The sequence below is a fragment of the Martes martes genome (assembly GCF_963455335.1).
Source record: "Martes martes genome assembly, chromosome: 3".
Classification (NCBI taxonomy): Eukaryota; Metazoa; Chordata; class Mammalia; order Carnivora; family Mustelidae; genus Martes; species Martes martes.
This window is the reverse complement of record NC_137890.1, coordinates 62,644,553-62,788,731: the sequence shown is the minus strand read 5'-3', so window position 1 is coordinate 62,788,731 and position 144,179 is coordinate 62,644,553. Positions and strand designations below refer to the sequence as shown.

At 43.6% G+C, this 144,179-nt stretch overlaps 1 protein-coding gene across 7 annotated transcripts; it reads left to right on the top strand.

Moving 5' to 3' along the window:
- Window positions 1-23,882: 23,882 nt before the first annotated feature.
- Window positions 23,883-139,268, top strand: LOC308339389 (uncharacterized protein). 7 transcript variants are annotated; one of them, XR_013966505.1, is made up of 5 exons: window positions 91,549-91,729; window positions 94,541-94,665; window positions 110,853-110,977; window positions 127,611-127,735; window positions 139,161-139,268. XR_013966505.1 is itself a non-coding variant. In XM_080797992.1 (2 exons), exons 1-2 carry the CDS (start codon window positions 24,329-24,331, stop codon window positions 77,782-77,784), a joined length of 609 nt encoding a protein of 202 aa, XP_080654118.1. In that variant the 5' UTR covers window positions 24,196-24,328; the 3' UTR covers window positions 77,785-77,882. The 7 variants fall into 7 exon arrangements, 1 of the variants encoding a protein (XP_080654118.1); XR_013966506.1 differs by lacking the exons at window positions 91,549-91,729; window positions 94,541-94,665 and adding an exon at window positions 107,868-108,037; XR_013966507.1 differs by lacking the exons at window positions 91,549-91,729; window positions 94,541-94,665 and adding an exon at window positions 107,985-108,137.
- Window positions 139,269-144,179: the final 4,911 nt, after the last annotated feature.

Below are 144,179 nucleotides of genomic sequence, written 5' to 3'. Positions count from 1 at the left end.
TTGGAAAATACTAGATTGTAATAGCCTTCAGATAGATGACAGCTTAGGCTTGGAACATTTAGCTGTCCACTTGATGTGTGGCAAGAGTCCATGGTGTAGAATGGCCAGATGGCCTTCTTGGGTGGGGTGTCATATTCACCTGGGAAGGCTGGGCTGCTGGGGGCCTTGACTACTGGCTCAGACAACCAACAGTGGGAGGTAAATGAACATTAGATCTCTAAACGGTGAGTGAAACACTCAGCTTCTTGGAGTGTTTATTTCCATGAGAACAGAGGGAAAAGTAAGCCCATGCACTTCCCTTTGGCTGTGCCACACAGCTAGAGAATGTGCACGGCATTTAGCCCAGCCTGTGGCATTTTTGCCCTTTGTTTTGCAAATTTTTGTAGTATAGAAAGAAGCCAAGGGCACAGGAAAAAAAAATCCGATGGCTCTGAATATGTCAAGATTTATCTTCAATAGGGGCCCCAGCCCAGCTAGTCTCTTGTGGGGTAAGCTTGATGCTCTGTCCCTGCCAAGATGTACAGAGCTTTCTCCGCAAGGTTAATTAGCTGTTCTGCACATGGGATGAGCTGGGTTTGGATCCTGACATGGGAGCAGCAGCAGGAATGGAGCTGAGGGGAATGCAAGCTTCCCTGGGGAGTGTCGATTTCAAAAGCCGGTTCTTGAAAGAGTCTTTCTCTTCCCATCCTGAGGCTTGTGCTAAGATCAAGAGTAGGCAGGGAATTAATTAAATGTTGTCATTTAATTAATTATTGCACCCCAACAGGTGCATGGCAAGGCATGGACAATGCTGCCGAGGCTGTGTCAGAGATGGGGGTGACTGACAACTTACAAAGTGTGATTCCAGAAGGCCCAAGCTGTGGGGGGCCCTGGGAGGAAGCGACAGGCGTTAACCTGGAGGGCCAGGGTTTACAATTGGGGTGGACCGGGTCTAACACGGACATCTGAGGCCTGTCCCAGGGAAGACTGGTGGCCTTCCCATGCCTCACAGCCACAGGGACCATAGCGGGCAATGAGTGTGAAGGCACTGTGGGCGGCTGGCGGTGGGAGGGAGGAGCTTCGGGTAGGTTTCCCACGTGCCTGCAGGGGGCTGTGGTCAGAGCTGGTCTTGTGTTTGCCTTATTCAATAGGCTGGCTTTCCCTTTCTTTCTTTTTTATTTTTTAAAGAATTTATTTGTTTTTAAAATTTTATTTATTTATTTTTTAGAGAATGAAAGAGAGAGAGAACACAAGCAAGGGGATCAGCGGGTAGGGGGAGAGGGAGAAGCAGATTCCCTGCTGAGCAGGGAGATCAACCCTGGGCTCGATCCCAGGGTCCCAGGATCACGACCTGAGCCAAAGGCAGACGCTCAACTGACTGAGTCACCCGGGCACCCCAATATTTTATTTTTAAATAAATTCTACACCCAATGTGGGGCCCGAGCTCACAACCCCGAGGTCAAGAGTCCTGTGCTCTACTGACTGAGCCAGCCAAGGGCCCAGGCTTCCCTTTCTTTCAGAGCCCCGCTCACATATGTTTTTCATCTAAAGACTCTGCTTGTCCTAAACACGGTGTTTCTAAGGGCTCTGGGAAGACTCAGGGAAGGCAGGAGAGAAGGCTCCAGAGGCTAGGGGAAGTGAGTGGGGATCTCTCTTTCCTCCCATGCTTTCTTGTCCACAGAATGGTTTACAGAAGGCAGGGTTGGAGCTGTGTGGATGGCATTGATTGAGTCCTCACGGACTGTAGATACAAGACCCACTGGGGGCACCTGGCTGGCCCAGTTGGAGGAGCATGTGACTCTTGATCTTGGGGTCCTGAGTTAGAGCCCACGTTGGTTATAGAGATTACTAAAACATAAATAAACTTAAAAAAAAAAAAAAAGGACCAACCAGTAGGGGATATAAGGCCCTGATGGAACTAAGGCCATGGTAGATTCCCACTCTTCTGAGAACCCCTCTAAATATTTCCAGAAGGGGGGTGGCTCAGGGGGTTAAGCCTCTGCCTTTGGCTCAGGTCACGGTCTCAGGGTCCTGGGATCGAGCCCTACATCGGGCTCCCTGCTCAGCGGGAAGGCTGCTTCCTCCTCTCTCTCTGCCTGTCTCTCTGCCTACTTGTGATCTCTCTCTGTGTATCAAATAAACAAATAAAATCCTTTAAAAAAAAAGGACTATAAAAAAAATTTCCAATTTTAAAATTTTAATTTTAAAATGTCTACAATGCCTGGGACTAATTTTGTCTGCAAAGCACCTTTATATGATCATCTCAGTTGGCCCCCACAGTGGATAGGCATTATCAGCCCCATAAGGGGTACCATTATCATTCAGATAAGGAAGCTACCTAGAGGGCTAAGGGGTAGAGTGTGAATTTGAATTCAGGTCTTTTTTTTTTTTTAAGATTTTAAAAAATTTATTTATTTGACAAAAAGAGAGATCACAAGTAGGCAGAGTGGCAGGCAAAGGGAGAGGGAGAAGCGGGCAGCTCTCCCAGGATCCTGGGATCAGGACCCGAACTGAAGGCAGATGCTTAATCAACTGAGCCACCCAGGCGCCCCGTGAATTCAGGTCTTTTAACTTCCCCTCTAGAGTTGAGTTGGTGAGGAAGGGTAATAAATAGTAGATTTACTTTTTTTTTTTTAATATATTTTTTTAATTAAATTTTTTATTTATTTTCAGCGTAACAGTATTCATTGTTTTTTCACCACACCCAGTGCTCCATGCAATCTGTGCCCTCCCTAATACCCACCACCTGGTTCCCCCACCCTCCCACCCCGCCCCTTCAAAACCCTCAGGTTGTTTTTCAGAGTCCATAGTCTCTCATGGTTCACCTCCCCTTCCAATTTCCCTCAACTCCCTTCTCCTCTCCATCTACCCTTGTCCTCTATATTATTTGTTATGCTCCACCAATAAGTGAAACCATATGATACTTGACTTTCTCTGTTTGACTTATTTCACTCAGCATAATCTCCTCCAGTCCTGTCCATGTTGCTACAAAAGTTGGGTATTCGTCCTTTCTGATGGAGGCATAATACTCCATAGTGTATATGGACCACATCTTCCTTATCCATTCATCCGTTGAAGGGCATCTTGGTTCTTTCCACAGTTTGGCGACCGTGGCCATTGCTGCTATAAACATTGGGGTACAGATGGCCCTTCTTTTCCCTACATCTGTATCTTTGGGGTAAATACCCAGCAGTGCAATTGCAGGGTCATAGGGAAGATCTATTTTTAATTTCCTGAGGAATCTCCACACTGTTCTCCAAAGTGGCTGCACCAGTTTGCATTCCCACCAACAGTGTAAGAGGGTTCCCCTTTCTCCACATCCTCTCCAACACACGTTGTTTCCTGTCTTGCTAATTTTGGCCATTCTAACTGGTATAAGGTGGTATCTCAATGTGGTTTTGATTTGAATCTCCCTGATGGCTAGTGATGATGAACATTTTTTCATGTGTCTGGTAGCCATTTGTTTTTTTAATATTTTATATATTTGTCAGAGAGAGAGAGAGAGAGCACATGTGAGCACAAGCAGGAGGAGTGGCAAAGGGAGAGGGAGAAAGCAGGTTCCCTGCTGATCAGGGAGCCCCGTGTGGGACCTAATCCCAGGACCCTAGGATCATGACCTGAGCCAAAGGCAGACACCCAACCGACTGAGCCACCCAGGCGTCCCAAGTAGTAGACTTACTAATTAAGGATGCCGCATGGCTTGATGGTCAAGGGCAAAGACTCTGGACTCCCTCATTTAGTATCCCAGCTCTCACACTTGCTAGCAGGTGGCCTTGTGCAAGTGACTCTACCTTCTGGACTCACCTGTAAGACAGTCAGACCTCCCTGCAAGGCGGTGAAGGTGAAATGAGTTTGTATGGTCCAGTGCTTAGAACAACTCCTGGGGCTTGGTTTCCCTCTAATGCGGACTGTGCCACTTGGTAATGACCCCAGCATTAGCAGATGGGTTCGGATGAGACTCTGGCTCTCAAATTAGTGTTTTATTTGCTTAACTGCCTTTCTGGGTTAGGGCCTTTAGTTCCTCAATGGAATATTAAAAATCTAACTTATGCTTTGCATAAACATAGCTGATCATTTAGTCAGTGTATTAGTTTGCTTGGGCTTCCATAACAAAATACCATAGACGGCAGTGGGGGCGTGAGGGGTGTGGGGGTGAATAGGTCCTGGGGAGAGGGCGGGGGGAGGGCTTAAACAGCATTAATTTTCTCATAGATCTGGAGGCTGGAAAGTCCAAGATGATCAAGGTGTCAGCAGGATTGTTTGCATGTTTGTTTGTGTTTGTGTTTTTGTTTTAAGTCCTCTTTCCTTTGCTGGCAGAAGGCCTGCTTCTCTCAGTGTCCTCATATCATATGTCTTTGGGGTCTCTCCTGTGTCCAAATTTCCAATTCTTAGAAGAAAACTAATCAGATTGGATCTGGGCCCACCCTAATGACTGGATTTAACTTAATTGCCTCTTTAAAGACACTATCTCCAAATGCAGTCACATTCTGAGGTTCTGGGGGTTTCAATACATGGGAGAGGGGGGCTCAATTCAGTCCATAATAGATTCCTCAAGCAAAAAAAAAAAAAAAAGAAAGAAATCCAGATGTGTTAACATCAATCAAAGAATGCAACAGGTGTCATTTAAAGAGAGAAGTTGAGAGCTTGGGAGCTGATGGTTGGTGAATGCTAGCAGGAGTACTGTCCCATGACCAGGAGAATGTTCAGGCATCAAAGTAGACTCCAGATTGTAGACTAAGTAGGATATCATGATTTAGAATTTTTCCCTAGCTTCTCTCTCCTCTCTCTCTCAGCTGGCTACCAGAAGCAAAGTGGTCAGGGATAGCAGAGGGAAATTAGTGATGACTGAGGAGAGACTTCAGGAAAACTGATGTCCTGTCCTTGTCACCACCCGCCCCCCAACGCACACACATCTGTCCTACTCAAGAAAGGCCTGGGACTTACTGAGAGATAAGGGAGAGTGCTTTACCCATTATTACTATTTTTTAAAAGATTTTATTTTTAAGCAATCTCTATACCTATCATGGGGCTCAAACTCACAACCCCGAGGTTAAGAATTGCACACTTAAACCATTGAGCCAGCCAGGCACCCCTACCTGGGGTATTAAAATTACTATTTTAATAATTCCTCCATCATGACCCATTTAAAAATAATTTTTCCATTATGACCATAAGAATTTATTAGCAAAGGCCCTTGCTAATAAAAAACGTCCACATCTTTAAATGTTTTGGGGTAACATTCTTACCTTGACTGCTTAATTTTCTCAAAAAAAAATTTTTTTTTGTCTTTCAGGTCCACCTGATTTCTAAGTTAAGAGGTTTCCATGGTTCTCATCAACTTTTATTAGTGACTACATTTGCTGTAAGTTTTCATTGGACTGTAAAAATAAGGTGGCGATTTGTGATCTTTTAATAGAATCCTGGTGTGTACACATAGGAACGTGCGTGCGCACACACACTAGTACACACACACACACATTGACACGTGATTTTACAGCACAGCTGCCAAGAATAACTTATCTAGGAATAACTGCAAAATCTCATAATACAGGTGGTGTTTCTTGTTAGAAATAATTTGTCTACATGAACAGACATGAGTCCTTTTTAATTTTAAAAGTGAATATTAGAGTTAAGCTACTGACTCCTTCCTCAATAAACTATGTAAATAGTCTTAAAAAAAAAATCATACCTTACAAAAAAAAAAAAATCCAGGACTTAGAAGCCGCTATATTCTATTTCCATTTAAGTAGAATTAAGTAGATACTTAAGTATTCCATTAAGTAGAATACTTAAATGTCACTCTTGTTCTGTAGGATTCCTTTTCTTTTTTTGAGAGAGGTAATTTTGTAGGATTTTTTTGTTTGTTTGTTTTCTCTTCATGAGAAAGTCACTTGTCTTCAGTTTCTATGTTTCTTAGAAGCACATCTACCTGTTATAAAATATGTTGGAATGTCTGAGTGGGTTTCATTTTTAAGAATTTTACCCTAGGGTGCCTGGGTGGCTCAATGGGTTAAGCCTCTGCCTTCGGCTCAGGTCATGATCTCAGGGTCCTGGGATCTAGCCCCTCATCCATCAGGCTCTCTGCTCCACAGGGAGCCTGCTTCCCCCTCTCTCTCTGCCTGCCTCTCTGCCTACTTGTGATCTCTGTCTGTCAAATAAATAAATAAAATCCTAAAAAAAAAAAAAGAATTTTACCCTAAAGAACCACAGAAAACCAAAGAATACATTGTATCAGTTCTCTGTTGAAATTATTTTAGAGAAATTTTCTCTATTGTTAAGTTGGACTGCCTTCTGTGATAACATTATCTGTTGAAGTTGAAGCTGCCAGTAACATCATCAACTAAACTCCGCGAATGAGTCAGCTAACTTTATTTTTAACTGCTTTTTAATAGTCTATTGAGACTGTCAAGAATAATAGGATTTTTAAGGTCTTTATAGCAAAGTTTTGATATTATCAGACCATATGAAAAGGTGGATCAAAGGTTTAGAATTCTCAAGTCCTTTTTATGTACTGCCATAGGCCATTGATAGGTAGTAAAGATCCCTAATTTGAGACTTCTCCTAAATGCTTGCTATGATATTCCATGGATATTACACACATTACTTCTGAATTCACAAAGAATCAGCTGGAATTGGCAAGCGATGTTCATAACGCTTGAATACGAAGGAGCCATGGTAGGATTTAGTGATTTAGAAATCATATGTTTACCTTCCTTAAAGTAATTCATAGCGTAACAAAAACCTACCCACGAGGTTGTACCAATGTCAAAGAACAAACATTTCATCCCTGCTTCAAAGCGTTTTAAGACATTATTTTAATCCTTATAATACCTTATTGAGGTATGTAGGTGGCAAGTCATACCAAGATAAAAATTCATAATGCAGAATAAATTGAACATTGCATAGGGAAGAAAAGAGCTCCTAGTTGATCGTGCCTTGTTGATTTTCAGCTTTTCTTGGAAGATCCATTGGTGATTTCCCTTTATCATATTTTGCATGTAGGGCCAACAAACATCAGGGCGGCATTCTTGATAAAAAGGCTGTCAAATCCATGTCTCTGCGGTTTCCTACTCCCTCAAGCCCTGGCTGGAAACAACCCCAGGGACACAGTGGGGTCGGCTTTCCGATTCAAGAGGAGGCATTCTGCTCCTTGCTCCCCCTGAAATGTTTCCCCAGGCCCTGTCAGCCTTCTCATACGGCCCTGTCTATAATGAAAAGTGAAAACTCAGACCAAAACTCAGATATATGGCTATTAAAGAAAAGAGATGATATATTTGGATGATTGACTGACCTAACTTGATTATCACACAAAGGCTGGCCTTCTTCAAACTTGCAGACTCCTACAGCGACTGGATGGATTGGGACAGTTCAGTGGGTGACTAAAATGCGGCCATCTCCTGGAGATTAGAAAGCACTGAGGAGTGATTTTCCCTTTTGTGATTCATTGGCAATTGAAATGGTTCCTGGCTGAAAGGAAGGTAGCCACAGATAAGTTCTTTTAACTAATACTGACCGGTAGTCTGTGGTTTGTAGAGGTTGCCTATACTTCCTTGGGTTGTGAGTCAAGGGTGTGCAAGAGAACACACCCTAAACCCTTAGCTGAAGAGAACTGGGGGGATGAAGATATGCCCCTGTACATTTCCACAGTCATTTTCTTTTTTTTAAGATTTTATTTATTTGACAGACAGAAATCACAAATAGGCAGAGAAGCAGGCAGAGGGAGAGAGGGACGCAGGCTCCCTGCTGAGCAGAGAGCCCGATGCAGGACTCGATCCCAAGACCCCGGGATCATGACCTGAGCCGAAGGCAGAGGCTTAACCCTCTGAGCCACCCAGGTGCTCCTCCACAGTCGTTTTCTAAAGGTGCTTTAAAAATGTGTCTGATAGCAGAGGTAGCACCTTCCGATTCCTTTTGAGGTTGACTTTAAAATAGAAGGGAACCCAAGGATTTTATTTGTTTGACTTGTAATTTTGTTTATTGTCTCCAGAAAGGAGACCTGAAGGCTCTCACCAGCCCCCAGCAGGTTCAGCAATAGAGCTGGGTTTTAAATACTATAGGAGTAAGGCCTCCTTGAACTGTAAATGTGTTCTTATCTAACCCCAAGCTTCTGAAACTCATATGAAGGAAGGCTTTTAGGTAAAAATCCAATGCCAATAAACTTTGGTGGGGAGAGAGCTCAAGCTAGCCGTTCAATTTGTCTTCGTGTGCTTTTCTTCAGCATACAACGAGCTGTGGAAAGAGTTCAGATAAGCCAACCATTCCAGAAGGGCAGGTTGCTCTTATTGTATATGGTTGGTTCAAATAAGCAAGTGTTAATGGCTTGACATCCCCCACATCATTTGCGTTATACAAATGCAAATATCAGCATTATTATTGTTATTTATGGTCTATCTCTAGGCTTCTTCTTTAACATAAACTAAACTGGTTTCAGGCAGAGCCGGCTGCAGGTAACCCCCCCCACCACCACCAGAAAAAGTCCAAAAGTCAATTTTCTGGGGGAAAAAAAAACCGGAATCATCGAATTAATCGCTGGTTAATTTCTATTTCTCTTTTTAAAAACTCCAACATTTTATGGAGGCAGAAAGTTAGTGTTGAACAGGAGACAAACTCTGGATTTTGATAATGGTAGGCTCAAGTCTGCCCATAAGTGGATAAACTTGTAAGGTAAGCCCTTGGGTCAATTGCTTAGGTCTTTGTACCTCAGTTTCAATTTCTGTAAAATGCGAATCATACTATCTCCTACCTTATTTGGGTGGTTTGAGGGCTAATTCAGATGATAGCCATAAAATGCTTAGTCCATAATAGTTGAAAAAATAGTTGTTTTTATTAATCCTGGGGCACAAAGAAAATAACTTTCACGTATATGTTTGATTCTGGGTAAATAGTGATCTATGGTTTATAACTAAAAACATTTTGAAATAAGAAGTATATACTTACATTTGTCAATTTATGTAACATCTTGTTTCAGATCATATATAAATCTGAAAAACAGGAGGAAGGGAATTCACCAAGCCTAGTCTTGGACTGTGAAAAGAGTTTTTCCAGGTTGGGTTCTTCCAGAGTGCAGGCATGCAATATAGCTGTCAAATGTTCTGTTTTTAGTTTGTTGTTCAAACACAAAATTATTTAAAGCACACATGGCATCCTATGAGACAAATCAATTTTTCCTCCAGCATGACATCAGCGATCAGCTAATTAGAAATTCCATTTTTAAATGTTAAACCTTAGAATATAGGATATTTCAGTGTGTTTTAAAAGGCTGTATTTACCACCAAATAGAAACCTGATTTCCTGCAGAAATATTCACTATCCATCTATGTTTACTCTTTGGCACAGCCTACTTTGCATATGGGTGGGCCCTGTGAGTCAGCCAAATCTGAAATTTGATAAAACTCTTACCTCCTGTTTTCACACCGTAACTGACACAGTCGGTGACTATACGTATCATTAAAAGCACATGTACTCTACACAGTCATTATGATGAGGGAGCAGGAGGCTGGCTGAGGACAAAGCAAAAGCTGGCACCTTGCACCCCCTCTCCACCCACTCCCCTGGGAAATGTGTGTGACATTCCTCAGGCACCCCTGACTGCCATAAATGAGAAACAAATCGTTAACTTGCAGAGATCACAATCCTGCAAGGCAGGAGTCTCCCTTGGTTTACAAATGTCCTTGAGATTTACAATAAAGAAGTTACCTTATCAATAGCACAACTTCCAGAGGCAGATAACTCAGTTCCTCAGGCCCTAAATAAAGTTAAATTTCTTCTAAATCCAAATCTCACTAACAAGGACACTTGATAGGAGAAATGTGAAACCTTATCTCTAGGTCTCAAGACAGTGTCGAGTCATTTCCAAGCATATGGCCCACTGATATACATCTAAAGGGTCTCACAAGACTAGTAATAGATAACCTTTCTCCCAACAATAGCTAGCCCCTCAAGGTCCTGGAGACCTTGCTTCCAAAATTCCTTAGAGACTAACATCATCCCCTTTGTCCTCACCTACCTAACTCCTGTGTATATAACCAACCACTCCTCACATCCCCGGGGCAGCAGCAGTTCTTCCTGCCCACGGGTCCTGTCCCCGTGCTTTAATAAACCACCATTTTGCACCAAAGATGTCTCAAGAATTCTTTCTTGGTCATCGGCTCCGGACCGCAGCCCACCGAACCTCACCCAGGTTCTAGAACTTCATCATATGGCGCCCAACGTGGGGCTGTGAGTCTTTACATTTGGACTCTGATCTGAGCTTCGGTGCAAAATTGGTGAGTACTTTCTCTTTTCTTCCTTTACTCTCATTTCAGGGGCTTTTCAAGGAGTATGGTCGTATTGGAACACTTGCATGTCAGTTGCTCAGGCTGTAATCCTCTAGCCCGTGGCTGCTCTACGGGGAGGAGAGCGTCTGCCTTTTGGCTGCAAGTTAGTACCCCGGCCAGAATGGCAATAAGACCCAGAAACTTGATGCCCTCTCTTTATTCCTGTTCTTATATAAAGTTGTCTCTCTTGGGCACGGGACAGCCACCTAAGTCACAGGACGGCTGCCAATCTTAAGACTCCCGTGTGAGGTTTCCTCCTGATTGATCTAATGTGATCCCCTCCACATCCCTGGTTTAGCCACTTCTGGCCGAGAGACCTCCACTGGGAGCCGGCCGAAACCAGTACCCGATTGAATTAAAATGCAACCGGGGACCGTTTCCTGGGGAAGTTGGCTGCAAGGACCACATGTGTTGGAATGTCGCATAGACCATGATGGATTTCAGTCTTTACTATTTCTTGTCAGTGTCTTCTACAGACTACTTAAAGCTACAGAATTGGGTAATTTCCCCTTGCCAAACTTTTCTAGTATTTCCATGGGTTAAAATGGCAAAACAGTATGCAGTTTTCAGTACAGACAATGGCATGGCATGGCACAGTATTTTGGTTCATTCACCAGGCACCCATCAGCAGCCTAGGATGCGATGGGGAAGAGGAGGGACGCCGGCAACCCTCCAGGGCCTTTAACGGCAGGAATGCCTTCCCGGGGAAGGCAGGATGGTGATCAATAGCGATATCTTGAGGGACGCCTCTGGTCGCTTTTGACACACGAGAACCTCTGACATACCCTGTGTGGGACGCCACCCAGGAGTCAGGGGGGATTTGGTAATGGACCTTCTTTACTTTTCTGGGAGCATGGCCTCAGTAGTCTTCTTCAGTTCCCAAGGACTCTACCTTGGGGTGCCTTTTAACCCACTGGAAATAATTTGGATTGCAAAACTTGGAAAAGGACTGAGCTCCTGTAACACTGCATGGCCTCAATGGGAACAGGGCAAATGGACCTAGGATACTTCATTGCTCATACCTAGGCCTTTATTGCTCTGCACCAGGACCCCTAACTAAGGGGCTTTTGCTGAATGTGTTTGCCCGAATGAGTCAGCTAGTAAACTTCCTCCTGACATACTGGATGATAATTCTGTTAATAAGCCTCCTTCTAGTAAACCCAGGTTGCTGGGTCATCCCTAGCAAAGGGGACTCTGACTTCCTCTCTCTCTGTTTCTCCTAATAGATGTGGGGGCTTCTCCCTCACTCATTTCCCGTGTTAATGGCTATAACTGGAGCCAACTGGGGTTAGTCTTAACTCGAGACAGAGACCTTAAGGAATATTCCCAAGCAGCTGCCGAAACTCCCTTTGTTTCGGGGAAATTCCCTGTTTTCTCTGGCCTGACTTGGACTGCTTAACCCCTCCCCCCTGCTGGTGGGAAAACATGGCGTCTGCTCCTCTGTTGGGGCTGATGAGCTCTAAAACCGGGAATCCTTTCTCTGCCTCTTGGCAGCACTTTGTTTCTTCTGTACCCCCTTCTCGTGTTTCTGCACCAGTGTGCGTGCAGCCTGCATGACTAGCCTCTAGATCATGCACCACGGCTCCTCCTCTCCTCACTGTCTAGGAGCAAGAAGAGCACCCCCTGGACCTAACACTCCCCACTCCAGATCTCCCCACTCGTGTCCCAGGTAAACATTCAAAGTGGAGTGGGCCCAGGTGGAATGTAAATCAGTATTGGAACTAAGTTAAGTTTGTTGGTTTAATTAAGATAGACATGTCTTTTAAGTTATCAGCAGTAAATGGGAAACTTCCCGAAGTTTACTGAAGATCAAATGAGCTTGTGTTATTTGTTTAAATTTGTTAGCAAAGAAATGACTAAACTGATGGTTAATCGTCTGTCTCAAAGTTTTAATGGGTAATTGCTGATGTAGCTTTCAAAGTCTTTGGTAACCTGAAACTTTAAAGTTTTGGTTGAATGACAAATGGAATTAAATTATGGACATCTAGGTCTTAACCAAACAGGATAAAATGCTAAGTCATTAATTACTGGATGTAGGTTTGTGCTTTTGACTTCTTACTGCAAAGAAACTAAGAGTACTTAAATCTGTTGGTAACTGATTAAGGTGTTTTGAAGAGTACAAAATGCTAAGTGTAACTAAGACTGATGGAAAATAAGGGAAACAACTCTGTGGAAAAGTAGATGATATGTAAGAAAGATTTAAGGAATGGAAATGCATTTTATTAAAGGTAAAAGGTAAACTTGTCCTAAATAAGATGGTTGTTTGGAAGGAAATGAGTTGGGACAAAACCTGAATGTAAAGGAAAGTTGTAGAAGGTTTGTGAAGGGAAATCGTGAGAAAAGGAATTTTAGCTATGGTCAGGACAGACTAAGATTGAAATGAATGTGTTTTATTAAAGGTACATTGGTATAAGACTGAAATTCTCTCTGTTCAAAAGGATAAAGATTAATTGATCTGCTGTTAAGAAAATGTAAATGGTTTTCTCTTTGCCTGCCCAGAAAACCCAGTTTCTATGTTTTGTCTTATCAGGTGTTTAACATCCCTAATTATATTTAGGCATGTGCTTTAAAACTTTATAAGATTTTAGCAAATGTTGACAAGATTTAAGTTGTAAATCTCTTTAACTCAGGCTTTTCCTTGGTATGCTAAGTTACTCATGAAGTACTGCTAAACCAATGATAAACCTTGGGTCACATTTGGGAAAATGCTATAACTATTCTAGAGATTCTATGCGTTTCCTAAAGTTTTAATGTTTTGAGAGATCATCACTTGATATTGTAATTATGGAAATGTTATGTGTCACAGAAATAACCTGATTTCCTTGCCAGCTAAAGTGTAAACTCTCGTCTCATCAGGTCTAACCATATCCATTCTGAGTTTTTGTCATTTATAATTGTTTTATTTCTCTTGTAAAATGAGTTTTATCTTAAAGGAGTTTCATATAAAGGACTTTCAGGACAAATACAGATATTTGATATATTTGAAAATCCTAAAACTGAAATGGGTAAGGTTTTCCAAAACTAACTAAAGCTGCATTCACCAGATTTAGTAACATGGGACTAAATGAACTAAAAGATTATAGTGTTGTGTCTCTTAATGTTTTGTCTTGTTTTAGACATTGCTGGTTCTCTAATGTTTGCTCTTCCAGACTAAGGAAACTTTTTCTTAAGTTATCTGTAACTTACAGAGCTGTAAAAGTACTCATTTGTAAAGGAATCAAAGCTTTCAACTTTTTCTCTCTATCTGAACCCTCTGAAACCAAAAGGTCTCAATAAGTATTCTTTCTTCCATGGCAATCAGTCATTTGCATAAGTTCAATAAGAATCTGTTCTCCTTGTAACAGGACAGCATTGGAAACTGGTTATTTTACCAAGGCTTTGACTGGAATGTCATATTTGAAAAGACTCAGATATGACCAGAGAGCTTAAAGGAACTAAGGTTGACTTTGTGAAACCTGGAGCCATAAAGCCCCTTGGAACTGTTGGCCTGATACCTTGCTTACAGAGTTCCTAGCAGCCTCACCAGGTGAGTAAAGAATGTCACTCCTTGGTAGGATACTTTGGGGAGCTCAGAAGAGGCATTTGCCCAAATCAACAGGTATTGCAGGCGTGTCTGATGGCAAGTACGTGGCTTGGCTTCTGGCCCAGAGAAGCTACTCAAAAGTTCAACCTAGAGATTCCTTATAAGAAGTTCCAGCAAAGCAGATTCTAAAAGATCTATATGATCACACTCACTGTTCTTGCTGAGCTTATGTAAATAATAGGTCAAGTTTGTTAAAACTGGACTTGTTTTTCAAATGACTGTCCTGATTTGGCTATCCCTGGAGATGAGGGTTATTTTAGAGAGAAAAATTATGTTTTAATGACCCACCTTTATGGATGTTAAATTCTAGATCTAATTGTCCTTAAGTGTTTGTTTACCTAAGTTGGACAATTTGAGGTAAACTTCAGAGAATTTGCATAATATCTTTAGTCAATCTTATTATTTTTTGGAGATATTAGCAGAACCCCATGGCACATGATTAAACAACTAGAAAATGGGATTGATTCCCTGACAATTGTATAACTTAACTATCACCTTGTGTGTGGCTGGGATAATGAAATTGCCTAAAAGCCATCATACCGCACTCCATAGGATTAACTATGGACTTGTGGAGATAATGGATGAACTCACTTTCTTTATGATTGGATTGGATGATGCATGGGGAACTCCCCTTATCTCTTGACAAGTTTTCTCCCACTTGCCAGTGATCCTTTGTAATTAGGATATTGTTAAGGCTGGACCACTCAAAGGGCTTCTTAATGGTTTCATCCCTTAGTCATATTTATTCTAGAAGCCACTTCTGTTGAGGTACAATTGCAAACAGTTATTTTAGCCAAGCATAGAACAACCCTCCTCATAAAAAGAGCCTCAAAGCTCACTATGGGACAGTCCCTGACTGTAATGACTTCACATCAGGTCCACATTTGTCTTAGAAACCAAAGGCCACCAATGGATGATGGAGGCCGACTTATTAAATACTGGGCTATACTTACAGATATGCCAAAAATAATACTTAAAAGTTGTCAAATTTTAAACCTAGTTACCTGTATGCCTGAACCTGACCATTGTACTTCTCTATAGAGCAAAACTGTTCAGAGGTTATTGATCTTGCTTACTCTATTTGCCCAGATTTAAGATGCTCCTGTTAAAAATACAAATGACAGTTGGTTTACTGATGACAATACTTTTCATAGAAAGAATAAGAAAAGCTAGGTATGTCATAGTGCTCACTAGCACTTTGCAATTGCCAAAGCCTAAAAATCAACAACACTGACTCCAAATATGCCTTCCTGGTACTACATGCCCATGGAGCTATTTGGAAGGAAAGGGGATTGCTGTCAAGCCATAACTCCCCAATCAAATATGGGCCCAAGTTACAAAACCCTCCTTTTTGCTATACTAAGGATGGTACATATCAAATCTGGGATACGTATTTGTGGCTCACACCCACGATTGGACGGCTCAGTCAAAAGGCAGCTTTATGCTGGGAACAAAGAAATTATACATATGACACTTGGGCAAATAACACACGATATCTAGGATGGCTATCATTAGAAATGTGTTCCCAAATAATAGGACTCCAGGCTACTGACTGGTTTGCTACTGATTGGGCAAGGCGACCTGGCATTAGATGGCCAGCTCCAAACGGAACCCACTGGACATGTGGAACTAACCTGTGGCCCTGGCTTCCTCCAGGGTGGATAGGTCGCTGTACTTTAGGATTTGCCTGGATTCATGGGTGCATTACTAAAACCATCACCACTCTAGCTAATCTCCTCAATTTAAAGCAAAGATCCACACGATCTGTTTTTAAATGGTATGATCACTTAGCATCCATTTTTGTTCCGTCTGTGGAACTAGAGGATGTCATGTGCCATATAGATGCCCTTAATAAATACACTACAAAGGCACTCAACGATTCACTAAATAGCATCTCCCTACTTAATACTGAAGTCTCACAGATATGCAAGGCAGTCCTACAAAATAGGATGGCCTTAGATGTCCTGACAGCAGCACAGAGTGGCACATGCGCAATTACCAAAACAGAATGTTGCGTATACATCCCAGACTACCACAAAAATGTCTCAGGACTAATAAAAGATATGAATGCCCAGATTAAGGCTCTACAAGATCCCTCTCTCTCTCTCTTGGTGATTGGTTAGCTTCCTGGTTTGAGGGACGGCTATGGCCAACATTTAAAAATCTCCTTTTTGGACTTCTCATTCTTACCACCTTATTAATCTTAATGTGTTGCTTTGTTCAATGTTTCTCTACTTGGTGCCGAGACTCCATTACTGCAATAACCTCACGACGACAGATGATCCTTACCACACGCAAAGACACTTCTTCACTGTCAGCGCTGGATTCAGCTGCCTCCGCCTTTCGTGACTCCCTTCTACGTTCCTCCACCGATCAATATTGACCCGAGTAGGTAGGGACAGCTCTACGCCCCTATTCAGCAGGAAGAAGTTACAGAAGATGAGACCTTCCACCTTCAACTACCTTAAAGATTTAAGGGTCAAGATTGTTCAGGGGGGAATGATGAGGGAGCAGGAGGCTGGCTGAGGACAAAGCAAAAGCTGGCACCTTGCACCCCCTCTCCACCCACTCCCCTGGGAAATGTGTGTGACATTCCTCAGGCACCCCTGACTGCCATAAATGAGAAACAAATCGTTAACTTGCAGAGATCACAATCCTGCAAGGCAGGAGTCTCCCTTGGTTTACAAATGTCCTTGAGATTTACAATAAAGAAGTTACCTTATCAATAGCACAACTTCCAGAGGCAGATAACTCAGTTCCTCAGGCCCTAAATAAAGTTAAATTTCTTCTAAATCCAAATCTCACTAACAAGGACACTTGATAGGAGAAATGTGAAACCTTATCTCTAGGTCTCAAGACAGTGTCGAGTCATTTCCAAGCATATGGCCCACTGATATACATCTAAAGGGTCTCACAAGACTAGTAATAGATAACCTTTCTCCCAACAATAGCTAGCCCCTCAAGGTCCTGGAGACCTTGCTTCCAAAATTCCTTAGAGACTAACATCATCCCCTTTGTCCTCACCTACCTAACTCCTGTGTATATAACCAACCACTCCTCACATCCCCGGGGCAGCAGCAGTTCTTCCTGCCCACGGGTCCTGTCCCCGTGCTTTAATAAACCACCATTTTGCACCAAAGATGTCTCAAGAATTCTTTCTTGGTCATCGGCTCCGGACCGCAGCCCACCGAACCTCACCCAGGTTCTAGAACTTCATCAATTACCTCTTGTTATTGATTTTTATCAACCAATGACAAGCAACATGGTTATTTACCATAAAATGCAAACAGTTTCTTCTTCATTCTTTTATTGCTGTCGCAACTCTCTTGGGGGTTGCTTTCCAATCACATTTGACTCCCTTTCCTTACTAATGGTATGGAAATAGGGATTTGGGAAAAAAAATTGTTGTAAAACAGCAATTAATTCTTACTGCTTAACTTGAACATTCATACATATTAGTTTTCCAAGTAAATAAGTAAAATGCCTCGTTAAACTTCCTTTCTGCCAAAAATGTACTACCATCTGTGCTCTACATGGCAGCATTTTCTTATTTAATACATATGTCCCCCCTTTTTTGGAAGCATGTTCAGAGTTTTAATATGACATGAAACAGAAATAAAATAGTGAAAACACATAGTGTTTAAGCAGGGATGCAAAATTGAGATTTGTGACATTCAAAGAATTTGGGATTTCATGTGCCATCCATGAATTTTATGGCAATTCCATGAGTTCTTCATGTCAGAAAAAATTTTAATGGTAACATTCGTACAGTTTGGAGTTTGGGAGAGTTATTTTATAGTCTCAAAGATAAAGACCTAGTGTTTAAAACAGGTTGAATTTGAGGGGCAGTTGGCTCAGTTGGTAAAGCATGCAACTCTTGATCTCTGGGTGGTCAGTTCAAGCCCCACATTGGGCATAGAGCTTACTTAAAAAAAAAAAAAAAGTTGATTCGAAATAAGTAAATAAATAAAATAAAGTAGGTTGAATGTCATCAAGTAGTCTGAAAGTCCCAGTTAGGAAAGGTACTGTCATGAGAAGCAATGCGATAGACCTCAGTTATGGCCCGAATGTTAATACGTCCGCATTCTGCTCCCAGTGCTTCATTAACTGTACAGCCTTGGGCCAGTTATTTAAGTTCTTAGTGTCTCTGTTTTCTGACCTGTAAAAGGAAGAGTTTGTGTTAGACCAGTAATGATCACCTATAAATCCATCACCCAGATACAACTGCTAACATTTTTAGCTGACAGGAGTACCTTCTAATCTTTTAAATATTGTTATCATCAGCATCGTTGCAATGTCGTTACAAATGCTTTGTCCACTTTATTTGAAATGATCCCCTAAGTTTCTACCTTACAGATAAGTCATTATTTATTTAACCATTCTCTATTGTTGGTCATTTGAATTACCTACAAATATATTTCACTATTCCTGTAGAGACCCACAAGCAGTCTCTTACTAACACTTCAAGTGAGGGAACAGAATTTGTGGAAGGAGACAAACGTTGGCTCTTTGCTGGGGTGCCTTGGTGGCTCAATGGGTTAAGCCTCTGCCTTCGGCTCAGGTCATGATCTCAGGGTCCTGGGATCAAGCCCCACATCAGGCTCTCTGCTTAGTGGGGAGCCTGCCTCCCCCACCCCCACCTGCCTCCCCCACCCCCGCCTGCCTCTCTGCCTTCGTGTGATCTCTGTCTGTCAAATAAATCAATAAAATCTTAAAAAAAAATTGGCTCTTTGTAACTGAAAATATTGATCATCTGGTTCATGACTGGCCCAATGCCTCTCTCTCCAGTTACAGATTAGTAAGCATTGGCTTTCTTTGCGATAGGCAAATAAACTAATGTAGTTTGTGTCTTTTGTCCATCTGAAGCAAGATCATCTAAACTCCAAGGGCTGGTAGCCAGAGCTCATACTCCCAATGCCTGTGAATTGCACATTTATTTAGCTTTTCTACTTCACCTTATCATTTTTCTTCAAAATTGGTAATATTCCAGTTTTTTCCTGACTTAGCATTTTTTGTACCAAATGCTCTGTGTGTGTGTGTGTGTGTGATTCCTCCAAATAAATATTGTTAATATGCATTGGTTATTTAAGAGTATCACTGGCCCCGGGGCGCCAGGGTGGTTCAGTCCTTGGGTCTCTGCCCTCAGCTCATGTCATGATCCCCGAGTCCTGGGATCGAGTCCTACATTTGGCTCTCTGCTCAGTGGGAAGCCTGCTTCTCCCTCTCCCACTCTCCCTGCTTGTGTTTCCTCTCTCCCTGCCTCTTTCTGTCAAATAAATAAATAAATGAATAAAAAATAAGAGTATCATCATCCTAACTCTGACATCAAAATCATATACAGGAAAGTAAAAAAAAAAAAAAGTCATTTGTGAACTCAAGCAATTTGCCATCAAAACTAAGTACCCTGAGAAGCACAATACCTGGCATATGTATAACAGGTGCTCTATACATTTTTGTTGAAAGGATAACCAAACCAAAAGGAACTTATCCCTCAAGAAAAATGAGTGACTCCTTCTACTATTGCTAGAGCTACCACTTAATATGTCAGGTTTCCAGATATTGGCTTAAGAACCTGAAGCTGTGGTTTTTCAGATTATTTTCTAGGGGCAAAGTAAAGAAAGGCCAATTTAGGCTGATAGCAGTACCTCATAATAATTCAGACAGAATATCAGAAATGGGCAGTTGTTAGGGAAAGGGAAGGCAAAGTATGAAGCGAAGTGTCATAACTGAAAAATATACGTCCAGACTTTTCACTTACTCATTAAATTGGAGTTAAGGGGGAGCCTGGGTGGCTCAGTGGGTTAAAGCCTCTGCCTTTGGCTCAGATCATGATCCCAGGATCCTGGGATTAAGCCCCGTGTGGGGCTCTCTGCTCAGCAGGGAGCCTGCTTCCTCCTCTCTGCCTACTTGTGATCTCTGTCAAATAAGTGGGTAAAATCTTTTTTTTTTTTTAAGATTTTATTTATTTATTTGACAGACAGAGATCACAAGCAGGCAGAGAGGCAGGCAGAGAGAGAGAGAGAGAGAGAAGGAAGCAGGCTCCCCGCTGAGCAGAGAGCCCGATGCGGGGCTTGATACTAGGACCCTGGGATCATGACCTGAGCCGAAGGCAGAGGCTTTAACCCACTGAGCCACCCAGGCGCCCCATAAATGGGTAAAACCTTAAAAAAATTAATAAATTAAACAAGTTGGACTTAAGTTACCTATTTTGACAAGTAAGAACTTAAACCAGAGATCGGTATACTGGTAGTGAGGGGCAAATGCAGAAGTTTCTGCCAAGGAACTGATGGAAAGGAATCATCCCTCAGTCTTCCTGTCAAGGGTGGTGTGATAACCACTCCAAAAACCAGGCAGAGGAAAGAACACCATATAGGTTTGTGAGATGGACTCTGTGAAGATAAATTTCCTCTTTCAGTTTAATTGTTCTTACCTGACATGAAACATTTTTCTTCCCATTTGGGATATATGCACCAGCTAGTAAGCGATAATCATTAGAATCAGCCTTCCAAGCAAACAGCTACCACAAAAAATACTAAAGAAATGAACTTTTTTCTCTTAAGCAGAGCAAGTGCCAATCTAAATACTTTGGCATCCTTTAAAGAGAGAAAACGTTTGTATTCTTGACTAAAAAAACCCAAATCACTTCTTTTGTAATCTTTTTTCTTTCATTTTCTTACTGTCGCTTTCATCTTTTTTGTGTCTGCTTTTTCAGTCTCCCAAATCCAAACTTCGATTAGTTCAGTGGAGTTCATCCAACTAAAATTACTAAAATCTGTGTGGTGGCCTGGAAGGAAATATACTATATAATATTAGAGTGGTTATCACTATATAGGAATAGCAGATATTTCTTATTTTCTGTTTGTGTTTTGAAGCGATTATTGATGGGAAAGCAGAAAATTCCAGCCACGGCAGCTGCACTCGCTTCTGTGTGACGTTGGGCAAATCAGCTTCTCTGTGCTTCGATTTCCTTATGGAGAAATTAAAGGAGGCCACCAAGGTGATCTCTGTCTACTTTCGATTTTAACATTCTGTGGATCTAGCCGAAAAGAATCTTTAGCGTTTAGCTTGATACAACTCTTATGGAATGCAATATGACAGTGTGTCTCAAAATTGCAAATGCATTTAACTGCTGACCCAGTGATCTCTTTTCTGGAAATTCCTCCTGTGTATAGACTTACACAGATGCGAAATGAGTTATGTATGGTTATTCATTACAGAATAGCTTGTGCAAGCTGAAGATTGGAAACAGGCCAAATGCTCACCAGCATCCTAAGGTTCAGTAAGTAGAGTAGGCAGCTGGAAGCTAGAAACACCTTAAACATACGTTCAGCGTTTTTGGAACTGTTGTGTCAGGGACGTTGGCCTTCTAGGTACTCTGTGCCTACTTCAAGTCAAATTTCATAACAAGGCCAAAGAAAAGCAAACTACAACACTTAAAACAATTAGGCAGGACAGCTCAGATTTCAAGGACCTGAGGAAATTCTGTAAGAAAACTCCCTTAACCAAGTACTGTCCTTTCATTGAAGCCATGAAAAACCGGAATTGAAAGGAAGGCAAAACCAAATTTGCAGCTGGTTTCCTTTGCCAAGAATGATCCACTAGGGCACCGCCTATTTGCAGGGTGCGGCCATCTGAATGGGGGCTGCCTCTGCCGAGCTTGATTGGCGAGGTTGAGGGTATCAACAGTTCCACATTAACCTCCTTCCTCTGAGCTCATCATCTGGGTTACTGAGGTCCCCTAGCGGCTGGCAGAGGAGGCCCAAACTGTCCAAGTTTGATAGTAGATACAGAGACCACAAGTGGAGGAGGGTGGGAACTAACCCTATCCTTCATCCATCAGGCTCACGACCTTCTCCCCCAAGCCCCCATTATCCGTGGGAAGCTCTTGCGATAAGTGGATTATGAAGAAATGGGGGTCTGAACTAGGGAGATGATAGTGAGAATGTAAAGGAAGAAATAAATCTCTAAGTCCTTTCAAACTTTTGTAAAGGAGGCCCAAGTTTCTTTAGACACCACTTTTTTTTTTTTTAGATTTATTTATTTATTTATTCAACAGAGAGAGAGATCACAAGTAGGCAGAGAATCAGGCAGAGAGAGGGGGAAGCAGGCAGGGGAGGGGGGGGGGAAGCAGGCTCCCTGCTGAGCAGAGAGCCAGATGCGGGGCTCGATCCCAGGACCCTGAGATCATGACCGGAGCTGAAGGCAGAGGCTTAAACCACTGAGCCACCCAGGTGCCCCTAGACACCACTTTTTTTAATTGACGAATTAAACCTGTAAGGAAAAGGGGATTTTTAAAGTAATCGGGAGCTGTCATTTTGCTTTTCTTTCTTTCTTTCTTTCTTTCTTTTTTTTTAAGACTTTATTTATTTATTTGACAGAGAGAGAGATCACAAGTAGGCAAAGAGGCAGGCAGAGGGAGAGCGGGAAGCAGGCTCCCTGTCTAGCAGAAAGCCCAAAATCAGACTCCATCCCATGACCCTAAGACCATGACCCCAGCGGAAGGCAGAGGCTTAATCCACTGAGCCGTCATTTTGGACAAGATATTTAAGACTCTGTCAATCTTCCAACCTGAGTGATCCCATCCCTATGAAAGGAAATGCCTTCCATATTCCTCCTAAAAAATCAAACCAAAACAAACAAACAAAAAAACCCTGTTTCTTGAGAACTGCTTCTTTTGCTTCCTAACACACAAGGACCATTGTCTTCCTACCTTTGGCCCCACTGATCTCGACAGGACCTGGAGCCCAGATGGAAAAACGTGGGGTGGGGTGGGTGAGGGGTTTACTGACACTCGAGGCAAACAGTTTATTGGAACCTGGGTTTGGGGAAGGGCTGAGCCCCAAGGCTTTCGTCTTACCCTTCGGGCGCTTTTACTTCTCGACACCTTGCCACTTCCATCCTCGACAGCAAGGAAATAACAAGCAAATAGTGCAAGTGTATTAGGGGTAAGTAATAAAGTGACAAGGTTCTGTCTACATGCTCTTCTCTGATCCCTTCCCCGCCGCCCCTGGATTATTAGAGTCTGAGGTTCCCGCCGAGGGGAAGATGTTCCCACAGAGGGCATGAGGTCTAGGATGCTTTTGAGTCTGGGTGTGCGTGTGAAATAGGATTGTCTTCGGCCCGCGCTGAGTCCTCTTTTCCTCATTTCTAGCCTTTTAGGTCAAGAATGGAGTGAACCCAGCTGGTGGGCTGGACGCCTGGCCCCCGGCGAGAGGGAACCGCAGAGGCTCAGCTTAGGGGTGCGGATAGGTGGGTTCCGGGCTCGGGGGCTTAGGGAGGGCGGCCACCGCGCGGACTCCACCGCCGGGACCCAGGTGCGGGGGGGGGGGCGGTTTGCTGTGCAGCCCGCGTGGGGGGCTGTAGAACTTGACAGATCGCAGAGAAAGAGAACAAAAAACAAATACAAAACCCACCGACTTCCCCACGTTTCTCCGCAAAAAAATCGTGGGTGGAGCTGAGAAGGGGGGGCGATTGAGTAGAATTCCGCGAGGCCGCCTCCGCCGCCCACCTAGCGCCTGCGGAGCGAGGAGCGGTTCCCCGGCCCCCGCCCCTCCCCACTCTGGGCCCCGAGCGGAGGTCGAGGGGAAGCAAGAGACTCGTTCCACTCGAGCTTCCCGAGTACTCGGCTTTGCTCCTCAGTAGTAAACAAAGTGTCGCCGCCGCCTCCACGCTTGGTTTGCCTCCTAGCAATCAAAACACTGAGAGGGCGAGAGACTCACAGAAACACTTGAGAATTACCAGACAATAATAACAAAGATCCAAAAAAAAAAAAAGAGAGAGAGAGAGGAGAGAGAGAGAGAGAGAGAGAGAGAGAGAGAGAGAGAGAGAGAGTGTGAAAGAGAAAAACACCCCACTACCCCCCACCAAACCACTGCCGCCTCCCGGTGGAAAACCGGCCCCCGCCCAGGCGGGCGACCACTGGCTGCCTGGGCGGCGGCGCCGCGCGCTCATTGGTCGCGCGCGCTGTCCGTCAGGGGCGGGCCGGCGCACGCGCCGCCGCGGGCGGGGGGGCGGCGGCAGATCCCGTAAGTCGGGCGGCAGCGTAGTCGCTGCAGCCGCCGCCGCCGCCGCCCCCGCCACATTCAACAGGCAGCAGCGCCGCGGTCGCGCCGCGGGGAGAGCGAGCGGCCCGCTGCGTCCGTCCGTCCTTCTGTCTGCGGGCCCTGTCAGCAGGAGTACGACGCCGACCGCTGTCCGGCCCGGTGACTCTGGCCTGCAGTCTTGCCCGTGCAGCGGACCTGGAAGAGCCTAGATGTTGATGGACCCGCGAAGTTAAGTTCTGGGCTCGCGCTTCCACTCCGCCGCGCCTTCCTCCCGGTTTTCGTCGGCTCGAGGCACGGACCTCGCCCCCCCAAATCTCGGACCGGCTCTTCGCACCCCCCCCCTCGGCCCCGTGTGGTGCGCTAGACCCCTTGGCTCTCCCGCGGCTGGGGGAGGGGTGGGGGACACCATGGCCGAAGCGCCCCAGGTGGTGGAGATCGACCCGGACTTCGCGCCGCTGCCGCGGCCGCGCTCGTGCACCTGGCCGCTGCCCAGGCCGGAGTTTAGCCAGTCCAACTCGGCCACCTCCAGCCCGGCGCCGTCGGGCGGCGCGGCCGCGAACCCCGACGCCGCCGCGGGCCTGCCCTCGGCCTCTGCGGCCGCTGTCAACGCCGACTTCATGAGCAACCTGACCTGCTGGAGGAGCCCGGGGACTTCCCGCAGGCGCCCGGCTCCGGGGGTCTGTGCGGGGACTTCCAGAGCCCGGAGGCGGGCTGCCTGCACCCGGCGCCGCCGCAGCCTCCGCCGCCCGGGCCGCTGTCTCAGCACCCGCCGGTGCCCCCAGCCGCCGCCGGGCCGCTCGCCGGACAGCCGCGAAAGAGCAGCTGGTCCCCCCGCAACGCGTGGGGCAACCTGTCCTACGCCGACCTCATCACCAAGGCCATCGAGAGCTCAGGGGAGAAGCGGCTCACGCTGTCGCAGATCTACGAGTGGATGGTCAAGAGCGTGCCCTACTTCAAGGATAAGGGTGACAGCAACAGCTCGGCGGGCTGGAAGGTGAGTGGCCTCGGGGCGCAAGGCTGGACAGGGAGGGGGGGCGCGGGGACCCCTGCCTCCACCCGAGGTCGTGGTGGGGCACATGAGGGGGCGACTGTGGAAGTTTGCTTGCCCTGAAAGTGCAGGGCATGCGGGCGGCGCGTGCAGAGAGAGCGCGAGAAGTGGCAGACGTGAGTGGTGGGCTTGCCCGGGACCTGTCGGGGGACAGGAATAAGTGTGTGTGAGCGCGCTCAAGTGAGAGTTCGAGCGGGACGGGGAAGGGGGCTCACTTGGGAATTGGTGAAAAAAGTACGGCAAGAAGTGGACATCAGAGAAGGCAGAAAAGTTCGCCAGTGAGGGGAGGAAGGGGTTTACTGGGGTCTGCTCCCCCACGACTGGAGGGGACTCGTGCCACTGCTCCTTTTCCTCCAGGACCTTGGGGGTGAGGGCGGCTCCTCTCGGTCTCCTGCGGTGCGCGCGTCCCACCAGCTTTGGACTGCGCAGCAGAGCAGTTTCCGCCGCGCTGGGCGGAGGAGGGCGCGGCGGGGCTCTTCTGGGCCCCGCCGACCGAGCACCGAGCTGTAGGTGGAGGGGACAGACAGGTCGCCAGCCGGACCCTGAGGGCAGGCAGCGCAGTTTTTGGAGGCCGGTGTGCATTTTGCTTTGTTTTGATTTTATCCGAAGTGGCCTCGAGTGCAGGGGGCCGGGCGACCCTAGCCGGAGGTAGTGCGACCGACACGTGCGAAGAGGCGGCCACCGCTTGCGGAGCGCGGGTGCTGGGCCGCGCGGGGCGAGCTAAAGTTCAAGTGTGACCCTCGGCGGAGGCGGGGGCGGGAGCAGGAGCTGCGACGGCGAGGGAGGGGCCGCAGGCGTAGGAAGAGAGCGCCTTTAAAGGGCCAGCGCGCCGGGGCGGTGCGCAGCTCCCGGCCCCGCCGCGGGGCTGCGAGGCCAGCGCTTCTCTGCGCAGGGAAATGCCCCCAAACTTGGCCTCGCCCATGGTCCGAGGCCTTTAATTAGGCATGGAGAAGCTGCTCTGGGTGACGAGAGTTGGAGATGTGTGTTCCTTCTTTCTCGCTTTGCCACCTCATTGTTACCGAGCGTGGAAGTACAGACGAGGCAGGGGTCTTTGTGACAAGTGTTTCGGGGGAGTGGGAGTGGAGGTGCGCATGAAAGGAACGTGTGGGGACGTCCTGCTTCAATAGAGGACTGTAGATGAGGCGCCTCTGGTCCTTTTTTGGTTTTCAGAGAGAGGAGACTCAGAGGGACTCAGGGCCGGGACAGGTACTTCCCTACTTGGCCGGTCGAAAAGACCCGGGGGCTCTCAGGACAGGCTGTGGGCAGGCTTACCGGGGGTCCGTTCGCCGTGTGGCCTTCTGAAGCTGACGGTTTCTCACTGTCACAGGTGGAGGGATCCATACGAAAGTTAAGTTGAGAACTTCTTCCTCATCCCTTATCCTGACTGTATAGCATAATAAAGATTGATCTTTGCTGCGCCGTTGGTTACACCACGGTGGTTTTACATACGCTGTCATGTTTGTGGTTAATGTGTGTCAAAAAAGGTTAAGTTACTCATATCTTATTGAAGTTCCTGGAGAAGGAGCCAGGATTTTATTTTTTCCAACGCGTGTTTTAGAGTAAAAATACCATTTACAATCTCATTCCTAGGCATTACGTGCAGTTTTACTGTTTCAAAAAGCTTGGTATGTATTCTTTTAAGTCACAAAATCCAGATCCAGTTTTCTTAACATTTGAGTTTAAGTGCTTGACTTGCTCATCTGTCAACCCTGCTTGAGCTATTTATTATAAAGTATTTGCCATTAAAATTTTTTTTTCTTTTTTTTGGACATTGAAAGTACCGTGTGTACTTACACCATCTTTTATGTCCTTGGAAATGGATACAATCTACTTCAGTTTGCTGGAGTGCTTTTCTTCAAAGATGGAGAAGGGCAGTGTTTGGGGATTATATTTAGTTTTGCCTCTCATAAGGCCTTAAATCAGAGTATTCTTCTTAAACTAGGAGTATAACCTAGACTTTTAAGATTAAGTGCTTTAAAAAAAAAAAGATATTAATGGCAAATTAAACCCCCAAACTTTTTTTATTAGGTTCTTTCTTGTTATAATTTTTTTTTACCTAAATGGAATTAAAATTTTTTCTTTAAAAATATACTTATTGTAGCTAGAAGATCCATTAAGTGATGGTAAGAATTGTTACTATCTGTTCAGAATTGGAGGCCCAGTGACAGCTCCCAGTGGAAACCAAGTGGGGCTTTGGGAGGGAGCAGACTGCTGTTCTCAAGTGAGTAAATGTTTCAGGTGTAATGAGAGTCCGTTGGTGCAAGTCAGATTACAGCAAGTGCATTTTCACTTTGAGTAAAAGGATATTTTAAGAAGAAAAGAAACAACCTTAAGTGTTCTAACTCATAACTAGTCTTCTGGTTAGAGTTTTCATAAAAATGAGTTACTTGTTAAAACCTAGTTTCTCAGATTTGAGAGACTCATCTGTTTTTAAAGATTCATAAAAGGGACACATTTTACTATGATTTTTAGCTTAAAAAAGAAATCGAATTCTAAAATGCAAATCAACCCAAACCTAACTTTTAGAACTGAGGAGAGGCTGGTTTGGAACTAAATATTTCCTGTGATTTACTACTGGGAATTAGACTGAATCTTTAATTAAATACAGTTTCTTGTGCTTTAACTTCCTGGGGCCTGCCAGAGATTTTGAAAGTCATTTGCATAGGACAATAGTTGAAAAGCTGATAAAGAGTTCATCAACTGCTAGTTCCTTAGACACTAGTTTTATTTGTGGGATGTGCATTTTGTGTTTGTAGGGATGGTATGTTACATCTGTTTTACACTTGCTTTGTTATTGGCCATAACTGTCATAAGGTTACACTCAAAGTGGAAGCTAAGACTTTTGGAAAACCCGGGATCTTTTAAACCATGTACAGTATTTATAAATAGTGAAACTTCATTTCCATGACCTGTCCCCCTCCCCCGCCCTCCCACCCATAGAAAGCTTTCTAGAGCTTGGGAAGTAGTATTGTGAGCTCTGGTTCCACTTCCCCTCCCCCCTTTTAATGGCAGTTTTAGGTTGACTCTTGTTTTTTGTTTTGACATTATTTGGAACACCTGGGTTAAAAGAATGCTTCAACAATAAGACTTGATACTTAAAGAAAATTTTAAATTGTTTTATATATCTCAGATATTTGGTTTGGAATGACTTTTTTTAATTTGGCCTATGAACTGACAGTACTTTAAAAAATTTTTTTATTTTAAAATTCACATTTTGGAGGTGAGTGATTTAAATCCTACAGAGTCCTTGGCACAGGGATGACAGATGTTTTCTTGCCGCATACTCACATTTGACTTAAAGAATGGCCTCTTGGTGAGGCTAATTCCAGTTTGTTACTGAAATTACCTTTAAGAAAACCTTGTTTTACAAAATTTCCATGTATGTATTTGGGGAAGGGAGCATGAGGTAAGAGAATTAAAAATGAGTAGGGGAATTAATGCCGCAAAATTGATAAGCATATTTGCTGAAGACTGAAAAAGGTGTGTGGGACTAATGGGACAGTTCTTATGGCTGGTACTTTTTCTTCAGAAATTCCAAAATCTATGTCGGTGTCAAGTATGAATCCCTTCATTGGTGATGAGGGAGCAGGAGGCTGGCTGAGGACAAAGCAAAAGCTGGCACCTTGCACCCCCTCTCCACCCACTCCCCTGGGAAATGTGTGTGACATTCCTCAGGCACCCCTGACTGCCATAAATGAGAAACAAATCGTTAACTTGCAGAGATCACAATCCTGCAAGGCAGGAGTCTCCCTTGGTTTACAAATGTCCTTGAGATTTACAACAAAGAAGTTACCTTATCAATAGCACAATTTCCAGAGGCAAATAACTCAGTTCCTCAAGCCCTAAATAAAGTTAAATTTCTTCTAAACCCAAATCTCACTAACAAGGACACTTGATAGGAGAAATGTGAAACCTTATCTCTAGATCTCAAGATAGTGTCGAATCATTCCCAAGCATATGGCCCACTGATACACATCTAAAGGGTCTCACAAGAAGATTTTTACTACTAGTAATAAATAACCTTTCTCCCAACAATAGCTAGCCCCTCAAGGTCCTGGAGACCTTGCTTCCAAAATTCCTTAGAGACTAACATCATCCCCTTTGTCCTCACCTACCTAACTCCTGTGTATATAACCAACCGCTCCTCACATCCCCGGGGCAGCTGCATCTCTGCCTGCCCACGGGTCCTGTCCCCGTGCTTTAATAAACCACCATTTTGCACCAAAGATGTCTCAAGAATTCTTTCTTGGTCATCGGCTCCGGACCTCAGCCCACCGAACCTCACCCAGGTTCTAGAACTTCATCATATGGCGCCCAACGTGGGGCTGTGAGTCTTTACATTTGGACTCTGAGCTTCGGTGCAAAATTGGTGAGTACTTTCTCTCTCCTTTTCCTTTAGTCTCATTTCAGGGGCTTTTCAAGGAGTATGGTCTTATTGGAACACTTGCATGTCAGTTGCTCAGGCTGTAATCCTCTAGCCCGTGGCTGCTCTACGGGGAGGAGAGCGTCTGCCTTTTGGCTGCAAGTTAGTACCCCGGCCGGAATGGCAATAAGACCCAGAAACTTGATGCCCTCTCTTTATTCCTGTTCTTATATAAAGTTGTCTCTTTTGGGCACGGGACAGCCACCTAAGTCACCAGGACGGCTGCCAATCTTAAGACTCCCGTGTGAGGTTTCCTCCTGATTGATCTAATGTGATCCCCTCCACATCCCTGGTCTAGCCACTTCTGGCCGAGAGACCTCCACTGGGAGCCGGCCGAAACCAGTACCTGATTGAATTAAAATGCAACCGGGGACCGTTTCCTTGGGAAGTTGGCTGTAAGGACCACATGTGTTGGAATGTCGCATAGACCATGATGGATTTCAGTCTTTACTGTTTCTTGTCAGTATCTTCTACAGACTACTTAAAGCTATGAAATTGGCTAATTTCCCCTTGCCAAACTTTTCTAGTATTTCCATGGGTTAAAATGGCAAAACAGTATGCAGTTTTCAGTACAGACAATGGCATGGCATGGCACAGTATTTTGGTTCATTCACCAGGCACCCATCAGCAGCCTAGGATGCGCTGGGGAAGAGGAGGGACGCCGGCAACCCTCCAGGGCCTTTAACGGCAGGAATGCCTTCCCGGGGAAGGCAGGATGGTGATCAATAGCGATATCTTGAGGGACGCCTCTGGTCGCTTTTGACACACGAGAACCTCTGACATATTCTGCGTGGGACGCCACCCAGGAGTCAGGGGGGATTTGGTAATGGACCTTCTTTACGTTTCTGGGAGCATGGCCTCAGTAGGCTTCTTCAGTTCCCAAGGACTCTACCTTGGGGTGCCTTTTAACCCACTGGAAATAATTTGGATTGCAAAACTTAGAAAAGGACTGAGCTCCTGTAACACTGCATGGCCTCAGTGGAAACTATCAGATCTCCTCTGCAGGAGGAGATGGACCTAGGATACCTTCATTGCTCATACCTAGGCCTTCATTGCTCTGCACCAGGACCCCAAACTAAGGGGCTTTTGCGGAATGTGTTTGCCCGAATGAGTCAGCTAGTAAACTTCCTCCTGACATATTGGATGATAATTACGTTAATAAGCCTCCTTCTAGTAAACCCAGGTTGCTGGGTCATCCCTAGCAAAGGGGACTCTGTTTTTCTCTATGTTTCTCCTAATAGATGTGGGGGCTTCTCCCTCACTCATTTCCCGTGTTAATGGCTATAACTGGAGCCAACTGGGGTTAGTCTTAACTCGAGACAGAGACCTTAAGGAATATTCCCAAGCAGCTGCCGAAACTCTCTTTGTTTCGGGGAAATTCCCTGTTTTCTCTGGCCTGACTTGGACTGCTTAACCCCTTCCCCCCGCTGGTGGGAAAACATGGTGTCTGCTCCGCTGTTGGGGCTGATGAGCTCTAAAACCGGGAATCCTTTCTCTGCCTCCTGGCAGCACTTTATTTCCTCTGTTTCCCCCTTCTCGTGTTTCTGCACCAATGTGCGTGCAGACTGCATGACTAGCCTCTAGATCATGCACCACGGCTCCTTCTCTCCTCACTGTCAAGGAGCAAGAAGATCATCCCCTGGACCTAACACTCCCCACTCCAGATCTCCCCACTCGTGTCTCAGGTAAACATTCAAAGTGGAGTGGGCCCAGGTGGAATGTAAATCAGTATTGGAACTAAGTTAAGTTTATTGGTTTAATTAAGATAGACATGTCTTTTAAGTTATCAGCAGTAAATGGGAAACTTCCGAAGTTTACTGAAGATCAAATGAGCTTGTGTTATTTGTTTAAATTTGTTAGCAAAAAATGACTAAACTGATGGTTAATCGTCTGTCTCAAAGTTTTAATGGGTAATTGCTGAAGTAGCTTTCAAAGTCTTTGGTAACCTGAAACTTTAAAGTTTTGGTTGGATGACAAATGGAATTAAATTATGGACATCTAGGTCTTAACCAAACAGGATAAAATGCTAAGTCATTAATTACTGGATGTAGGTTTGTGCTTTTGACTTCTTACTGCAAAGAAACTAAGAGTACTTAAATCTGTTGGTAACTGATTAAGGTGTTTTGAAGAGTACAAAATGCTAAGTGTAACTAAGACTGATGGAAAATAAGGGAAACAACTCTGTGGAAAAGTAGATGATATGTAAGAAAGATTTAAGGAATGGAAATGCATTTTATTAAAGGTAAAAGGTAAACTTGTCCTAAATAAGATGGTTGTTTGGAAGGAAATGACTTGGGACAAAACCTGAATGCAAAGGAAAGTTGTAGAAGGTTTGTGAAGGGAAATCTTCAGAAAAGGAATTTTAGCTATGGTCAGGACAGACTAAGATTGAAATGAATGTGTTTTATTAAAGGTACACATTGGTGTAAGACTGAAATTCTCTCTGTTCAAAAAGGATTAAGTTTTCTTAGATTAATTGATCTGCTGTTAAGAAAATGTAAATGGTTTTCTCTTTGCCTGCCCAGAAAACCCAGTTTCTATGTTTTGTCTATGTTTTGTCTTATCAGGTGTTTAACATCCCTAATTATATTTAGGCATGTGCTTTAAAACTTTGTAAGATTTTAGCAAATGTTGACAAGATTTAAGTTGTAAATCTCTTTAACTCAGGCTTTTCCTTAGTATGCTAAGTTACTCATGAAGTACTGCTAAACCAATGATAAACCTTGGGTCACCTTTGGGAAAATGCTATAACTATTCTGGAGATTCTATGCATTTCCTAAAGTTTTTAATGTTTTGAGAGATCATCACTTGATATTGTAATTATAGAAAGGTTATGTGTCACAGAAATAACCTGATTTCCTTGCCAGCTAAAGTGTAAACTCTCGTCTCATCAGCTCTAACCATATCCATTCTGAGTTTTTGTCATTTATAATTGTTTTAATTCTCTTGTAAAATGAGTTTTATCTTAAAGGAGATTCATATAAAGGACTTTCAGGACAAATATAGATACTTGATATACTTGAAAATCCTAAAACTGAAATGGGTAAGATTTTCTATAACTAAAGCTGCATTCACCAGATTTAGTAACATGGGACTAAATGAACTAAAAGATTATAGTGTTGTGTCTCTTAATGTTTTGTCTTGTTTTAGACATTGCTGGTTTTTTAATGTTTGCTCTTCCAGACTAAGGAAACTTTTTTCTTAAGTTATCTGTAACTTACAGAGCTGTGAAAGTACTCATTTGTAAAGGAATCAAAGCATTCAACTTTTCTCTCTATCTGAACCCTCTGAAACCAAAAGGTCTCAATAAGTAGTCATTTGCATAAGTTCAATAAGAATCTGTTCTCCTTGTAACAGGACAGCATTGGAAACTGGTTATTTTACCAAGGCTTTGACTGGAATGTCATATTTGAAAAGACTCAGATATGACCAGACAGCTTAAAGGAACTAAGGTTGACTTTGTGAAACCTGGAGCCGTAAAGCCCCTTGGAACTGTTGGCCTGATACCTTGCTTACAGAGTTCCCAGCAGCCTCACCAGGTGAGTAAAGAATGTCACTCCCTGGTAGGATACTTTGGGAAGCTCAGAAGAGGCATTTGCCCAAATCAACAGGTATTGCAGGCATGTGTGATGGTGCAGGCGTGTCGGATGGCAAGTACGTGGCTTGGCTTCTGGCCCGGAGAGGCTACTAAAAGTTCAACCTAGAGATTCCTTATAAGAAGTTCCAGCAAAGCAGATTCTAAAAGATCTATATGATCACACTCACTGTTCTTGCTGAGCTTATGTAAATAATAGGTCAAGTTTGTTAAAACTGGACTTGTTTTTCAAGTAAGTCAGTCCTGATTTGGCTATCCCTGGAGATGAGGGTTATTTTAGAGAGAAAAATTATGTTTTAATAACCCACCTTTATGGATGTTAAATTCTAGATCTAATTGTCCTTAAATGTTTGTTTACCTAAGCTAGACAATTTGAGGTAAACTTCAGAGAAGTTGCACATAGCTCATTTAGACTATCTTCTTGTTTTTTTATTCTGTGGAGATATTAGCAGAACCCCATGGCACATGATTAAACAACTAGAAAATGGGATTGATTCCCTAACAGTTGTATAACTTAACTATCACCTTGTGTGTGGCTGGAATAATGAAATTGCCTAAAAGCCATCATACCGCACTCCATAGGATTAACTATGGACTTGTGGAGATAATGGATGAACTCACTTTCTTTATGATTGGATTGGATGATGCATGGGGAACTCCCCTTATCTCTTGACAAGTTTTCTCCCACTTGCCAGTGATCCTTTGTAATTAGGATATTGTTAAGGCTGGACCACTCAAAGGGCTTCTTAATGGTTTCATCCCTTAGTCATATTTATTCTAGAAGCCACTTCTGTTGAGGTACAATTGCAAACAGTTATTTTAGCCAAGCATAGAACAACCCTCCTCATAAAAAGAGCCTCAAAGCTCACTATGGGACAGTCCCTGACTGTAATGACTTCACATCAGGTCCAGATTTGTCTTAGAAACCAAAGGCCACCAATGGATGATGGAGGCCGACTTATTAAATACTGGGCTATACTTACAGATATGCCAAAAATAATACTTAAAAGTTGTCAAATTTTAAACCTAGTTACCTGTATGCCTGAACCTGACCATTGTACTTCTCTATAGAGCCCAGATTTAAGATGCTCCTGTTAAAAATACAAATGACAGTTGGTTTACTGATGACAATACTTTTCATAGAAAGAATAAGAAAAGCTAGGTATGTCATAGTGCTCACTAGCACTTTGCAATTGCCAAAGCCTAAAAATCAACAACACTGACTCCAAATATGCCTTCCTGGTACTACATGCCCATGGAGCTATTTGGAAGGAAAGGGGATTGCTGTCAAGCCATAACTCCCCAATCAAATATGGGCCTAAGTTACAAAACCCTCCTTTTTGCTATACTAAGGATGGTATATATCAAATCTGGGATACGTATTTGTGGCTCACACCCACGATTGGACGGCTCAGTCAAAAGGCAGCTTTATGCTGGGAACAAAGAAATTATACATATGACACTTGGGCAAATAACACACGATATCTAGGATGGATATCATTAGAAATGTGTTCCCAAGTGATAGTACTCCAGGAGACTGACTGGTTTGCTACTGATTGGGCGAGGCGACCTGGCATTAGATGGTTAGCTCCAAACGGAACCCACTGGATATGTGGAACTAACCTGTGGCCCTGGCTTCCTCCAGGATGGATAGGTCGCTGTACTTTAGGATTTGCCTGGATTCATGGGCGCATTACTAAAACCATCACCACTCCCCAATTTAAAATCTCCCCAATTTAAAACAAAGATGGACGCGTTCTGTTTTTAAATGGTATGATCACTTGGCATCCATTTTTGTTCCATCTGTGGGACTAGAGGATGTCATGTACCATGTAGACGCCCTTAATAAATATACTACAAAGGCACTCAACGATTCACTACATAGCATCTCCCTACTTAATACTGAAGTCTCACAGATACGCAAGGCAGTCCTACAAAATAGGATGGCCTTAGATGTCCTGACAGCAGCACAGGGTGGCACTTGTGCAATTATCAAAACAGAATGTTGCGTATACATCCCAGACTACCACAAAAATGTCTCAGGACTAATAAAAGATATGAATGCCCAGATTAAGGCTCTACAAGATCCCTCTCTCTCTCTTGGTGATTGGTTAGCTTCCTGGTTTGAGGGAGGGCTATGGCCAACATTTAAAAATCTCCTTTTTGGGCTTCTCATTCTTATCGCCTTATTAATCTTAATGTGTTGCTTTGTTCAATGTTTCTCTACTTGGTGCCGAGACTCCATTACTGCAATAACTTCACGACGACAGATGATCCTTACCACACGCAAAGACACTTCTTCACTGTCAGCGCTGGATTCAGCTGCCTCCGCCTTTCGTAACTCCCTTCTACGTTCCTCCACCGATCAATATTGACCCGAGTAGGTAGGGACAGCTCTACGCCCCTATTCAGCAGGAAGAAGTTACAGAAGATGAGACCTTCCACCTTCAACTACCTTAAAGATTTAAGGGTCAAGATTGTTCAGGGGGGAATGATGAGGGAGCAGGAGGCTGGCTGAGGACAAAGCAAAAGCTGGCACCTTGCACCCCCTCTCCACCCACTCCCCTGGGAAATGTGTGTGACATTCCTCAGGCACCCCTGACTGCCATAAATGAGAAACAAATCGTTAACTTGCAGAGATCACAATCCTGCAAGGCAGGAGTCTCCCTTGGTTTACAAATGTCCTTGAGATTTACAACAAAGAAGTTACCTTATCAATAGCACAATTTCCAGAGGCAAATAACTCAGTTCCTCAAGCCCTAAATAAAGTTAAATTTCTTCTAAACCCAAATCTCACTAACAAGGACACTTGATAGGAGAAATGTGAAACCTTATCTCTAGATCTCAAGATAGTGTCGAATCATTCCCAAGCATATGGCCCACTGATATACATCTAAAGGGTCTCACAAGAAGATTTTTACTACTAGTAATAAATAACCTTTCTCCCAACAATAGCTAGCCCCTCAAGGTCCTGGAGACCTTGCTTCCAAAATTCCTTAGAGACTAACATCATCCCCTTTGTCCTCACCTACCTAACTCCTGTGTATATAACCAACCGCTCCTCACATCCCCGGGGCAGCTGCATCTCTGCCTGCCCACGGGTCCTGTCCCCGTGCTTTAATAAACCACCATTTTGCACCAAAGATGTCTCAAGAATTCTTTCTTGGTTGGGACGCCTGGGTGGCTCAGTTGGTTAAGCGGCTGCCTTCGGCTCAGGTCATGATCCCAGCGTCCTGGGATCGAGTCCCACATCGGGCTCCTTGCTCAGCAGGGAGCCTGCTTCTCCCTCTGCCTCTGCCTGCCTCTCTGTCTGCCTGTGCTCACTCTCTCTGACAAATAAATAAATAAAATCTTTAAAAAAAAAAAAAAAAAAAAAAAGATTTCCTTTCAAAAAAAAAAAAAAAAAAAGAATTCTTTCTTGGTCATCGGCTCCGGACCTCAGCCCACCGAACCTCACCCAGGTTCTAGAACTTCATCATTGGTGATTATCAGAATTTTATTTTTATTTTTATTTTACCTATGTTTTTGTGGCTGGTCCTTGGGAGAGATGTGGCCAGAGTGGCAACTTCTATTTTTGTTTGTTGGTTTTTTTTCCCCCCAGGTTTTATTTTCTCAGAGTGGCAAATATTTGGATACTGGAAAGAAGACATTTTAAATTCTCATGTAAATTTTAAAAAAAGGTTAAAGTCCTTTGAGACCCTCTCCCCCCTGCCCCACAATTATTTAGAAGCTATTACATTGGCAATGGGCACAAATATGGCTAGATATCATATACTGCACGGAGAATCTTTTAAGGAGACATATAAAACGGGAGGTGGGAATAGAATACTCAGTGGTGAGTTAGAATCCCTGATAGGTTCAAAGTGTTTTGCCTGTTTTTGTGCATTTCCATCCGAGCTCCCTAAACTACTGTTCTGTATGATTTTCTAAGCAGCAGCTGTCTGTATTTGCCTGGAATTTCTTTGGAGAGCCTGAATTATTTGCATTTTTCTAGAACACTCTGCCCTTGGAAACTACCCAGTACCCTGGCATCATGGGAATTTAATCGGCTGTTTTTTTTTCCTCCCCCCTGCATGTGCCATAACTTTGGGGCTTCCTGGAATCCTTTTGGAGAAGCACTATAAACCCAGTGGTGATTGGAGAGAGCAAAGGAGTGTTTAGTTGTACAGAGCATTGGAACATTGAGTAGAGTGGATCTAGCCTTGCTCCTTCAACATTTGCCTTGGCCTTCATAATAACAACTTGTAGAGACTTGCCCTTGGCCCAGCCTCCAGGACCTCCTTTGGGTCAGATAACTACCTTTTCTTGGTGTGTACAAGATTCTGAAGTTAGTATGGGTTCCTTCTCAGTTGTCAAACAGAGGATTGGATGAACTTCAGAGTTTATATTTTGATGTCTAAGGGGTGAGGGCTTGTGTTCCAATGAATATGCTGTATATAAATGCACTAAAGTTTGGAAGAATTCACCCTTTTGGCTAAATTCCTGGTAAGGGCTAACAGAACTCATGTCAGTGGTGCAGAAATTCTTTGCAGAGAATTACTGCTTGTTATCTGTGGTCTTCTAAGGAACATATGAAATGTGAAAATGGATTTTTATATATTAGTGATTTCACATGGTTCAGGTTTTTAAAAAACCACCCTCCTCATGGCATCCCACTTTATTCCACTCAGTCTATGTATGGTTTATAAATTTGTGGGGTAAGCACTGCAGTTACTGAGACTTGGTTTGAATTATTCTTGCCACTTGGGAGGCTTTTTTGGGGGATGCTTTCCCTCCCCCCCTCTTTTTCTTTTTTATTCATCCTCGTATAGCTTTGACATAAGCTATTAAAAAGAGCCAACTAGTTTTGATATTATGCCAAATAAGATTAGAAAGCTAAATTTGCAGTCCCTTTCCAGTTTATTATGTAGTGAATTTTCACCTTAATGCATTACTTTAAATAAAGACAGAAATTCAACAAGTGTCCTCTATTTCAGGCTGTATTTATTACATAAAAAAAGTGAGGTGGAGCTGTGTGATGAGCTTCTGTAGCCCCCAGTTTTTGGTTTCTGATGATTGCTCAAGCTTGCCATCTTTATGGTCAGATGTCACTAAGGCTGACGGGCGCGTCCAAGTCTTCCCCTTTTGCAGTTTTCCGTTGACCACCCAGTCCATTCTGACTGGGCACTCAGCTGTATGGACAGTCTGGCTTCTCTTTCAGTTGGTTCACTTATTTATCATTTTTTTCTTCTATGCTCAAACCTAAAGATGCCTCAGGACAAGTTGCGGACTTTTTCTCTCTCTCTCTTTTTTTTCCCTAGATGATTTAACCCCTCTATTGTCCTGGTCTCCAGTTACTTAAAGGCCATAAGTGTCCCACTTTCACCTCAAATTGAACACATTTAAACCCAAGCATGCTGTATTTCCTCTTACTCTGAGATGAGGTTCCCATCTTGAGTTTCCTGATTTGGTTAGTGGTCTATCTAGTTAAGTTAACCATTTACCTAGTTTTCAGACTTGGATGTCCTCTTCAGCACACTCTTTTTCTTTCTGTTCAGTGCCTGGAGTTTCTCAGCTCTTCTTTCTCAGTCTGCTGAGACATTGACTTCCTGACCCCTACCTGTTCTAGGTTAGGTCTCTTCTTTAAGTTCCAAACCATCCTGTCCCCAGGACTTGGATCATCTTGTGCCTTTACTGGAGGTTTTGAAAATTTTGCTTAGTATGCAAAGCTCACACATCTGTTTGCCAACTTCCAGTCTTGGTTCCTGCCTGAAGGCATTTTTGCCTTCTCTTAGTGAATGCCTGATGATCTCTTAATTTCATGCTGCTTTGTATTATAACTTAACTTTAATGCCTGCAGTTATATTGTAAATATATGGTTGGGAAGAGTTTTTCTTGAATTATGGATCTTTTATATTTTAGCTTTCTGTGTGTTCACAATATGATAATGTTTATATTAGTATAACAATAAAGATCTGTGATGGTTTTATTTTCTGGAGATGGTTACAGTATCTTATTTTTTCTCCATTTGTTGAATGATTATTGGATTATTGGTGTAACGAAAGTTTACAGGATGTTGTATTAGATGTATCTGAATGATGGAAAAATGATTCAAACATGGATCCTGTAGGGAGATGAGGTATGACAAGTAAAAAACTGTATAATACACTGTAGAAAGGGTTATGTGCCTGCAAGAAAAATTGAGTTCTGTGTTAGCTATTGAGATGGACCTTGAAAATGGGATGTTAGTCTCCCAAGATTTCATTATAAAATTTTCAGATGTTAAGCAAAGTTGAAAGAATTCTACATTGAACACCTGTATACCTGCCATCTAGTTTCTACTACTAACATTTTATTGTACTTGCTTCACTGTGTATCTGTTTTTGGCACATCCATTTTTCTATCCATCATATTATTATGCTTTTAAAGATTCTATTTATTTATTAGAGCACAAGAAGAGGGAGAAGCAGGCTTGCCAGTGAGTGGGGAGCCCTATGTGGGGCTTAGTCCCAGGTCTCTGGGACCATGACCTGAGCTGAAGGCAGATACTTAGCTGACGGAGCCACCTGGGTGCCTCCCATCAGATTATTTTTTAAATTGATTTTCTAAATGATGGTTTGGCATTCATAAAAGCATGCAAATAGGAGCATCAGTTTTTCTGAGTGATACGTAAAACCTAGGAAGTTTGAAAAAGTATAGGTAGACTATTGTCAGATTGAAATTGGACTTGGTATATAGTATGAAAGTAATGTTACAGGGGTGCCTGGATGGCTCAGTCATTAAGTGTCTGCCTTTGCCTCAGGTTGTGATCCCAGGGTCCTGGGATCGAGCCCCACATCGGAGCCCTGCATTGGGCTCCCTGCTGAGCAGGAAGCCTGCTTCTCCCTCTCCTACTCTCCCTGCTTGTGTTCCCTCTCTCACCATGTCTTCTATCAAATAAATAAAATCTTAAAAAAAAATCCTCTTAAAAAAAGTTATAGATTAAATTTTTCTATGAAATTATATTTTTTAATAAAATAAGAAATTATGAAAATGTGGTCACAGTTTTAGTTCTTAAAATTCAATTTCTTTGGGGGCACCTGGGCGGCTCAGTCGTTAAGTGTCTGCTTCAGCTCGGGTCATGATTCCAGAGTCCTGGGATCAAGCCCTGCATCTGGCTCCCTACTTAGAAGGAAGCGTGCTTCTCCCTCTCCCGCTCCCCCCGTTTTGTGTTCCTTCTCTTGTTGTGTCTATTTCTGTCAAATAAATAAATAAAAACTTTTAAAAAATCAAATTTCTTAGAGATGCTCATATAAATATAGAAACCCATGGATTGCAAATAAAGCCAAGGTACTACATTTGGTTTAAAAGTCATACATAGAATTTGGTAATGGAACACATTATATAATTAATTTAATATGAATAGGAGGCATGGGGCTCCTGGGTGGTACAGTTAGTTAAGTGTCTGACTCTTGTTTTTGTTTTTTGTTTTTTTTTTAAAAGATTTTATTTCTTTATTTCACAGAGAGAGACTGCGAGAGAGGGAACACAAGCAGGGGGTGAGGGCAAGGGAGAAGCAGATTGGTGGTGGAGCAGGGAGCTCAGCGCCAGGCTCGATCCCAGGATCCTGGATCACGACCTGAGACAAAGACAGATGCTTAACAACTGAGCCACCCAGGTGCCCCAAGTGTCTGACTCTTGAAACGGACTCTTGGTTTCAGCTGGGTTCATAATCTGAGGAGAGATCTTAGGCTCTCAGGATCGTGTCTGGCTCTGTGCTTAGGGCAGAGTCTGTTTGGGATTCTCTTCTTCTGTACCCCTTCCCTGTGCCCCCCCTAAAAAATTAAGAAAAGTATATGAATATAGACATTTACATAATATTTAGCTTTTTGTTTGGTCTGCTCTTTAAAACTAATATTTAGGGGCTGCCTGGCTGGCTCAGTATGGTTGGAGCATGTAATTCTTGATCTCATGGTGGTGAATTTGAGCAGTTTATTTAAAACAAAAACAAAAACTTAACCTTCATACTTTTGTGTCCTGGGAGAGTGATTTAAACAAGGAAAGCTCATTGTTGTTGGTTTTATCTTTTTAAAAATATTTTATTTACTTATTAGAGAGAGTGAGAGAGAGAGAACGCGAGCAGTGGCAAAGGCAGAGGGAGAAGCAGATTCCCAGGTCCTGGGATCATGACCGGAGCCAAAGGCAGATGCCCAGCTGATTGAGCCACTTAGGCACACCGCACCCCCCCACACACCCCTTTTTTAAAGATTTTACTCATCCATTTCAGAGAGAGCAAGAACGAGGAGGGGGGAAGGGGTAGAGAGAGAGAGAAGCATACACCCCCCCACCCCCCACCTTGTGCTGAGCAGGAAGCCCAACACAGGCCTCAGGCCTCACCCCACCCTGATCCCAGGACCCAGAGATAATCATCTGAGCTGAAGGCAGATGCCCAACAGACTGAGCCACCCAGGTGCCCCAGAATGCTCATTGTTAATACTTTTTTTTTTTTTTTTTTAAATGAGAAATCCTAAAGCTGGAGTTAGCAATCTCAAAATATACTTAGGGCAATTGTGAGGCAAAGTTATATTGGCTTAAAAAGATGCTTTAAAATTTACATCAGTTCTAGTATTGCATTAGTGAAATATTAGAAATTCTTGATAGCTTTCTCATTTTAATATGTTTTTACCCGGGGCGCCTGGGTGGCTCAGTGGATTAAAGCTTTGCTTTTGGCTCAGGTAGTGATCCCAGGGTCCTGGGATCGAGCCCCGCATCTGGCTCTCTGCTCGGCAGGGAGTCTGCTTCCTCCTCTCTCTCTGCCTGCCTCTCTGCCTACTTGTGATCTCTGTCTGTCAAATAAATAAATAAAATCTTTAAAAAAAAAAAAATATGTCCTTACCCACTGACCTTAGAGTAGGAATGAAGGTTATAATGAGATACTTCAGTGGATCCAAAGGGAGTTAAATTTTGATGTGCTAAACCTAAAAGTGATATCAGGCAGACAGACATGGAACTGAGTGCATCCCGAATCCTTGTGTGAGTGAGCTTGGCTAGCTCATGGAGAACTTAAAGATCTATGCAATATAAAATGTATTTGGGTATAGCAAAAGGCACAAATTCTCACCTATTAGAACTTATTAGCCATGTTAGAAATAACAAGTGTTGGGGAAATGTAGAAAGCTATTTTAGTATTATATACATACCTATAGTAGCAGACAGCATATCATTTAAAAGGTACCTTGCTTTGGGGAGAGAGGGACAGGGAATCAAAAACAAATAAGGAGCTCACTACTATGAGGTTTTATTAAATGTGTAAGTTACATTCCATGTGGACAAAATAGCTTTCATAGTACACCGGGATACACTTGTGAGATCAAGTGAGGTTCAGAATTGTTGCTCATCTTTGTTCTTTTCATTCTGTAAGTAGAGAGAGATGTAAAACATCTTCATCCTTTAACTTGTGTCTTGTCTTAGTTGTGATCTTGAAGGACAGCGGTGTGGGGTCTTAGCTCCTAGGAGGAGAGGCAGAGTCAATTTGTAGATCTGTGGGAGGGCAGGTCATTTTTTTCCAAGGTAGCTTGTCCCTACTGACACTAAGTCACAGGAGTTCTTGAATTCTTAGGGATGGTGGATGGCACATCTCTCCAGAAGAGAATTCCAGCCACTTCTAAAGCCTGTGGTTCATTGGTGTGCACTGTAGTGCCTGTGACCTGGGATGTGTGCTCTTATCTCCTACAACCCATGCTCCTTGTACACTCTCCTGTTGGCTGCATATGTGGGAGTCCCCAGGCTGCCACCTTTGTGAGTGTGGCTGGTTCCCACATCTCTGTGTGGATTTTTGAGACCTGAAAACAGAATCTTTTCCAGCCTTGACTACCTTCTCCCCCTAGATGATACTGGTTTTAATTACAGTGTGTCACTTTGTGTGGCTTAAGTTAGGAACTGATCCTGATGCTAAATCCTGTGACCTTAGTGGCTGTGGAGATGCTGCTCATCTCCTCTGATTAAAGGAGAGCTGTTACTCGAAAGAGGGTGGGAAGAAGGGGTGGCCTGTTTTCTTTTGTTGGATTAAACACATTTCTTGGATAAACAGATTTTTCTCAATTGCCATTCCTCATGAATCTGGAAAATGGGTCATGGTTTCCTGAATCTCTTCTTTTATTGTACCAGGGATCTGATAAACATCAGAGTTGAGAAAAAATGTTTTTCTCCTGATAATGGGGATCCTGAAGTTGTTACAGAACTGTGTGTGCACTGCTGGTGAGAGGCCTCCAATTACTGGTATGCTGAGTTAACAGTCTGAAAGTAGCTAAAGGAACCTGACTTCAGGAAGGGGAGGGGACCTCAGTGGTTGCATTTTATAACTGCAGGAGAAAAGTCTCATAGAGCAAAGAGCAGGATTAACCCTCTCAGTCTTACTTGGACTCTAGCTAAGAGAGAGGCCTAATGAAGGAAGGAGGAAGAGGAGAACCAGCTTGGATTCTGTGGGCAGATAAAGATCTTTTCATTTCAGTATCTCCCAAATGGTTATCTGAGGCCGGGAGGCACTTAACCTTTTAGCTTTGCTTCCTCTGTTCCTCCCTGTGCACCACCCTCCTCCCCACAACAGTTTTGCTTTTTTTTTTTTTTTTTTTTTTTTTTTTTTGTGGTCTCTGTGCCCACCATGGATGGGGTTTGGGCTCACAAACCCTAGTTCAAGAGTCGCATCCTCTACTGACTGAGCCACCCAGGCACCTCCAGTTTTCCTTTTTTAATCTAAAAAATTAGTGCTTTTCTCTACCATTTTCATGCTGCAGAAAGCCTGCCATGAAGGTGTCGTGAGAAAGGACACATCATGTTGTCTAGGTGAGAAATCCCTGCATACAGAATGGGAGGGTCTTTATCTTTTCATTGGCTGGGAGGGTGAATGAAGAGGGCTCACCCGATTTCAAATCCAGTTTGGATAGAGAAATTATAATGAATTGCATAATTCCTAGGGTTGTAAATATTGTGTCCTTCAAAGCTTGAAAACAAAATAACCACATATGTATTTGGGAATGGTCTATACAAGTAAATATCAAATACCTTAGACAGTTTGGTTGCTTGGAAGCAAGGTCAAAGCATGTGGTTTAGCTAGAGGCTCTTATTTTGGCAGATTCTTGAGGTAGTGATAAGTCAAAATGTGGATTTTATTGTACTATTTTGACATGAAAGGAATTTTTTTTCCTGTTGTTCTCATATAACCTTAAATGTAGGGTTGTATCAGGATAAATCAGTCACTCTAATTTTGTTTCAGAGATGATGTAGTTTCTGGAATTTGTGACTTGTAATTTGCAGAATCATCAATTTGTCACACCAGTGAAGTTTCAATGTCAGGTTCAGCCCACCATACTGTGATTTGAATGTAGGAGAAACCCACCTACCTTAAGGCAAGTGTTACATCACCTGTCTGCATCTGGGACCTCTCTGTCTCTCAGTCTGAGGGGCCAGCTCTGAAGTGGGGGGAGGGGAACTTGCCAAACTTGTAAATATCACCTAAGGTTGTTGTGTACTGGGTACCAAGCTGGTTGCATCTCTCTAAATTTGAATGTAAACCTTTTCTCTCTGGATGGGTAGATATGCATGCCATCTTGAAATTTACATGCAGTGAATGTGAAGGCTTCCTGTGGACCATCCTGCTGACTTTTATGTAATCTGTGGGGCTGAATTGGTTTCTCCTTTCTTTTTAGTGTCCCATTATAACATTTGCATATACTGAATGTGAAAGATTCCTACACCTCTGTTACTGGTATGTCTTAAATGGTTTCTTAAACCTCTTAGAATTCATAAAATAGAATTGATTATATAGCGCCTAGATTTATGTCTATTATATATATTTGTATTAACAGGCAAATTTGTATATTTGGCGGGGAGGGGGGGATGGTATGTATATAACACTGATTTCAAACACAGTATTTGATGGCTCTACATTTTAGAAGAGATCACCAAATGGTTTTTATTGCTATTTTCTCTTCTGAAGTATTGGGGAAAGTTAAAAAATAAATACTAAGGAAAGGTGTTAGGGTCAAAAATTCCTGTAATTAGGTGTGTTTAGATGTGATTTACATCATCTTTTTTGGTTCTGTAATTGGTACTTCCCCAACTGTGATCACAGTGCTTTGTAGTAGCACTGTAATACTATATCCTAGTATTCCTGGATATTTCTTTAAGGTGCTTTGTATTTCTTGAAATGCCATTTGATATCTTTGAATAGTTATATAGAGGACGTTCTAAAAACAAACAAACAAACCCCCCACAAAACCCCCAGAACACAAGAAAGCAGATTTAGAATTACCAAAATAGAAATTTAGAATCATGGTTGCCACAGCTTTCTTAATTTCCCTGCTTACACTTTGGTGCTTAGATGGGTCCTGTGTATTTGGGGGCTAGTCCCCACACTGTCTGTTTCCACTTTTTCAGAGACAGACCTTCTGTATGATCCTTTTAGCCTGTGGTGTCTAACTCAGAAGTAAATATTCTGGAGTTATCTTTCCAGGTTAGTTGGGTTTCGAGCCATTTAATAAGTAGTTTGAATATTGAAGTTTGTGTCATTGCATTCCTTAGTGTGATTGCTTTATTTTTGCTTTATTTTGAGCTAAAGGTAGAGGATGTGGGAGAGAGATACAGGATAAAATGGAGAGAATATTATATCGATACATATGTAGCTCACATTTACTTGTTCATTCTGCTCAGCAAACTAAGGGAGGGTGCATGTTTGCAAGTCAGTTTCAGAATTCATTACCATTGGATTGCATGGCTTATAAATTATATTTCTAGGAAATATAAAATTATATTAAAAAAACTAAAATAATGGCTGTTGTGCCTTGTGATTCTGTTGAACAATGTAAATGATCTTGGGTTATATCATTTGCTGAATGCATTCGTAGAAAGACCCTACTTAATTTTTTTTGCGATGAAATTATGGAGACATTTTAATCAAAGACAAGCTGTTGATGGCTATGATTCTTAGACTAACCATGACTTCCGCCTGTGTTTGTATAAAAGGAAAGAAGAGAAAAAAGGAAAACACATGCAGTCACGGAAGTCAAGAGCTGAGGTCATTCTCCTTCGATTGACAGCTCAGGGCCTCCAGTTAAGCTCTTTCACACTTCCCACCCCCATTTGTGTTTCAAATAACTTTTAAAGAAGACTGGGAGAAAGAAGTAAAGATGTCAGAGGCATAAAGTGAGAACTTTAAACATCTCAGATTCTAAGGTACTGCATCAGAGGGGTTTCTTTCCTGATAAAATTCTTTTTGTGATCCTTAACTGTGAATATTACATCTGGGATTTGAAATGGAGAGCCCTCCTTTAGTTACATGCCCTATTAAGCTGAGACTGTTTCAGGGACTCACCTAAATAAAAAAAGACATTGAATTTTATTAAGCAAACTTTGGAGTCTTGTACTTGCCTTTTTTTTTTTTTTAAGATTTTATTTATTTATTTGACAGACAGATCACAAGTAGGCAGAGAGGCAGGCAGAGAGAGAGAGAGAGGGAAGCAGGCTCCCTGCTGAGCAGAGAGCGCACTGCGGGGCTCGATCCCGGTACCCTGGGATCATGACCTGAGCCGAAGGCAGCGGTTTAACCCACTGAGCCACCCAGGCGTCCCCTTGTCCTTGCCTTTTGCACAAAGCGCATCTCTCCTGGTGAGGTCGGCCTGCTCCCTCAGGCTACTTTGTTACTCTGGCTTGAAACAAGTGAGCAGTGGCTTTCCTGCAGACCTTCGCAGGGCTCGTCCGTCAGGGGTGCACTGATAAGAGCTTAATGACTAGTTAGACTGTATTTATTTTGCAGATGAACTTGGATGTCACCAGGACAGCACACGCGTGTAGGCTTAAAAACTTCTGAATTTAATGCCTCTTCCATCTTTCATCAGGTTATAGCTTTTGAATTTATAGTTATTCGTTCTAGCTATAAATACATTAATAGTATTTTTCTTTGGCCACATATGGGGTATGACCTTTGACATCCTGCTTGGCTGTGCCTGGGAATTTAACATCCTTCAGTTTAGATGGAATTCCCTTGCTTTGTTTCCTGTGATAGTGTGGGGAATACACATTTTGGCTCTTTCAACCAGTGGTGGAGGAAGACAGGAAAAAAATAAAAATTGAACCACACAGAGAGGGTCTTAATTATTTCTGCTGGGTGTGGTTCAAAAACAAACGTGCTCTTTATAGGAGTCTGAGCCTACAAAATTATTTAGTGCAGAATATTAGGAAAATATTATAATGATATTTAGTTGTTTTTTTTTTTTTTAATCTGGGTTTAATTTTTTGACTAGTTAGATATTTTAGGGTCTTTGAACTCTTGTATTTATAGTAGATAGAAAGTGTCTTGGGGCACCTGGGTGGCTCAGTGGGTTAAAGCCTCTGCCTTGGGCTCAGGTCATGATCCCAGGGTCCTGGGATGGAGCCCCCGCATAGGGCTCTCTGCTCAGCAGGGAGCCTGCTTCCTTTCCTCTCTCTCTGCCTGCCTCTCTGCCTACTTGTGATCTCTATCAAATAAATAAATAAAATCTTAAAAGAAAGAAAGAAAGAAAGAAAATGTCTTTTTGTGATGCTTTTATGTCTCAAGTATGCTATCAATAGCAGAGAAAGCTGCAAAAGGGTACATATCACTTCTCTCCCCTGAGCAGGAGAGTGTTTTGCTGTTACTAAGTTTACAAGTGTGATTGTTTTCCTGAACCACTGTTAGAACCTCCATCAAAAATTATCCCTTCCGAATTGTCATAAAATTCAGTTCCTAAAATTTGATGAGGTAGAGAGAAATGCTGAAGCCAGACTTTCGCAGTATTCCCTTTTTAGAAGTCACAAAATTCCACTTTTGCCTTAAGTACTTTAAACAGAAAATCATGACACCCTGTTTATGACACCCTCCCTGACTACTCCCCCCTCCCCCGCATTAAAAGGCTTACCTTTTGTTCATTAATTTTCTCATTGCCCATCTAAAGCTGATACCTGGGGTAGATTAGCTAAAAATGTGGGATGTAGGGCATCTATCTGATCTGGTCCCAGTTATTCACTAAATGAAGAATGCCACATAGTCTTCTGAGCTTCTGAGGGTACAGATCTAAATGGTTTATATTAAAAGGGTCTTTTTGATCATCTCCTACTTCTCCCCTCCTTACGTTTTCATTTCCTCTTTGCGTTCTTTCTTATTTTCAGCCCCCTAATTTATTTAATTTGAATAAATTTCTCCAACCTATTAATGTAAATCAGGTGAAACGTTTCTTCCAGGGTTATTGCTGGTTACTGGTACGTTTTTACTTCATTAAAACAACCCTACTGCCATGGGAAATGGTCACTAAATTACTAATAGATCTAATCCCATTCAAAAGTATTTATAAGTAGAATATTTAATGTCTGCCAAATTGTTCCAATTTTAGTATATGTGCTGCCGAAGCGAGCACAATGTCTGCCAAATTGTATAGGAGTTAGGTTAAAGTGTTTGGATTCTCATTTATTTCCTAGTTCTTGAATTTTGGCTTGGGCTTTCAAGTTCCTTAAACTTTGTGTAATGAAGGTATGAAGAATCATGGAGATTATTTTTAATTTTTTTATTTTGAAGTAATCTCTATACCTAACGTGGGGTTCAGAGTCCCAACCCTGAGATTAAGAGTTGCATGCTCTGCTGATGGAGCCAGCCAGGTGCCCCTGAAGTTTCATTTCGAACAAATTTTAGAACTACCCATCTGAAACAGAAGCCTCTCTTCGGCCTTTTGCGGATTTTGAGAATCTGTTACTTCCCACACTGCTATAAGCCTAGGTTTTTGCCTATAATTCCCCACTCCCCTGCCCCTGGCTTGCTTCTGGTTCTGGATTTGGGAGCCACCTTGAATTAGCTTAATTTATTTTCCCTTCTGGAACAGGAAGCCAGTTCCTATAATTACTGTTTTCCCAGCTAACCAGTCCTAACTCTTTAATAAGCCTTTCAGAAGACTTAGATTTCTATGCGTTGACAAAACACAGAATCCCAAACCTAGTCTTCTGTTGTGGGTGGGGAATGACCAGTGAAGTACACAGAGGGGTTGCTGGTGCCCTTGTCTGGGGACACCATGCTTCTGGGAGGGTGGCTTGAGCCTGTGCTAGTTTTTGGATGCTGTCACCATTTGACATAGAAGAACTGTAGTAGACTGTAGGGGCGTAGGGGCCTGTGCTTCTAACCTGTGTTCAGAGGATGGTAGTACTGTGCCTCATCAGAGCAAGTTCCACATTAAGCAAGGCCCATAAAGAGGAGAGTAACTGAGAGGGGTAAGCTAAATGGAAACAACTCAATGTATTGTAGTCTTTAAGCTAAAAAATCTGTAAGTATGTGTTTACCTGTTTTGAAAGATACATATATTTTTTAAAGAGGTTTTTTTTTTTTTTAAGATTTTAATTTATTTATTTGACAGAGACACAGTGAGGCAGGGAACACAAGCAGGGGGACTGGGAGAGGGAGAAGCGGGCTTCCTGTGGAGTAGGGAGCCTGATGTGGGGCTCTATCCCAGGACCCCAGGATCATGACCTGAGCCAAAGGCAGACACTTAATGACTGAGCCGCCCAGGTGCCTCCCCTTTTAAATATTTTTATTTTATGTATTTGATAGAGAAGAAGTACAAGCAGGGAGAAGGGAGTAGCAGGGAGAGGGAGAAGCAGGCTCTTGCTGAGCAGAGAGCCTGATGAGCAGAGAGCCCGACGTGCGGCTCTATCCCAGGAGTGACCGGAGCTAAAGGCAGATGCTTAACCAACTGAGCCACCCAGGTGCCCTAAAAGATAGTTTTACTAAAATTCAGTTTGTACTGGTAAATAGTCAGGGAAGGGAAGGAAACAGCTTTTCCGGCATCAGATAGTCTGGTTGTATACATGCCAATTTCCACTGAATCTGCACTATCAAATCCATCCCATTATGTGATGTGTAGTTAACCTATATTTGACTTTTGGGAAGAGAGAACCAACCAAGGTGCAAGATAAGTAAATACAGCCGTATCAGTGTTAATTCTGGGTACATTTTTTTTTTTTTTAAAGATCCTAAAGTAACCTCTGTCCCCATTGTAGGGCTTGAACTCACAACCCCAAAAGAGTCACATGCTCTTCTGATGGAGCCAGCCAGGTGCCCCTTTAGGTGCATACTGTTACTACGTGTCCTCATAGAGTTAAAAGTGTATCTTCATTTCGTTCAGTGGTGACTCCTAAACTCTGGAGCCATAACCTGGTTTAGCAGACTTTGCACCTTCCTGTCCCATCTGTGTTTAACCCAGAAATTATTAATTTGGAGATGGGTGGTGTTGGCTGACTTCACATTCTGATATGTCTCTGTGTTAGCATAGTCTATACATTAGTAAAAGGAGTTAAAAATCGCAGGGTTGTATGGTTTTTGTGCTTTAATGAGTATGAGCGAGAATGCTGTCCCTGTTTTGCTTTAATACTTGGCATGGACATTTTTGTCTGTTGATGACAGAGATTTGACCCGTGTCAGACCAGGCAGGCTTTATGGAGTTGGCATCTCCAGTGCTAAGGGCTCCAAGCTCCTGTAAACTGCTTGGGAAGTGCCTGAGCCAGCGCTGCATGTGTGACCTCTTACATGCCTTGGGATGACCCATGTACAGATACTGTGCCATGAATATTTCTTCAGCTGCATTGGATTGGGTGTTCATTTTGTCTCTGTCTTCATCATCATCTCCCTACCCCTCCTAATATTTCCCTTTCTGTTAGAAGCGGTGAAGTTCCCACGTTCCTCTGTTAGTTGATGTGGAAATTTTGCCTACTTGGCTTCATTTGAGGTGAGCTGAGGTAGGAGAGGAATACTAGTCTTAATCAGAGATTGTTGGGGATGTGTGTTTTAATTTCCTTCTGTCTCCATTTTGCCACCTGTGATTTTAGAGAGTCTAATTGGCTGCCAGTGCCAGCTCCTGCAAAACATGCTTGGAGGTCTTTAGTCAGATCAGTTTTCTTACACCTCTGGAAGGATGTCCTTAGATTACCAAGGTGTTCCCGAACTGATGTTGGGACCATTGCAGAGCCATCAGAATTCCTAACATTTGCGTTTTATCAAATGACCTCAAGAGCCTCACCCAGATCTATAATATTGTGGTAAATATTAGGAGTCCTGGATTCTGTTTTCAGATTGGTAACCAGATAATTTATATTTAGATAAATCACATCACTGCTGTACTAGTTTCTTGATCTGTAAAATGGGGTTAATGATACCATGGGGAAGAACTTGATAGGGCAAATGGAAGTGTTTAGAGCAGGAGCTGTATAATTACGCTATACTATACACTTCAGCATTAGTCAAAACAGTTGGACTTAAAATTCAGAGTAGCTGGGAGTTTGGGGCTTTCATTTTTCTGTTTATGGGTTTCTGGATTATACGGAATATTCTTGTTTATTTATTAAATAGATTTTATTATTTATTCATGAGAGACAGAGATAGGCAGAGGCAGAGGGAGAAGCAGTCTCCCTGCAGAGCAGGGAGCCCAATGTGGGACTTGATCCCAGGACCCTTGGATCGAGATGTGAGCCCTAAGGCAGATGCCCAACCAACTGAGCCACCCAGGTGCCCTGGGATATTTATATTCATTTATTTATATTTATTTATATTTATTTATTTATATATATATTTTAAAAAATTTGTTTATTTGACAGAGAGAGCATGTATAAGCAGGGGGAATTGCAGGGCAGAGGGAGAAGCAGGCTCTCCCCCTGACCTCCACTGACTGAGCCATCTGGGTCCCTTGTATGGAATATTTTCAGGTAAAAAGCACAGATCAGAACCAAAGAAAGCCAAAATACTTAGTTATCTTTCCTAATAATACAGCACTGAGTATGATAGGGACATTCTGGAAGACTTGTTTTGTATTTTGGAAGAGCTTCTGATGGCATGGGAAAATACCTAGCAACATGAAAAAGCAGAATATAAAATTGTATATGAATTGATCTGACTGTATGAAATATCTTTCAATGTCCAGTTGTGTCAAAAATCTGAAGGAAGTAATACTCAGATGTTAATGGTGGGAAGTATTTGGATTGTATAAATATGGGTAATTTATTTTTCCTTTATATTTTGACTGCCTTTTCACATTTTAAGCACCAAACACATTAGAAGCGTGTAAGGTTTTTGGAATGAAAATTAAGTTTATGGTTTTCCATTCCTCTTTGAGAGAGAATATTGGATTCAGGCAAGTGTTGATTAGTTTTACTGTTAAAGGAAGGAGAAGAGGATGGGGATTAGACTGCATATTTATTATTCAATTGCATAAGCATACCAGGTAGATATTGTTACTATCCCTATTTTTAATTATTTTTCCTTTTGTTTTTACTATTTTTTTAAGTTTTTATTTATTCGTTTAAGCAATTTCTGCACCCAACATGGGGCTTGTACTCATGATCCCAAGATCAAGAGTCTCATGCTTCTCTGACTGAGCCAGCCAGGTGCCCTCTATCCCCATTTTTTAGATGAGGAAACTGAGGCACAAAATTAATTGCCCAATGTTACATAGTAAGTAATGGAACCAAGCAAGATGTCAGTGGTTTTTTATTATAAAACTCAGGCTCTTAACCACTTCACTGTGCTACATCAGAGAGAATGATTATTTTTGGACTCTTGGAGAACAAGAGTTCTCTCTGCCTGCCTCTCTGCCTACTTGTGATCTCTCTATCAAATAAATAAATTAAAATCTTTAAAAAAAACACAAAAAACAGAACTAGAACTTAAATTTAAAATTGGAAATATGAGGGTAAAATAATATTAATGGATAATAATAAGTTAATTAACAGAATCTAAACTGTTAATGCAGAAACTGACAATCCCAAGACAAATTTTTGTTGACTCATCTAGCTGGTTAACTTTTTAATTTAATTTTTAATTTTTTATTTTTTTAATTTAATTTATTTTATTGGCAGAGAGAGACACAGTGAGAGGGGGAGAAGCAGGCTCCCTGCAGAGCAGGGATCCTGATGCTGGGCTTGATCCCAGGACCCTGGGATCATGACCTGAGCTGAAGGTAGCCGCTTAAAGACTGAGCCACCCAGATGCCCCAAGCTGGTTAACTCTTGAGGATGACAAAGTACTTTGATGTAAAGAACCTTTGGGTTAGTGGATTTTTTCCTCTTCTGAGCAGAGGAAAGAGTTTGTGGTGATGATTAATGAATGGTTGGGAAGAGATGACCAAGTGACCCAACATGGCTTACAGCGTGGCCAGAAGGAGTTGCCCGGTGTTTTCCTTTGTAGGTGAATGGGTGGACTTTACTCCTTTGTGCTGTGGACTCTGTCACTCCCTCCACATTCTGCTTAAAAGAAGGAAAGTAGTTCCTTTCACAGATGGACTTGGCTTGTTGATGCTCTGTGGTTGACAAAAAGAACAAGTACTGACCCATTTGGACAGAAAAGACTTTGTTCTTAGGGTGAGCTTAAGCTTCAGAATGGTTACTGAGTCCTCATTTGAGGGGCAAGGATGAGGTAAAATTCTCCCATTAAGCTGTTATCCAAACTTCGCTAAGTGCTAGTCAGTCTTCCTTAACATTTGGCAGTGTCTCCAATGCATGGATAGGAAACTGAGGCCAAGGGAGGCCTTGGGGCTTGCTCCAGACCACCCTCCTGGCATTGTAGGAGTTGTGGATTGCCAAGCTTTCTTACTAGATCATCAGTTGGCCTGTATAACTACTGGGATTTCCCTTGTTAGAGAAAGTCTTTCGGTTTTGCTTTGCAATATGCATGAAGAGAGTTGTGTGGTTCAGAGGCAGTGATAGCCTGGGCTTCCCAGGTAGGTACTGCTTGCCTTTGGATCTTGCTTCCAAATAATATTCATTCCCATATAACTTTAAGAAATCATGTCAGCTTAACAGTGGTTCTTCTTTTCACTGCTTCTGTATGTTGTTTGTGTGAAGTGGTGGTATTTTAGATGTTCCTAAACAAGTAGTTCATAATAGATGGACAGGATTTGTGCTAATGTAGCATGAGATTATGTAGGTTATTAATATTTGTTTTTTTTAAGATTTTATTTATTTATTTGACAGAGAGATCACAAGTAGGCAGAGTGGCAGGCAGAGGGAGTGGGGGGAAGCAGGCTCCCCACTGAGCAGAGAGCCAGATGCAGGGCTCGATCCCAGGACCCTGAGATCATGACCTGATCCAAAGGCAGAGGCTTAATCCACTGAGCCACCCAGGTGCTCCGTAATAATTGTTTTATTAAAAAAATTTCTTCTTTTTTTTAAAAGATTTTATTTATTTATTTGACACAGAGCGAGATAACAGGTAGGCAGAGAGACAAGCAGAGAGAGAGAGGGAAGCAGGCTCCCCACTGAGCAGACCCTCTGAGCCACCCAGGCGCCCCAAAGTGATAGAATTTCTGTTTACCTATGTGAAAGGTCTCCTTGGGGCAGTAAGTAGTGTTTAGAACCTTGAGTATTGTCACCAAATTTATTCAAGGTTGTTAAACTTAGGAGAACTTATTCAAGTTAACATTAAGTATGGGTTTCTTCATCTCTGAAATGAGAATAATACTTCCTGGGATTGTTGTGAGGGCTGAGATTGGGGTTGCCACATAAGAAGGCAGAGGTTGCTGTCTCCCCTGTCCTCTATCCATTTTATCCACAGAGATTTTTTCAGATAGAAGGGAGAAAGGAAAAAATTCTAAGTATTTCTACATTCTTGTTGTATAAAAGACTAGGCTGGTAGTTCTCAACTGGGAAGGATTTTGCCCCCCAGGGCACATTTGGCAATTGGGGAAAGACTTTTGGTTGTGGAAATGGAGCAGGAGGGGGTCACTACTGGCTTATCTAGAGGCAAAAGGCCAGAGTTGTTGCTAAACATCAAAACATCCCTCAGTGCTCTGGACAGCCCCTCAACAAAGAATGATCTGGTCTCAAATGGCTAATACTGCTGAGATTGAGAAACCTTGCTCTGTGCAAAATTACCCTGTATATTTTCCCTACACTGAAATCCCTTTACTTGTTGATGATTAAGTGTCTGCAAAACTCAGAATGGCATGAATATAGAGTTTGCTTCAGTTCTTCTCCTCACCGTCCTAAGAGGTCAATAGATCATTCAGGACCCTTGCTGCCTTCTGAGACCTTGGGTCCCCCAGGTGTGTGTTAGCAGAATGCTCATCCCAGGCCTGGTCCTCATGCTTCACAGAATGGGCATTGCTCCCACTGTGCTTCCTTCCTCCTCCCACACAACCTTTTTTACCACCTCCTTTATGAAGCTTTTTTTGATTTCCTCAGTGGAATTTCTTCCCTTGGATTCCTCATAACAGGTGTGCTTTCTCATGGAGATTCTCCTGGATTTGTGTCTTGCTTCCTGTGTCTCATTAGGCTCTGAGCTCTGTAGGGCAATACTCTTCCTTCTCTTTCCTGGTTCTGGAAACACCTGAGTTTAGTTCCTCACACATAATGGGCATGAAACAGACATTTAAAAAATAACAGTTTATGTTTTTCTTGATGAGGATGTGAAACTGTTTTATTCTTTCAAGTTCTGTCTTCCTTCTATTACTTTACTGTTCCTCTGTAAGTTACATGATGATGATAATGATGATAATGATGAGAGTGATGATGTCATCAAAGGTTCTCATCTGGTTTCACATGTTTTTCTAGAGTAACCATTTAAAGTATCAGGTCCACTGTTGCTCTTGGACTAACCTAACCTAACCCAATCCATATGATTCTTATATGTAGAAAGGAAGAGAGTGTTTCAGTCTTTTCTGCCACTGAACTGTGCTGGTAGAAAAAGAAATTTCAAGAATTAAAAAAAAAAAAGTACAGTTAAAGTAGGCAGACATATTGTTAAGGAAGTAGGTGGACTCTCGATAAATATGTGTATTGTAGCTTGGAAATAACTCTAAAGTGCTTTAAAATTTTAGTTTTACCTGTAATTGATTTATAGAGAAACAAAATGTTCTGAAATTCTGTATTATTGGTTATCTAAACCATAGATTTAAGTTATTCTCATAAAGTTACTAGTTGCTGAGAAGTTGGACTAGAGTGGCCAAGATCTTGGTTTCTGCTGGTCACACTGCTTGGCTCAACTTCTGCCTTTAGGACTTTGTTACTTGGGCAAGCCACCTCACTGTGCTGTAGCTTTCTCATCTGAAAAATGTGAATAGTAATTCTCCTCTAAGTTGTGAGAATTCAGTGAAATGTAGAATGTTCTAGTGAGGTGTTTGGTATGTAGGAAATGTTTTATAAATGGTAGCTATTATCATTACTTGAGCATAGAACAGTTTATAGAAGACAGAAAATAGGAAGGACATTGACATATTTTGAGTTGGGAAGACTCAGGTCAAGGGTGAGCTCGGCATGTGGAACTGCTGTGAGGATTTATACTAATGTTATTAGCCATTCCATACCTCCATTGCTGCAGGGCGAGCCATGTAAATAATTTCTGCCATTCTGTGGATTGTCTTTTCACTTCCTTGGTATTTTTATCTTTTTTTTTTTTTTTTTTTTTTTGAAGTGTGGTAAACTACACGTAAAGTCACCATTGTAACCATGTTTTAAGTGTGTAGTCCGTGGCGTTCGGTAGTGTCGTATTGTTGAGCAGCCATCACCATCTTTCTCCAGTGTTCTTTTCATTTTGCAAAAGTGAAACTCTTTATCCATTAAACAGTAACTCCCCATACCCACCTACCGTCAGCCCCTGGCCACCAGCATTCTATTGTTTCTGAATTTGAATACGCTTATTTCACTTAACATAAGGTCCTCAAGTATATACTATAGCATGTAACAGACTGTCCTTTTTAAATGCCAAATAATATTCCATTGCATATACCACATTTCCATTCATCTGCCAATGGACACTTGGGTTGCTTCCATTTTTTGCTCCTGCTGCCATGAACATGGATGTAGAATATGTGGTGGTGTTCTTGGAAATAAAAAAGGTTTTTTTTGTTTGTTTGGTTGGTTGGTTGCTGTTGTTTTATTTATTTATTTGAGAAAGACACAGTGAGAGAGGAAACACAAGCCAGGGGGATGGAGAGGGAGAAGCCGGCTTCTTGCTGATCAGGAAGCACTGTGCGGGGCTTGATCCCAGGACCCTGTGATCACGACCAGAGCCGAAAGCAGACACTTAATGACTGAGCCACCCAGGCACCCTGGAAATAAGAAAGGTTTTAAGAGTTTTTGGTGGAGGCCAATTTATCTATATTTTTGTGGTGGTTGCTTATGCTTTTGGTGTTGTGTCTGAGAAACTCATTGCCTAATCCAAAGTCACAAAGATTTCTGCTTATATTTTCTTTTAAGAGTTCCATAGCGTTAGTTCTTACATTTAAGTCTTTGATACTTTTGAGTTAATTGCAGTATATAGTATGAGTTCCCGTTCATATTTTTATGGACTGTTGGTTCTGAATGTGTTCTCCAGTTGTTCGGTCTGCTTTGGTTATGTTGCAAGGTTGGAGCATAAACGCTTCTGGCGGAGGCCCTTCTTCACCACCTGCTACAGGACCCCGAGACCGCCCTCTCCTAGCCCCAGAGGATTGAGAAGTCTGGAGCAGAGACTTTGGCAGTTACTTAATTTTGCACCTTCTTTATGTTTCTTTGTTCAGCATAATGGCTTCATTCTTTTTCACTTACCTCCACAGCATACTTTATGTTAGGTAGAAGACTCCCCCTCCGTGTAAGCCTCTTTGGGACTCGAATTCCCACCTGTGTGGATGCACGTCCCTTTTCTCTTCTGACCGCACTCCAGCATAGTGGTGTGCCGAGAGGGATCTTAGTGTTGTACCTCAAGGCAGCTTCCCTCCCTCCCATTTAAGAAATTTAAAACAAATAAAATGACAGTGGTGTTGCCAAAGGATGTAGCCTTTACAGTACTTCAGTAGATTGTTTTAGGCCCTTTTCTTGTTTACCAAACCAGTCATTAGATGACAAGCCTCTCCTGGTTTTTCCAGTGTTGACAAGTAAGTTTTGCTCTTCAGTAGGAACAAAAATAGCCCAAGACTGTTTTTGAAGGATTCCCCCTGGCTTGTGTGTGTATAAACTACATGCAGATTTTCTATACAATCAGAGATTCTCAGGGTTTCAGTTCCCCTTACATAGTACTTGAATTCCTAGAACAAAGTGCCTAGCATTTTGGGAGGTCTGGGGTTCCTGGTTTTAGCTAATTATGTTTTAAAACCTCTTTCCTTGGGTGCCTGGGTGGCTCAGTCAGTTAAACATCTTCCTTCAGCCCAGGTCATGATCCCAAGGTTCTGCTCAGTTGGGAGTCTGATTCTCCCTCTGCCTGCCACTCCCCCTGCTTGTGCTCTCTCTCTTTCTCTCTGTCAAATAAATAAATAAAATCTTAAAAAACAAAAACAAGAACCCAAACACACAAAGCTAAAAGCCTTCCCTTATTTTTTGGAGGTAGAAAGGTGGAAGGTATTAGCCAGTTTTTAAGTGGTGAGCATTCTTCAGTAAGTTAAAAATACTAAATGTAACCTAACTAAAGGTTCTTATTGCACCATATGTTGATGGGCTTGAGTTGCTGAGCATGGGAAAATCTTGGTGACCACCAGTTCCTATCTGCCTTCTAGGTCCTCTGGTTTCAGAATGATGCACATTCATTTCATTGTCCTGAATCCTGTCATCTGTAGCTTCCTCTTGAGAACACAGTGCCCCCCGGGGAGCCATGTGGAGGCCAGCGCCCCATAGGGCAACTGGATCTGTGGTCTTTTCCCAGGTCCACAACCCAGTATGTGAAAGGAGGTTCTGTGGTGGGCGGGCCCCACATCCAGCCATTTTATACACCCACAGACTGTGAATGAAGTTGAGGCAGTTGATAGCTTACTGCTCTAACCACCCATTGCCACTTACTGGCTGGGGCTGTTCACTGACCACAGTTGGATCACTGTAGTTCATGTTCCTGAATTCAGGAATTCAGACATGGAGCTCTTAGGAAGCGCACAAGGCATAAGAAGCATAGGAAGATGAGGTATAGAGGGAACACAAGCAGGGGGAAAGGGAGAAGCAGGCTCCCCACTGAGCAGGACCCTGGGATCATGACCAACTGAGCCACCCAGGCACCCCCATGTGGTATTGTGATGAATGTGGTAGACCACAGATGGTCTACCAAAGGATCAGGGACAGTACTGTTTTAATTCAGGGGAGAGGGGAGTCTGTTTCCAAGCAGGCGTGTGGGGGAAAACTTTGGGCTTTTGATATGTGGAGGTAATGACTCTGAACAATATTTTGGATTATTTCAGTTTACACAGTACTGTCATACTTTCAACCTCAGTTACTTGGACCTCAGCCACCCTGCCAGTTGCCAGCTGCATCTTGTCAGTAGGTGGCCATAATCCCCATTTCACAGATCAGGAGGTAGGCTTCTCATAGAGCATTTGACACATCTTCGATTTGCATCTGGCTGCGAGTCCAAATTCTACTGTTCCTTTTCCAGAAAGTAGTAGTAGAATGAGCAAAACAGCAGAAGAAAGACAAGCTCAGATAGTGCAGTGAGTTCTTCAGGATTGTGGAAAGGAGGGGTGAAGAGTAAAGGGAAAAGAGGGCCATGTTGATCATAAGGTACGGTGACACAAGTTGTCTGCCCAGGAAGACTGAAACCCTCAGGCTTTGAGTGTGTGTGTTTTTAAGAAACCGCTTTTTGAGGTGTAACTCAGTACATAAACTGCATATATTTTAAGTACACAATTTGATAAGTTTTGACTTAGAGATGCACATGCGAAATATTACCACAGTCAAGATAATGAACATACCTATCACTGAAAAGCTTCCTCATGCCACCTCAAAGGGCTTTTTATTTTATTTTTTTATTTATTTTTTTTTCAAAGGGCTTTTTAAAAAACAAAACAACTTTTTGTTTGGAAATATTTTCGAAAGGTAAGCTTAAAAATATAAAGAATGGGGCACCTGGGGTGCTCAGTGGATTAAAGCCTCTGCCTTCGGCTCAGATCATGATCCCAGTGTCCTGGGATCGAGCCCCGCATTGGGCTCTCTGCCCTGCGGAGAGCCTGCTTCCTTCTCTCTCTCTGCCTGCCTCTCTGCCTAGTTGTGATTTCTCTCTGTCAAATAAATAAAATATTATATATATATATATATAAAGAATTTATGTGCACTCTTTATCCAAATTCACCAATTTTTAACATCTGCCACATTTGTTTGCATTCCTATGTATATATATATGTGTGTGTGTAAATTTAGATAGACATATACACACATTTTTCCCTGACCCATTCATGAGTAGCTTACATAAAATGGTGTTGCTTCATTCATCCCTTAATGTTTCAGTGTGTATTTCCAAAGAGTAAGAATAGTCTCCTATATATCCATAGTATAGCTGGCACATTTAGGAAATTTACTACCTTTTCTTTCTACTTTCATTTATTTTTAAAAATTAAAAAAAAATTTTTTTTGGGATGCCTGGGTGGTTCAGTGGTTTAGTTTAAGTGTCTGCCTTAGGCACAGGTCATGATCCCAGGATCCTGGGATCAAGTCCTTGCTCAGTGGGGAGCCCTCTTCTCCCGCTGGCTGCAGCTCCCTCTGGTTGTGCTTGCGCACTGTCTCTCAAATAAACAAATAAAATCTTTTTAAAAAAATCAAAAAAAATCATTTATTTAAAAATTTTATTTTCTTTAGACTTTATTCATTTTTTAAACATTTTATTTATTTATTTTAGAGGGTGTGGGGGGCAGTGGCAGAGGGAAAGAGAGAGGAAGAAAGAAAAAATCCCAAGCAGATGCCTCCCTGAGCGAGTTCCATGCAGGGCCAGTCTCACCACCCTGAGATCACAACCCCAGCTGAAACCAAGAGCTGGAAGCTCAACCACAGAGCCACCCAGACACCCCTAGATTTCTTTTCTTTTTTTTTCTCCAAAAAGTAATCTCTATCCCCAATGTGGGATTTAAACTCACAACCCTAGGATCAAGAGTTGCATGCTCAACCGACTAAGCCAGCTTCTCCCCAAATTTATCATTAATACAGTGCTTTTCATTCCACTTTTTAATTCCATGTTCCACTTTTGTCAGCTTCCCAGTAGCATCCTTACTAGTGGCATGCTTTTTCTCCTGGTACAGGATCCAGTGACTGGCCGCACTGTGCATTGAAGAATTACTTTCTTCAGTTATGCCTTTGAACAGTTTCTCAGTTTCATCTCTCATGCAGTTGACAGTTGAAAGGACATACAGCAGTTAGATTAAAGAGTGTGAGGCTTTTGAGCAGGTGGTTGAAGTGATCCCTCGGGGTCCAGGGAACATGAACAGGGTCGGGATGGGCAGAGAGAGGGTCTGGGGCAACAGTCTTGTTGAGATTCAGAGAGGTCTAGGTTAGGCTGGAGGAAGTGCTGATAAAATTGCTTGGCTGTGGGTAGAACTGGGGAAGAGCAGAAGAGATTGCAGGGTTCTAGTAATGCTCATGATTTTAGCAAATCGAAGAAATAAAGAGGAGGGAGGAGTAAAGAAAAATTGGACAAGGGCAGGTTCATGTCCCCGTGTCATATACATATGTTTCTTAATTATTGACGTTATGACACCTGGCCTGTGTTAATTTTGTTTAGAAAGAGGTGGTGAAATGTTAGGAGTTTTGGATCTTGTGGCCAAATAGATAGAAGTTTGTTACACAAAGGGCAATTGTCAGTGAAGTCCCTTGGGTGCGTGTTGATAGCTGGTCGTCCTTCAGCTTTGGATGGAGGGAAGTTGGTCCTCTGGCTCTAAGGAATCACGGCTAATGTCATTTTGGGTGGCAGAGTCTGACTACCCAGTTTTAGGGAAGTTCATGAGCCCCTTGTCTGCTGTGAAACCACAACTCAGTACACATTTGGAAGGGAGAGAGGTGTAGGTGGAGTTTACAACTTTGTTATATAGATTACTTTAACTTTCTTTCGGTATTTAACACTACACTAAGGGTAAGGAGTTACCTCTGGGTGTTCTGTGTAATATAGTTGAATCAAGAAAATTTGGGAATCTAAACTGACATGGGAGGCACCTGGCTGGCTCAGTTGGTAGAGCATGTGATTCTTGATAATCCGGGTCGTGAGTTGAAGCCCCATTTTGGGAATAGAGATTACTTAAAAAAAAAAAAAAGTATTAAACGGACTAGGAATTACTTTTATAACCCTTGAGAAACCCTTGCGGGGTTTGGGGCAGGTCTCTCACTGATAGGACAGCTTTAGAAACAGCGTTACATTTCCAATTTTATAAAAGCTTATTGTTTTGTATTGAACCGTTATAACCACCTAAGATCAGTGAACTTATTTGGTTCCTTTGTCAGGAGATTGGGAGTATCTTTGAAAGTTTTTACAATATCTTAAGTAGTGGGATTAGTTAAAAATATATCCTGTTGTTACTAGAATGCCTGCTGGTGGGATTTCTCTTTTATTTGATTTTAGTTGAATACAGACTGCCCCTGATACATAGTGGTTTGACTTAAACGATTTTCCAACTTTACAGTGGTGCAGAAGCCATACACATTCAGTAGAAACCCATACTTTGAATTTTGAATTTGGATCCTTTCCCAGCTGGGCAGCAACGCCTCCCAGTCAGCCACGTGATGATGGGGGTAAACAATAGATACACTTATAGTCATCTGTACCCATATGACCACTGTTTTTCACTTTCAGTACAGTATTCAATAAACTACATGAGATATTCAACACTTTATTTTAAGATAAGCTTTGTGTTAGATGATTTCGCCCAACTGTAGGCTAATGTCCATGTTCTGAGTGCATTTAAGGTAGGCAAGGCTAAGCTGTGATGTTTGTAGGCTGGTTGTATAAATGCACTTTCGGCTTAGGATATTTACTTTACTTTTTTTTTTTAAGATTTTATTTAACACACACACACACACACAGAGACAGTGAGTGGGAACACAAGCAAGGGAAGTGGGAGAGGGAGAAGCAGGCTCACCACTGAGCAGGGAACCCGATATGATCCCAGGATCCTAGGATCATGACCTGAGCCAAAGGCAGATGCTAATCGACTGAGCCACCCAGGTGCCCCTCAACTTAGGATATTTTCAATTTACAGAGGGTTTAATCAGGATGTAACCCCATCATAAGTTGGGGGACGATTTGTATTCCTTAGAACAGGTATTTGCTCTTTCTTTTTTTGTTCGTTCGTTCATTCCTTCCGAACAGGTATTTTCTAAAATAGAGAGTAGTAAAGATTAAAAAAGCTTTCCACCCAGATCCCAGGTGCCCTCATTTAAACTCTCTTGTTTCAGTTTCAGCATATATAAAATAGAGCTGATAATCCGTACTGTCCTGGATTGCTCTTAAGAGTGTATATGTGATGTCTTCAGGTGGCAGTAGGGATGGTTGCTATCTATGTAACATCCCTACCATGAGCCACATTTTCCTTTAATTTGCACTTAAAAAAATATATATATATATATATGTATATATATAAAGGTTTTGTTTATTTATTTGACAGAGAACACAACTAGGCAGAGAGGAAGGCAGAGAGAGAGAGAGAGAGGAGGGGAAGCAGGCTCCCCACCAAGCAGAGCCCGATGCGGGGCTCGATCCCAGGACCCTGAAATCATGACCTGAGCCGGAAGCAGAGGCTTAACCCTCTGAGCCACGCAGGAGGCCCAATACCATTCTTTTTGATGGCTGAGTAATATGCCATTATATACTTACCACGTCTTTAGCCGTTCATCTTTTCAGTGGGCACTTAGGCTGCTTCCATAGCTTGGCTATTGTAAATAATGCTGCAATAAACACAAGGGTGTATGTATCCCTTTGAATGAGTGTTTTTGTATTTTTTGGGGTAAATGCCTGGTGGTATGATTGCTGGATTGTAGGGTAGTTCTACTTTCAACTTTCTGAGGATCCTCCATGCAGTTTTCCATGGTGGCTGCACTGGTGTGCCCTCCCACCAGCAGTGCAGCGGGGTTCTTCCCCCCCCCCCCCCATCTTCACCAACACTTGTTTCTTGTGTTTTTTATTTTGTTGCCAGTAGCTTTGATAACGCTACTGTTCTGCTTTCTGTTGACTGCACTATCAGGCTATGATGTGGTAACATTCCAGGTGCACAACATCTTAGAATTGAGACTAGGTTATATCTCCTTTCAGCCTCTCCAGCAGAAATCACTTAGTCCCTGTTTATCTGCAGAAATGGGGGCTTTTTTGACCATAATTTTGCACTGTTGGCCTCCATTCCTTTTATGAGATGCACTCTCATTTACCAATGTCCTTCTTGGAGTGTGCCAGTCAAGAGCTCATCTATCCTCTGGCTGTGATGTGGTTAGTTTTGAGCACAGTGGGACTTTAATTTCCTGTGATCTTCCTTTGATTAATGCAGCCTAAGACCCTGACAGAACCTAACTGATGGTTCAGTTGAAGCTTGCAGTCAGCAAGTGTTTCTGTTTCTCACATCCTTGTTTTATAATTCTGTTGAACTTTCAATTTCATCTTGATTTTTAACCCAGCATTCTAATTTGTCAGTGTAATTTAATTCTGTTGTTGGTTTTCTTGCTTGTCTCATTTTACTTCTTGTCAAGTTTGCTGGTCTGCCTTCTGGGTTATCACGTGACACAGAGGTATACATATGGAATAAGGAAAGGTTTATTAGTAAGAGTCAGCAGCAGTAAGAACTAATGCCCCAGGTGTTCCCCAGGGTCACTTTAAAAAGCCCGTGTTCATAGAGTGGCCTACCAATGGATTAATGTTTTATGGTCATGTTTTTGATAGAGAAGTGTATTTCAATATGATTGTGTAGTTTTTCGGAAGTCAGTTTACCGTCTTCATTGTTCTCTTCCCCTTTACCTACATTTCATTGTTTTTTTTTTAACTTTCCCATTGGAGGATTAAAGGAAAGGTGAATAAATGCAAATGAGGTTTGTTTTGATTTAGTAGGACTCTTGATAAAAGGTATTCTTTCAGCTGAGAATTTGTGTGAATGTCTTAACTATTAGCATACTTAAAGCCAAATAAAATGATTGGCATAGGCTTAAATCTCCCAAGTCTGAGCCTGGAAGCAGGGAGTGCCCTAGGGGGTCTTCTCCTATGTGGAGGTTAGTAATGAGTAGAGCACTCTTTCTCCTCCATGCTTAGTTATAGCTCTAGTAATTTTTTTTTTTTAAACATTTTTTTTTTAAACCACGTAAGAACCACCTCAGAGAGCTAAGAGTCCTTATTTCGTGATTCTTTTTTTTTTTAATTTATTTATTTGACAGAGATCACAAGTAGGCAGAGAGGCAGGCAGAGAGAGAGGAGGAAGCAGGCTCCCCGCGGAGCAGAGAGCCCGACTCGGGGCTCGATCCCAGGACCCTGGGACCATGACCCGAGCTGAAGGCAGAGGCTTTAACCCACTGAGCCACCCAGGCGCCCCAGCTCTAGTAATTCTTGGGGAATGGGCAGGATAGGAGTAAATTGGGAAATAATTTTTAAAGGATTGGAATTTTCAGGACACCTGGGTGGGTGGCTCAGTTAGTTAAGCATCTGCCTTCAGTTCAGGTTATGATCCCAGGGTCCTGGGATCGAGTCCTACCCACGTCCTTGCTCAGCAGGGAGCCTGATTCTCCCTCTACCTGCCAGTCCCCATGCTTGTGCTCTTTTTCTCTGACAAATAAATAGAATCTTAAAAAAATTTTTTTAAGGAATTGAAATATTTCAGTAAATAATAAAAGAGCTAATTTTTAAAAAAGATTTTGTTTATTTATTTGTCAGAGAGATAGCAGAAGCAGGGGGAGCAGCAGGCAGAGCAGGCAGAGGGAGAAGCAGGCTCCCCGCTGAACAGGGAGCCCGATGTGAGACTCAATCCCAGGACCCCGGCATCGTGACCTGAGCTGAAGGCAGACACTTAACCGACTGAGCCACCCAGGCTTCCCAAGCTAACTTTTTTTTTTAAATTGCTTTATCTGTCACTAGGTACTTCGTGTATATTATTTTATTTAATCATTAAACAACACTGAAATAACTACCTGCTATTAACTCTGTTTTGTAGTTGTGGAAATGGGCTTAGGGAATAGTGGAATTATGTGGAATTGGCAGAAAGTTTGGTTACTTTTGTGGAGATAAATCTTTGATTTGAGAAAGGCAGATTGCCTTTTGCCAGAAAAGAAAGAAACTCCATGGGTGAGCTGGTATCCAAGAGTGATATCTCATGGTATCATGTTGAGGCTTAGTCATTTGAATCAGAGATTTGTTTTTTAAGTAAAACCCCCCTTTATTTTTTAATTTTTTATTTAGTTATTCTTAAAGAGTTTATTTACTTGAGAGAGAGTGAGTGCGCGCGCACGCGAGCACAGGCAGGGGGAGTGGCAGGCAGAGGGAGGAGGAGAAGCAGGGTCCCTGCAGAACAGGGGGAACCCGACTTGGGACTTGAACCCAGGACCCTGGGATCATGATTTGAGCTGAAGGCGGTTGCCCAACCAAGTCACCCAGGTGCCTACACACCCCCTTTATAAGTGTAGCATTTTCCACAACTGTGAAATTTGAGATTTTAATTTCAGAATGAAGAAGTCTTTAATGGAATATAGTCTGTACCTGAGAGAGAAGTGTCAAGCTCATTAGTTAGGATACAAATCTTTTTAAAATAACTGTATGTAAATAATTACATAATGCTGAAGAATAATTTTTTTAAAAGATTTTATTTATTTATTTGACACAGAGAGAGAGATCACAAGTAGGCAGAGAGGCAGGCCAAGAGAGGAGGAAGCAGGCTCCCTGCTGAGCTGAGAGCCTGACGTGGGGCTCGATCCCAGGACCCTGGGATCATGACCTGAACTGAAGGCGGAGGCTTCAACCCACTGAACCACCCAGGCGCCCCTGCTGAAGAATAATATTAATACATCAGATGTCTTTTGAGGAGCCTCAATCATATACAGAGTACTTTAGGGTTTTAAGGATTTGGAAGAACCCCAGTTTTATACTGCTTTCTACTGCTGGAATGCTGATAGAAATAAAAATTGAGCTTAATGGGGCACCTGGGTGGCTTAGTTGTTAAGTGTGCCATCTGCTTGGGTCGTGCTCCTGGGGTCCTGGGATCCAGCCCCACATTGGGCTCCCTGCTCAGCGGGAAGTCTGCTCCTCTCTCTCCCACTCCCCCTGCTTGTGGTCCCTCTCTCACTGTGTCTCTATCAAATAAATAAAATCTTAAAAAAAAATGGAGCTTAAGCCATAGATGAGCTAATGAGATAGCTGCTTTTTATTTGGTACTTCTTTTGTACTAGTTGGTAAGGGCATAAGTAGTTCCAATTCTTACTCCGGCCATACAAAGTAGATGATGTTGATATTCCCCTTCTTTAAAGTGGAAATCAAGGCTTGGATAATTCAGGTAATAATGCAGTTAATAGAAAGGACAGGCTGGAATCAAATCCAGGTCTGTCTGTCTCCAAGGCTCTTAGTTTCTAATATTGTACTACCTTCAGTTTTCTAGTGCTAGTCTTCAATAAAATGAAATTACTCCTCTCTCTGCCTTTATCATCCATTTGAGCAGAATCACCCACCATGACATAGTCCCGCAACATGGAACACAGCTCTTGGGAGCTTAGAAAAATGAAGTGTTTATTTTATTATGAATTGGTATTTACACGTGTACTTTTAAAGTTCTTGAATCTTGAACTGGTCTGGAAGGAATGTTTGGAAATGTGGTTAATATCATTTTGACCGGTGTTGTTACTTGTTGGTTTCTGTTTTGTCAATGAAAGGATGGGGTTGAAGTGGCAATTATTTGTTCAGTGGTCCAAAATGTGTGAGAGGACTTGACCTCTTCATTTCTTGTTCATGATAATCTTAGGCTTACACTCTAGTTTCCATTCTCTCCAAATATTTTCACATATAGTACACCTCCTTTGTCGTGCCGTGTGCCATGTTGTGCCATGTGTGGTGTAGTCTACTCATGCTTTCCTTGCTTTAGAAAATCTGAAATTAAAAATTAAATATTCTTTGGTTTTGCTTTCTTCTTAGTTATTCAACATTGTTAACGTGTCTCTCTCTGTTTTTAGATCGTGATTTCTTTCTTTCTTGTTTTCTTTCTTTTTTTTTTTTTTAAAGATTTTATTTGTTTATTTGGCAAAGAGGGAGAGATCACAAGCAGGCAGAGAAAGAAGGGAAAGCAGGCTCCTGCTGGGCAGAGAGCCTGATGCAGGGCTCGATCCCAGGACTCTGAGATCATGACCTGAGCCGAAGGCAGAGGCCCAACCCACTGAGCCACCCAGGCGCCCCCAGATCGTGATTTCTTTTCCTCCTAACAACTCATTTGATATTTTTTGTTCCTTCATCCAAATATAAGTTAGGATCGCAGAGATGCTGGCTTCTTGAGTGCTGGGGCTCCTTGTCTCTACTAGCTCCGACTGTATTTCCCACCTGGCCCTTGCATACCGAGGACATGTTATTTGGTCTTCTTTTCTATCAGAAGATTCTATGGTCTGTGGTGATGTCACCTTTCTTTCTTTTTGTGGTAAATATTTTTAAAGACCTTTCACCTTTTCCAATTCCCTTATTCATTACGGATAGTTGGTTCCCTAAAATATACTTTCTCTTCCTATTATCCCATTTGGATTCCATGCAGAAATTCTAATTGAAGTATCCACGTAAAGATGAATATTTTTGTATAATATTTTAAAAATCTGTTTAGTTTTTTCTTTTTAATTGAAAATTATTTGGATTCAGCAAGGTGGGTAAGGGATGTCATTGTATGTATTTGTGTGTTAGGGTTCTAGAGCAGAAGGGATGTAACTTGGAAAAAGAACACCTGAAAAACTCAGAATTTGTCTTGTGTTTCCTGTATCAAGCAACCAACCACTACCAGTTAATTGCAGTTTGAACTGGGGGTTAGTTGCTACTTTTCCCACATACCTGCCCCCCACCACCTCCATCCAGGCTACCAAGTACTGCCCGGTTATTCTTTTCATTCCTTGGGTCTCTTTTAGGTCTTAATTTTATTGTGCTTCTTTACCTTTGCATCCACCCTAACTCACTGGTCTATTCTGTCCTTCAGCACAGAAACAAAGCTTCATCTCTCCCATTCCTGTGGTAGCTTCTAACACTTAACCTCTTACAGTAAGTAACGTTCCTGATCATAGGCTTTTCGTACATCAGGTGTCTCTCTATTACGAAATGCCCTTTCTGCTACCCCTGCTTACGATTTTACCGATAGACCTCTTGTCCTTACCCATGTGCGTTTTGCCCTCTCTAGAGCCTCTTCATCTGAAATACTGTTTCCCTGTCTCTTCATTAGACCTACATTGTCTCATCCTCAAGACTCATTTCCTTCTCAAGAACTTTCTAGAGGTACCTGTTTTGATTCTTATTTTTATCAATTAGTATTTCCATCTCTCTCCTTCATACTTCTTCAAACATTAGTGTCTTTGTAGAGCTCTTCTGAGAGAGCTCAGTGCGGTCTACTAAAGATATCTGTGTTCCATTCAAGTAAATATTCCAGGTAGTACTTTTGAATTCAGAAAGACCTTTTTTCCTTTCCCTCTCCATCCCATGTGCGATTTTATCAGCAAATTCTGCTCTGTCTTAACTTAAGAGTGTTCAGATTTCCTTCCCATGTCTCACCTCCTCCACCCCTGGCCCTGGTCCAAGCCATATGATTTCTCACCAGTTGCTTGCTGTGTCTCCTAATGGGTTTCCCGCCTCTGCCCTTGGCTCTGGTCAGCCAAGGATGTTGTGAGTACGAAATGGGAAAGTGCACAAAGCTTGGTCATAAGCACTCCATAAATGGAATTTGTCTAGTAACTATTTTAGACAGTAAGAGCTCCACTCAAATGCATCCCCTTCTCTGAAGAATCTCCTGACCACACAACTAGGATGCATTTGCTCTCTGAGCTGCCGTAACACGTTGCCTGCATGTCTTTCATGAAGTTGTCATGCAATCTGCTTTTTAAAAAATGATTATATCCTTAAGAATCTTACCCTATGCTTAATATGCTGTGGGGGACATTCCTGATTACCTAACAAAACCCTGCTTCCCCCTGAGCCCTCTCCAGGTCTGCAGTGGTGATGTCTCAGGAAAGGTAGGCATCTCCTACAGTCCCAAGGGGGTAAGTCATCATTGGTCAAAACCAGGGGTTGGCAAATCACAACCTGCTAGCCAGATCTGGCCTGCCATTTTTCTTTTTTTTTCTTCTCTTTTTTCTTTCTCTTCTCTTTTTTCTTTCCCTTTTCTTCCCTTCCCCTTTCTTCCTTCCTTTTCTTTCTTTCAAAAGATTTTTTTATTCATTTCTTTGAGAGAGAGAGAGAGAGAGAGAGAGTGCAAGCGTGCACAAGTGGCAGGGAGCGGCAGAGGGAGAGGGATCCCAGGACTCTGGGATCATGACCTGAGCTGAAGGCAGATGCTTAACCGGCTGAGCCACCCAAGCACCCCATGGCCTGCCATTTCTTTTTGTAGGGTCATGAACCATACAAAAAAAATTTTTTTTTTCTTTAACAGTTTTAAAAGTCTGAAAAAATAAAAATCAAATAATATTTTGTAACAGGTAAAAATTATATGAAATTCAAATTTCAATGCTCCTAGATGAAAGTTTTTTTTTTTTTTTTAAGATTTTATTTATGTATTGCACAGAGAGAGATCACAAGTAGGCAGAGAGGCAGGCAGAGAGAGAGAAAGGGAAGCAGGCTTCCCGTTGAGCCGAGAGCCCGACGTGTGGGGCTCGATCCCAGGACCCTGGGATCATGACCTGAGCCGAAGGCAGAGGCTTTAACCCACTGAGCCACCCAGGTGCCCCATAGATAAAAGTTTTATAGGAACACAACCATACTTGTCTCTTTACCATGTCTATGGCTGCTTTTGTTTAGAACAGCAGAGCTGAGTAGGTATGACAAAGATTGCATGCCCTGCAAAATATTTACTAAAATAGTTACTAGCTGGTTGGTCCTTTTCAGAAGTTTGCTGACCCCTATTCTAAACCAAATATAACTCCATTCTTTTCCCAGTGTTTATGTTTGGGCAAGCATGAAACTCAAGTTCTGGGCTAGTGGAATACAGGGGGAAGCTTGCCAGGGGACTTCTGGGAAAGATTTTTGTGTGTGTGATGAAAAAGATATGGAGAATTCTTCCTTCCTGGCCTTAGATGTTACATGTGAGGATGTGATAGAGCTGTGGCAGCCACTTGGTGATCATGAGGGAAAAGTCAAGAGAATCAGAGAGAAGTTGACCCAGATACTTTTGGGCTGTTAAATTAACCAACCCTGGAAATTCCTATTTCTAGATTTCTCTTTATATTCAAAATAAATATATTAAGAGTTGTGCATCCTGTTATTTGCAGCCAAACAACCCTAAAGTATATGATTTAAGAAAATGATTTTAAAAATTATGTCATAGTATTTCCTTTTGTTGATGATCCATTAAATTTTATCCATTTTCAGGCATTTTTCCTAAGTCTTTGCTACTATAAATGATGTCTTTAAAAATATATGTATATTATAAATTCAAATCTAAGGCTTATGAAATATACAGCTCAGCTCATTTTTTTTTTTTTCTTGCTCGTACCATTAAAAAGTTGTTAAGGAAAAGACAAAAGAAAATGACCTCCTTTATTTTTATTTTTTAAAAAAGATTTTATTTATTTAATTGACAGAGAGAGAGACAGTTTGAGAGGGAGTACAAGCAGGGGAAGGGGCAGAGGGAGAAGCAGGCCTCCTGCTAAGCAGGGAGCCTGATGTGGGGCTCAATCCCAGGATCCTGGGATCATGACCCTAGCCAAAGGCAGATGCCTTTTTTTTTTTTTTTTTTTTTTTTAGATTTTTATTTCTTTGACAGAGATCACAAGTAGGCAGAGAGGCAGGCATAGAGAGAGGGAGAAGCAGGAGCCCCACTGAGCAGAGAGCCTGATGCAAGGCTCGATGCAGGGCTTGATCCCAGGACCCCGGGGCCATGACCTGAGCCGAACGAAGCAGAGGCTTTAACCCACTGAGCCCCTCAAAGGCAGATGCTTAACGACTAAGCCAACTAGGTGCCCCAAACAACCCCCTTTAAAACATTGTCTTAACAACTCTTTAATGGGATACAAAATACTCCCTTATTCCACACTGGTGACAAAAATCCAAATCCATGCTTATTTCAAATACAAACTCTACCTGATTCCAAAAACGATTTGAGAGAGTTTCCAATAAAGGTTACATCAACAGTCCACAATATTCAATGGGAGTTGTGTGATCAAAACATTTTTTTCTTCTTTCTCATTAATTAAAAGTACTGAATCAGAGATGATTTAAGTTTTTGAGTTATTTACAACTCCAATTAACACTTTGTTAAGGCACATCCACATGGTATTAGGGCTAAAATGCTCCAAGTGATGAAATTATATCCCCATTTTTGTATCATTCCCTAGTGCATTGTGAAATACTGTCGAAGTAGCAAAGTCTCGCTTTTTCATGTTAGCCACTCTGTCCCCCCACCTTTGACCTACATCACATCTGCCCCTTCATCAGATAGTCGGCTATACTAATGTCCCTGGATTGTGTAGTCCCAAGTGTAGCAAGCAACTTCCTGGAGCACACGGGTCAGTGCATTGACTCGCTTGCTGTTTGGAACCCAGATCTGAAATGCCATTGGGTTAAGCTACCTATACTGATGGAAGTAATGCAGGACTCTGTAAAGTCCTGTTCTCCAGGCCATCAGATGCCTGGGGAATTACCCTCAGAACAAAGTTTGAGTGGAAAATCACCAAGAAGGTGATTTTCCAATGAGTTCTCTGAGCTTCTGTGAGGTGTTAAGCTTTTCAACATGTTATATTTCTCTATTCCTAATGCAACAATAACAAAGAGCCACTCCTGTGAGGGAGTTTAAGCTGCCAAGGTGAATTTATAAAATGTGAAGGGAGGTCTATTTCAGGAGAAAGAACTGGTTCCTGCAACTCTCTTGCTTTTAAAAGGAAGCTTCTGGGAAGTTAGGGCCATGAACTTCAGACTTGAACAGAACTCTGCGGAGTTCCAGCTCTTTCATTAGTACTTATATAACTTTGGGCAAGTGACTTGGCCTCTGAGTCGCCCATCCTTCACCAACCTCACTGGTGCCAGGCAGGGTGTGAAGCACCAGGATACAGCAAGCAAGACAACAGGACAGAGGCAAATGGATGAGGGTTTTTGCAAAAAAGGTAACTTTGCTAATTGGGGGTTCAAATTTGCACAAATGTTTCCTGGTTATTTGTGAGTTTACACATAAACTGAGGCTAAGGTTGTTGAGGAAATGTGAGGGAAAAAAGAAATGTAGCAGGAGTGCTGAGAGTCTGGAGCAGCTTTTGTGAGAGTAGGAGAAGGGACTCAAGGGAGACAACACAAAGAACAAGGTTGGCTGGCCACCCGGTGAGGGCGCAACAGTGACCTGGAGTAGTGCCTGCCCTCACGACGGTGGATGGCCCCAGCTGGCTCCTGGAGCGGCAGTGGCCCACGTGGTGGATTGCCCCAGCAGGATCACGGAGATCAGAGGCCGTGATGCAGTTGCGTGAAGGCTGGGGTTTGAAAAGGTTAAATGGTTCACTAAAGGTCACCCAGATTTTTACACAAGCATCCTGGCTCCAACTCCTGTGCGCTTTCCAATCTGTACTGGATCTGTCCTTAATGAGGTTTCCTTTGAGTCTCAAGTTTCTAGCTTGCTAAAGCCACTGGACCAGGGGATACTGAAAGTCCTGGAGTCCTCTAGAATGTTGTAATGGTAGGTTCTGCTCCTGAGTCTGCTTCCCACCAGTTAGGTCACAAGTCACCTTGGGCAAGTATTTCAAACTCCCTGGCGTGTTTCTGTAATTGAGTTTCAGAAACTTGACTTCTAAAGTGCTGATTTTGGGAACCTGGGTGGCTCAGTGGGTTAAGCCTCTGCCTTTGGCTCAGGTCATGGTCTCAGGGTCCTGGGATAGAGTCCCACATCCAACTCTCTGCTCAGCAGGGAGCCTGCTTCCTCCTCTCTCTCTCTCTGCCTGTCTCTCTGCCTACTTGTGATCTCTCTCTCTGTGTCAAATATATAATTAAAACCTTTAAAAAAAACAAAGTGCTGATTTTATGAAAAGTCAGTTTGTGCTGTTTTTATGAGTGCCCCCATTTACCAGGAGCTCTGATGCCCTCACAGCGCCTCCTACCTCTGGAAAATCTGTTCAGTTGTACGTTCAAGTTAAGCACTTGCACTAACACAAGTCACGGGGGATATTTAAGTCTCCCCTCCCCCCATCACTTAAGTGATATTGTCAGTCATCCAACACCGCAATCAAACAGGGCAAAAACAAATTGTAAAAGGAAAAGATAGCACAGTTTAAGGAAGAAAATGCAGTATAGAAAATGAAAATAAATGCATGAACACTGAGCCAAAGAAATCCGAAGGCCACGACTGAGTTACATGAAGCAGCTAGCTGTCAGGAACAGACTAAGAGCTTTCCAATTGAGTAGGTGTTAGCTCTCTGTCTTAGCGAACTGGAGAAAATTCCTTTACTCCCCGTATACAAGATTCTTTGAATAGTGCTTTTTAATAAAATGCCAGAGAGCCACAGAAGTAGCCTATAACTCATTAGGAACTGAAAGATCAGAGAAGCCCGATTTAGAGCCAGTTTTCATCGGTGGGTGTGACCTTGCGGGAGGCAGACTAGGAAACGTTTGTTTTGTGGGGGTTTTTTTTCCTGGCAGTAAGCGAATATATTTTTCATCACCACGTCTCCGGTACTTCTGTAGTCAAATATAAAATAGAGGCCTTGAGTCCCAGCACGGTTCACCAGCCCAAAGACTTCAGCGGGTCCTCCCAACACCCCCAACCCCCGCTGGGGGTTGAGTTCCAGCTGGGGTCGAGCCTCTCAGGAGTCCTCCGGGAACCTGGAGGAAGGGAAGCAACCCGGGGATGGCCCGGGCTCCCTGTCCTCCAGGTCCTCCAGTTCGTGGGCACGCGGGCCGGGGGTCCCGTGGCCTGCGCGGGGCCGAGCGCGCCGCCTCAGCGGCGGACTTCCGCTTCCCACGCGCCGGCCCCGCGCTGCCCGCCCCCGGCCGAAGGGGTGCTCCGGTCCCGGGGGCCTTCGCCCTTTGCGCTCCCGCGCGGGAGGGCGGAGCGGAGGGCCGGCCGGCTGCCGACGTGGGTGTTAAGCGGCCGCCCTGGCGGCGGAGGCAGAGCCGAGAGCCCGCGGCGGAGCCAGAGCAGCACGCGTGGCCAACTGGCGCGGCGGTGAGCGTCAGCCCCACAACCGTCGCTCTGGGGGCGGCCGGAGGGAGCGGGGCGCGAGCGGACCTACGCGGCCAGGCGGCGCGACCTTCCCGGGCAGCCGGTAGGCTTCTGGGGTCCGCGGCCCGCGCGCCGTGCACGTGCCCAGGTCGTTAACGGGCGCCGTGGGCCGGGACTCGCCGGAGACTCCGGGGCTCCGCGGCCTCCTTTCCGTGGAGTCAACTGCCGGGAAGGGTGTCCTCTTTGCCCCCGCGGAGTGTCATCAGGCCTCTGGGCACCGGGCCGCCCGTGCCCGGGCCCGAGCGGGGGCGGTTATGAATGGGAGACTCTCGCAGGTTGTTGGGCTGGAGTCCGAGGAGGTGAAAGCCAGGACGAGAAAGTTGGAAGCAGACTCCCTCGCGGGCCCTGTGCCCCCCCGGGATCCAGAGCCTCAGAGCGGGAGTGCCTGGCGGGCGTCGCAGCGCCTTGGGTCCGGCTCTAGTCCTGGGGGGAGGGCGGCCGCGCCAGCTTGAGCCTGTGCCGCAGTCTTCTCGCCCTTGGTGTTACCTGGTGGAGCAGGCGGCCTCAGAGCGTTCTCCCAGGCGAGAAACTCATTTCCCCCCGGGAACAGAAGGTGTGTGGCTGGCGTTGTTGTTTGTCTCTCCTGGAGTCGGACCCACGTGTGCTTGCAGGAGAGGTAAAGGGGCGCTAAAAGGATTCAGCTTTTTAACTGGCTCAAGACTGAGTTTTAACTTCTGCTGACCAGTCTTGCCTCCCCCAAGCCGAATGTATTTTTCAAGACTTCTTGAAGCTGCCTTCTTAAACCACACAATAATTTGAGTCAGTTGCTGAGTTAATCTGTTAGTTCCCATCACTGTTTTTTTAGTATCTTAATAATTCTATGAGTCGTTACTTGTGGGATTTGATGCGTTTAAGTTTGGCTTACCGGAGGGGTTAAATTCGCAGCGATGACACATAGTAGGATCTATGCCTTTCTTATAAACTCAGAAAGAAATGTTGGCACCCCAAGAATTCAACCGATGGAGAAGCTCCCCACTTGCCTCCATTTTTCCTTTAAAATGCGGGGCTCGGTGCTTGTTTTTTGCTTTTCTTTTTGGTCAGGTTGGAATACTCTGGAATTAAGTATTGCTCGGTAGGCACAGACCCAAAAGGCAAGACTTGAGTTGAGTCCCCTGACTACTTGTATGACCTTGGAAAATCTCTTGCTTTCTGGCCTCGGTTTTCCATCTGGAAAAGGAAGAGATTGGATTAGGACCCTCGTAGCCTTCTCTAGGTACAGGATGGCCACAACCTCGTCAACTATAGTTATTGATACTGCCTCTCCTGTCCTATCAATAACATAAAATCCATGTCTTGTCTGTTTCACTTAGTTGCTTTTTCAAGTCCAGTACTATGCTTTTGTGGTTGCTGGTTTTACAATCTTTTTTTTTTTTTTTTGCAAGGAAAGCAAGATTCTTGGTGTCTGATCACTCACAACAGGTGTCAAGTGGTTAAAAAAGACTTCTTAGTGGATAAAATTATTTTCCGCCCACGTTTAGGTCCACATTGGCATTCATTAATAACCCAGCTGGCCCACCAGCCTCCAAGAGGTGGCCTGAGTGGGAGCACAAAGGTCTTTAGCGTGATGAATGAAAATTGTTCTTTGTTATTGACGGATAAGTCACTTTCTTAGTTTGAAAACCACACAGAATTGGTTGCTGAATTGGTTAGCTTGATATTATGTGTTAATGAGCCACCTTTCTTTTTTTTATAAAAAATCTGTATCTTTTAAGTCCATTTCTCTGTGATAGTTGATTTTTGTCTAACAGTAGAGGAGTAGACTCTAGTTTTCCCAAACTTTTTAAGCTCTAGCCCAACCATGCTGAAACAAGATCACTGGGAGACAGACCTGGTTATCTGAATATTTTACCGGTGCCCCAGTGATTCTTATCAAACAAATTTAGGACACAGTGTTGCTTCTCAAAATGTGATTGGTGGCCAGTCATTATCAGCCTCATCTGGGAGTTTGTAATGACTGGCAAGGTTTCTGGTCCCACCTGAGGCCTAGCACATCAGAATCTGTAGTTTAACAAGGTCCCCAGGTGTTTTGTGTACACGGTTATGGTTGAGAAGGTCTGGAGAGGCCTTTGATGACCATTACTAATGCTTGGTGCTGTGCTCTGTAGTTCTAAGAACAGCTGTCCCATGTGGCTATTTGTGATTGCCTTTATATTATGATAATTCTATTATTCACCTTTGATTCGGGGGGACCTCCAGCTTAAGGGGCCCGAGGGCTCATCCTGCTGGTGGAAGATCAGGAATTCAGACCCACGCATATGTCACTTAGCAGAACACCTAATCCATTACTTTCCAGACCTGCTGTTTTGTGACCTCCTAAGAGGGACTCAACTCAGGTTGCTGTCTGAATTTAGAACTGAGCTTAGTTGCCTGACAGTTCCACTTAGGCCTCTGAAAAACTAGTTTGATATGACTTGGGTGTCTGTGGTATTTGGCATTCACTTGTAAGATTTTCAGAAGGGTTGGTTGAAATGCTCCCTATGAGTGGCTGTAACTCTGATAACTCAGGGAAGGTTTTTGACTTGTGAGTTTTTCATGGGGAGATGGTGGGCGAGTAGAAGGCAGGCCAGTTGCTAAGCTGCACTGATACCTTGACTGCCTTTTTCTTTTCTTTCTTTTTTTTTTTTTTTTTTTTTGCAAAAGGGAGAACTGATCTCCCAGCTCCCGGAGGTTGAGGTCCCAGTAACCAGGCAGCAGTTCTAGAGAAAGGCTGCAGAGGCTTCACTGATGGTGAGCTCTGGTCTCCTTTCAGGGATATGAGACACCCGTCATAAGCTCCGGAGAGTTGCCTTCCACAGAGACCAGCAGAGGAGTGGGCCAACATGAAGTCCAGTCCTGCCATCCAAGCTGCCATTGACCTCACAGCGGGGGCTGCAGGTAATTCCAGGGGAAACCCATCCTCTAGTCTTGGAGTACCTGCTACAAGTGGGATCCAGTGAAGGGGTGGTGAAAATATTACTTTTGTCACTCCCAGAAGCAACATGCTTTCTCTTTGGAGGGAATCCATGTAATCGAAGTGTACTATCGTCTTCTAAGAACAGCAGAAGGTAGAGCAGTTCCCTTACAATAAAACTTTGAGTCAGGGTGCAGGGTGGGAATGTCCTCAGTTCACAGCTGGAAAACCTCACAGCTCAGAGTTGAAGTCCTTTGTCCATTGTCACACACCTGGGATGTGCAGGTGACGTGGGATTTTACACCAAGCCTGGCAGTCTTCAGAGCCCTTGTAGTCCAGAATCATACTATGCCGTCTCTCCAGGGAAGTCCTACTTACTGTCCTTATTGCTGCCAAGGAAAGAAAGGAGGACACTCTTTGGAAATGTCTTTGGTAACTGAGGTTGATATTTGATGGTTTCTAAAGGCCTAAAAAGAAAAGAGAGGCCCTAGGATTTGCCAGGGAAGGGTGGGCTGGACAGGGGCTGAGCCCCAGGGCAGACTGTGGCCTCAAAAGGCACAGGTAAATACTCCTGGGCAGTGCTTGCAACACACACAGGCCACTCTTTAGAAATATCACCTTTACTCAGCCTGAGGGCAGTAATTGGAAGTGTGTGCGTGGTGACTTGGTTCTCTAGGTTCCTGTGTTATTTTAGCGCCAGAGGAGTGCTGGAATGCTCCTATTTCCCAAATGAGAACCCTGGTTTACCCTTGCCCCTTACACTGATTCCCTTTTTAAAAAAATTTTTTTATTTTTTTATTAACATGATGCATTATCAGCCCCAGGGGTATAGGTCTGTGAATCGCCAGGTTCTTACACTGACTCTTATAAGGGCCTCGGCCCCTGGGAGTGGAGAGGCCAGAGGGGTGAGTTGCCTGTTGTCCTCTTATCCAGTGGGACCTCCCGGGTCAACAGATCAGGTGCAGCCACAGGGCCACCCTCGTCCTGCCATCATTCCCTTAACTGTGAAAAAGAAGTTACAGTTTAGAGAACAAAGTATTTTCTCCTGAACCAAAGGTCGATGGAGGTAGGCTAATTGAGAAAGGCTATAGGCAGTGCATTACAGACTGATAAGAAGTACAGGCACCAGCTCCCAGTTTAGAGACCACAGGAGTGTCCTGGCCCAGGAGGAGGGGGAACTAAGGGTGGCCTAGGTATCCACTGGCTTCTTGCCTGCTGAAGGCCTTGGGTCAGTCCCATACCAGCTGCCGCTGGTAACCCATGGTCCAGCCAATGGCCCCATGTACCACTCCCACCCCCATGCCAACCCCCAGGCCACATTGGGATGACCCTGACCGTGGGAATGGTGGACCCATTTGCCTGCCTCCGGCACCCTCTTAACAGTCCTGGGAATGCTCTGGGCTCAGTTTTTGTCTCTACCATAGGGTGGTCTTTAACCACAGGAGAGATTCTCAGCTTTTGGAACTAAATGTCTGTCAGTCAGTCTGCCAAAGACGTAGAATCTGTTGTGATAGAATTTTCTTTTTCCTGGAAAGGCATTTCTGTGTGGACAGGTATTTGGGTGTGACTTATGTGCTTTACAGTAAATTTTAAAGATACAGATTGCAGTTGTATTGTTGGGAGTCTGGTGTATAAGGCATTTGGGGGGCATGCTTTTTTAAAACATTACCATGTTTTGGGCCCGTCTACGTATGGCATTTAATTCTCCTGATAACTAGTTGGGATTTCTTCCTGCCCTGGTCTCAGAGGGTCACCCCTCACTGATGTAGCATGGCCCTGCAGCATCTGACTTTGGGGGACAACAGGCTCCTTGGCAGTGCTCCATGCCAGGTGGACCTGGCAGGTGAGGGGTGAGAGGTGAGGGACTCCTTGGCTGGCAGGGGAGGCTTGTGTTAGTGACCTGAGAACTTCTACTGGGAGGTGCATGGCATGCAAACAGGAAGCCATAGCCCCACTTTGGAGGGGCGGCAGTCTCCCAGTGTGGAGCTAGGAGGGCCTGCAGAGGACTCTGGCTCTGATGCTCACTGTGTATTATAAAGGACATCCTGAGAGGCTGAGTGCATTTGCCCATGACTGTGCAGCTAGATGGTGTCCAGACAGGGCTAGGATGTTGGTTCCGTGGTTCCTTGACCGGTACTGTTGTTGTCTTTGTTTTAAAACTCCATAATGGGCAACAGCACTCCTGGGGGTGGAGGTTAATCTCAAGCCTCTGCTGCCAGCTGTCCGGATTGGGACATTGGGCCATCGTGGACTGAGGTGATCTCGTTGTAGTATACACATGTTCTTTTCCGTGTCCCTCCTTTTCTTTGAAATAGACCTCCCCCATCCAGTGGGTTTCTGGTCCAGTTTGTCTGCTATAAAATGCTGGGAAGCTGGCACTGCCTGTCTGCTAGTGTAGGAGAAATTCCAGAAATTCCAAGCAGCTAGGATGGGGGAGGATTTGAAGAAGATAGGTCATTGTATAATGTTGAAGTGAGGCAGTGTGGAGCTCAAAAGTTAAATTCCTTCATGAGGAACCTTGGTCTCCCTTTAAAATACAGTAGGTCTTTCTTTCTTTCTTTCTTTCTTTCTTTCTTTCTTTCTTTCTTTCTTTCTTTTTTTAAATACAGTAGATTTTTGACAACTATAACCCGCTCCCTGCTTTGACTTTGTTGCTGTATGCCTTAACTAGCCTAGCTTCTCAATGTGACCTAGACCATTGACGTTTATCCTCTCGTGCCAAAATTCATGATTCTCCTGGCCATCTGGATGTCTTCTTTGGAAAAATGTCTATTCAGGTCATCTGCCCATTTTTAAATCAGAATGTTTAGGTATTTGTTGTTATTGTTGTTGTTTTTTGGTGTTGACTTACAGAAGTTCCTTATATATTTTGAATATTAACCCCTGGTCAGATGCATCATTTGCAAATATCGTCTCCTGATGCATCATTTGGAAATATCCCCTCCCATTCAGTAGGTTGTCTTTTTGTTTTGTTGATGGTTTCATTCACTATGCAGAAGCGTTTTATTTTAGTGTAGTCCCAATAGTTTGCTTTTGTTTCCCTCACTTTAGAGACCTATCTAGAAAAAGGTTGCTAGGCCAGTGCCAGAAGTTTTACTGCCTATGTTTTCGTCTAGCAGTTTTATGGTTTCAGATCCCACATTTAGGTCTTCAATCCATTTTGAGTTTATTTTTGTGTATGGTGAAAAACAGTTTCATTCTTTTGCATGTAGCTGTCCAGTTTTCCCAATACCATTTATAGAGGAGACTGTCTTTTCCACCATTGCATATGGCTGCTGCTTTTGTGGTGGAGTAATTGACCCTGTAAGTGTGGGTTTATTTCTGAAACTTTTTATTTATTTATTTTTAAAGATTTTATGTATTTATTTGACAGAGATCACAAGTAGGCAGAGAGGCAGGCAGAGAGAGAGGAGGAAGCAGGCTCCCCGCGGAGCAGAGAGCCCGACTCGGGGCTCGATCCCAGGACCCTGGGACCATGACCCGAGCTGAAGGCAGAGGCTTTAACCCACTGAGCCACCCAGGCTCCCCAGCTCTAGTAATTCTTGGGGAATGGGCAGGATAGGAGTAAATTGGGAAATAATTTTTAAAGGATTGGAATTTTCAGGACACCTGGGTGGGTGGCTCAGTTAGTTAAGCATCTGCCTTCAGTTCAGGTTATGATCCCAGGGTCCTGGGATCGAGTCCTACCCACGTCCTTGCTCAGCAGGGAGCCTGATTCTCCCTCTACCTGCCAGTCCCCATGCTTGTGCTCTTTTTCTCTGACAAATAAATAGAATCTTAAAAAAATTTTTTTAAGGAATTGAAATATTTCAGTAAATAATAAAAGAGCTAATTTTTAAAAAAGATTTTGTTTATTTATTTGTCAGAGAGATAGCAGAAGCAGGGGGAGCAGCAGGCAGAGCAGGCAGAGGGAGAAGCAGGCTCCCCGCTGAACAGGGAGCCCGATGTGAGACTCAATCCCAGGACCCCGGCATCGTGACCTGAGCTGAAGGCAGACACTTAACCGACTGAGCCACCCAGGCTTCCCAAGCTAACTTTTTTTTTTTAAATTGCTTTATCTGTCACTAGGTACTTCGTGTATATTATTTTATTTAATCATTAAACAACACTGAAATAACTACCTGCTATTAACTCTGTTTTGTAGTTGTGGAAATGGGCTTAGGGAATAGTGGAATTATGTGGAATTGGCAGAAAGTTTGGTTACTTTTGTGGAGATAAATCTTTGATTTGAGAAAGGCAGATTGCCTTTTGCCAGAAAAGAAAGAAACTCCATGGGTGAGCTGGTATCCAAGAGTGATATCTCATGGTATCATGTTGAGGCTTAGTCATTTGAATCAGAGATTTGTTTTTTAAGTAAAACCCCCCTTTATTTTTTAATTTTTTATTTAGTTATTCTTAAAGAGTTTATTTACTTGAGAGAGAGTGAGTGCGCGCGCACGCGAGCACAGGCAGGGGGAGTGGCAGGCAGAGGGAGGAGGAGAAGCAGGGTCCCTGCAGAGCAGGGGGAACCCGACTTGGGACTTGAACCCAGGACCCTGGGATCATGATTTGAGCTGAAGGCGGTTGCCCAACCAAGTCACCCAGGTGCCTACACACCCCCTTTATAAGTGTAGCATTTTCCACAACTGTGAAATTTGAGATTTTAATTTCAGAATGAAGAAGTCTTTAATGGAATATAGTCTGTACCTGAGAGAGAAGTGTCAAGCTCATTAGTTAGGATACAAATCTTTTAAAATAACTGTATGTAAATAATTACATAATGCTGAAGAATAATTTTTTTTAAAAGATTTTATTTATTTATTTGACACAGAGAGAGAGATCACAAGTAGGCAGAGAGGCAGGCCAAGAGAGGAGGAAGCAGGCTCCCTGCTGAGCTGAGAGCCTGACGTGGGGCTCGATCCCAGGACCCTGGGATCATGACCTGAACTGAAGGCGGAGGCTTCAACCCACTGAACCACCCAGGCGCCCCTGCTGAAGAATAATATTAATACATCAGATGTCTTTTGAGGAGCCTCAATCATATACAGAGTACTTTAGGGTTTTAAGGATTTGGAAGAACCCCAGTTTTATACTGCTTTCTACTGCTGGAATGCTGATAGAAATAAAAATTGAGCTTAATGGGGCACCTGGGTGGCTTAGTTGTTAAGTGTGCCATCTGCTTGGGTCGTGCTCCTGGGGTCCTGGGATCCAGCCCCACATTGGGCTCCCTGCTCAGCGGGAAGTCTGCTCCTCTCTCTCCCACTCCCCCTGCTTGTGGTCCCTCTCTCACTGTGTCTCTATCAAATAAATAAAATCTTAAAAAAAAATGGAGCTTAAGCCATAGATGAGTTAATGAGATAGCTGCTTTTTATTTGGTACTTCTTTTGTACTAGTTGGTAAGGGCATAAGTAGTTCCAATTCTTACTCCGGCCATACAAAGTAGATGATGTTGATATTCCCCTTCTTTAAAGTGGAAATCAAGGCTTGGATAATTCAGGTAATAATGCAGTTAATAGAAAGGACAGGCTGGAATCAAATCCAGGTCTGTCTGTCTCCAAGGCTCTTAGTTTCTAATATTGTACTACCTTCAGTTTTCTAGTGCTAGTCTTCAATAAAATGAAATTACTCCTCTCTCTGCCTTTATCATCCATTTGAGCAGAATCACCCACCATGACATAGTCCCGCAACATGGAACACAGCTCTTGGGAGCTTAGAAAAATGAAGTGTTTATTTTATTATGAATTGGTATTTACACGTGTACTTCTAAAGTTCTTGAATCTTGAACTGGTCTGGAAGGAATGTTTGGAAATGTGGTTAATATCATTTTGACCGGTGTTGTTACTTGTTGGTTTCTGTTTTGTCAATGAAAGGATGGGGTTGAAGTGGCAATTATTTGTTCAGTGGTCCAAAATGTGTGAGAGGACTTGACCTCTTCATTTCTTGTTCATGATAATCTTAGGCTTACACTCTAGTTTCCATTCTCTCCAAATATTTTCACATATAGTACACCTCCTTTGTCGTGCCGTGTGCCATGTTGTGCCATGTGTGGTGTAGTCTACTCATGCTTTCCTTGCTTTAGAAAATCTGAAATTAAAAATTAAATATTCTTTGGTTTTGCTTTCTTCTTAGTTATTCAACATTGTTAACGTGTCTCTCTCTGTTTTTAGATCGTGATTTCTTTCTTTCTTGTTTTCTTTCTTTCTTTTTTTTTTTATTTTTTATTTATTTTTTTTTCTTTCTTTTTTTCTTTTTTTTTTTTTTTTTCCTTTTTTTTTTTTTAAAGATTTTATTTGTTTATTTGGCAAAGAGGGAGAGATCACAAGCAGGCAGAGAAAGAAGGGAAAGCAGGCTCCTGCCGGGCAGAGAGCCTGATGCAGGGCTCGATCCCAGGACTCTGAGATCATGACCTGAGCCGAAGGCAGAGGCCCAACCCACTGAGCCACCCAGGCGCCCCCAGATCGTGATTTCTTTTCCTCCTAACAACTCATTTGATATTTTTTGTTCCTTCATCCAAATATAAGTTAGGATCGCAGAGATGCTGGCTTCTTGAGTGCTGGGGCTCCTTGTCTCTACTAGCTCCGACTGTATTTCCCACCTGGCCCTTGCATACCGAGGACATGTTATTTGGTCTTCTTTTCTATCAGAAGATTCTATGGTCTGTGGTGATGTCACCTTTCTTTCTTTTTGTGGTAAATATTTTTATTTTTTTATTTTTTTTATTTTTTTATTTTTTTTTTTTTTTAAAGATTTTATTTATTTATTTGACAGAGAGAGATCACAGTAGACAGAGAGGCAGGCAGAGAGAGAGAGAGGGAAGCAGGCTCCCTGCTGAGCAGAGAGCCCGATGTGGGACTCGATCCCAGGACCCCGAGATCATGACCTGAGCCGAAGGCAGCGGCTTAACCCACTGAGCCACCCAGGCGCCCCCAGATCGTGATTTCTTTTCCTCCTAACAACTCATTTGATATTTTTTGTTCCTTCATCCAAATATAAGTTAGGATCGCAGAGATGCTGGCTTCTTGAGTGCTGGGGCTCCTTGTCTCTACTAGCTCCGACTGTATTTCCCACCTGGCCCTTGCATACCGAGGACATGTTATTTGGTCTTCTTTTCTATCAGAAGATTCTATGGTCTGTGGTGATGTCACCTTTCTTTCTTTTTGTGGTAAATATTTTTAAAGACCTTTCACCTTTTCCAATTCCCTTATTCATTACGGATAGTTGGTTCCCTAAAATATACTTTCTCTTCCTATTATCCCATTTGGATTCCATGCAGAAATTCTAATTGAAGTATCCACGTAAAGATGAATATTTTTGTATAATATTTTAAAAATCTGTTTAGTTTTTTCTTTTTAATTGAAAATTATTTGGATTCAGCAAGGTGGGTAAGGGATGTCATTGTATGTATTTGTGTGTTAGGGTTCTAGAGCAGAAGGGATGTAACTTGGAAAAAGAACACCTGAAAAACTCAGAATTTGTCTTGTGTTTCCTGTATCAAGCAACCAACCACTACCAGTTAATTGCAGTTTGAACTGGGGGTTAGTTGCTACTTTTCCCACATACCTGCCCCCCACCACCTCCATCCAGGCTACCAAGTACTGCCCGGTTATTCTTTTCATTCCTTGGGTCTCTTTTAGGTCTTAATTTTATTGTGCTTCTTTACCTTTGCATCCACCCTAACTCACTGGTCTATTCTGTCCTTCAGCACAGAAACAAAGCTTCATCTCTCCCATTCCTGTGGTAGCTTCTAACACTTAACCTCTTACAGTAAGTAACGTTCCTGATCATAGGCTTTTCGTACATCAGGTGTCTCTCTATTACGAAATGCCCTTTCTGCTACCCCTGCTTACGATTTTACCGATAGACCTCTTGTCCTTACCCATGTGCGTTTTGCCCTCTCTAGAGCCTCTTCATCTGAAATACTGTTTCCCTGTCTCTTCATTAGACCTACATTGTCTCATCCTCAAGACTCATTTCCTTCTCAAGAACTTTCTAGAGGTACCTGTTTTGATTCTTATTTTTATCAATTAGTATTTCCATCTCTCTCCTTCATACTTCTTCAAACATTAGTGTCTTTGTAGAGCTCTTCTGAGAGAGCTCAGTGCGGTCTACTAAAGATATCTGTGTTCCATTCAAGTAAATATTCCAGGTAGTACTTTTGAATTCAGAAAGACCTTTTTTCCTTTCCCTCTCCATCCCATGTGCGATTTTATCAGCAAATTCTGCTCTGTCTTAACTTAAGAGTGTTCAGATTTCCTTCCCATGTCTCACCTCCTCCACCCCTGGCCCTGGTCCAAGCCATATGATTTCTCACCAGTTGCTTGCTGTGTCTCCTAATGGGTTTCCCGCCTCTGCCCTTGGCTCTGGTCAGCCAAGGATGTTGTGAGTACGAAATGGGAAAGTGCACAAAGCTTGGTCATAAGCACTCCATAAATGGAATTTGTCTAGTAACTATTTTAGACAGTAAGAGCTCCACTCAAATGCATCCCCTTCTCTGAAGAATCTCCTGACCACACAACTAGGATGCATTTGCTCTCTGAGCTGCCGTAACACGTTGCCTGCATGTCTTTCATGAAGTTGTCATGCAATCTGCTTTTTAAAAAATGATTATATCCTTAAGAATCTTACCCTATGCTTAATATGCTGTGGGGGACATTCCTGATTACCTAACAAAACCCTGCTTCCCCCTGAGCCCTCTCCAGGTCTGCAGTGGTGATGTCTCAGGAAAGGTAGGCATCTCCTACAGTCCCAAGGGGGTAAGTCATCATTGGTCAAAACCAGGGGTTGGCAAATCACAACCTGCTAGCCAGATCTGGCCTGCCATTTTTCTTTTTTTTTCTTCTCTTTTTTCTTTCTCTTCTCTTTTTTCTTTCCCTTTTCTTCCCTTCCCCTTTCTTCCTTCCTTTTCTTTCTTTCAAAAGATTTTTTTATTCATTTCTTTGAGAGAGAGAGAGAGAGAGAGAGAGAGTGCAAGCGTGCACAAGTGGCAGGGAGCGGCAGAGGGAGAGGGATCCCAGGACTCTGGGATCATGACCTGAGCTGAAGGCAGATGCTTAACCGGCTGAGCCACCCAAGCACCCCATGGCCTGCCATTTCTTTTTGTAGGGTCATGAACCATACAAAAAAAATTTTTTTTTTCTTTAACAGTTTTAAAAGTCTGAAAAAATAAAAATCAAATAATATTTTGTAACAGGTAAAAATTATATGAAATTCAAATTTCAATGCTCCTAGATGAAAGTTTTTTTTTTTTTTTTTAAGATTTTATTTATGTATTGCACAGAGAGAGATCACAAGTAGGCAGAGAGGCAGGCAGAGAGAGAGAAAGGGAAGCAGGCTTCCCGTTGAGCCGAGAGCCCGACGTGTGGGGCTCGATCCCAGGACCCTGGGATCATGACCTGAGCCGAAGGCAGAGGCTTTAACCCACTGAGCCACCCAGGTGCCCCATAGATAAAAGTTTTATAGGAACACAACCATACTTGTCTCTTTACCATGTCTATGGCTGCTTTTGTTTAGAACAGCAGAGCTGAGTAGGTATGACAAAGATTGCATGCCCTGCAAAATATTTACTAAAATAGTTACTAGCTGGTTGGTCCTTTTCAGAAGTTTGCTGACCCCTATTCTAAACCAAATATAACTCCATTCTTTTCCCAGTGTTTATGTTTGGGCAAGCATGAAACTCAAGTTCTGGGCTAGTGGAATACAGGGGGAAGCTTGCCAGGGGACTTCTGGGAAAGATTTTTGTGTGTGTGATGAAAAAGATATGGAGAATTCTTCCTTCCTGGCCTTAGATGTTACATGTGAGGATGTGATAGAGCTGTGGCAGCCACTTGGTGATCATGAGGGAAAAGTCAAGAGAATCAGAGAGAAGTTGACCCAGATACTTTTGGGCTGTTAAATTAACCAACCCTGGAAATTCCTATTTCTAGATTTCTCTTTATATTCAAAATAAATATATTAAGAGTTGTGCATCCTGTTATTTGCAGCCAAACAACCCTAAAGTATATGATTTAAGAAAATGATTTTAAAAATTATGTCATAGTATTTCCTTTTGTTGATGATCCATTAAATTTTATCCATTTTCAGGCATTTTTCCTAAGTCTTTGCTACTATAAATGATGTCTTTAAAAATATATGTATATTATAAATTCAAATCTAAGGCTTATGAAATATACAGCTCAGCTCATTTTTTTTTTTTTCTTGCTCGTACCATTAAAAAGTTGTTAAGGAAAAGACAAAAGAAAATGACCTCCTTTATTTTTATTTTTTAAAAAAGATTTTATTTATTTAATTGACAGAGAGAGAGACAGTTTGAGAGGGAGTACAAGCAGGGGAAGGGGCAGAGGGAGAAGCAGGCCTGCTAAGCAGGGAGCCTGATGTGGGGCTCAATCCCAGGATCCTGGGATCATGACCCTAGCCAAAGGCAGATGCCTTTTTTTTTTTTTTTTTTTTTTTTTAGATTTTTATTTCTTTGACAGAGATCACAAGTAGGCAGAGAGGCAGGCATAGAGAGAGGGAGAAGCAGGAGCCCCACTGAGCAGAGAGCCTGATGCAAGGCTCGATGCAGGGCTTGATCCCAGGACCCCGGGGCCATGACCTGAGCCGAACGAAGCAGAGGCTTTAACCCACTGAGCCCCTCAAAGGCAGATGCTTAACGACTAAGCCAACTAGGTGCCCCAAACAACCCCCTTTAAAACATTGTCTTAACAACTCTTTAATGGGATACAAAATACTCCCTTATTCCACACTGGTGACAAAAATCCAAATCCATGCTTATTTCAAATACAAACTCTACCTGATTCCAAAAACGATTTGAGAGAGTTTCCAATAAAGGTTACATCAAGAGTCCACAATATTCAATGGGAGTTGTGTGATCAAAACATTTTTTTCTTCTTTCTCATTAATTAAAAGTACTGAATCAGAGATGATTTAAGTTTTTGAGTTATTTACAACTCCAATTAACACTTTGTTAAGGCACATCCACATGGTATTAGGGCTAAAATGCTCCAAGTGATGAAATTATATCCCCATTTTTGTATCATTCCCTAGTGCATTGTGAAATACTGTCGAAGTAGCAAAGTCTCGCTTTTTCATGTTAGCCACTCTGTCCCCCCACCTTTGACCTACATCACATCTGCCCCTTCATCAGATAGTCGGCTATACTAATGTCCCTGGATTGCGTAGTCCCAAGTGTAGCAAGCAACTTCCTGGAGCACACGGGTCAGTGCATTGACTCGCTTGCTGTTTGGAACCCAGATCTGAAATGCCATTGGGTTAAGCTACCTATACTGATGGAAGTAATGCAGGACTCTGTAAAGTCCTGTTCTCCAGGCCATCAGATGCCTGGGGAATTACCCTCAGAACAAAGTTTGAGTGGAAAATCACCAAGAAGGTGATTTTCCAATGAGTTCTCTGAGCTTCTGTGAGGTGTTAAGCTTTTCAACATGTTATATTTCTCTATTCCTAATGCAACAATAACAAAGAGCCACTCCTGTGAGGGAGTTTAAGCTGCCAAGGTGAATTTATAAAATGTGAAGGGAGGTCTATTTCAGGAGAAAGAACTGGTTCCTGCAACTCTCTTGCTTTTAAAAGGAAGCTTCTGGGAAGTTAGGGCCATGAACTTCAGACTTGAACAGAACTCTGCGGAGTTCCAGCTCTTTCATTAGTACTTATATAACTTTGGGCAAGTGACTTGGCCTCTGAGTCGCCCATCCTTCACCAACCTCACTGGTGCCAGGCAGGGTGTGAAGCACCAGGATACAGCAAGCAAGACAACAGGACAGAGGCAAATGGATGAGGGTTTTTGCAAAAAAGGTAACTTTGCTAATTGGGGGTTCAAATTTGCACAAATGTTTCCTGGTTATTTGTGAGTTTACACATAAACTGAGGCTAAGGTTGTTGAGGAAATGTGAGGGAAAAAAGAAATGTAGCAGGAGTGCTGAGAGTCTGGAGCAGCTTTTGTGAGAGTAGGAGAAGGGACTCAAGGGAGACAACACAAAGAACAAGGTTGGCTGGCCACCCGGTGAGGGCGCAACAGTGACCTGGAGTAGTGCCTGCCCTCACGACGGTGGATGGCCCCAGCTGGCTCCTGGAGCGGCAGTGGCCCACGTGGTGGATTGCCCCAGCAGGATCACGGAGATCAGAGGCCGTGATGCAGTTGCGTGAAGGCTGGGGTTTGAAAAGGTTAAATGGTTCACTAAAGGTCACCCAGATTTTTACACAAGCATCCTGGCTCCAACTCCTGTGCGCTTTCCAATCTGTACTGGATCTGTCCTTAATGAGGTTTCCTTTGAGTCTCAAGTTTCTAGCTTGCTAAAGCCACTGGACCAGGGGATACTGAAAGTCCTGGAGTCCTCTAGAATGTTGTAATGGTAGGTTCTGCTCCTGAGTCTGCTTCCCACCAGTTAGGTCACAAGTCACCTTGGGCAAGTATTTCAAACTCCCTGGCGTGTTTCTGTAATTGAGTTTCAGAAACTTGACTTCTAAAGTGCTGATTTTGGGAACCTGGGTGGCTCAGTGGGTTAAGCCTCTGCCTTTGGCTCAGGTCATGGTCTCAGGGTCCTGGGATAGAGTCCCACATCCAACTCTCTGCTCAGCAGGGAGCCTGCTTCCTCCTCTCTCTCTCTCTGCCTGTCTCTCTGCCTACTTGTGATCTCTCTCTCTGTGTCAAATATATAATTAAAACCTTTAAAAAAAACAAAGTGCTGATTTTATGAAAAGTCAGTTTGTGCTGTTTTTATGAGTGCCCCCATTTACCAGGAGCTCTGATGCCCTCACAGCGCCTCCTACCTCTGGAAAATCTGTTCAGTTGTACGTTCAAGTTAAGCACTTGCACTAACACAAGTCACGGGGGATATTTAAGTCTCCCCTCCCCCCATCACTTAAGTGATATTGTCAGTCATCCAACACCGCAATCAAACAGGGCAAAAACAAATTGTAAAAGGAAAAGATAGCACAGTTTAAGGAAGAAAATGCAGTATAGAAAATGAAAATAAATGCATGAACACTGAGCCAAAGAAATCCGAAGGCCACGACTGAGTTACATGAAGCAGCTAGCTGTCAGGAACAGACTAAGAGCTTTCCAATTGAGTAGGTGTTAGCTCTCTGTCTTAGCGAACTGGAGAAAATTCCTTTACTCCCCGTATACAAGATTCTTTGAATAGTGCTTTTTAATAAAATGCCAGAGAGCCACAGAAGTAGCCTATAACTCATTAGGAACTGAAAGATCAGAGAAGCCCGATTTAGAGCCAGTTTTCATCGGTGGGTGTGACCTTGCGGGAGGCAGACTAGGAAACGTTTGTTTTGTGGGGGTTTTTTTTCCTGGCAGTAAGCGAATATATTTTTCATCACCACGTCTCCGGTACTTCTGTAGTCAAATATAAAATAGAGGCCTTGAGTCCCAGCACGGTTCACCAGCCCAAAGACTTCAGCGGGTCCTCCCAACACCCCCAACCCCCGCTGGGGGTTGAGTTCCAGCTGGGGTCGAGCCTCTCAGGAGTCCTCCGGGAACCTGGAGGAAGGGAAGCAACCCGGGGATGGCCCGGGCTCCCTGTCCTCCAGGTCCTCCAGTTCGTGGGCACGCGGGCCGGGGGTCCCGTGGCCTGCGCGGGGCCGAGCGCGCCGCCTCAGCGGCGGACTTCCGCTTCCCACGCGCCGGCCCCGCGCTGCCCGCCCCCGGCCGAAGGGGTGCTCCGGTCCCGGGGGCCTTCGCCCTTTGCGCTCCCGCGCGGGAGGGCGGAGCGGAGGGCCGGCCGGCTGCCGACGTGGGTGTTGAGCGGCCGCCCTGGCGGCGGAGGCAGAGCCGAGAGCCCGCGGCGGAGCCAGAGCAGCACGCGTGGCCAACTGGCGCGGCGGTGAGCGTCAGCCCCACAACCGTCGCTCTGGGGGCGGCCGGAGGGAGCGGGGCGCGAGCGGACCTACGCGGCCAGGCGGCGCGACCTTCCCGGGCAGCCGGTAGGCTTCTGGGGTCCGCGGCCCGCGCGCCGTGCACGTGCCCAGGTCGTTAACGGGCGCCGTGGGCCGGGACTCGCCGGAGACTCCGGGGCTCCGCGGCCTCCTTTCCGTGGAGTCAACTGCCGGGAAGGGTGTCCTCTTTGCCCCCGCGGAGTGTCATCAGGCCTCTGGGCACCGGGCCGCCCGTGCCCGGGCCCGAGCGGGGGCGGTTATGAATGGGAGACTCTCGCAGGTTGTTGGGCTGGAGTCCGAGGAGGTGAAAGCCAGGACGAGAAAGTTGGAAGCAGACTCCCTCGCGGGCCCTGTGCCCCCCCGGGATCCAGAGCCTCAGAGCGGGAGTGCCTGGCGGGCGTCGCAGCGCCTTGGGTCCGGCTCTAGTCCTGGGGGGAGGGCGGCCGCGCCAGCTTGAGCCTGTGCCGCAGTCTTCTCGCCCTTGGTGTTACCTGGTGGAGCAGGCGGCCTCAGAGCGTTCTCCCAGGCGAGAAACTCATTTCCCCCCGGGAACAGAAGGTGTGCGGCTGGCGTTGTTGTTTGTCTCTCCTGGAGTCGGACCCACGTGTGCTTGCAGGAGAGGTAAAGGGGCGCTAAAAGGATTCAGCTTTTTAACTGGCTCAAGACTGAGTTTTAACTTCTGCTGACCAGTCTTGCCTCCCCCAAGCCGAATGTATTTTTCAAGACTTCTTGAAGCTGCCTTCTTAAACCACACAATAATTTGAGTCAGTTGCTGAGTTAATCTGTTAGTTCCCATCACTGTTTTTTTAGTATCTTAATAATTCTATGAGTCGTTACTTGTGGGATTTGATGCGTTTAAGTTTGGCTTACCGGAGGGGTTAAATTCGCAGCGATGACACATAGTAGGATCTATGCCTTTCTTATAAACTCAGAAAGAAATGTTGGCACCCCAAGAATTCAACCGATGGAGAAGCTCCCCACTTGCCTCCATTTTTCCTTTAAAATGCGGGGCTCGGTGCTTGTTTTTTGCTTTTCTTTTTGGTCAGGTTGGAATACTCTGGAATTAAGTATTGCTCGGTAGGCACAGACCCAAAAGGCAAGACTTGAGTTGAGTCCCCTGACTACTTGTATGACCTTGGAAAAGCTCTTGCTTTCTGGCCTCGGTTTTCCATCTGGAAAAGGAAGAGATTGGATTAGGACCCTCGTAGCCTTCTCTAGGTACAGGATGGCCACAACCTCGTCAACTATAGTTATTGATACTGCCTCTCCTGTCCTATCAATAACATAAAATCCATGTCTTGTCTGTTTCACTTAGTTGCTTTTTCAAGTCCAGTACTATGCTTTTGTGGTTGCTGGTTTTACAATCTTTTTTTTTTTTTTTTTGCAAGGAAAGCAAGATTCTTGGTGTCTGATCACTCACAACAGGTGTCAAGTGGTTAAAAAAGACTTCTTAGTGGATAAAATTATTTTCCGCCCACGTTTAGGTCCACATTGGCATTCATTAATAACCCAGCTGGCCCACCAGCCTCCAAGAGGTGGCCTGAGTGGGAGCACAAAGGTCTTTAGCGTGATGAATGAAAATTGTTCTTTGTTATTGACGGATAAGTCACTTTCTTAGTTTGAAAACCACACAGAATTGGTTGCTGAATTGGTTAGCTTGATATTATGTGTTAATGAGCCACCTTTCTTTTTTTTATAAAAAATCTGTATCTTTTAAGTCCATTTCTCTGTGATAGTTGATTTTTGTCTAACAGTAGAGGAGTAGACTCTAGTTTTCCCAAACTTTTTAAGCTCTAGCCCAACCATGCTGAAACAAGATCACTGGGAGACAGACCTGGTTATCTGAATATTTTACCGGTGCCCCAGTGATTCTTATCAAACAAATTTAGGACACAGTGTTGCTTCTCAAAATGTGATTGGTGGCCAGTCATTATCAGCCTCATCTGGGAGTTTGTAATGACTGGCAAGGTTTCTGGTCCCACCTGAGGCCTAGCACATCAGAATCTGTAGTTTAACAAGGTCCCCAGGTGTTTTGTGTACACGGTTATGGTTGAGAAGGTCTGGAGAGGCCTTTGATGACCATTACTAATGCTTGGTGCTGTGCTCTGTAGTTCTAAGAACAGCTGTCCCATGTGGCTATTTGTGATTGCCTTTATATTATGATAATTCTATTATTCACCTTTGATTCGGGGGGACCTCCAGCTTAAGGGGCCCGAGGGCTCATCCTGCTGGTGGAAGATCAGGAATTCAGACCCACGCATATGTCACTTAGCAGAACACCTAATCCATTACTTTCCAGACCTGCTGTTTTGTGACCTCCTAAGAGGGACTCAACTCAGGTTGCTGTCTGAATTTAGAACTGAGCTTAGTTGCCTGACAGTTCCACTTAGGCCTCTGAAAAACTAGTTTGATATGACTTGGGTGTCTGTGGTATTTGGCATTCACTTGTAAGATTTTCAGAAGGGTTGGTTGAAATGCTCCCTATGAGTGGCTGTAACTCTGATAACTCAGGGAAGGTTTTTGACTTGTGAGTTTTTCATGGGGAGATGGTGGGCGAGTAGAAGGCAGGCCAGTTGCTAAGCTGCACTGATACCTTGACTGCCTTTTTCTTTTCTTTCTTTTTTTTTTTTTTTTTTTTTTTTTGCAAAAGGGAGAACTGATCTCCCAGCTCCCGGAGGTTGAGGTCCCAGTAACCAGGCAGCAGTTCTAGAGAAAGGCTGCAGAGGCTTCACTGATGGTGAGCTCTGGTCTCCTTTCAGGGATATGAGACACCCGTCATAAGCTCCGGAGAGTTGCCTTCCACAGAGACCAGCAGAGGAGTGGGCCAACATGAAGTCCAGTCCTGCCATCCAAGCTGCCATTGACCTCACAGCGGGGGCTGCAGGTAATTCCAGGGGAAACCCATCCTCTAGTCTTGGAGTACCTGCTACAAGTGGGATCCAGTGAAGGGGTGGTGAAAATATTACTTTTGTCACTCCCAGAAGCAACATGCTTTCTCTTTGGAGGGAATCCATGTAATCGAAGTGTACTATCGTCTTCTAAGAACAGCAGAAGGTAGAGCAGTTCCCTTACAATAAAACTTTGAGTCAGGGTGCAGGGTGGGAATGTCCTCAGTTCACAGCTGGAAAACCTCACAGCTCAGAGTTGAAGTCCTTTGTCCATTGTCACACACCTGGGATGTGCAGGTGACGTGGGATTTTACACCAAGCCTGGCAGTCTTCAGAGCCCTTGTAGTCCAGAATCATACTATGCCGTCTCTCCAGGGAAGTCCTACTTACTGTCCTTATTGCTGCCAAGGAAAGAAAGGAGGACACTCTTTGGAAATGTCTTTGGTAACTGAGGTTGATATTTGATGGTTTCTAAAGGCCTAAAAAGAAAAGAGAGGCCCTAGGATTTGCCAGGGAAGGGTGGGCTGGACAGGGGCTGAGCCCCAGGGCAGACTGTGGCCTCAAAAGGCACAGGTAAATACTCCTGGGCAGTGCTTGCAACACACACAGGCCACTCTTTAGAAATATCACCTTTACTCAGCCTGAGGGCAGTAATTGGAAGTGTGTGCGTGGTGACTTGGTTCTCTAGGTTCCTGTGTTATTTTAGCGCCAGAGGAGTGCTGGAATGCTCCTATTTCCCAAATGAGAACCCTGGTTTACCCTTGCCCCTTACACTGATTCCCTTTTTAAAAAAATTTTTTTATTTTTTTATTAACATGATGCATTATCAGCCCCAGGGGTATAGGTCTGTGAATCGCCAGGTTCTTACACTGACTCTTATAAGGGCCTCGGCCCCTGGGAGTGGAGAGGCCAGAGGGGTGAGTTGCCTGTTGTCCTCTTATCCAGTGGGACCTCCCGGGTCAACAGATCAGGTGCAGCCACAGGGCCACCCTCGTCCTGCCATCATTCCCTTAACTGTGAAAAAGAAGTTACAGTTTAGAGAACAAAGTATTTTCTCCTGAACCAAAGGTCGATGGAGGTAGGCTAATTGAGAAAGGCTATAGGCAGTGCATTACAGACTGATAAGAAGTACAGGCACCAGCTCCCAGTTTAGAGACCACAGGAGTGTCCTGGCCCAGGAGGAGGGGGAACTAAGGGTGGCCTAGGTATCCACTGGCTTCTTGCCTGCTGAAGGCCTTGGGTCAGTCCCATACCAGCTGCCGCTGGTAACCCATGGTCCAGCCAATGGCCCCATGTACCACTCCCACCCCCATGCCAACCCCCAGGCCACATTGGGATGACCCTGACCGTGGGAATGGTGGACCCATTTGCCTGCCTCCGGCACCCTCTTAACAGTCCTGGGAATGCTCTGGGCTCAGTTTTTGTCTCTACCATAGGGTGGTCTTTAACCACAGGAGAGATTCTCAGCTTTTGGAACTAAATGTCTGTCAGTCAGTCTGCCAAAGACGTAGAATCTGTTGTGATAGAATTTTCTTTTTCCTGGAAAGGCATTTCTGTGTGGACAGGTATTTGGGTGTGACTTATGTGCTTTACAGTAAATTTTAAAGATACAGATTGCAGTTGTATTGTTGGGAGTCTGGTGTATAAGGCATTTGGGGGGCATGCTTTTTTAAAACATTACCATGTTTTGGGCCCGTCTACGTATGGCATTTAATTCTCCTGATAACTAGTTGGGATTTCTTCCTGCCCTGGTCTCAGAGGGTCACCCCTCACTGATGTAGCATGGCCCTGCAGCATCTGACTTTGGGGGACAACAGGCTCCTTGGCAGTGCTCCATGCCAGGTGGACCTGGCAGGTGAGGGGTGAGAGGTGAGGGACTCCTTGGCTGGCAGGGGAGGCTTGTGTTAGTGACCTGAGAACTTCTACTGGGAGGTGCATGGCATGCAAACAGGAAGCCATAGCCCCACTTTGGAGGGGCGGCAGTCTCCCAGTGTGGAGCTAGGAGGGCCTGCAGAGGACTCTGGCTCTGATGCTCACTGTGTATTATAAAGGACATCCTGAGAGGCTGAGTGCATTTGCCCATGACTGTGCAGCTAGATGGTGTCCAGACAGGGCTAGGATGTTGGTTCCGTGGTTCCTTGACCGGTACTGTTGTTGTCTTTGTTTTAAAACTCCATAATGGGCAACAGCACTCCTGGGGGTGGAGGTTAATCTCAAGCCTCTGCTGCCAGCTGTCCGGATTGGGACATTGGGCCATCGTGGACTGAGGTGATCTCGTTGTAGTATACACATGTTCTTTTCCGTGTCCCTCCTTTTCTTTGAAATAGACCTCCCCCATCCAGTGGGTTTCTGGTCCAGTTTGTCTGCTATAAAATGCTGGGAAGCTGGCACTGCCTGTCTGCTAGTGTAGGAGAAATTCCAGAAATTCCAAGCAGCTAGGATGGGGGAGGATTTGAAGAAGATAGGTCATTGTATAATGTTGAAGTGAGGCAGTGTGGAGCTCAAAAGTTAAATTCCTTCATGAGGAACCTTGGTCTCCCTTTAAAATACAGTAGGTCTTTCTTTCTTTCTTTCTTTCTTTCTTTCTTTCTTTCTTTCTTTCTTTCTTTTTTTAAATACAGTAGATTTTTGACAACTATAACCCGCTCCCTGCTTTGACTTTGTTGCTGTATGCCTTAACTAGCCTAGCTTCTCAATGTGACCTAGACCATTGACGTTTATCCTCTCGTGCCAAAATTCATGATTCTCCTGGCCATCTGGATGTCTTCTTTGGAAAAATGTCTATTCAGGTCATCTGCCCATTTTTAAATCAGAATGTTTAGGTATTTGTTGTTATTGTTGTTGTTTTTTGGTGTTGACTTACAGAAGTTCCTTATATATTTTGAATATTAACCCCTGGTCAGATGCATCATTTGCAAATATCGTCTCCTGATGCATCATTTGGAAATATCCCCTCCCATTCAGTAGGTTGTCTTTTTGTTTTGTTGATGGTTTCATTCACTATGCAGAAGCGTTTTATTTTAGTGTAGTCCCAATAGTTTGCTTTTGTTTCCCTCACTTTAGAGACCTATCTAGAAAAAGGTTGCTAGGCCAGTGCCAGAAGTTTTACTGCCTATGTTTTCGTCTAGCAGTTTTATGGTTTCAGATCCCACATTTAGGTCTTCAATCCATTTTGAGTTTATTTTTGTGTATGGTGAAAAACAGTTTCATTCTTTTGCATGTAGCTGTCCAGTTTTCCCAATACCATTTATAGAGGAGACTGTCTTTTCCACCATTGCATATGGCTGCTGCTTTTGTGGTGGAGTAATTGACCCTGTAAGTGTGGGTTTATTTCTGAAACTTTTTATTTATTTATTTTTAAAGATTTTATGTATTTATTTGACAGAGATCACAAGTAGGCAGAGAGGCAGGCAGAGAGAGAGGAGGAAGCAGGCTCCCCGCGGAGCAGAGAGCCCGACTCGGGGCTCGATCCCAGGACCCTGGGACCATGACCCGAGCTGAAGGCAGAGGCTTTAACCCACTGAGCCACCCAGGCTCCCCAGCTCTAGTAATTCTTGGGGAATGGGCAGGATAGGAGTAAATTGGGAAATAATTTTTAAAGGATTGGAATTTTCAGGACACCTGGGTGGGTGGCTCAGTTAGTTAAGCATCTGCCTTCAGTTCAGGTTATGATCCCAGGGTCCTGGGATCGAGTCCTACCCACGTCCTTGCTCAGCAGGGAGCCTGATTCTCCCTCTACCTGCCAGTCCCCATGCTTGTGCTCTTTTTCTCTGACAAATAAATAGAATCTTAAAAAAATTTTTTTAAGGAATTGAAATATTTCAGTAAATAATAAAAGAGCTAATTTTTAAAAAAGATTTTGTTTATTTATTTGTCAGAGAGATAGCAGAAGCAGGGGGAGCAGCAGGCAGAGCAGGCAGAGGGAGAAGCAGGCTCCCCGCTGAACAGGGAGCCCGATGTGAGACTCAATCCCAGGACCCCGGCATCGTGACCTGAGCTGAAGGCAGACACTTAACCGACTGAGCCACCCAGGCTTCCCAAGCTAACTTTTTTTTTTTAAATTGCTTTATCTGTCACTAGGTACTTCGTGTATATTATTTTATTTAATCATTAAACAACACTGAAATAACTACCTGCTATTAACTCTGTTTTGTAGTTGTGGAAATGGGCTTAGGGAATAGTGGAATTATGTGGAATTGGCAGAAAGTTTGGTTACTTTTGTGGAGATAAATCTTTGATTTGAGAAAGGCAGATTGCCTTTTGCCAGAAAAGAAAGAAACTCCATGGGTGAGCTGGTATCCAAGAGTGATATCTCATGGTATCATGTTGAGGCTTAGTCATTTGAATCAGAGATTTGTTTTTTAAGTAAAACCCCCCTTTATTTTTTAATTTTTTATTTAGTTATTCTTAAAGAGTTTATTTACTTGAGAGAGAGTGAGTGCGCGCGCACGCGAGCACAGGCAGGGGGAGTGGCAGGCAGAGGGAGGAGGAGAAGCAGGGTCCCTGCAGAGCAGGGGGAACCCGACTTGGGACTTGAACCCAGGACCCTGGGATCATGATTTGAGCTGAAGGCGGTTGCCCAACCAAGTCACCCAGGTGCCTACACACCCCCTTTATAAGTGTAGCATTTTCCACAACTGTGAAATTTGAGATTTTAATTTCAGAATGAAGAAGTCTTTAATGGAATATAGTCTGTACCTGAGAGAGAAGTGTCAAGCTCATTAGTTAGGATACAAATCTTTTAAAATAACTGTATGTAAATAATTACATAATGCTGAAGAATAATTTTTTTTAAAAGATTTTATTTATTTATTTGACACAGAGAGAGAGATCACAAGTAGGCAGAGAGGCAGGCCAAGAGAGGAGGAAGCAGGCTCCCTGCTGAGCTGAGAGCCTGACGTGGGGCTCGATCCCAGGACCCTGGGATCATGACCTGAACTGAAGGCGGAGGCTTCAACCCACTGAACCACCCAGGCGCCCCTGCTGAAGAATAATATTAATACATCAGATGTCTTTTGAGGAGCCTCAATCATATACAGAGTACTTTAGGGTTTTAAGGATTTGGAAGAACCCCAGTTTTATACTGCTTTCTACTGCTGGAATGCTGATAGAAATAAAAATTGAGCTTAATGGGGCACCTGGGTGGCTTAGTTGTTAAGTGTGCCATCTGCTTGGGTCGTGCTCCTGGGGTCCTGGGATCCAGCCCCACATTGGGCTCCCTGCTCAGCGGGAAGTCTGCTCCTCTCTCTCCCACTCCCCCTGCTTGTGGTCCCTCTCTCACTGTGTCTCTATCAAATAAATAAAATCTTAAAAAAAAATGGAGCTTAAGCCATAGATGAGTTAATGAGATAGCTGCTTTTTATTTGGTACTTCTTTTGTACTAGTTGGTAAGGGCATAAGTAGTTCCAATTCTTACTCCGGCCATACAAAGTAGATGATGTTGATATTCCCCTTCTTTAAAGTGGAAATCAAGGCTTGGATAATTCAGGTAATAATGCAGTTAATAGAAAGGACAGGCTGGAATCAAATCCAGGTCTGTCTGTCTCCAAGGCTCTTAGTTTCTAATATTGTACTACCTTCAGTTTTCTAGTGCTAGTCTTCAATAAAATGAAATTACTCCTCTCTCTGCCTTTATCATCCATTTGAGCAGAATCACCCACCATGACATAGTCCCGCAACATGGAACACAGCTCTTGGGAGCTTAGAAAAATGAAGTGTTTATTTTATTATGAATTGGTATTTACACGTGTACTTCTAAAGTTCTTGAATCTTGAACTGGTCTGGAAGGAATGTTTGGAAATGTGGTTAATATCATTTTGACCGGTGTTGTTACTTGTTGGTTTCTGTTTTGTCAATGAAAGGATGGGGTTGAAGTGGCAATTATTTGTTCAGTGGTCCAAAATGTGTGAGAGGACTTGACCTCTTCATTTCTTGTTCATGATAATCTTAGGCTTACACTCTAGTTTCCATTCTCTCCAAATATTTTCACATATAGTACACCTCCTTTGTCGTGCCGTGTGCCATGTTGTGCCATGTGTGGTGTAGTCTACTCATGCTTTCCTTGCTTTAGAAAATCTGAAATTAAAAATTAAATATTCTTTGGTTTTGCTTTCTTCTTAGTTATTCAACATTGTTAACGTGTCTCTCTCTGTTTTTAGATCGTGATTTCTTTCTTTCTTGTTTTCTTTCTTTCTTTTTTTTTTTATTTTTTATTTATTTTTTTTTCTTTCTTTTTTTCTTTTTTTTTTTTTTTTCCTTTTTTTTTTTTTAAAGATTTTATTTGTTTATTTGGCAAAGAGGGAGAGATCACAAGCAGGCAGAGAAAGAAGGGAAAGCAGGCTCCTGCCGGGCAGAGAGCCTGATGCAGGGCTCGATCCCAGGACTCTGAGATCATGACCTGAGCCGAAGGCAGAGGCCCAACCCACTGAGCCACCCAGGCGCCCCCAGATCGTGATTTCTTTTCCTCCTAACAACTCATTTGATATTTTTTGTTCCTTCATCCAAATATAAGTTAGGATCGCAGAGATGCTGGCTTCTTGAGTGCTGGGGCTCCTTGTCTCTACTAGCTCCGACTGTATTTCCCACCTGGCCCTTGCATACCGAGGACATGTTATTTGGTCTTCTTTTCTATCAGAAGATTCTATGGTCTGTGGTGATGTCACCTTTCTTTCTTTTTGTGGTAAATATTTTTAAAGACCTTTCACCTTTTCCAATTCCCTTATTCATTACGGATAGTTGGTTCCCTAAAATATACTTTCTCTTCCTATTATCCCATTTGGATTCCATGCAGAAATTCTAATTGAAGTATCCACGTAAAGATGAATATTTTTGTATAATATTTTAAAAATCTGTTTAGTTTTTTCTTTTTAATTGAAAATTATTTGGATTCAGCAAGGTGGGTAAGGGATGTCATTGTATGTATTTGTGTGTTAGGGTTCTAGAGCAGAAGGGATGTAACTTGGAAAAAGAACACCTGAAAAACTCAGAATTTGTCTTGTGTTTCCTGTATCAAGCAACCAACCACTACCAGTTAATTGCAGTTTGAACTGGGGGTTAGTTGCTACTTTTCCCACATACCTGCCCCCCACCACCTCCATCCAGACTACCAAGTACTGCCCGGTTATTCTTTTCATTCCTTGGGTCTCTTTTAGGTCTTAATTTTATTGTGCTTCTTTACCTTTGCATCCACCCTAACTCACTGGTCTATTCTGTCCTTCAGCACAGAAACAAAGCTTCATCTCTCCCATTCCTGTGGTAGCTTCTAACACTTAACCTCTTACAGTAAGTAACGTTCCTGATCATAGGCTTTTCGTACATCAGGTGTCTCTCTATTACGAAATGCCCTTTCTGCTACCCCTGCTTACGATTTTACCGATAGACCTCTTGTCCTTACCCATGTGCGTTTTGCCCTCTCTAGAGCCTCTTCATCTGAAATACTGTTTCCCTGTCTCTTCATTAGACCTACATTGTCTCATCCTCAAGACTCATTTCCTTCTCAAGAACTTTCTAGAGGTACCTGTTTTGATTCTTATTTTTATCAATTAGTATTTCCATCTCTCTCCTTCATACTTCTTCAAACATTAGTGTCTTTGTAGAGCTCTTCTGAGAGAGCTCAGTGCGGTCTACTAAAGATATCTGTGTTCCATTCAAGTAAATATTCCAGGTAGTACTTTTGAATTCAGAAAGACCTTTTTTCCTTTCCCTCTCCATCCCATGTGCGATTTTATCAGCAAATTCTGCTCTGTCTTAACTTAAGAGTGTTCAGATTTCCTTCCCATGTCTCACCTCCTCCACCCCTGGCCCTGGTCCAAGCCATATGATTTCTCACCAGTTGCTTGCTGTGTCTCCTAATGGGTTTCCCGCCTCTGCCCTTGGCTCTGGTCAGCCAAGGATGTTGTGAGTACGAAATGGGAAAGTGCACAAAGCTTGGTCATAAGCACTCCATAAATGGAATTTGTCTAGTAACTATTTTAGACAGTAAGAGCTCCACTCAAATGCATCCCCTTCTCTGAAGAATCTCCTGACCACACAACTAGGATGCATTTGCTCTCTGAGCTGCCGTAACACGTTGCCTGCATGTCTTTCATGAAGTTGTCATGCAATCTGCTTTTTAAAAAATGATTATATCCTTAAGAATCTTACCCTATGCTTAATATGCTGTGGGGGACATTCCTGATTACCTAACAAAACCCTGCTTCCCCCTGAGCCCTCTCCAGGTCTGCAGTGGTGATGTCTCAGGAAAGGTAGGCATCTCCTACAGTCCCAAGGGGGTAAGTCATCATTGGTCAAAACCAGGGGTTGGCAAATCACAACCTGCTAGCCAGATCTGGCCTGCCATTTTTCTTTTTTTTTCTTCTCTTTTTTCTTTCTCTTCTCTTTTTTCTTTCCCTTTTCTTCCCTTCCCCTTTCTTCCTTCCTTTTCTTTCTTTCAAAAGATTTTTTTATTCATTTCTTTGAGAGAGAGAGAGAGAGAGAGAGAGAGTGCAAGCGTGCACAAGTGGCAGGGAGCGGCAGAGGGAGAGGGATCCCAGGACTCTGGGATCATGACCTGAGCTGAAGGCAGATGCTTAACCGGCTGAGCCACCCAAGCACCCCATGGCCTGCCATTTCTTTTTGTAGGGTCATGAACCATACAAAAAAAATTTTTTTTTTCTTTAACAGTTTTAAAAGTCTGAAAAAATAAAAATCAAATAATATTTTGTAACAGGTAAAAATTATATGAAATTCAAATTTCAATGCTCCTAGATGAAAGTTTTTTTTTTTTTTTTAAGATTTTATTTATGTATTGCACAGAGAGAGATCACAAGTAGGCAGAGAGGCAGGCAGAGAGAGAGAAAGGGAAGCAGGCTTCCCGTTGAGCCGAGAGCCCGACGTGTGGGGCTCGATCCCAGGACCCTGGGATCATGACCTGAGCCGAAGGCAGAGGCTTTAACCCACTGAGCCACCCAGGTGCCCCATAGATAAAAGTTTTATAGGAACACAACCATACTTGTCTCTTTACCATGTCTATGGCTGCTTTTGTTTTTAGAACAGCAGAGCTGAGTAGGTATGACAAAGATTGCATGCCCTGCAAAATATTTACTAAAATAGTTACTAGCTGGTTGGTCCTTTTCAGAAGTTTGCTGACCCCTATTCTAAACCAAATATAACTCCATTCTTTTCCCAGTGTTTATGTTTGGGCAAGCATGAAACTCAAGTTCTGGGCTAGTGGAATACAGGGGGAAGCTTGCCAGGGGACTTCTGGGAAAGATTTTTGTGTGTGTGATGAAAAAGATATGGAGAATTCTTCCTTCCTGGCCTTAGATGTTACATGTGAGGATGTGATAGAGCTGTGGCAGCCACTTGGTGATCATGAGGGAAAAGTCAAGAGAATCAGAGAGAAGTTGACCCAGATACTTTTGGGCTGTTAAATTAACCAACCCTGGAAATTCCTATTTCTAGATTTCTCTTTATATTCAAAATAAATATATTAAGAGTTGTGCATCCTGTTATTTGCAGCCAAACAACCCTAAAGTATATGATTTAAGAAAATGATTTTAAAAATTATGTCATAGTATTTCCTTTTGTTGATGATCCATTAAATTTTATCCATTTTCAGGCATTTTTCCTAAGTCTTTGCTACTATAAATGATGTCTTTAAAAATATATGTATATTATAAATTCAAATCTAAGGCTTATGAAATATACAGCTCAGCTCATTTTTTTTTTTTTCTTGCTCGTACCATTAAAAAGTTGTTAAGGAAAAGACAAAAGAAAATGACCTCCTTTATTTTTATTTTTTAAAAAAGATTTTATTTATTTAATTGACAGAGAGAGAGACAGTTTGAGAGGGAGTACAAGCAGGGGAAGGGGCAGAGGGAGAAGCAGGCCTCCTGCTAAGCAGGGAGCCTGATGTGGGGCTCAATCCCAGGATCCTGGGATCATGACCCTAGCCAAAGGCAGATGCCTTTTTTTTTTTTTTTTTTTTTTTTTAGATTTTTATTTCTTTGACAGAGATCACAAGTAGGCAGAGAGGCAGGCATAGAGAGAGGGAGAAGCAGGAGCCCCACTGAGCAGAGAGCCTGATGCAAGGCTCGATGCAGGGCTTGATCCCAGGACCCCGGGGCCATGACCTGAGCCGAACGAAGCAGAGGCTTTAACCCACTGAGCCCCTCAAAGGCAGATGCTTAACGACTAAGCCAACTAGGTGCCCCAAACAACCCCCTTTAAAACATTGTCTTAACAACTCTTTAATGGGATACAAAATACTCCCTTATTCCACACTGGTGACAAAAATCCAAATCCATGCTTATTTCAAATACAAACTCTACCTGATTCCAAAAACGATTTGAGAGAGTTTCCAATAAAGGTTACATCAAGAGTCCACAATATTCAATGGGAGTTGTGTGATCAAAACATTTTTTTCTTCTTTCTCATTAATTAAAAGTACTGAATCAGAGATGATTTAAGTTTTTGAGTTATTTACAACTCCAATTAACACTTTGTTAAGGCACATCCACATGGTATTAGGGCTAAAATGCTCCAAGTGATGAAATTATATCCCCATTTTTGTATCATTCCCTAGTGCATTGTGAAATACTGTCGAAGTAGCAAAGTCTCGCTTTTTCATGTTAGCCACTCTGTCCCCCCACCTTTGACCTACATCACATCTGCCCCTTCATCAGATAGTCGGCTATACTAATGTCCCTGGATTGCGTAGTCCCAAGTGTAGCAAGCAACTTCCTGGAGCACACGGGTCAGTGCATTGACTCGCTTGCTGTTTGGAACCCAGATCTGAAATGCCATTGGGTTAAGCTACCTATACTGATGGAAGTAATGCAGGACTCTGTAAAGTCCTGTTCTCCAGGCCATCAGATGCCTGGGGAATTACCCTCAGAACAAAGTTTGAGTGGAAAATCACCAAGAAGGTGATTTTCCAATGAGTTCTCTGAGCTTCTGTGAGGTGTTAAGCTTTTCAACATGTTATATTTCTCTATTCCTAATGCAACAATAACAAAGAGCCACTCCTGTGAGGGAGTTTAAGCTGCCAAGGTGAATTTATAAAATGTGAAGGGAGGTCTATTTCAGGAGAAAGAACTGGTTCCTGCAACTCTCTTGCTTTTAAAAGGAAGCTTCTGGGAAGTTAGGGCCATGAACTTCAGACTTGAACAGAACTCTGCGGAGTTCCAGCTCTTTCATTAGTACTTATATAACTTTGGGCAAGTGACTTGGCCTCTGAGTCGCCCATCCTTCACCAACCTCACTGGTGCCAGGCAGGGTGTGAAGCACCAGGATACAGCAAGCAAGACAACAGGACAGAGGCAAATGGATGAGGGTTTTTGCAAAAAAGGTAACTTTGCTAATTGGGGGTTCAAATTTGCACAAATGTTTCCTGGTTATTTGTGAGTTTACACATAAACTGAGGCTAAGGTTGTTGAGGAAATGTGAGGGAAAAAAGAAATGTAGCAGGAGTGCTGAGAGTCTGGAGCAGCTTTTGTGAGAGTAGGAGAAGGGACTCAAGGGAGACAACACAAAGAACAAGGTTGGCTGGCCACCCGGTGAGGGCGCAACAGTGACCTGGAGTAGTGCCTGCCCTCACGACGGTGGATGGCCCCAGCTGGCTCCTGGAGCGGCAGTGGCCCACGTGGTGGATTGCCCCAGCAGGATCACGGAGATCAGAGGCCGTGATGCAGTTGCGTGAAGGCTGGGGTTTGAAAAGGTTAAATGGTTCACTAAAGGTCACCCAGATTTTTACACAAGCATCCTGGCTCCAACTCCTGTGCGCTTTCCAATCTGTACTGGATCTGTCCTTAATGAGGTTTCCTTTGAGTCTCAAGTTTCTAGCTTGCTAAAGCCACTGGACCAGGGGATACTGAAAGTCCTGGAGTCCTCTAGAATGTTGTAATGGTAGGTTCTGCTCCTGAGTCTGCTTCCCACCAGTTAGGTCACAAGTCACCTTGGGCAAGTATTTCAAACTCCCTGGCGTGTTTCTGTAATTGAGTTTCAGAAACTTGACTTCTAAAGTGCTGATTTTGGGAACCTGGGTGGCTCAGTGGGTTAAGCCTCTGCCTTTGGCTCAGGTCATGGTCTCAGGGTCCTGGGATAGAGTCCCACATCCAACTCTCTGCTCAGCAGGGAGCCTGCTTCCTCCTCTCTCTCTCTCTGCCTGTCTCTCTGCCTACTTGTGATCTCTCTCTCTGTGTCAAATATATAATTAAAACCTTTAAAAAAAACAAAGTGCTGATTTTATGAAAAGTCAGTTTGTGCTGTTTTTATGAGTGCCCCCATTTACCAGGAGCTCTGATGCCCTCACAGCGCCTCCTACCTCTGGAAAATCTGTTCAGTTGTACGTTCAAGTTAAGCACTTGCACTAACACAAGTCACGGGGGATATTTAAGTCTCCCCTCCCCCCATCACTTAAGTGATATTGTCAGTCATCCAACACCGCAATCAAACAGGGCAAAAACAAATTGTAAAAGGAAAAGATAGCACAGTTTAAGGAAGAAAATGCAGTATAGAAAATGAAAATAAATGCATGAACACTGAGCCAAAGAAATCCGAAGGCCACGACTGAGTTACATGAAGCAGCTAGCTGTCAGGAACAGACTAAGAGCTTTCCAATTGAGTAGGTGTTAGCTCTCTGTCTTAGCGAACTGGAGAAAATTCCTTTACTCCCCGTATACAAGATTCTTTGAATAGTGCTTTTTAATAAAATGCCAGAGAGCCACAGAAGTAGCCTATAACTCATTAGGAACTGAAAGATCAGAGAAGCCCGATTTAGAGCCAGTTTTCATCGGTGGGTGTGACCTTGCGGGAGGCAGACTAGGAAACGTTTGTTTTGTGGGGGTTTTTTTTCCTGGCAGTAAGCGAATATATTTTTCATCACCACGTCTCCGGTACTTCTGTAGTCAAATATAAAATAGAGGCCTTGAGTCCCAGCACGGTTCACCAGCCCAAAGACTTCAGCGGGTCCTCCCAACCCCCCCAACCCCCGCTGGGGGTTGAGTTCCAGCTGGGGTCGAGCCTCTCAGGAGTCCTCCGGGAACCTGGAGGAAGGGAAGCAACCCGGGGATGGCCCGGGCTCCCTGTCCTCCAGGTCCTCCAGTTCGTGGGCACGCGGGCCGGGGGTCCCGTGGCCTGCGCGGGGCCGAGCGCGCCGCCTCAGCGGCGGACTTCCGCTTCCCACGCGCCGGCCCCGCGCTGCCCGCCCCCGGCCGAAGGGGTGCTCCGGTCCCGGGGGCCTTCGCCCTTTGCGCTCCCGCGCGGGAGGGCGGAGCGGAGGGCCGGCCGGCTGCCGACGTGGGTGTTGAGCGGCCGCCCTGGCGGCGGAGGCAGAGCCGAGAGCCCGCGGCGGAGCCAGAGCAGCACGCGTGGCCAACTGGCGCGGCGGTGAGCGTCAGCCCCACAACCGTCGCTCTGGGGGCGGCCGGAGGGAGCGGGGCGCGAGCGGACCTACGCGGCCAGGCGGCGCGACCTTCCCGGGCAGCCGGTAGGCTTCTGGGGTCCGCGGCCCGCGCGCCGTGCACGTGCCCAGGTCGTTAACGGGCGCCGTGGGCCGGGACTCGCCGGAGACTCCGGGGCTCCGCGGCCTCCTTTCCGTGGAGTCAACTGCCGGGAAGGGTGTCCTCTTTGCCCCCGCGGAGTGTCATCAGGCCTCTGGGCACCGGGCCGCCCGGGCCCGGGCCCGAGCGGGGGCGGTTATGAATGGGAGACTCTCGCAGGTTGTTGGGCTGGAGTCCGAGGAGGTGAAAGCCAGGACGAGAAAGTTGGAAGCAGACTCCCTCGCGGGCCCTGTGCCCCCCCGGGATCCAGAGCCTCAGAGCGGGAGTGCCTGGCGGGCGTCGCAGCGCCTTGGGTCCGGCTCTAGTCCTGGGGGGAGGGCGGCCGCGCCAGCTTGAGCCTGTGCCGCAGTCTTCTCGCCCTTGGTGTTACCTGGTGGAGCAGGCGGCCTCAGAGCGTTCTCCCAGGCGAGAAACTCATTTCCCCCCGGGAACAGAAGGTGTGCGGCTGGCGTTGTTGTTTGTCTCTCCTGGAGTCGGACCCACGTGTGCTTGCAGGAGAGGTAAAGGGGCGCTAAAAGGATTCAGCTTTTTAACTGGCTCAAGACTGAGTTTTAACTTCTGCTGACCAGTCTTGCCTCCCCCAAGCCGAATGTATTTTTCAAGACTTCTTGAAGCTGCCTTCTTAAACCACACAATAATTTGAGTCAGTTGCTGAGTTAATCTGTTAGTTCCCATCACTGTTTTTTTAGTATCTTAATAATTCTATGAGTCGTTACTTGTGGGATTTGATGCGTTTAAGTTTGGCTTACCGGAGGGGTTAAATTCGCAGCGATGACACATAGTAGGATCTATGCCTTTCTTATAAACTCAGAAAGAAATGTTGGCACCCCAAGAATTCAACCGATGGAGAAGCTCCCCACTTGCCTCCATTTTTCCTTTAAAATGCGGGGCTCGGTGCTTGTTTTTTGCTTTTCTTTTTGGTCAGGTTGGAATACTCTGGAATTAAGTATTGCTCGGTAGGCACAGACCCAAAAGGCAAGACTTGAGTTGAGTCCCCTGACTACTTGTATGACCTTGGAAAAGCTCTTGCTTTCTGGCCTCGGTTTTCCATCTGGAAAAGGAAGAGATTGGATTAGGACCCTCGTAGCCTTCTCTAGGTACAGGATGGCCACAACCTCGTCAACTATAGTTATTGATACTGCCTCTCCTGTCCTATCAATAACATAAAATCCATGTCTTGTCTGTTTCACTTAGTTGCTTTTTCAAGTCCAGTACTATGCTTTTGTGGTTGCTGGTTTTACAATCTTTTTTTTTTTTTTTTTGCAAGGAAAGCAAGATTCTTGGTGTCTGATCACTCACAACAGGTGTCAAGTGGTTAAAAAAGACTTCTTAGTGGATAAAATTATTTTCCGCCCACGTTTAGGTCCACATTGGCATTCATTAATAACCCAGCTGGCCCACCAGCCTCCAAGAGGTGGCCTGAGTGGGAGCACAAAGGTCTTTAGCGTGATGAATGAAAATTGTTCTTTGTTATTGACGGATAAGTCACTTTCTTAGTTTGAAAACCACACAGAATTGGTTGCTGAATTGGTTAGCTTGATATTATGTGTTAATGAGCCACCTTTCTTTTTTTTATAAAAAATCTGTATCTTTTAAGTCCATTTCTCTGTGATAGTTGATTTTTGTCTAACAGTAGAGGAGTAGACTCTAGTTTTCCCAAACTTTTTAAGCTCTAGCCCAACCATGCTGAAACAAGATCACTGGGAGACAGACCTGGTTATCTGAATATTTTACCGGTGCCCCAGTGATTCTTATCAAACAAATTTAGGACACAGTGTTGCTTCTCAAAATGTGATTGGTGGCCAGTCATTATCAGCCTCATCTGGGAGTTTGTAATGACTGGCAAGGTTTCTGGTCCCACCTGAGGCCTAGCACATCAGAATCTGTAGTTTAACAAGGTCCCCAGGTGTTTTGTGTACACGGTTATGGTTGAGAAGGTCTGGAGAGGCCTTTGATGACCATTACTAATGCTTGGTGCTGTGCTCTGTAGTTCTAAGAACAGCTGTCCCATGTGGCTATTTGTGATTGCCTTTATATTATGATAATTCTATTATTCACCTTTGATTCGGGGGGACCTCCAGCTTAAGGGGCCCGAGGGCTCATCCTGCTGGTGGAAGATCAGGAATTCAGACCCACGCATATGTCACTTAGCAGAACACCTAATCCATTACTTTCCAGACCTGCTGTTTTGTGACCTCCTAAGAGGGACTCAACTCAGGTTGCTGTCTGAATTTAGAACTGAGCTTAGTTGCCTGACAGTTCCACTTAGGCCTCTGAAAAACTAGTTTGATATGACTTGGGTGTCTGTGGTATTTGGCATTCACTTGTAAGATTTTCAGAAGGGTTGGTTGAAATGCTCCCTATGAGTGGCTGTAACTCTGATAACTCAGGGAAGGTTTTTGACTTGTGAGTTTTTCATGGGGAGATGGTGGGCGAGTAGAAGGCAGGCCAGTTGCTAAGCTGCACTGATACCTTGACTGCCTTTTTCTTTTCTTTCTTTTTTTTTTTTTTTTTTTTTTTTTTTTTGCAAAAGGGAGAACTGATCTCCCAGCTCCCGGAGGTTGAGGTCCCAGTAACCAGGCAGCAGTTCTAGAGAAAGGCTGCAGAGGCTTCACTGATGGTGAGCTCTGGTCTCCTTTCAGGGATATGAGACACCCGTCATAAGCTCCGGAGAGTTGCCTTCCACAGAGACCAGCAGAGGAGTGGGCCAACATGAAGTCCAGTCCTGCCATCCAAGCTGCCATTGACCTCACAGCGGGGGCTGCAGGTAATTCCAGGGGAAACCCATCCTCTAGTCTTGGAGTACCTGCTACAAGTGGGATCCAGTGAAGGGGTGGTGAAAATATTACTTTTGTCACTCCCAGAAGCAACATGCTTTCTCTTTGGAGGGAATCCATGTAATCGAAGTGTACTATCGTCTTCTAAGAACAGCAGAAGGTAGAGCAGTTCCCTTACAATAAAACTTTGAGTCAGGGTGCAGGGTGGGAATGTCCTCAGTTCACAGCTGGAAAACCTCACAGCTCAGAGTTGAAGTCCTTTGTCCATTGTCACACACCTGGGATGTGCAGGTGACGTGGGATTTTACACCAAGCCTGGCAGTCTTCAGAGCCCTTGTAGTCCAGAATCATACTATGCCGTCTCTCCAGGGAAGTCCTACTTACTGTCCTTATTGCTGCCAAGGAAAGAAAGGAGGACACTCTTTGGAAATGTCTTTGGTAACTGAGGTTGATATTTGATGGTTTCTAAAGGCCTAAAAAGAAAAGAGAGGCCCTAGGATTTGCCAGGGAAGGGTGGGCTGGACAGGGGCTGAGCCCCAGGGCAGACTGTGGCCTCAAAAGGCACAGGTAAATACTCCTGGGCAGTGCTTGCAACACACACAGGCCACTCTTTAGAAATATCACCTTTACTCAGCCTGAGGGCAGTAATTGGAAGTGTGTGCGTGGTGACTTGGTTCTCTAGGTTCCTGTGTTATTTTAGCGCCAGAGGAGTGCTGGAATGCTCCTATTTCCCAAATGAGAACCCTGGTTTACCCTTGCCCCTTACACTGATTCCCTTTTTAAAAAAATTTTTTTATTTTTTTATTAACATGATGCATTATCAGCCCCAGGGGTATAGGTCTGTGAATCGCCAGGTTCTTACACTGACTCTTATAAGGGCCTCGGCCCCTGGGAGTGGAGAGGCCAGAGGGGTGAGTTGCCTGTTGTCCTCTTATCCAGTGGGACCTCCCGGGTCAACAGATCAGGTGCAGCCACAGGGCCACCCTCGTCCTGCCATCATTCCCTTAACTGTGAAAAAGAAGTTACAGTTTAGAGAACAAAGTATTTTCTCCTGAACCAAAGGTCGATGGAGGTAGGCTAATTGAGAAAGGCTATAGGCAGTGCATTACAGACTGATAAGAAGTACAGGCACCAGCTCCCAGTTTAGAGACCACAGGAGTGTCCTGGCCCAGGAGGAGGGGGAACTAAGGGTGGCCTAGGTATCCACTGGCTTCTTGCCTGCTGAAGGCCTTGGGTCAGTCCCATACCAGCTGCCGCTGGTAACCCATGGTCCAGCCAATGGCCCCATGTACCACTCCCACCCCCATGCCAACCCCCAGGCCACATTGGGATGACCCTGACCGTGGGAATGGTGGACCCATTTGCCTGCCTCCGGCACCCTCTTAACAGTCCTGGGAATGCTCTGGGCTCAGTTTTTGTCTCTACCATAGGGTGGTCTTTAACCACAGGAGAGATTCTCAGCTTTTGGAACTAAATGTCTGTCAGTCAGTCTGCCAAAGACGTAGAATCTGTTGTGATAGAATTTTCTTTTTCCTGGAAAGGCATTTCTGTGTGGACAGGTATTTGGGTGTGACTTATGTGCTTTACAGTAAATTTTAAAGATACAGATTGCAGTTGTATTGTTGGGAGTCTGGTGTATAAGGCATTTGGGGGGCATGCTTTTTTAAAACATTACCATGTTTTGGGCCCGTCTACGTATGGCATTTAATTCTCCTGATAACTAGTTGGGATTTCTTCCTGCCCTGGTCTCAGAGGGTCACCCCTCACTGATGTAGCATGGCCCTGCAGCATCTGACTTTGGGGGACAACAGGCTCCTTGGCAGTGCTCCATGCCAGGTGGACCTGGCAGGTGAGGGGTGAGAGGTGAGGGACTCCTTGGCTGGCAGGGGAGGCTTGTGTTAGTGACCTGAGAACTTCTACTGGGAGGTGCATGGCATGCAAACAGGAAGCCATAGCCCCACTTTGGAGGGGCGGCAGTCTCCCAGTGTGGAGCTAGGAGGGCCTGCAGAGGACTCTGGCTCTGATGCTCACTGTGTATTATAAAGGACATCCTGAGAGGCTGAGTGCATTTGCCCATGACTGTGCAGCTAGATGGTGTCCAGACAGGGCTAGGATGTTGGTTCCGTGGTTCCTTGACCGGTACTGTTGTTGTCTTTGTTTTAAAACTCCATAATGGGCAACAGCACTCCTGGGGGTGGAGGTTAATCTCAAGCCTCTGCTGCCAGCTGTCCGGATTGGGACATTGGGCCATCGTGGACTGAGGTGATCTCGTTGTAGTATACACATGTTCTTTTCCGTGTCCCTCCTTTTCTTTGAAATAGACCTCCCCCATCCAGTGGGTTTCTGGTCCAGTTTGTCTGCTATAAAATGCTGGGAAGCTGGCACTGCCTGTCTGCTAGTGTAGGAGAAATTCCAGAAATTCCAAGCAGCTAGGATGGGGGAGGATTTGAAGAAGATAGGTCATTGTATAATGTTGAAGTGAGGCAGTGTGGAGCTCAAAAGTTAAATTCCTTCATGAGGAACCTTGGTCTCCCTTTAAAATACAGTAGGTCTGTCTTTCTTTCTTTCTTTCTTTCTTTCTTTCTTTCTTTCTTTTTTTAAATACAGTAGATTTTTGACAACTATAACCCGCTCCCTGCTTTGACTTTGTTGCTGTATGCCTTAACTAGCCTAGCTTCTCAATGTGACCTAGACCATTGACGTTTATCCTCTCGTGCCAAAATTCATGATTCTCCTGGCCATCTGGATGTCTTCTTTGGAAAAATGTCTATTCAGGTCATCTGCCCATTTTTAAATCAGAATGTTTAGGTATTTGTTGTTATTGTTGTTGTTTTTTGGTGTTGACTTACAGAAGTTCCTTATATATTTTGAATATTAACCCCTGGTCAGATGCATCATTTGCAAATATCGTCTCCTGATGCATCATTTGGAAATATCCCCTCCCATTCAGTAGGTTGTCTTTTTGTTTTGTTGATGGTTTCATTCACTATGCAGAAGCGTTTTATTTTAGTGTAGTCCCAATAGTTTGCTTTTGTTTCCCTCACTTTAGAGACCTATCTAGAAAAAGGTTGCTAGGCCAGTGCCAGAAGTTTTACTGCCTATGTTTTCGTCTAGCAGTTTTATGGTTTCAGATCCCACATTTAGGTCTTCAATCCATTTTGAGTTTATTTTTGTGTATGGTGAAAAACAGTTTCATTCTTTTGCATGTAGCTGTCCAGTTTTCCCAATACCATTTATAGAGGAGACTGTCTTTTCCACCATTGCATATGGCTGCTGCTTTTGTGGTGGAGTAATTGACCCTGTAAGTGTGGGTTTATTTCTGAAACTTTTTATTTATTTATTTTTAAAGATTTTATGTATTTATTTGACAGAGATCACAAGTAGGCAGAGAGGCAGGCAGAGAGAGAGGAGGAAGCAGGCTCCCCGCGGAGCAGAGAGCCCGACTCGGGGCTCGATCCCAGGACCCTGGGACCATGACCCGAGCTGAAGGCAGAGGCTTTAACCCACTGAGCCACCCAGGCTCCCCAGCTCTAGTAATTCTTGGGGAATGGGCAGGATAGGAGTAAATTGGGAAATAATTTTTAAAGGATTGGAATTTTCAGGACACCTGGGTGGGTGGCTCAGTTAGTTAAGCATCTGCCTTCAGTTCAGGTTATGATCCCAGGGTCCTGGGATCGAGTCCTACCCACGTCCTTGCTCAGCAGGGAGCCTGATTCTCCCTCTACCTGCCAGTCCCCATGCTTGTGCTCTTTTTCTCTGACAAATAAATAGAATCTTAAAAAAATTTTTTTAAGGAATTGAAATATTTCAGTAAATAATAAAAGAGCTAATTTTTAAAAAAGATTTTGTTTATTTATTTGTCAGAGAGATAGCAGAAGCAGGGGGAGCAGCAGGCAGAGCAGGCAGAGGGAGAAGCAGGCTCCCCGCTGAACAGGGAGCCCGATGTGAGACTCAATCCCAGGACCCCGGCATCGTGACCTGAGCTGAAGGCAGACACTTAACCGACTGAGCCACCCAGGCTTCCCAAGCTAACTTTTTTTTTTTAAATTGCTTTATCTGTCACTAGGTACTTCGTGTATATTATTTTATTTAATCATTAAACAACACTGAAATAACTACCTGCTATTAACTCTGTTTTGTAGTTGTGGAAATGGGCTTAGGGAATAGTGGAATTATGTGGAATTGGCAGAAAGTTTGGTTACTTTTGTGGAGATAAATCTTTGATTTGAGAAAGGCAGATTGCCTTTTGCCAGAAAAGAAAGAAACTCCATGGGTGAGCTGGTATCCAAGAGTGATATCTCATGGTATCATGTTGAGGCTTAGTCATTTGAATCAGAGATTTGTTTTTTAAGTAAAACCCCCCTTTATTTTTTAATTTTTTATTTAGTTATTCTTAAAGAGTTTATTTACTTGAGAGAGAGTGAGTGCGCGCGCACGCGAGCACAGGCAGGGGGAGTGGCAGGCAGAGGGAGGAGGAGAAGCAGGGTCCCTGCAGAGCAGGGGGAACCCGACTTGGGACTTGAACCCAGGACCCTGGGATCATGATTTGAGCTGAAGGCGGTTGCCCAACCAAGTCACCCAGGTGCCTACACACCCCCTTTATAAGTGTAGCATTTTCCACAACTGTGAAATTTGAGATTTTAATTTCAGAATGAAGAAGTCTTTAATGGAATATAGTCTGTACCTGAGAGAGAAGTGTCAAGCTCATTAGTTAGGATACAAATCTTTTAAAATAACTGTATGTAAATAATTACATAATGCTGAAGAATAATTTTTTTAAAAGATTTTATTTATTTATTTGACACAGAGAGAGAGATCACAAGTAGGCAGAGAGGCAGGCCAAGAGAGGAGGAAGCAGGCTCCCTGCTGAGCTGAGAGCCTGACGTGGGGCTCGATCCCAGGACCCTGGGATCATGACCTGAACTGAAGGCGGAGGCTTCAACCCACTGAACCACCCAGGCGCCCCTGCTGAAGAATAATATTAATACATCAGATGTCTTTTGAGGAGCCTCAATCATATACAGAGTACTTTAGGGTTTTAAGGATTTGGAAGAACACCAGTTTTATACTGCTTTCTACTGCTGGAATGCTGATAGAAATAAAAATTGAGCTTAATGGGGCACCTGGGTGGCTTAGTTGTTAAGTGTGCCATCTGCTTGGGTCGTGCTCCTGGGGTCCTGGGATCCAGCCCCACATTGGGCTCCCTGCTCAGCGGGAAGTCTGCTCCTCTCTCTCCCACTCCCCCTGCTTGTGGTCCCTCTCTCACTGTGTCTCTATCAAATAAATAAAATCTTAAAAAAAAATGGAGCTTAAGCCATAGATGAGTTAATGAGATAGCTGCTTTTTATTTGGTACTTCTTTTGTACTAGTTGGTAAGGGCATAAGTAGTTCCAATTCTTACTCCGGCCATACAAAGTAGATGATGTTGATATTCCCCTTCTTTAAAGTGGAAATCAAGGCTTGGATAATTCAGGTAATAATGCAGTTAATAGAAAGGACAGGCTGGAATCAAATCCAGGTCTGTCTGTCTCCAAGGCTCTTAGTTTCTAATATTGTACTACCTTCAGTTTTCTAGTGCTAGTCTTCAATAAAATGAAATTACTCCTCTCTCTGCCTTTATCATCCATTTGAGCAGAATCACCCACCATGACATAGTCCCGCAACATGGAACACAGCTCTTGGGAGCTTAGAAAAATGAAGTGTTTATTTTATTATGAATTGGTATTTACACGTGTACTTCTAAAGTTCTTGAATCTTGAACTGGTCTGGAAGGAATGTTTGGAAATGTGGTTAATATCATTTTGACCGGTGTTGTTACTTGTTGGTTTCTGTTTTGTCAATGAAAGGATGGGGTTGAAGTGGCAATTATTTGTTCAGTGGTCCAAAATGTGTGAGAGGACTTGACCTCTTCATTTCTTGTTCATGATAATCTTAGGCTTACACTCTAGTTTCCATTCTCTCCAAATATTTTCACATATAGTACACCTCCTTTGTCGTGCCGTGTGCCATGTTGTGCCATGTGTGGTGTAGTCTACTCATGCTTTCCTTGCTTTAGAAAATCTGAAATTAAAAATTAAATATTCTTTGGTTTTGCTTTCTTCTTAGTTATTCAACATTGTTAACGTGTCTCTCTCTGTTTTTAGATCGTGATTTCTTTCTTTCTTGTTTTCTTTCTTTCTTTTTTTTTTTATTTTTTATTTATTTTTTTTTCTTTCTTTTTTTCTTTTTTTTTTTTTTTCTTTTTTTTTTTTTTAAAGATTTTATTTGTTTATTTGGCAAAGAGGGAGAGATCACAAGCAGGCAGAGAAAGAAGGGAAAGCAGGCTCCTGCCGGGCAGAGAGCCTGATGCTGGGCTCGATCCCAGGACTCTGAGATCATGACCTGAGCCGAAGGCAGAGGCCCAACCCACTGAGCCACCCAGGCGCCCCCAGATCGTGATTTCTTTTCCTCCTAACAACTCATTTGATATTTTTTGTTCCTTCATCCAAATATAAGTTAGGATCGCAGAGATGCTGGCTTCTTGAGTGCTGGGGCTCCTTGTCTCTACTAGCTCCGACTGTATTTCCCACCTGGCCCTTGCATACCGAGGACATGTTATTTGGTCTTCTTTTCTATCAGAAGATTCTATGGTCTGTGGTGATGTCACCTTTCTTTCTTTTTGTGGTAAATATTTTTATTTTTTTATTTTTTTTATTTTTTTATTTTTTTTTTTTTAAAGATTTTATTTATTTATTTGACAGAGAGAGATCACAGTAGACAGAGAGGCAGGCAGAGAGAGAGAGAGGGAAGCAGGCTCCCTGCTGAGCAGAGAGCCCGATGTGGGACTCGATCCCAGGACCCCGAGATCATGACCTGAGCCGAAGGCAGCGGCTTAACCCACTGAGCCACCCAGGCGCCCCCAGATCGTGATTTCTTTTCCTCCTAACAACTCATTTGATATTTTTTGTTCCTTCATCCAAATATAAGTTAGGATCGCAGAGATGCTGGCTTCTTGAGTGCTGGGGCTCCTTGTCTCTACTAGCTCCGACTGTATTTCCCACCTGGCCCTTGCATACCGAGGACATGTTATTTGGTCTTCTTTTCTATCAGAAGATTCTATGGTCTGTGGTGATGTCACCTTTCTTTCTTTTTGTGGTAAATATTTTTAAAGACCTTTCACCTTTTCCAATTCCCTTATTCATTACGGATAGTTGGTTCCCTAAAATATACTTTCTCTTCCTATTATCCCATTTGGATTCCATGCAGAAATTCTAATTGAAGTATCCACGTAAAGATGAATATTTTTGTATAATATTTTAAAAATCTGTTTAGTTTTTTCTTTTTAATTGAAAATTATTTGGATTCAGCAAGGTGGGTAAGGGATGTCATTGTATGTATTTGTGTGTTAGGGTTCTAGAGCAGAAGGGATGTAACTTGGAAAAAGAACACCTGAAAAACTCAGAATTTGTCTTGTGTTTCCTGTATCAAGCAACCAACCACTACCAGTTAATTGCAGTTTGAACTGGGGGTTAGTTGCTACTTTTCCCACATACCTGCCCCCCACCACCTCCATCCAGACTACCAAGTACTGCCCGGTTATTCTTTTCATTCCTTGGGTCTCTTTTAGGTCTTAATTTTATTGTGCTTCTTTACCTTTGCATCCACCCTAACTCACTGGTCTATTCTGTCCTTCAGCACAGAAACAAAGCTTCATCTCTCCCATTCCTGTGGTAGCTTCTAACACTTAACCTCTTACAGTAAGTAACGTTCCTGATCATAGGCTTTTCGTACATCAGGTGTCTCTCTATTACGAAATGCCCTTTCTGCTACCCCTGCTTACGATTTTACCGATAGACCTCTTGTCCTTACCCATGTGCGTTTTGCCCTCTCTAGAGCCTCTTCATCTGAAATACTGTTTCCCTGTCTCTTCATTAGACCTACATTGTCTCATCCTCAAGACTCATTTCCTTCTCAAGAACTTTCTAGAGGTACCTGTTTTGATTCTTATTTTTATCAATTAGTATTTCCATCTCTCTCCTTCATACTTCTTCAAACATTAGTGTCTTTGTAGAGCTCTTCTGAGAGAGCTCAGTGCGGTCTACTAAAGATATCTGTGTTCCATTCAAGTAAATATTCCAGGTAGTACTTTTGAATTCAGAAAGACCTTTTTTCCTTTCCCTCTCCATCCCATGTGCGATTTTATCAGCAAATTCTGCTCTGTCTTAACTTAAGAGTGTTCAGATTTCCTTCCCATGTCTCACCTCCTCCACCCCTGGCCCTGGTCCAAGCCATATGATTTCTCACCAGTTGCTTGCTGTGTCTCCTAATGGGTTTCCCGCCTCTGCCCTTGGCTCTGGTCAGCCAAGGATGTTGTGAGTACGAAATGGGAAAGTGCACAAAGCTTGGTCATAAGCACTCCATAAATGGAATTTGTCTAGTAACTATTTTAGACAGTAAGAGCTCCACTCAAATGCATCCCCTTCTCTGAAGAATCTCCTGACCACACAACTAGGATGCATTTGCTCTCTGAGCTGCCGTAACACGTTGCCTGCATGTCTTTCATGAAGTTGTCATGCAATCTGCTTTTTAAAAAATGATTATATCCTTAAGAATCTTACCCTATGCTTAATATGCTGTGGGGGACATTCCTGATTACCTAACAAAACCCTGCTTCCCCCTGAGCCCTCTCCAGGTCTGCAGTGGTGATGTCTCAGGAAAGGTAGGCATCTCCTACAGTCCCAAGGGGGTAAGTCATCATTGGTCAAAACCAGGGGTTGGCAAATCACAACCTGCTAGCCAGATCTGGCCTGCCATTTTTCTTTTTTTTTCTTCTCTTTTTTCTTTCTCTTCTCTTTTTTCTTTCCCTTTTCTTCCCTTCCCCTTTCTTCCTTCCTTTTCTTTCTTTCAAAAGATTTTTTTATTCATTTCTTTGAGAGAGAGAGAGAGAGAGAGAGAGTGCAAGCGTGCACAAGTGGCAGGGAGCGGCAGAGGGAGAGGGATCCCAGGACTCTGGGATCATGACCTGAGCTGAAGGCAGATGCTTAACCGGCTGAGCCACCCAAGCACCCCATGGCCTGCCATTTCTTTTTGTAGGGTCATGAACCATACAAAAAAAATTTTTTTTTTCTTTAACAGTTTTAAAAGTCTGAAAAAATAAAAATCAAATAATATTTTGTAACAGGTAAAAATTATATGAAATTCAAATTTCAATGCTCCTAGATGAAAGTTTTTTTTTTTTTTTAAGATTTTATTTATGTATTGCACAGAGAGAGATCACAAGTAGGCAGAGAGGCAGGCAGAGAGAGAGAAAGGGAAGCAGGCTTCCCGTTGAGCCGAGAGCCCGACGTGTGGGGCTCGATCCCAGGACCCTGGGATCATGACCTGAGCCGAAGGCAGAGGCTTTAACCCACTGAGCCACCCAGGTGCCCCATAGATAAAAGTTTTATAGGAACACAACCATACTTGTCTCTTTACCATGTCTATGGCTGCTTTTGTTTAGAACAGCAGAGCTGAGTAGGTATGACAAAGATTGCATGCCCTGCAAAATATTTACTAAAATAGTTACTAGCTGGTTGGTCCTTTTCAGAAGTTTGCTGACCCCTATTCTAAACCAAATATAACTCCATTCTTTTCCCAGTGTTTATGTTTGGGCAAGCATGAAACTCAAGTTCTGGGCTAGTGGAATACAGGGGGAAGCTTGCCAGGGGACTTCTGGGAAAGATTTTTGTGTGTGTGATGAAAAAGATATGGAGAATTCTTCCTTCCTGGCCTTAGATGTTACATGTGAGGATGTGATAGAGCTGTGGCAGCCACTTGGTGATCATGAGGGAAAAGTCAAGAGAATCAGAGAGAAGTTGACCCAGATACTTTTGGGCTGTTAAATTAACCAACCCTGGAAATTCCTATTTCTAGATTTCTCTTTATATTCAAAATAAATATATTAAGAGTTGTGCATCCTGTTATTTGCAGCCAAACAACCCTAAAGTATATGATTTAAGAAAATGATTTTAAAAATTATGTCATAGTATTTCCTTTTGTTGATGATCCATTAAATTTTATCCATTTTCAGGCATTTTTCCTAAGTCTTTGCTACTATAAATGATGTCTTTAAAAATATATGTATATTATAAATTCAAATCTAAGGCTTATGAAATATACAGCTCAGCTCATTTTTTTTTTTTCTTGCTCGTACCATTAAAAAGTTGTTAAGGAAAAGACAAAAGAAAATGACCTCCTTTATTTTTATTTTTTAAAAAAGATTTTATTTATTTAATTGACAGAGAGAGAGACAGTTTGAGAGGGAGTACAAGCAGGGGAAGGGGCAGAGGGAGAAGCAGGCCTCCTGCTAAGCAGGGAGCCTGATGTGGGGCTCAATCCCAGGATCCTGGGATCATGACCCTAGCCAAAGGCAGATGCCTTTTTTTTTTTTTTTTTTTTTTTAGATTTTTATTTCTTTGACAGAGATCACAAGTAGGCAGAGAGGCAGGCATAGAGAGAGGGAGAAGCAGGAGCCCCACTGAGCAGAGAGCCTGATGCAAGGCTCGATGCAGGGCTTGATCCCAGGACCCCGGGGCCATGACCTGAGCCGAACGAAGCAGAGGCTTTAACCCACTGAGCCCCTCAAAGGCAGATGCTTAACGACTAAGCCAACTAGGTGCCCCAAACAACCCCCTTTAAAACATTGTCTTAACAACTCTTTAATGGGATACAAAATACTCCCTTATTCCACACTGGTGACAAAAATCCAAATCCATGCTTATTTCAAATACAAACTCTACCTGATTCCAAAAACGATTTGAGAGAGTTTCCAATAAAGGTTACATCAACAGTCCACAATATTCAATGGGAGTTGTGTGATCAAAACATTTTTTTCTTCTTTCTCATTAATTAAAAGTACTGAATCAGAGATGATTTAAGTTTTTGAGTTATTTACAACTCCAATTAACACTTTGTTAAGGCACATCCACATGGTATTAGGGCTAAAATGCTCCAAGTGATGAAATTATATCCCCATTTTTGTATCATTCCCTAGTGCATTGTGAAATACTGTCGAAGTAGCAAAGTCTCGCTTTTTCATGTTAGCCACTCTGTCCCCCCACCTTTGACCTACATCACATCTGCCCCTTCATCAGATAGTCGGCTATACTAATGTCCCTGGATTGCGTAGTCCCAAGTGTAGCAAGCAACTTCCTGGAGCACACGGGTCAGTGCATTGACTCGCTTGCTGTTTGGAACCCAGATCTGAAATGCCATTGGGTTAAGCTACCTATACTGATGGAAGTAATGCAGGACTCTGTAAAGTCCTGTTCTCCAGGCCATCAGATGCCTGGGGAATTACCCTCAGAACAAAGTTTGAGTGGAAAATCACCAAGAAGGTGATTTTCCAATGAGTTCTCTGAGCTTCTGTGAGGTGTTAAGCTTTTCAACATGTTATATTTCTCTATTCCTAATGCAACAATAACAAAGAGCCACTCCTGTGAGGGAGTTTAAGCTGCCAAGGTGAATTTATAAAATGTGAAGGGAGGTCTATTTCAGGAGAAAGAACTGGTTCCTGCAACTCTCTTGCTTTTAAAAGGAAGCTTCTGGGAAGTTAGGGCCATGAACTTCAGACTTGAACAGAACTCTGCGGAGTTCCAGCTCTTTCATTAGTACTTATATAACTTTGGGCAAGTGACTTGGCCTCTGAGTCGCCCATCCTTCACCAACCTCACTGGTGCCAGGCAGGGTGTGAAGCACCAGGATACAGCAAGCAAGACAACAGGACAGAGGCAAATGGATGAGGGTTTTTGCAAAAAAGGTAACTTTGCTAATTGGGGGTTCAAATTTGCACAAATGTTTCCTGGTTATTTGTGAGTTTACACATAAACTGAGGCTAAGGTTGTTGAGGAAATGTGAGGGAAAAAAGAAATGTAGCAGGAGTGCTGAGAGTCTGGAGCAGCTTTTGTGAGAGTAGGAGAAGGGACTCAAGGGAGACAACACAAAGAACAAGGTTGGCTGGCCACCCGGTGAGGGCGCAACAGTGACCTGGAGTAGTGCCTGCCCTCACGACGGTGGATGGCCCCAGCTGGCTCCTGGAGCGGCAGTGGCCCACGTGGTGGATTGCCCCAGCAGGATCACGGAGATCAGAGGCCGTGATGCAGTTGCGTGAAGGCTGGGGTTTGAAAAGGTTAAATGGTTCACTAAAGGTCACCCAGATTTTTACACAAGCATCCTGGCTCCAACTCCTGTGCGCTTTCCAATCTGTACTGGATCTGTCCTTAATGAGGTTTCCTTTGAGTCTCAAGTTTCTAGCTTGCTAAAGCCACTGGACCAGGGGATACTGAAAGTCCTGGAGTCCTCTAGAATGTTGTAATGGTAGGTTCTGCTCCTGAGTCTGCTTCCCACCAGTTAGGTCACAAGTCACCTTGGGCAAGTATTTCAAACTCCCTGGCGTGTTTCTGTAATTGAGTTTCAGAAACTTGACTTCTAAAGTGCTGATTTTGGGAACCTGGGTGGCTCAGTGGGTTAAGCCTCTGCCTTTGGCTCAGGTCATGGTCTCAGGGTCCTGGGATAGAGTCCCACATCCAACTCTCTGCTCAGCAGGGAGCCTGCTTCCTCCTCTCTCTCTCTCTGCCTGTCTCTCTGCCTACTTGTGATCTCTCTCTCTGTGTCAAATATATAATTAAAACCTTTAAAAAAAACAAAGTGCTGATTTTATGAAAAGTCAGTTTGTGCTGTTTTTATGAGTGCCCCCATTTACCAGGAGCTCTGATGCCCTCACAGCGCCTCCTACCTCTGGAAAATCTGTTCAGTTGTACGTTCAAGTTAAGCACTTGCACTAACACAAGTCACGGGGGATATTTAAGTCTCCCCTCCCCCCATCACTTAAGTGATATTGTCAGTCATCCAACACCGCAATCAAACAGGGCAAAAACAAATTGTAAAAGGAAAAGATAGCACAGTTTAAGGAAGAAAATGCAGTATAGAAAATGAAAATAAATGCATGAACACTGAGCCAAAGAAATCCGAAGGCCACGACTGAGTTACATGAAGCAGCTAGCTGTCAGGAACAGACTAAGAGCTTTCCAATTGAGTAGGTGTTAGCTCTCTGTCTTAGCGAACTGGAGAAAATTCCTTTACTCCCCGTATACAAGATTCTTTGAATAGTGCTTTTTAATAAAATGCCAGAGAGCCACAGAAGTAGCCTATAACTCATTAGGAACTGAAAGATCAGAGAAGCCCGATTTAGAGCCAGTTTTCATCGGTGGGTGTGAACTTGCGGGAGGCAGACTAGGAAACGTTTGTTTTGTGGGGGTTTTTTTTCCTGGCAATAAGCGAATATATTTTTCATCACCACGTCTCCGGTACTTCTGTAGTCAAATATAAAATAGAGGCCTTGAGTCCCAGCACGGTTCACCAGCCCAAAGACTTCAGCGGGTCCTCCCAACACCCCCAACCCCCGCTGGGGGTTGAGTTCCAGCTGGGGTCGAGCCTCTCAGGAGTCCTCCGGGAACCTGGAGGAAGGGAAGCAACCCGGGGATGGCCCGGGCTCCCTGTCCTCCAGGTCCTCCAGTTCGTGGGCACGCGGGCCGGGGGTCCCGTGGCCTGCGCGGGGCCGAGCGCGCCGCCTCAGCGGCGGACTTCCGCTTCCCACGCGCCGGCCCCGCGCTGCCCGCCCCCGGCCGAAGGGGTGCTCCGGTCCCGGGGGCCTTCGCCCTTTGCGCTCCCGCGCGGGAGGGCGGAGCGGAGGGCCGGCCGGCTGCCGACGTGGGTGTTAAGCGGCCGCCCTGGCGGCGGAGGCAGAGCCGAGAGCCCGCGGCGGAGCCAGAGCAGCACGCGTGGCCAACTGGCGCGGCGGTGAGCGTCAGCCCCACAACCGTCGCTCTGGGGGCGGCCGGAGGGAGCGGGGCGCGAGCGGACCTACGCGGCCAGGCGGCGCGACCTTCCCGGGCAGCCGGTAGGCTTCTGGGGTCCGCGGCCCGCGCGCCGTGCACGTGCCCAGGTCGTTAACGGGCGCCGTGGGCCGGGACTCGCCGGAGACTCCGGGGCTCCGCGGCCTCCTTTCCGTGGAGTCAACTGCCGGGAAGGGTGTCCTCTTTGCCCCCGCGGAGTGTCATCAGGCCTCTGGGCACCGGGCCGCCCGGGCCCGGGCCCGAGCGGGGGCGGTTATGAATGGGAGACTCTCGCAGGTTGTTGGGCTGGAGTCCGAGGAGGTGAAAGCCAGGACGAGAAAGTTGGAAGCAGACTCCCTCGCGGGCCCTGTGCCCCCCCGGGATCCAGAGCCTCAGAGCGGGAGTGCCTGGCGGGCGTCGCAGCGCCTTGGGTCCGGCTCTAGTCCTGGGGGGAGGGCGGCCGCGCCAGCTTGAGCCTGTGCCGCAGTCTTCTCGCCCTTGGTGTTACCTGGTGGAGCAGGCGGCCTCAGAGCGTTCTCCCAGGCGAGAAACTCATTTCCCCCCGGGAACAGAAGGTGTGCGGCTGGCGTTGTTGTTTGTCTCTCCTGGAGTCGGACCCACGTGTGCTTGCAGGAGAGGTAAAGGGGCGCTAAAAGGATTCAGCTTTTTAACTGGCTCAAGACTGAGTTTTAACTTCTGCTGACCAGTCTTGCCTCCCCCAAGCCGAATGTATTTTTCAAGACTTCTTGAAGCTGCCTTCTTAAACCACACAATAATTTGAGTCAGTTGCTGAGTTAATCTGTTAGTTCCCATCACTGTTTTTTTAGTATCTTAATAATTCTATGAGTCGTTACTTGTGGGATTTGATGCGTTTAAGTTTGGCTTACCGGAGGGGTTAAATTCGCAGCGATGACACATAGTAGGATCTATGCCTTTCTTATAAACTCAGAAAGAAATGTTGGCACCCCAAGAATTCAACCGATGGAGAAGCTCCCCACTTGCCTCCATTTTTCCTTTAAAATGCGGGGCTCGGTGCTTGTTTTTTGCTTTTCTTTTTGGTCAGGTTGGAATACTCTGGAATTAAGTATTGCTCGGTAGGCACAGACCCAAAAGGCAAGACTTGAGTTGAGTCCCCTGACTACTTGTATGACCTTGGAAAAGCTCTTGCTTTCTGGCCTCGGTTTTCCATCTGGAAAAGGAAGAGATTGGATTAGGACCCTCGTAGCCTTCTCTAGGTACAGGATGGCCACAACCTCGTCAACTATAGTTATTGATACTGCCTCTCCTGTCCTATCAATAACATAAAATCCATGTCTTGTCTGTTTCACTTAGTTGCTTTTTCAAGTCCAGTACTATGCTTTTGTGGTTGCTGGTTTTACAATCTTTTTTTTTTTTTTTTGCAAGGAAAGCAAGATTCTTGGTGTCTGATCACTCACAACAGGTGTCAAGTGGTTAAAAAAGACTTCTTAGTGGATAAAATTATTTTCCGCCCACGTTTAGGTCCACATTGGCATTCATTAATAACCCAGCTGGCCCACCAGCCTCCAAGAGGTGGCCTGAGTGGGAGCACAAAGGTCTTTAGCGTGATGAATGAAAATTGTTCTTTGTTATTGACGGATAAGTCACTTTCTTAGTTTGAAAACCACACAGAATTGGTTGCTGAATTGGTTAGCTTGATATTATGTGTTAATGAGCCACCTTTCTTTTTTTTATAAAAAATCTGTATCTTTTAAGTCCATTTCTCTGTGATAGTTGATTTTTGTCTAACAGTAGAGGAGTAGACTCTAGTTTTCCCAAACTTTTTAAGCTCTAGCCCAACCATGCTGAAACAAGATCACTGGGAGACAGACCTGGTTATCTGAATATTTTACCGGTGCCCCAGTGATTCTTATCAAACAAATTTAGGACACAGTGTTGCTTCTCAAAATGTGATTGGTGGCCAGTCATTATCAGCCTCATCTGGGAGTTTGTAATGACTGGCAAGGTTTCTGGTCCCACCTGAGGCCTAGCACATCAGAATCTGTAGTTTAACAAGGTCCCCAGGTGTTTTGTGTACACGGTTATGGTTGAGAAGGTCTGGAGAGGCCTTTGATGACCATTACTAATGCTTGGTGCTGTGCTCTGTAGTTCTAAGAACAGCTGTCCCATGTGGCTATTTGTGATTGCCTTTATATTATGATAATTCTATTATTCACCTTTGATTCGGGGGGACCTCCAGCTTAAGGGGCCCGAGGGCTCATCCTGCTGGTGGAAGATCAGGAATTCAGACCCACGCATATGTCACTTAGCAGAACACCTAATCCATTACTTTCCAGACCTGCTGTTTTGTGACCTCCTAAGAGGGACTCAACTCAGGTTGCTGTCTGAATTTAGAACTGAGCTTAGTTGCCTGACAGTTCCACTTAGGCCTCTGAAAAACTAGTTTGATATGACTTGGGTGTCTGTGGTATTTGGCATTCACTTGTAAGATTTTCAGAAGGGTTGGTTGAAATGCTCCCTATGAGTGGCTGTAACTCTGATAACTCAGGGAAGGTTTTTGACTTGTGAGTTTTTCATGGGGAGATGGTGGGCGAGTAGAAGGCAGGCCAGTTGCTAAGCTGCACTGATACCTTGACTGCCTTTTTCTTTTCTTTCTTTTTTTTTTTTTTTTTTTTTTGCAAAAGGGAGAACTGATCTCCCAGCTCCCGGAGGTTGAGGTCCCAGTAACCAGGCAGCAGTTCTAGAGAAAGGCTGCAGAGGCTTCACTGATGGTTGAGCTCTGGTCTCCTTTCAGGGATATGAGACACCCGTCATAAGCTCTGGAGAGTTGCCTTCCACAGAGACCAGCAGAGGAGTGGGCCAACATGAAGTCCAGTCCTGCCATCCAAGCTGCCATTGACCTCACAGCGGGGGCTGCAGGTAATTCCAGGGGAAACCCATCCTCTAGTCTTGGAGTACCTGCTACAAGTGGGATCCAGTGAAGGGGTGGTGAAAATATTACTTTTGTCACTCCCAGAAGCAACATGCTTTCTCTTTGGAGGGAATCCATGTATCGAAGTGTACTATCGTCTACTAAGAACAGCAGAAGGTAGAGCAGTTCCCTTACAATAAAACTTTGAGTCAGGGTGCAGGGTGGGAATGTCCTCAGTTCACAGCTGGAAAACCTCACAGCTCAGAGTTGAAGTCCTTTGTCCATTGTCACACACCTGGGATGTGCAGGTGACGTGGGATTTTACACCAAGCCTGGCAGTCTTCAGAGCCCTTGTAGTCCAGAATCATACTATGCCGTCTCTCCAGGGAAGTCCTACTTACTGTCCTTATTGCTGCCAAGGAAAAAAAGGAGGACACTCTTTGGAAATGTCTTTGGTAACTGAGGTTGATATTTGATGGTTTCTAAAGCCATTGTTGATATGTATTCAAAACAGAAGTATTTTATTTTTCTGAAGAGTAATTTTTGTTTTTTCAGGCCCACTAAACTCTCCCAAACTAAAAACAATCTTAAAAATATCTATATGTATCTATATACATCTATATATACATATCATCCAGTGAGGGTCTTCACCTAGAAGGAAGTTATCTGCAGAGCAGGATTTGGTCTTCAGCACAGCTGTGCCTCAGTGCCTCGACAAGGGATACAGCCTGAGGAGACACACACACACACACACACATGCATGCACGCACGCACGCACGCACGTGTGCCTACTGCTTTGTAGTATATCTAGAAATCTGGGATTGCAATACCTCCATCTTTGTTGTTCTTTCTCAAGATTGCTTTGGCTACTCAAGAACATTTGTGCTTCCATACAAATTTTAGGATTATTTGTTCTGGTTCTTTGAAAAATGCTGGTGGTATTTTGGTAGGGATTGCATTGAATCCATTGATTTGCTTTGGGTAATATGGACGTTTTAACAATGTTTGTTCTTCCAATTCATAATCATGGTACAATGTTCCATTTGTGTTGTCTTCAATCTCTTTCTCATTGCCGTATAAATTGCAGAGAACAGGTCTTTAACCTCCTTGGTTAAGTTTATTCCTAAGTCTTTTATTCTTTTTGTTGCAATTATAAATGGAATTGTCTTCTTAATTTCTTTTTCTGCTACTTTGTTATTAGTGTAAAAGAAATGCAGCAGATTTCTGTATATTTTTGTATCCTACAAATTACTTCATTTATCAGTATTTATTTACTTGACAGAGAGAGACGCGTGGCAAGAGAGGGAACACAGCAGGAGAATGGGAGGGGAAGAAGCAGGCTTCCTGCCGAGCAGGGAGCCTGATATGGGGCTCGATCCCAGGACCCTGGGGTCATGACCTGAGCCGAAGGCAGATGCTTAATGACTGAGGCACCCAGGCACCCTCTTCATTTATCAGTTCTAATAGGTTTTTGTTTTGTTTTGTTTTGTTTTTGTCAAGTCTTTAAAGTTTTCTTTATTTAAAGTAGACTCCATGTCCACTGTGGTGCACAATGCGGTGCTTGAATTCATGACCACGAGAATAAGACCTGAGCTGATATCAAGAGTTGGATGCTTAACCAGCTGAGCCACCCCGGTGCCCCTAAGGTTTTCTATATGTACTATCATGTCCTGTGCAGATAGTGACTGCATGACTTCTTCCTTACCAATTTGAATGCCTTGTATTTCTCGTGGGATTGCTGTGGCTAGGACTTCTAGTACCATGTTAAATAAGTGGTGAATATGGACATCTCTGTCTTGTCTCTAATCATAGAGGGAAAACTGTCAGCTTTTCACCATTGAGTGTGATGTTAGCTGTGGGTTTATTATGCTGAGGTGTGTTCCCTCTAAACCTACTCTGCTGAAATCCATCCATTTCATGTTGTATTTTGTCAAATGCTTCTCTGTATTTGAGATGATCATATGGCTTTTATCCTCTTGCTAATTGGTGCATTCCACTGATCGATTTCAGAATATTGAAACCACTGTTGCATCCCTGGAATAAAGCCTGCTTGATCTTGCTGATGGATTTTTTTTTTTTTCCTGTATTGTTGAATGCCATTTGCTGTTATTTTATTGAGGGGGATTTTTGCAACGGTGTTCATCAGAGATGTTAGCTTGTAATTTTTTTTGTACTATCTTCGCTTTTGAGGTCAGGGTAGTGCTGGTCTCCTAGAATGAATTTGGAAGTTTTCTATTTTTTTTTTTTTTTTTGGAATGGTTTTTGAAGGATGGGTATTAACTCTCCTTTGTGTTTGATAGAATTCACCTGTGAATCCATCTAGTCCAATTTTGTTTGTTGGGAGGTTTTTGTTTTGTTTTGTTTTTTGATTACTGATTCAGTGTCATTACTAGTAATTGGACTGTTCAAATTTTTTTCTTTTTCCTTTAGATTTTATCTATGTACTTAGCATAAGCAGGGGGATCAGCAGACAGAGGGAGAGGGAGAAGCAGTCTCCCCACTGAGCAGGGAGCCCAATGAGGGGCTCGACCCAAGACCCTGGGACCATGACCTGAGCTATCCAAGTGCCTCTCTGTTAAAATTTTCTACTTGTGATTCTAGATGTTTCTGGGTATTTATCCATTGCATTTCTTGGAGGTTGTCTAATTTGTCAGCCTGTAATTTTTCATAATCTTATATGCTTTGTATTTTTGTGATGTCCGTTTTCTTTTCCGTTATTTTTTTTAAATCTTTTATGGTTTTTTGTCTTTTCGTTATGTCTGTTCTGATCTTTATTTCCTTCTATTTTGGGGCTTTGCTTGTTCTTCTAGCTCTTTTCAGCATATGAAATTGAGATTTTTCTCATTTCTTAAGTTAGGCCTATATTGCTATAAATTTTCCTCCTAGAACTACTTTTGCTACATCTCCAAGATTTGGGGCTGTTGTGTTCGTTTTCATTTGTCTCCATGCATTTTTTTCATTTCCCCTTTGATTTCTTGATTTACCCATTCCGTGTTTAGTAGCATCTTATTTAAATTCCGTGTATTTTTGTTCTTTATGGGTTTTTTTTAATCTTGCGATTGATTTCTAGTTTCATTCTGTTGTGGTAAAAAAGCTTGATATGATTTCAGTCTTCTTATATCAAATGAGATTTATTTTGTGGCCTAACATGTGATATATTCTGGAGAATGTTCCATGTGCATTTGACATGAATGTGTATTCTGTTTCTGAGTGGAATGTTCTATATGTATCTGTTATGTTCGTCTGGTCTAAAGTGTTGTTCAAAGCCACTGTTTCCTTGTTAATTTTCTGTCTGGGTGACCTATTGATGTATGCAGGGTATTAAAGTCCCCTACTGTAATTACTGTCAATTTATCCCTTTGTGTCTGTTAATTGCTTTATGTACTTAGGTTTCCTAAGTCAAAACTCCAGGTCTCCTGGTGTAAGAGGGTCCCTTCTCATCCCCACTTAGGCAAGCCTCATCATACCATGCTGCTCCAAGACCAGCAAGGGCTCTCTCAGAAACAAGTGGTCTTAAGCAGGCTGACGCTGCTAACATCTGTCCCGTGTGTGTCTGTCCTTGTTGCCACAGTGTACCCCTCGAGTGAAACCTCTGGTTTCCTGAAGCTTTTACTTCTCTGCAGAGGCTGTGCTAACTCTAGCCACGTGCCAGAAGCCAGAGGGTCGGGACAGTGGGCAGCTGCTCTTTCTATATACTGCAGTTGTGAAAGTTGGACCACCAGCAGCATTCTTCTTCTGCCTGGTTGTGTGGATGGGGTTGATGTAGCAGGGAACTGTTCTATTTTTTAAAAATAGCTAAATTTCCTATTACGTTTTGGATAATTCTATTCCAGGGTAGTCAGATCTATTCTGAAAAACCAGTATCATTCTGATGTACCATGATTAAGATTCTCGAGTTGTTCAAGGAAGTATTTATGTCAGGTTGTAAGGAGGCAAGCCCGTAAATTCTCTTTATGTGAGCAAAAGCACAAGAGTGTGGCAACTCAGTGGCCAGGAATTTTGATGCATCTTGGAGGGTTAGGGAAGAGAAACTGTAACTATAATCTCCTTTCAAAAAGCAAGTCTTGAAAATTGGGGCTTTCTTCCTTAGTGCCAGCTAAGTATCTACCGCCTCCCCTCCCCCGTCCATTTACCTAAGCCTGTCACCTGTCTGCCCCTCTGGCTTATGGCTGCATGCATTTTCAAGGGAACAGTACAAACTGTTTAGCGGCAACATGTGTTTCTGTAACACGAATTATAGCAAGTAATGTAGTCAGAGCTTTTTTTTTTTTTTTCCTTAAAGATTTTACTTATTTATTTGACAGACAGAGATCACAAGTAGGCAGAGAGGCAGGCAGAGAGAGGAAGGAAAGCAGGCTCCCTGCTGAGCAGAAAGCCCGATGTGGGGCTGGATGCCAGGAGCCTGGGATCATGACCTGAGCTGAAGGCAGTGGCTTAACCCACTGAGCCACCCAGGTGTCCCTCAGAGCTTTTTCTAAAAAGCCTTTAGATGGGCTACTGCACTGCTAGCTGAGACCCTTTGAGGGCTATTTGGAGGGAAAAAGAGCAACTGCATTCAGGCCATGTTCGTAAATAAGGACATTTTATTTATATAATATATAAATACATAAATAATGACGTTAAGGTACTTGGAATAAAATAGCATCCAGCAACGAAGAGAATGGGATTCCCTGTGGACACTGGACTAAGCAGTGTTTATAGTGAAAAGATGATCTTCACAGAGTTCCCTAAATTTAAATGAAGTTGGCTGGGAGCAGAGTCTGTGTCAGGGGGTGTATTTTAAAATAATCTAGATTTCTCTAGGCAGACGTTTCCTTTGACTTCACGGTGACGTTACAAAGAGAAAGAATCTACTGTAACGTCTGCTTATGTTTACCCAGATTCTCTTGTCCTCCAAGGACTGCGTGTGTAATTGAAGCTTGTATCACAAGCTCTGCGGGGACTGCTTATAGGAACAGTCCTATGGGCTCCAACCTTGTTCTGGTGCCAATCGGAGGTTTGTTAAATAGCTTAGAAATGACCTCTTTAATCTGACATTACAAATGTGAAAGCAGGGACTACTTACCCCAAAATACATAATAAACCTCACACCAACATTGTGAGGAATCATTTTAAATGTTATTTTGATATGAAAGTTCTTTTGAAACTTTTTTAAAAATTTATTTATTTATTTTAATAAACATATAATGTATTTTTATCCCCAGGGGTACGGGTCTGTGAATCGCCAGGTTTACACATTTCGCAGCACTCATCATAGCCCATACCCTCCCCAATGTCCATATCCCCACCACCCTCTCCGTTCCCCCCTCCCCCCAGCAACCCTCAGTCTGTTTTTTGAGATTGAGTCTTTTATGGTTTGTCTCCCTCCTGATCCCATCTTCTTTCATTTTTTCTTTTCCTACCTGCCCCCAACCCCCCCACATTGCATCTCCACTTCCTCATATCAAAGAGATCATATGATAGTTGTCTTTCTCCGATCTTATTTCGCTAAGCATAATACCCTCTAGTTCCATCCACATCGTCGCAAATGGCAAGATTTCATGTCTTTTGATGGCTGCATAGTATTCTATTGTGTATATGTACCACCTCTTCTTTATCCATTCATCTGTTGATGGACATCTAGGTTCTTTCCATGGTTTGGCTATTGTGGACATTGCTGCTATAAACGTTTGGGTGCATGTGCTCCTTCGGAGCACCACGTTTGTATCTTTAGGATATATACCCAGTAGTGCAATCGCTGGGTCGTAGGGTAGCTCTATTTTCAGTTTTTTGAGGAACCTCCACACTCTTTTCCAGAGTGGTTGCACCAGCTTGCATTCCCACCAGCAGTGTAGGAGGGTTCCCCCTCTCTCCGCATCCTCGCCAGCATGTCATTTCTTGACTTGTTAATTTTAGCCATTCTGACTGGTGTGAGGTGGTATCTCCTTGTGGTTTTGATTTGTATTTCCCTGATGCCGAGTGATGTGGAGCATTTTTTCATGTGTCTGTTGGCCATCTGGATATCTTCTTTGCAGAAATGTCTGTTCATGTCCTCTGCCCATTTCTTGATTGGATTATTTGTTCTTTGGGTGTTGAGTTGGATAAGCTCTTTATAGATTTTGGATACTAGCCCTTTATCTGATATGTCGTTTGCAAATATCTTCTCCCATTCTGTCAGTTGTCTTTTGGTTTTGTGGACTGTTTCCTTTGCTGTGCAAAAGCTTTTGATCTTGATGAAATCCCAATAGTTCATTTTTGCCCTTGCTTCTGTTGCCTTTGGCGATGTTCCTAGGAAGAAGTTGCTGCAGTTGAGGTCAAAGAGGTTGCTGCCTGCATTCTCCTCAAGGATTTGGATGGATTCCTTTCTCACATTGAGGTCCTTCATCCATTTTGAGTCTATTTTCGTGTGTGGTGTAAGGAAATGGTCCAATTTCATGTTTCTGCATGTGGCTGTCCATTTTCCCAGCACCACTTGTTGAAGAGGCTGTCTTTTATCCATTCGACATTCCTTCCTGCTTTGTTGAAGATTAGTTGACCGTAGAGTTGAGGGCCTATTTCTGGGCTCTCTATTCTGTACCATTGATCTATATGTCTGTTTTTGTGCCAGTACCATACTGTCTTGATGATGACAGCTTTGTAATAGAGCTTGAAGTCTGGAATTGTGATGCCACCGACTTTGGCTTTCTTTTTCAATATTCCTTTAGCTATTCGAGGTCTTTTCTGGTTCCATATAAATTTTAGGATTATTTGTTCTACTGTTCTATTTGTTCTGTTGTTCTATTTCTTTAAAAAAAATGGATGGGATTTTGATAGGGATTGCATTAAATGTGTAGAATAGACATTTTCACAATATTTGTTCTTCCAATCCATGAGCATGGAATATTTTTCCATTTCTTTGTGTCTTCCTCAATTTCTTTCATGAGTACTTTATAGTTTTCTGAGTATAGATTCTTTGCCTCTTTGGTTAGATTTATTCCTAGGTATCTTACGGTTTTGGGTGCAATTGTAAATGGGACTGACTCCTCAATTTCTCTTTCTTCTTTTTGTTAGTGTAAAGAAATGCGGCGGATTTCCGTGCATTGACTTTATATCCTGCCACGTTACTGAATTCCTGTACAAGTTCTAGCAGTTTTGGAGTGGAGCCTTTTGGGTTTTCCACATATAGTATCATATCATCTGCAAAGAGTGATAGTTTGACTTTTTCTTTGCCAATTTGGATCCCTTTAATTTCTTTTTGTTGTCTGATTGCTGAGGCTAGGACTTCTAGTACTATGCTGAACAGCAGTGGTGATAACGGACATCCCTGCCGTGTTCCTGACCTTAGCAGAAAAGCTTTCAGTTTTTCTCCATTGAGAACGATATTTGCAGTGGGTTTTTCATAGATGGCTTTGATAATATTGAGGTATGTGCCCTCGATCCCTACACTTTGAAGAGTTTTAATCAGGAAGGGATGCTGCACTTTGTCAAATGCTTTTTCAGCATCTATTGAGAGTATCCTATGGTTCTTATTCTTTCTTTTATTAATGTATTGTATCACAATGATGGATTTGCGGACGTTGAACCAACCTTGCAGCCCTGGAATAAATCCCACTCGGTCGTGGTGAATAATCCTTTTAATGTACTGTTGGATCCTATTGGCCAATATTTTGGTGAGAATTTTCGCATCTGTGTTCATCAAGGATACTGGTCTGTAATTCTCTTTTTTGGTGGGATCCTTGTCTGGTTTTGGGATCAAGGTGATGCCTCATAAAATGAGTTTGGAAGTTTTCCTTCCATTTCTACTTTTTGGAAGAGTTTCAGAATAGGAATTAATTCTTCTTTAAATGTTTGGTAGAATTCCCCTGGGAAGCCGTCTGGTCCTGGACTTTTGTTTGGAGATTTTTGATGACTGTTTCAATCTCCTTACTCTTGATGGGTCTGTTCAGGTGATCTATTTCTTCCTGGTTCAGTTGTGGTAGTTTATATGTCTCTAGAAATGTATCCATTTCTTCCAGGTTGTCAAATTTGTTGGCGTAGAGTTGCTCGTAGTATGTTCTTATAATTGTTTGTATTTCTTTGGTGTTGGTTGTGATCTCTCCTCTTTCATTCATGATTTTATTTATTTGGGTCCTTTCTCTTTTCTTTTTGATAAGTCTGGCCAGGGGTTTGTCAGTCTTATTAATTCTTTCAAAGAACCAGCTCCTAGTTTTGTTGATTTGTTCTATTGTTTTTTTTAGTTTCTATTTCATTGATTTCTGCTCTGATCTTTATGATTTCTCTTCTCCTGCTGGGTTTAGGCTTTCTTTGTGGTTCTTTCTCCAGCTCCTTTAGGTGTAGGGTTAGGTTGTGTCTTTGAGACCTTTCTTGTTTCTTGAGAAAGGCTTGTACTGCTATATATTTTCCTCTCAGGACTGCCTTTGTTGTGTCCCACAGATTTTGAACCGTTGTGTTTTCATTATCATTGGTTTCCATGAACTTTTTCAATTCTTCTTTAATTTCCTGGTTGACCCATTCATTTTTTAGAAGGATGCTGTTTAGTCTCCATGTATTTGCGTTCTTTCCAAATTTCCCCTTGTGATTGAGTTCTAGCTTCAGAGCATTGTGGTCTGTAAATATGCAGGGAATGATCTCAATCTTTTGATACCGGTTGAGAACTGATGTCCCTCCTTGGAGCAGACTTTTAAAAGTCCTGATTTTGTGCTCCGTGGCTCCGCCGCTTGCAGGGAGCCGGCCCCTCTCCTGCGGTCTGTCTTCCCGTCGCTTTGGATTCACTTCTCCACAGGTCCTACCTTTCAGAAAGTGATTGATTTTCTGTTTCTAGAATTGTTGCTCTTCTTCTCTTCGATTTCCCGTTGGATTTGTAGGTGTTCACAATGGTTAGATAAGCTATCTAGCTGATCTCCTGCTACCCGATGTCGTCTCAGCCTGCTACTTCTCCACCATATTGACTCCTCCCCTCTTTTCAAACTCTTAACTTTGGCACACAGTCCCCAGAAACAGTAGTTCTCTCAACCCTGGCATACCTCCTTCAGAAAAGAAAAAGCACCACTAACATTTTACTTTGTATATATTTAATGCTGTAAAAAATATGTGTATGTAAATATAAATATACCTGCAAGCAAGGAGGGTTAGGAGACATAAATGTGTGGCAGGGATTGTGGAGAACATATTGTATCCTAAAGAGGAAACTTCTATCAGTATCCGCTATGACTTAAAATGAAGCTCGACTGCAAACTCCTGACAGTAAATTTTCTGTATTTTCTTTTTATGGGGATTATCCAGCTTATTAAGTGGAAAGTAAAGCCTAGGAAAGAAGAAACATGTTTCAAGCACAGAAGGCCAACCAGGGTTAGTCTCAGTCCCTCTCTTGTGCCTCAGCTGTCCACTCTACCATAGTAAGTCCTCCCTTTGCCAGTTCGTAGAGGGGTCGCGCCATCTCCACGAACCGCGGTATCCACAGCTTGCAGTAGCCCACCGTCCCAAGGAACTCCCTTATGGAGACCAAAGCCTAAATAAGTGGCGTGGCTCTGACAGAGCTGTGTTTTTATTGCTGACACCCGATCCCCTTTTCCCTGCAGAGTCTCTAAGAGAGCTCTCGTCCCCCGCAAGCAAGACCCATAGTCCTCAGCGGCTATTTCTACTATTCCCACTAACTCAGTCCTCCTTCAAGCACTAGAGAAGTGGAATTCTAGAGAACTTCCAGACTCAGGAACAAATTTCCAGATAGGGAAGAAGCTTCCCTGGAAAAATAATCTTCAGTTAATTAAAAAAAAAAAAATTTCCCAGTTTAGTCACTAGAAAGTCATTTTTAAATGGGAGACTATTGATTTTTTTTTTTTAAAGCTGTCTTCACTGATGCTTACTGTGTGTGTGTGGGGGGGAGAATCAAAGAGACAAGAGGGGGCTGCCGTATTTTGAAAGAAAAAGGGGAAATTAACATCTTACCAAACCTATTCTATTCCAGACACTGTTATACTTTGACAAATATTATCTCATTTAATACTCAGAAAATCCATGTGAAATATATGCAGTTACCCTATTTTATCCTTTCAACAATATTTTATGGTGAATAATTTCAAACATAAAAAGCTGAGACAATCCTATAATAAATCCCCTTGTAGTCCTCGCACCACTTCAACCATCGTTTTATCATGTTGCATTCATTCCCTCCCCACTCTCCTCACATGCACACACACACACACACACACACACACACACACCCCTTCTCCACAGATCTCAGATGACTGTGGAGGAAATCCCAGTCATCGGGTCATTTTATCTCACAAGTATTTTAGTGTGGCATTCACATAGACTCTCGAGGGTAAAAATACCATAACACCATTGATCATATCTAAAAATATTATATCTTAAGGGGCACCTGGGTGGCTCAGTTGGATAAGAATCTAACTCTTAATTTCAGCTCAAGGTCATAATCTCGGGTCATGAGATCAAGCCCTGCAACGGGCTCTACATTCCATGGGGAAGTCTGCTTGAGATTCTCTCTCTCCCTCTACTTCCGCCCCTCTGCCCCTCTAAAACAAACAAATAAATCTTTAAAAAATAAAAATATCATACCTTGGGGCACCTGGGTGGCTCAGTGGGTTAAGGCCTCTGCCTTCAGCTCAGGTCATGGACCCGGGGTCTGGGATCGAGCCCTGCATCGGGCTCTCTGCTCAGCAGGGAACCTGCGTCCTTTCCTCTCTCTCTCTGCCTGCCTCTCTGCCTACTTGTGATCTCTGTCTGTCAAATGAATAAATAAAATCTTTAAAAAATATATACCTTAATGATACCTTAGTAATATCCAATTTCTGGGGCATGTGGGTGGCTCAGTCAGTTAAGTGTTTACCTTCAGCTTGGGTCATGACCCTGGGGCTCTCTGTTCATTGGGGAGTCTGCTTCTCCCTCTCCTTCTGCTCCTCTCCATGCTCTTGGTCTCTCTACTGCACACATTCTCTCTCAAATAAGTAAATAAAATCTTTAAAAAATACACTCAAGCTGGCCACAGGGACAAGAGCATATGTATCTTCGTTAGAGGTGTGTGGAGCTCAAGTCCTTTCGTGATTAGGAGCACAAATGTGTGCCAGAGCACAAACCTTCCTTGAACTTAGTCACAGTTAAGCCTCCACCCAGACTGAGCTTTTCCACAGTCGTATTAACTACGTCTTGGTGAAATGTTGTAGCTCTTTCCCTGGGTCTGGTTAGGTGTCCGTTCAGTAGAAAGTGGCCTATAGGAGCAACATGTGGCTCCCTTCTTGTTCCTTCCCCACAGCACAGAGTTCAGAACTTTTCTTCTAAGGGAGATATTCAGTCATGAGGCAACAAACATAAGCATGCCTAGTCATATAATGGCACTCAATAAATGTTTCTTTCATTAATGATTCTCCCTAAATTCTATGTAAAAACAAAAACAAAATCAGGAATGCTGAGGATAGACTTTTCACCTCCACTTAAATTGAGTCTTCTGTTATTTTGCAGAATAGATACGTTGGATATTTTGCAGATGTGAAAAATATCTACAACACGACTCTCCCTCCAAGAAAAACACTCAAGATTAAAAAAATCGTCATTCATTCAATTCATGGTATGTGTTTTATGTGTCATTGATGAGTTGGCCAGGAGGACAATGTTCTGACTCTGGAGGCGTGGGATGGTTGCTCCCGTGTGTGTACCAACAATCCCAACTCATGGCTGTCCTTTTATGCATCCTCACGTGTAACCCCTCCCAGTGGAAGAGCCCAGAAGCCCTTAGATGTCCTCTCTTCACCAGTTTGTGGGGGGCTCCATCCCCTTCGTTTTTCTATTCTCACTGCTGCCTTGGCTTCAGCCCAGGGTGGGCTTTCAAGAATAGGACCTCTGATGGAGAAGAGAGGAAGGGCTCACGAGCTCTGGAGACCACCTCTCCCTCATGTCCACCTCTAGTTCAGGGTTCATCTGGCAGCCCTGTATCATTTGCTCACATGAGCCTTTCAGAAACCTTCTTTTCCCTCTCATCATCCTGGTCTCTCTCTCTCCCCTCCCTCCTGCACCCTTAGTCCCCTCATCCCCAGCAACTCGAGATGTCTTGATATGTCTTAAATACACAAAGGTGTCTTCAAAACCAAACAACAAAGGAAATTTGTTGCCACAAATTCTCTTTTAGAAATAACTACCAAGTGCCTGCTTTGGGCAAGCCCCCTGCTAGTGTTTCTCTGCCCTCAAGAAGGAGAGGAATGCGTGCGCATGGATATAAAGAGCTGACCACAGTGTTGGGGCACACACAGACTTGACCCTGCCAGCTGAGGGTCAAGGTCAAGGATAGCTTCCTAAGGAGCACCACCCAGGTCTTCCTTACTGGAATCTACGGAAACACAGAAAGGGGGTTGGGAGAAACCTGGGCTCGGGGCGGTGGTGGGGAGGAGGGACGTCTTTCAGCCTCCTAGCTTCTATTAGTTACTACCAGGAGTAAAAATCCTGACCAATTTTAAAGAGCTGACTGTTCTCCTGCTTCAAGAATGTCCGGAGAGAGACTGGGATCTGCCATCATGCAGAGAGGCAGGAAAATTAGATCTTCCATCTCTGGGACTTAAGAAATGAAAGGGAAGGGGAGGGGGAGAACCATCCTCAAGTCTTTAATTCTCCATCAACCACCCCGCTTCCTGCGCAGTTCACAGGGGAGGCGGCAGAACAGGCTCGCCACAGTGGGGGTGGGCTGGGGCTTCACTCTCACTGCCCGAGGTGCAGCAGGGAGCGATGCTCTGACTCCCCAAAGTTAAACCATGGCCCGTGTGGAGGTGCCGGGTCCCTCATGAGTAGTATGGTGCCGGAGCACTGGTATCCATCCAAACAGGCTTGTATTTTTAGACTTCTGGGGAATCACAAAAAATAAGAGCTAGATATATATTTTTTAACATTTCATCCAATTATTCAGAAATAAAAGAATCCTTTAAATATATATATAAACTGCATAGTAAAACAGATTACAGTTAAAGTATAAAGTGCTTTTTTCAAATTATTTCTATATCCCTTCCTCCCCACCACACACACAGAGGTGGTGGTGAGGAGTTTTAATGGATTACCACAATCGGATTGCATCAGTTTCTGGCTTGTGAAAACAAATGTCAACCCAGGAGCATTGTTTCTGTGGAAAATTTTGTCTAGGTTTCCAAACAAGCATTGTGCAGGCAGACCCTTGAAACACGGCCCATTCGGGCAGAAGGCTGCCTGTGTATAAAAATTAGCAACTGTTGGTGAAAACGCTTTGCAGACTGCAAAGTCCTCTAGAGAGTCCATTATGACTGTTTCCTTGGTTGTGTGTGAATTAGGAGGGAGAGGGTTGTCGTGGTCATAATGGCTGACCTCACTCAGAATTCCAGGTGTTGCCACACCTCCCCAGGCAGAGCCAGGCTTGTCCAACAGGTGTCAGAAGGTAGGGTGTAAGGGCCTACTTAATCAGAGGGAGCCATATTGTTGCAGTGAACTTAGATTGACCCTGCCCCTCCCAGAGGAACTTCCTTGCAAAGCCTAGATGGAGGGGCGGGTCAGGCCAGGTGAAGACATCCAATCAGAGGGGCACACATATATCTACTAGTGTAAATTGAAATTCAATTGGCCGCCCGTGTATTGCAATCTCATTGGCTACCTGTGTATAGCCCGGCTAAAAGTGCCTCTATAAAAGTTGGTTTGCGAGGCTAGTAGGGGCAGTCTCTCGAAGTCTCGCCGGAGCAGTAAGAGCTGCCAGTCGGAGCTGTGAGAGCCGTCAAGAGGCCTTGCCAGTGCAGCCTCCCTCCGGGGAGTGGCCTTGCCTGAGCAGCCTCCTTCCAGGGAGTAAGAGCTGTCCCCTGTAGGAGTAGGAGCTGTGGGCCTCGTCGGGAGCGGTCTCGCTGGAGAAGCAAGAGCTGTGAGAGCTGTCAGCGAGAGCTATCAGCTGTAGGAGTCATCGAGAGCTGTAAGAGCAGTCAGTAAGAGCTGTCAGAGTCCTCGGGAGTGCTTGCCAGAGCAGCCTCCCTCCAGGGAGTGGCCTCATCGACAGCAGCCTCCTCTGAGCAGTCTCGTCCAGAGCGGCCTCGTGCAGAGCGGCTTCGTCGGAGAGCGGCCTCGTCCAGAGTGTCCTTCTGGGGAGCGGCCCTGTCGGGGTCGTCATCGTCATCTCTTAGTAAGAGATAGCCCTTACCAGTCAGTTTGATTCCTGATGCTTGGCGCGAAATAAAGCTTTGCTTGACCTTCGCTTTGTATCAGTCTCGCTCCTTTGATCACGGACCCTAAGAGTTGTCTCCCCCTTACTTTTACAAACATTTTCTCTATTGAAATATACTTGACACAAAATGTTACATTCATTTTAGGGGTGCCTGAGTGGCTCAGTTGGTTAAGCCTCTGTCTTCGGCTCGGGTCATGATCTCAGGGTCCTGGGATCGAGCCCCGCATCCAGCTCTTGGCTTAGCAGGGAGCCTGCTTCCCCCTCTCTCTCTGCCTGCCTCTCTGCCTACTTGTGATCTCTGTCTGTCAAATAAATAAATAAAATCTTTTTTAAAAAGTTACATTCATTTTAGATACATAAGCTAGTGATTCGACAAGTCTATACATTATGTTATGCTCCCAAGTGTAGCTGCCATCCTTCACCATACAACACTATTAGAGTGTCACTCACTGTGTTTCCTATGCTGTACCTTTTATCCCCCAAGACTTACTCATTCCATGACTGGAAGCCTGTATCCCCCACTCTCCTTCACCTGTTTTGTGCCTCTCCCCACCTGCCTCCCCTTTGGCAACCATCAGTTTGTTCTCTGTATTTACAGGTCTGGTTCTACTTTTTGTTTGTTCGTTCATTTTTGTTTGTTTGTTTTATTTTTTAGATTCCACATATAAGCAAAACTACATGGTATTTGTCCTTTTCTGGTCTGGCTTATTTCACTTAGCATAATACCCTGTAGGTCCATCCATGTTGTCACAAGTGGCAAAATCTCATTCTTTTTATGGGTGAATAATATTCCGTTCTATGTATGCATACACACCACCACTTTATTCATCTAACAATGGACACTTGAGTACAATAGCCACGTCTTGGCTATTGTAAGTAATGCTGCAGTAGACATAGAGGTGCAAGCACTGTGGGCAATACTATAGTGTTTCCTCACGAAATTAAAAGTAGAATTACCATATGACCCAGTAATTCCACTACCGGGTATTTACCCAAAGAATATGGAAACACTAATTTCAAAAGCTATATATACCCCCGATGTTTATTGCAGCATTATTTACAATAGCCAGTATATGGAAGCAACTCAAGTGTCCGCCAATGGATAAATGCATAAAGAGAAGGTGCATATACACATACGTATAATGGAATATTACTCGGTCATAAAAAAAGAATGACATCCTTTCTTTAGAAGAACATGAATGGACCTAGAGGGTATAGTGTTCAATGCAATAAGTCAATCAGAGAAAGACAAGTACCATATGATTTCATTCACATATGTAATTTAAGAAACAACAAAGAAAAAGACAAAAAACTAGAGTCTTAAATACAGAGAACAAGCTAGCTGCCAGAAGGTAAGTGGGGTAGGGGATTGGTGAAATAGATAAAGATGATTAATAGTACACTGACCTTGATTGTATAGAATTGTTGAATCCTTATACTGTACACCTGAAACCAATACAGTACTTATGTTAATTATACGCAAGTAGATAAATAAAGGGCCCAGAGTTGAGCCCTGCTGGTCCTAAAAACCTATTAAGCCCCACTAGTTTTCAAAGCCAAATGTTATGGGGACTTGTCTTCTCTTCTCAGCGCAGGTTCCCTGTGCCTGCTCTGTGGTCTGAGCCTCTTGCATCTCCATGCTTGGGGTGGGTTCCCTCCTCTTCATGGATAGTCTTACCGGGGGGTTGGTTCTCAACTGTGTCTTCACCTCACCTACCTTTTTGATGTGGCCTCCTCTCTACTGTGGAAAGTCTGTTCTGCCAGTCTTTGGGTCCTTTTCAGAGTTTGTTGCACTGATGTGGCTGTTATCTTGGTGTGTGTGTAGGGGACAAGGTTAGCACAGGATCCTCCTACTCTGCCATCTTCCCAGCAACAAAAAAGCAACCATCATATAATTTTTATCCTCCTCTTGCTAATGCGGTGTACCATGCTGACTGATTTGAAAATATTGAACCATGCTTGCATTCCCAAAATAAATCCCACTGATCGTGGCAAATGATCTTTTTATTGTTGAATGTACTTTGCTAATATTTTGTTGAGGATTTGTATACCTATCTAAGTTCATGGGGAATATTGGCCTGTAGTTTTATTTATTTGTTTGTTGTTTCTTTAATTGTGACTTTAGTCTGGTCTTGGTATGGGTAATGCTGACCTTATAGAATATATATGGAAGTTTTCCTTCGCCTTCTATTTTTTGGGATAGTTTCAGGAGAATAGGTATTAACTCTTCTTTAAATGTGTAGCAGAATTCACCTGTGATTCTATCTGGTCCTGAGCTTTAGTTTGTTGGGACTTATTGGATGACTGATTCAGTTTCATTA

Bases quoted from the DNA above. Each gene is read 5' to 3' on its own strand.
- LOC308339389 (XM_080797992.1), top strand. From the start codon at position 24,329: ATGGCCGAAGCGCCCCAGGTGGTGGAGATCGACCCGGACTTCGCGCCG. The intron at 24,916-77,762 runs GTGAGTGGCCTC...GTCTCCTTTCAG, and splicing joins ACAGCTCGGCGGGCTGGAAG to GGATATGAGACACCCGTCAT.